Raw genomic sequence first — 120,019 nt, forward strand, 5'->3', positions numbered from 1 at the left:
TCTGGAGCAGCAGAAAACAACCTTTCTCCCTCCTCTATGTGACATCCTTTTATATATTTGAACATGGCTATCATATCACCCCTTAACCTCCTCTTCTCCAGGCTAAACATGCCCAGCTCCCTTAGCCGTTCCTCATAAGGCATCGTTTCCAGGCCTTTGACCATTTTGGTTGCCCTCCTCTGGACACGTTCCAGTTTGTCAATGTCCTTCTGTCAATGTCCTTCAAAGGAGAGGTGATGGACTCTCCTTCCTTGGAGGTTTTTAAGCAGAGGTTGGATGGTCATCTGTCATGGATGCTTCAGTTGGGATTCCTCCATTGCAGAGGGTTGGACTGGATAGCCCTTGGGGTCCCTTCCAACTCTATGATCTGCACATCAAATTGCTATTAAAGACATAGCTACAGAGGTGATTGAAGAGCTGGCAAGCTTATGGGAAGCAAAGGCTGGCTTTCACAGCCTTGAGTCTAGCAATGACTAATCTGCTAATTATGTGCCATTGGTTTCAGTCACATACCTCCTTCCAGGTAAGGGCTGTAGCTTCAAAGAGATACAATTGAAGGAAGCAAGGTGCACACGTCACACAAGGAACTCGGCTGCCTGAGGTGTTCCTGTGCACCCTTTTGGCATGTAAGAGTTCTGCACGACTAGTTGCCAAAATTTGGGTGCTGGTTTTGGCAGACGGCATGAGAGCTCCTTCACTGTACAGACGGAAGAAAATGAAGACTGAAAATGATGTATAGGTGGTACTTAACACCAGTCAAGCTATCACAAATGTATAAATCAGAAGATAAGAAATGTTGGAAATGTAAAGAAGTAGAAGGTACATTTTATCATATGTGGTGGCAGTGTTAAGGTATAATTTTTTGGGGGGAAATGATACATAATGAACTGAAGAAAATGTTTAAAATAACCTTCCTTAAAAAACCAAGAAGCCTTCCTATTAGGAATTATAGGAAGAGAAATACAAATAAATAAATAAATAAATTTTCATGTATGTGACTAGGTAAAGGTAAAGGGACCCCTGACCATTAGGTCCAGTCGTAACCGACTCTGGGGTTGTGGCGCTCATCTCGCTTTATTGGCCGAGGGAGCCGGCGTACAGCTTCCGAGTCATGTGGCCAACCAGAGCAGCGCACGGAAACGCCGTTTACCTTCCCGCCGGAGCGGTACCTATTTATCTACTTGCACTTTGACGTGCTTTCGAACTGCTAGGTTGGCAGGAGCAGGGACCGAGCAACGGGAGCTCACCCAGTCGCGGGGATTCGAACCACCGACCTTCTGATCAGCAAGTCCTAGGCTCTGTGGTTTAAACCACAGCGCCACCCGCGTCATGTATGTGACTACAGCCGCACAAATATTGAAAGCCCAATGCTGGAAAGAGGGAAAATTCCCACATTTCTTTTGGCAAATTAAGTTAATGGAATATGCAGAGATGGCCAAACTAACTGGTAGACTTAGAAATCAGGATTGGTAAAAAATTTAAAAATGAATGGGGAACTTTTATTGCATATATGACAAAGCATTGTATACAAGTAAATACATCAGCAGGATTCTAAAAACACTTGCAATACTATCATAATAGATAAAAATAGATATGAATGGATGGAAATATGATTTAGACATGCACGATTTAACAATGAAATAATGGAGGGGGTAAAGTGAATTCGGGTCATTGGAGAAATCCCATATTTTGGTACTGTATTGAATGTACAAACATTATGCAAAATGATACAGCTGTTCAATTTGTTTATTTCTTAATGTTTATTATGTTTGTTATAATGAAAACCAATAAAAATATTATTTTTATATATAGAGAGAGAGAGAGAAAAAGAAAATGAAGACTGCGAGTGTGGAGTAAGAAAGGACTTCTGGGATACAGAAAATCACAGAGCCATTCTTTCCATTGCTGTAGGCTAAGGAACTTCTACCTCCATGGGTTTTAAAAAAGCAGCTGTTGTTTTAATTTATAGGTAATAATGCAAATGTTAAGCCTACATTGAGCTCCTTTGCATAAGCCATGGGTAGGCAAACTAAGGCTGGGGGTGGGGGCAGATCTGGCCCAATTGCCTTCTAAATCCGGCCCAGGGACGGTCTGGGAATCAGTGTGTTTTTACTCGAGTAGAATGTGTGCTTTTATTTAAAATGCATCTCTGGGTTATTTGTAGGGCATAGGAATTCATTCATGTTTTCACCCCAAAATATACTCTGGCACCCCACAAGGTCTGAGGGACAGTGGACCGACCCCCTTCTGAAAAAGTTTGCTGACCCCTGCCATAACCAATGCCCTGTCTCTGGTTTTTCTTCCATGAAATCAGATGTTGGTGCAATTAGCATTGGTTTTATATATTTTCCCCAGGTTCTTCTCTCTCACAGAATCATAGCATAGTAGAGTTGGAAGGGACCCATCTAGTCCAACCCCCTGCAATGCAGACTATAGTGTTTTTATGTTAAATTGTTATGTTGTGGTGTTTTAATATAGTTTTTCCCCTATGGCAATACAGTGGTATCTCGGGTTAAGTACTTAATTCGTTCTGGAGGTCTGTTCTTAACCTGAAACTGTTCTTAACCTGTGGTACCACTTTAGCTAATGCGTACTCCCGCTGCTGCTCCGCCGCCGGAGCACGATTTCTGTTCTTATCCTGAAGCAAAGTTCTTAACCTGAGGTACTATTTCTGGGTTAGTGGAGTGTGTAACCTGAAGCATATGTAACCTGAAGCATATGTAACCTGAGGTACCACTGTGTAGTGTTTTTATAGTGTTTTTCAAACAGTATCTCGAGAAATGAAATAATTCCTTAGCTTGTGAGGGTCAAACTGCACATTACATTTTCCATGCTTTAAAAAGTGTGCTTTAAATTGGCTACTTTTATTTTGAAGAAGTCGTGGCCTCTAAATTCACCCTGGGGCCCTGTGCAAATTTCGTACTGCAAATAAACCTTTGCCTTGACTGTAAACTCTATATCTGACTTCCTTCATATTGTTTTATTGATGTTTTAATATTCTGTAAACCGCGTTGATATTTTTCTTAAGAATGTAAAGCGGTACAGAAACAAAATAAATAAGTAAAATTAATAAAATCCCCACAGGATAGTATTTGCCCTTGAAGTTGCTGTTACTGCAAACAACTTTAGGAATAAATATCAGACGGATGAGATTATTTTAAGCAGAAAACAACTGGCATGGAGTCCCAATCTGAGAGCACATTGTGGGATAAGGGGGCGCAGGGTTGCGTTCAAAATAAAAGTGACATGTTAAGTATACTTTTAAAGAAATGCTTGAGAAATTTTAACATAGTTTGGCCATCACCGAGAAATTCTTCTCAGTGGAAACACTGGGTTTCTAAAGACACTAAAAAAGCATTGTATTATAGTTGGAAGAACGTGGAGGAAATTTACAGAATCCAAACATTTAATTTGGCCCCGAGAAGGCTGCGAACGGCACAAAAAAGTGATACCCAAGATATTGCTGTTACCTGTTTTGTCTTGTAGGGCAAAGATGAAGAGAAGAAAATAGGGCAGAGCCAAAATTTGTGTTCAGCAACCAAACTGATAGGATGCCCTAGAACAGGGGCATGCCTTCTCAATCCGGCCTGCGGACGGTCTGGGAATCAGTGTGCTTTTACACGAGCAGAATGTGTCCTTTTATTTAAAATTCACCTCTGGGTTATTTGTGAGGCCTGTCTGGTGTTTTTACATGAGTAGAATGTGTGCTTTTATTTAAAATGCATCATTTCCCCCCCTCCAAAATATAGTCCGGCCCCCCACAAGGTCTGAGGGATGGTGGACCGGCCCTCGGCTGAAAAAGGTTGCTGACCCCTGCCCTAGAACATGAGTAGGCAAACTAAGGCCCGGGGGCCAGATCCGGCCCAATAGCCTTCTCAATCTGGCCCGCGGACGGCCTGGAAATCAGCGTGTTTTCACATGAGTAGAATGTGTCCTTTTATTTAAAACGTACCTCTGGGTTATTTGTGGGGCCTGCCTGGTTTTTTTACATGAGTAGAATGTGTGCTTTTATTTAAATGCATCCCTGGGTTATTTGTGGGGCAAAGGAATTCGTTCATTTCCCCTCCCCTCAAGAAAAAATATAGTCCGGCCCCCCACAAGGTCTGGGGGACAGTGGACCAGCCCCCTGCTGAAAAAGTTTGCTGACCCCTGCCCTAGAATATAGTCCAGAATCATCCATAAATGTTCCTTTGCAGAAAAAAATGGAAATAATATTCATAGAAAGGAAGTTTGTAAATCTCTGGCATAACAAGGTATGGTTCTGGTAAATGGCACCAGAAGTTGCTTTTGGAAAGCTGGCTCATTCACTGAGCTTCTCGTTGTAAAATCGCAATAGCAGCAACCAATGTCAATGTTGTTTTCCATGAGGATGAATAACGGAGTGTTATCTGCATACAGCCTTTAGGATAATAGGGAATATACTGCAAGTAATTTAGCTATGAGCAGGGCTGACCCAAGACATTTTGGCACTTGAGGAGAACCACAAAATGGTGCCCCTCTCTCCACCAGAGAAGAAGGAGTGAGTGAAGATTAAGATCAGGAACAAGGGGATCTACATTGGGATCTGCTGCCTCTGTGGATCCTGCCACCTGAGGCAGTTGCTTCATGGGTCGGTTCACCCTGGCTATGAGAATTCATGTTTCTAGTTCTCCAAACTCCACTTACTACATCCTTGATGAATTAAGGGAGTGGCTATCATGCCAAACTGTGGAAAATAAAAAAGCTATTAAAATTTACTCTTGCACTTGGCTGTTTTTATTGGCAGTGATAAAGGTTGAGTAGGATTTGACATCTGGTTCTCCCCATCTCCATATGGATATACAGTCGTACCTTGGAATCTGTTCCGTAAGTCCGTTAGACTTCCAAAACGTTTGGAAACCAAAGCGCAGTTCTGATTGGCTGCAGGAATCTCCTGCAACCAATCGGAAGCCGCATCAGATGTTTGGCTTCCAAAAACCGTTCAAAAACAGGAACAATCACTTCCGGGTTTGTGGCGTTCGGGTGCCAAAACTTTCGAGAACTAAGCTGTTTGAAAACCAAGGTATGACTGTATAGAATATTTCAAGGGCAGACCCAACTTGCTATAGTGATTGTGAGTTTGGACACTGACTTCAATGGCAGGTAAGCAGTGCTCTTTTACTTGTGTCTTCAGTGAATATGCCCTGACAGGTGTTCAGAGAGGGGAAAACAAGTCAACTGCGCCATCTAGCTGCAATATACAGCTGTTTACCTTTTCTCTAAAATTATTAAACCCAAACCCTCCATACGAATTAGAGAACGAAATTATAATTGTGGCCACAATAGCAAATGCATTCCAAAGGTGGAGGGTAAGCTTCTTGCCTCTGCTTGGTGTGACCCACATCTTCACTATATCGCATGGCAGTAGAACTCTTGACGTGTGACTTCCCCACAATTTCTTCTGCTTTCCCTCCTGCTAAGCATTGCTATCAGCCTGGGCTTAAGTCTACCAAGACCCATTTCTCTACTGCAACCCACCGTTTTGCAATCTGTAGTCCAGGAACGTTTGCAGTGGTTCCATTTGCGAGTTGCGAAGTTCACATAAATTCTCTGGTGGCCTTAGCCAAGCCACCACGTGTTGTTGGCATCCGTCTGTCTCGAAAGACAATGGAGTGCGCCTCCGGGGGTGAAGTCAAACCTCTGTGTTGGCAGCACTGAAGTGCTATCTCCAGGGTGCAAGCCTGGGCAGTGTCTATGGGGGTCCTGGGCTGCCCAGATGACAAGACCTCTTGGCCTACAAGGAGGAATACAAACAAGACACTACCCAACCGTCTTAGGGACTCCACTCTGGATCTGTGTAGTCTTTCCTTCAGCAATGACAAACCTAGGCAGCATCTTAAAAAGCAGAGACATCACCTTGCCAACAAAGGCCCATATAGTTAAAGCTATGGCTTTCCCAGTAGTGATGTATGGAAGTGAGAGCTGGACCATAAAGAAGCCTGATCGCCGAAGAATTGATGCTTTTGAATTATGGTGCTGGAGGAGACTCTTGAGAGTCCCATGGATGGCAAGAAGATCAAACCTATCCATTCTGAAGGAAATCAGCCCTGAGTGCTCACTGGAAGGACAGATCGTGAAGCTGAGGCTCCAATACTTTGGCCACCTCATGAGAAGAGAAGACTCCCTGGAAAAGACCCTGATGTTGGGAAAGATGGAGGGCACAAGGAGAAGGGGACGACAGAGGACGAGATGGTTGGACAGTGTTCTCAAAGCTACTAGCATGAGTTTGACCAAATTGCGGGAGGCAGTGGAAGACAGGAGTGCCTGGCGTGCTCTGGTCCATGGGATCACGAAGAGTCGGACACAACTAAACGACTAAACAAGAAGTCTTTCCTTCTCCTGAAGATATACCACAAGGTAGCAGAAGTTTAGGACCAGCGTTTTCCTTTTCCAAGAAGGGCTACCTTCCCAGATTGATGAGCCCCATCTGCCCCTCATTTCCCTCTACACCATGTGCAGAAACCACCTTCTTGACTCTTGGACCCACTATTGGCCATGTCTGTTCAATCTGTTGGAGCCTGTCTTTGCATGCAGAGGAAGCCTGTAACTCACTGAGGGTTTGAGACCCATCGGCTACCCTCACCTGGTTTAGCCAACCAGTTGAAACTGTTCCCGTGTTGTGGCCACTGTTGTACACCGACACCTTCTAGGAGCCACAGGCGAGATCTGACTGCAAGGTGCAGACCCAAGGTGGACTAACTACCCCAGAAGCACGATGTGTCCCCCACCAGAGGTACTAACTCTCCCATAACACTCCCAAGTCACAACTAAAGGTAAAGGTACCCCTGCCCGTACGGGCCAGTCTTGACAGACTCTGGGGTTGTGCACCCATCTCACTCAAGAGGCGGGGGCCAGCGCTGTCCGAAGACACTTCCGGGTCACGTGGCCAGCGTGACATTGCTGCTTTGGCGAGCCAGAGCCACACACGGAAACGCCGTTTACCTTCCCGCCAGTAAGCGGTCCCTATTTATCTACTTGCACCCGGGAGTGATTTCGAACTGCTAGGTTGGCAGGCGCTGGGACCGAACAATGGGAGCGCACCCCGCCGCGGGGATTCGAACCGCCGACCTTTCGATCGGCAAGCCCTAGGCGCTGAGGCTTTTACCCACAACGCCACCCGCGTCCCTCAAGTCACAACTAGCTCTTGCTAATATGGGCACAACAGAACAAGGCTTTCTTACAGGGTATTTTCATGACTGCATATGTGAAATGCTTTGAAAGGTTAAGGAAAAGGCTCGCTCTACAAAAACCATGTATTGCTATTATATTTGCAACATGTCCAGCCAGGTATATATGATTTCCAGAGAAATCTTTATCAGGGAACAGCTGATCATTTTACAGTCATACCTTGGGTTGAAGTAGCTTTGGGTTAAGTATTTTCGGGTTGTGCGCTGCGGCGACTCGGAAGTAACAGAGCTCATTACCTCCGGGTTTTGCCGCTCGCGCATGCGCAGACGGTAAAAATGACGTCATGCGCATGTGTGGAGAATTGTGACCTGTGCACGCGCAGACACAGGTTGCGTTTGCTTCTGGATGTGAATGGGGCTCTGGACCAGATCCCGTTCGTATCCAGAGGTACTACTGTAGTGTAATACACAGTGGGCAGATTCATCCTTCCACTGCAATCCTTAAGTGAAGTATTTTCTTTCCATAGGAGGAACTGGCGGCCATTAATTTATCTCGGAAAAGTAATGTAGCTAGATCAGGAAGAATAAAAGTTGTATAGTCCATGAGGCGGGGGCTTAGCTTCACCTTAACCTTGAACCAGTGTTCCAGGTTTTTAAGAGGAGCAAGTGTACCTCCTCCATCTACAATCTAACCAGCTGTCATGTTCTCTGTCTTATAGAACTCATTGAGTATCATTCGGAACTGTGCTCCTCAGCCGTCTGAAAATCCTTCCATTTGATTTCACACCTTACCATGATTTTAGCAAGTTACAAAGCCTTGGGAATGGGATTTTATTCAGACTAAGTGATGATTACTGCTCGTTGCCACTGGTCAGCAAAGCTGTGGGACACTGGCAGAGAACTTTGAAATTCCATTTGCGCTGTGCTACTCATCTGGACCGACACCAGGAGGAAATTTGCTTTTTCGAAATAAAAAATCCCGCCCTAGTTTCATTATGTAGTTTATATTTATTCATACAAACAATGCATACACAAGACTGTATATTGTTTGAAGACAGCAATAGATTTCTAATTTAAACAACTCTGTAACAAAATTTAACTAAATTTAACATTTATGAAAATATAAATCTCTGATTGGGTAGTTCTTCCCCAACGATACAAAGTTTACATAAAAACATTCAATATGATCTATTGGTTGCAAACAAGTTAGGAAAATCATTCAAGTCACTTGATATATATATATATATATATATACTAGATTGGCTTTTACATAGAATAGTCACACACTGTAGTTATTCCCTAGTTTAGGTATTTGTTTCCTGGAAATTTGGTCACTAAGACTCAAAACAGAAGTGATAGTGGCAGACCCAATTGTTCCAACTCGGGTCTGTCCCAAACATGCATAAAGCGTGGCTTGCGCGTGTCCAAATTTTAAAGCCAACGGGTATATTATTGGGGATGCACCTATAGTTAACCTCTTTTGCCAAAGGTGTTTGTATCTTGACTGGTATTAAGAGCCCAGTTAAGGGAAAGAATTGACACTGGATAAATAGTTGTTGGGAGCAAAGGTTTAGCACCTCCACTCCTGAAACCTTTTCCCTTTTTTAATAAATGAAAAAAATCAAGCCACTTTCCGCCACTTTATATGTAATTAGGGCAGACTCCAGCCTAAACAAACAGGTACCCTAATCTCAAGTAGTGCCAGAGTTCAATTTTCAACATCTAAGAATACAAGCAAATCGGTTTCATTCACATCCTTTGAAACGTGTGCCAAGGACATGCCACATTTAAGATAAGCAGTAAGGAAAACAAACCTCTCACCATTCCACAGCTCCATTAAACTGCCTACAACAGACACCCTGATCCTAAATTCTTGGCTCCATTGATCTGCTGCTTACACCAACTCAATGCCCCTGTAATGCTAACTCTGTGTTTCAGTTTGCTGAACATTGTGCTGGTGTTATTGCTTATCATATAAGCACTTTCAGCAAAATCGTTGGGCTGGTTCTCACTTGCATGTACACTGTCTGACCCCGCGTCACTTGACAATTCAGCACTTGATGAATCTGGGTGGAATGTGTGAAGTATCTGGATTGAAAAATACTGAGTTTGAGTTGTCGTTGAGTGGGAGACACGAATGGTCTGCCTCTGATGAATCTGTGGTTGTGGTAAATTAGTGACACAAATGCTTGTGGGACTCAACACCCAGGGCTGGGTTATTTGATATTTAGAGATGGATATTCTACTACAAAATGCTGCCTGGCAGGAATGGCTCATGCGTGTGCTATTTAGCTCTCACACTTTAAAATACATATGAGCTGTGATTAGGCCTGGATGAGGCCCCCACTCTCACACACAAGCACACACACAAGCCATTCAGGCTTAGGCAGCTCATGTAATTTGCATCTCCCATAAGAAGTGTGAAAAATTGGCCACTACCTTCCAAGCACTGTATTTTTCGCTCTATAAGATGCACCAGACCATAAGACGCACCTAGTTTTTGGAGGAGGAAAGCAAGGAAAAAAATATTCTGAATCTCAGAAGTCAGAACAAGAGGGATCGCTGTGCAGCGAAAGCAGCAATCCCTCTTGCTGTTCTGGCTTCTGGGATAGCTGCGCACAGTGGCGTAGCGTGGGGGTGCAGGGGGGGCCGGCCGCACCGGGCGCAACATCTTGGGGGGGCGCGCTCGCACTCGCAGCTCTCTGCCCCTACTTGGCTCACTCTCTCTCTCTCACTGCAGTGCTGGCTGTGCGAATCCGATCCGAGCCGCCGGGTCGCCACCCACTGTGGAGGGGGTGGGTGCCAGGCGTGCGGTGCGGAGAGAGAGCGAGGGACTATCTGGGGGAGGGACAGTGCAGCGGCCGCCCAGTGCAGCGCTGAGCGCGGGAGAGAACCACACCAGACCAGACCAGGCAGCAGCAAGAAGAAGCTGGCAGCGGCGGCAGGTTAGGGCTTAGGGGGCGCAAATTACTTGCCTTGCTGACAACCCACGCTACGCCGCTGGCTGCGCAGCCTGCATTCGCTCCATAAGACGCACACACATCTCCCCTTACTTTTTAGGAGGGAAAAAGTGAGTCTTATAGAGCAAAAAATATAGTACTTTCCCCTTAATGGAGCTGTGGATTGGGGTGTCAGAATGTACGTAGCTCATTTCTGGGTTCAACTGAGTGAACCAAGCAATCAGAAATAAAGAAGGGTATCCCCACAACTTTTGTCTTGAAATTGATAAAGTTCTATAAAAAGGCCATGAACAGTCCAACAGCAGGAAGTGAAGTGGCATAAATACTGTATACAGAAGTAAGAAATTCATTAGAAAGTCGAACAGGAAAGACCCCTTGGGGCAGCCAGAATCTCCCCCCCCCCAGCACATACAGAAGCGTAATGTTAGTCCCAGAGTATTTGGTCATCTGATCTGTGTTTCACACAGGGAAGAACAGGAATGATAGTAAGGCAAACACTATGAGAATCAAGAGCAACACACAGCATTTCTGAATGCTTCCTGTTCAGATTTCTGCAAGGAGTGGAATATTTGGGACAACAGAACTAATGATACCGGTTTTTTTGACAACAAAAGATACAATGGAACAGGGTGGGTGGGTTTGACTCTTAATGCCCTTTTTCGTTGAAAATGTTATTTTATACACAGTACTAAAATACAGTGTGAAAGAGACAGAAAACAACACAATTTCAGGAGTTAAGTTCCTTTCTTACATGATCTAGCAGTTCCTATGATTTGTAATAGAAAAACTTGAATAGAAGTCCAAACGTAGAAATTTTGTAACTTTCAGTTTGTTATTATGACTGATTTGTTGTGTCACATGTGCCTATTTTTGATTTGTAGGTTATCAGGGTTGTAGCCAACCAAAGTTGTACTCAGAGCAGACCCACTGAAATTAATGGACCTACGTCCATTAGTTTTAATGGGTTTACTGTGTGTATTACTAGTGCTGGACACAATGCTCAGCTTCTCTATTCTTTCTGTACAATGGGCGCAATCCAAGCACAGTGAAGTCTCACTGATTTTAGTGCGAGCAATTCCTATGAAGCATTTGACCCGAATGAAATCAGCAAGACCCTGGAGTTCTGTTTACTGACTGAACTGTGCTTGCCCCCATTTCCCTCCATAATACAAATAGCTACTACTTCAAAAGCTTACAGAATGCATCCGGACTGACATGTGACATTGTCATTTGCACCATCAGAAGGATAAAATTCTTTTTTTTTTTGCACATGATAGTAATTCGAAGTAGCCAGAGATTTAGGCTTATGCCCACCTGTATTTAAAAATTTTTGAACCACCTCATTCCAATATGAAATGTAGTTTCATTTCTTGTTAGAAAGCTTTACAACATTTTCTTCCTCCAACATTTTAGGTTGGCATAATAAATGATATTGCTAGAAATTTTCACTCAAGGCATTGCAGGAAGCCTTATATCTGAACATTTTTTTCTAAACTCTGCAGCCACTAATTAAACTTGCTTTAAATTTGCTCTTTCCTGATTTGTTGGTAGTAAAATATAAATGGGAGAAGCAGAGATTTGTTGAACTAGTTTCTTATTAATTTATGATCAATTGTCAGGGGTGAACCCGTGGCTCCTGCAATCTATGGCAGAGCACACTTTGTCATAGCAATAGTTGTGTTTTTTGGTTGGGGTTGCCTCACCTGCCTCGGGGTCTGTCACCGTGATGGGACTGTCCCTTGCAAACACCTCTGTAGACTCCCTCCATATACAGTCTGCTGTCACCTTGAAATTATAATTGTGACACTTCGGTCTAATCACTTGTGTTGCATTGCTGAAAATCTGTCGGCTATTTGAAGTAGCAATTTTAATTTTCAGCGCTGCATCCACTCGATCCACTACAGTATAAGTGCCTATGCTTCCATCATCAAAACCTACAATGATGTTCAAATGCCTCTGGGAAAGAGCAAGGAAAGTTGGTGTTTTGTAAAGGGAACAAGCACCAATGTTTTTGCCATCTGCTAGTCTCATTACAATCAAGATAGAGATTGCACCATTATCATCATCCTCTTCACCAGTGCGAAAACAAATGTATACAAGGTAGCGGCCATCCCGAGACAGCTTCTGCCTCCAGATGATACCGGAAGCATGGACAACGCGAAGTTTGCCACTGTGAAGATCAAGGACGTTGATATTCTCATCGCCGCGGGATATGATGCCCAGTTTTCCATTGGGTGATATTTCAAAATCTTCCAAAGTCTTCAAGAAAGTGTTGGGCAGTTGCACACGTCTACAAATTACTTCTTCAGTAAGACTCCAGATGTTTACAGTTTCAGTAGATGTTATGAAGACTACAATATCGGGGCAATCTGGGATCAGTTTAATATCGACGATGGCAATGCCATCATCGCAACAGAACTTCTTGGTTATACTCCCTGTCCACAAACTCACTGCCAAGACTTTATTTTTTGTCATTCCAACTACAAATGTGTTAGCAGTAGTTATAAATGCATTCTGTAAGGCTACAAGAATATTGCAAACTCTGTGGCCTGTTGCTAGTCTCCAAACTCTTGATGCGTTTTGCTCACAGAGGGAGACGACAAACTGATCGTTGTGTGTTATCAAGAGCTGACATATTTTTTGTCCGTTGATACGGAACAGATTTTCACCAGAACCAGTGTGCCATACATACTGACTGCATTTATCATCAGACGTAATCATCAGATCACCAGTGGAAGTCAGCACACAGTTTTCAACAATGCTTTCATGCTTAAATACAGCTTCAATGAACCCCGTGCCAAAATTCCACTTATGTATAGTTTCAGACCCATCGAGTGTATAAATCACTTCACCCCGAGCAGACAATACCAATCTTTGAATTGGCTTGCCTGTTTTGTCAATGTTGGACATAGCAGTTATGATATCTATATCCCATACAGAAAGGACACCACTGGTAGATAAGGATAGCAGCATGTTATGATGGTTGGATTTAATTAATCTGACTATGTTTCCTGAGATTTCTTGTAAACTGGCCATGCACTGCCCCGTGTCTCTCCTCCAAACAAAAATGGCAGAGGTATTTTCAATGGAAGCAACAATACAGTCACCATTTTTGGACAGTACAGCTGATACAAATCGCTCGTTATGTTTCGCTCTAAACTTTTCAACTACTTTCCACATAGCTGTGTCAAGAAGTTCTATATTGAGGGCCTTACATATTAAAATTGCACTTTGATCTTCAGCCAGTTCAAAACTGACAAAGTCACTGTCCCCTCTCTTGCAATCAAAGTCATCTGTTAGCTGGGGGTTGGCGACATCCTCCGTGTTCCAAATCGAAAGACCACCTTCGCTGTCCACCATCACCATTTCTTGAGCTGTATCTAGGACAAGAAGGAACTTGACAAAGCCACCGGAAAACTCAGAGGTCACCGTGGCCAGCTTGTCCCCGCTACCTAAATGGAATATAGATGCAGTATTCAAGTACTGTCCGCAGAAAGCATACATTCCATCTGGGGAACACTGGACACAAGTCACTTCATACCAGCAATGGAACTGATAAAGTGGCCAGCCATAAAGTAGATCAATCACGGTAACATCTTTGCTAGCTTCTAGCCAAGAAAGCGCATGGTTTACTGACAATGTAAATCCATTTATAAAACCAGAACCTACACCAATCCCACCGTGTTTTGATCCCTTAATCTCTACCTCAGACAGAAGGCAGGAATTTAGGTTGTCATAAATCAAGAGCGTGTTCTTTGTTGTGGCCACCACAAGGTATTTTTCATCACTTGTAAGCTTCATGCCCAATATCACTGACTGAGCTGTTGTAATTTGCCTCAGTAGCTGGCGGGTCTCTACATCCCAGGTACTGATGGAGCCATTTTCTAGAGCCACGATGACCGTATTTGGATTAAAAGTGGGCAGGATTTCTGTCACTTGAGTGCAACTGGAGGACAAAGGCAATCTCTCGGGGCTGTAAGTCACATCCATAGAGGAATGCAATGGAACAATGGAGCAATATTTAGGGCCATCTTTGTCACATTCCAGAAGAAGCTGCCTCAGCTTCGGCAAGGAGCTCGCAACTGGGAGAAGCCTCTGTTGCAATTCAGCTGAGAGAGTGCCTGGATATTTCATCACTTTGTATTTTATAGCACGGAGCGTGGTTGCAAGGAACTTCAGCTCTTTTTCTTGCGAGTAGTTATAGGCCAACTCCACATCAGAGAGGGCTTTGTCAAACTGCCCAATTTTGATCATGGTGTACAGCCAGCTGAAGTTCATAATGACACCGTACAACATGTCATCTGTTTTCCCACATCGTGTGAGGTGGTGCAGAAGCTCTGTCATTTTCCTGTGGTTGACAAAAAAGATGTCAGGCTCCAAAGGGTTGCACTGGAATACCCAAGGCTGATCAGGTGACTGCCTATCGAAATTTGTCTGGTCCATGATGTGCCTCTCGTCATCATTCATGCTCCGACTGTCGCTGTCAAGGCAACCATTCAGATATTGATCTTCACTGTAAAGAGATTTCCTTCTGCCTCCTGACCAAACACCCAGAAAATACTCTGCCATCACGGTATGCATTTCGTGAACGTCTTCTTCGTTGTGAAGATACATCTTTTGGGCTATAAGTTGCAGGTGCCTGTTTGCCCAAACTAGTAGCGTAACGTTTTTTACTTGCCTTTCTATCAGGTATCCTGTTAGTCCTTCTTTCAGCTTTGCAATGTAGATGTAAGGTACCCTCAGAGGGTTGTGTTGCCTGATGCTTTCATTTAATTCAAACATAACTGTGTTGTCAAGTGCTAAAATGTCTTCCAGTTCCATTTCACTCAGACCAGATTTTGCCATGGTGATGTAGCCAAGAGCTCGTGACAAAAGCCTTGGCCCACAGCTAGTCTCTAGAGACCAGAACATCTGCTCTATGCTATCGTGAACAGTAACACAGAGAGAAGACTCATCAACATCCTTGTGAGATCTCCAGTTTCGGACTTCTCGGAAGGTTAGATTTACAAACATGGGCAGTGTGCATTTGGAAAAAGCTTCGTTGACATAAATTTGTTGGCCTGATGTTACTTTTCTCTTGACTTGGAGCAGCTGCTGCTTGAGAACTTGACTACACATCTTCCTGTCCCTAGGAGTCAATTCAATATAGTTATCATCGTCGTGTATAAGGCACCTCAGTTTTTGCAGTATTCCATGTTTGTTCGGCAGTGTTGACAAAATGATTCGGACCGAACGGGGCAGATGAACAGGGAGCCACCATAACTTTCTAGCATCATCGTTATCCGAAAGCTGCTCTAGAGCATCGAATATCAGAACCAGAGGTCTATGAAATGAAGACTCATTCAAAAGGTTTATAAACAAGTCCCGAAGGTCGTGGATTTTTTTGGGGTAGCTTTGTACGAGGCATCGGTAGTTAATTGCTAACTGCTCACAAATACTTTGAAGGAGATTCCTAAGATCTGTACTCATCTCTGTGGATCCCAAAAACCTTATAACTACCACAGGGTCAGATTCTGGTCCCATTTCTTCCTTTAGCCAAGCATAAGCCTACAAATGCAGAAGTATAAATAGATTAATAAGTGGACTAGCAGAGCTAATGCAAATCAAACAATAAAGAAAGAACAATAACAATGTGACAGACATAAAGCAGTTCTACTCTGCTTTATGAACAAATATTAAGTAGTACAGATTTAAGGGTAATATCCAACTAAATCATATTCATCCAGTGATGTCAATGACTAACTTTCGCCCATTGATTCAAATGGATCTATTCTGAGTATGACTTAGTTAGATGATGATGATGATGATGATAATAATAATAATAATAATAATAATAATAATAATAATAATAATTTATACCCTGCCCATCTGACTAGATTTCCCCAGCCACTCTGTGCGGCTCCCAACAGAGGATTAAAAACAGAATAAAACTTCAAACATTAAAAACTTCCCTAAACAGGGCTGCCTTCAGATGTCTTCTAAAAGTCAGCTAGTTGTTTATTTCCTTGGCATCAAATGGGAGAGTGTTCCACAGGGCGGGCGCCACTACCAAGAAGGCCCTCTGCCTGGTTCTCTGTAACCTCACTTCTCACAGTGAGGGAACTGCCAGAAGGCCCTTGGAGCTAGACCTCAGTGTCTGGGGTGAACGATGGCTGTGGAGATGCTCCACCCTTAGGTTGCAATCCTAACCCCATTTGCCTAGGAGTGAGCCTCAGTGAACTTAGTAGGACTTACTTTTGCTTCAAGGTGTGCTGTAAGTCTGTGTTGGGGTTTTCCACTCTACTATGGAAGTAGATGCTACACAGCTAACTACCAAGTAGGTTGTGGCTCTGCCGCTAGTACTTCAGCCTTGTCAGCACCTTCTTACTTTCCCTACTGATAACTTTGGAAGCCATAACCCACCATTTGGCTGGCCCACTGAGCAGGTGAACAAAGTTCGGTGCTGGAGACTGCAAACATGATTATTATTCTATTCTGTGATATTCAAATGAGCGACAGGAATATTGCAAGGGATACTGTTTAAGTCTGCAGGTCGCTATTGCTAATTAATTACACCATGTGGCTTTCTCTTTTATTCTCTCTCTTTTTAATAAATGGAAAAATCAGAGATGTACTAATTTTTTCTGGACATTCTATACAAGACCTTTGTATGAATTCATGTTTGGCCAGTGTAAATTGTGGCAACTAAGCAGGACCTTAGAGCTTCACTGAATGGCAGGTTCTACATGGATCCTACTGAAGTAGTCATGTTGAAAATAGTGGGTTGGATTCATTTACTCATGCAGATATATATAATTTTTAGGAAAGATAACCAAGTGGTGGTAGGACATTAGAGTTAAGGTATGTGGTTATTTCTGGGGTGGAAGACTCACCTTCCTCAAATTTCACATTATAAAAAATGGGGAAAATATCCTTATGTGCTACAAAATGATTTCCATAAAGCCTCGACTTTACTATATTGGGCAAGGTTATTTTAGGTCAGGAAAGCTGAGAAGGAAAATCACTTTGTGGTGCTACTTCCACCACACAATTGACTAGCATTTACCGTATTTTTCGCTCTATAAGACGCACCAGACCACAAGACGCACCTAGTTTTTAGAGAAGGAAAACAAGAAAAAAAATATTCTGAATCTCAGAAGCCAGAACAGCAAGAGGGATCACTGCACAGTGAAAGCAGCAATCCCTCTTGCTGTTCTGGCTTCTGGGATAGCTGCGCAGCCTGCATTCGCTCCATAAGACACACACACATTCCCCTTACTTTTTAGGAGGGAAAAAGTGAGTCTTATAGAGCAAAAAATACGGTACTTCTTAACAGTATTTATAGGTTGCCCTGTGGCAAAAAAACCCCAAAACTCTTAGGGTGGCTCATAAGAAGAAATAAAACCATTTAGAATTAAGCAAAAATAAATCTAAAGATATAATACAGATAAAAACATTATGTTTTTACCTATATATTTTCCCTGAAACACTTCCCGCCCCCAATGCTAACCATTCCAGCAGAATGATTTCAGGAGTCTGTCCACAGGACAAATGTTGCATGGGAACCAGTCCTCTATCACTGTTGCATATGGCAAGTCATTAAAAGTGCTGCTAACAATTCAAGAGCAGTATTGTTTGCAATGGAAGTGTAATTCTTGCACATTTAATGAAGTGAGTGTATGGCTGCCTAGCTGGATTTTATTTTTTCTTATCTGCTGTGGCTTGAGCAGGTGCTCAGTTCAACAGCAGAGGAAGTCTATACATGCATCTCCCTCACAAGAAATTGATGGATCACAGCATGCCAGCAATTTTAATGCCTGCGATAGAAAATCAGGGGGGTTTCTCAGTGATGAGAAAAATAATGGCCCATAGGTTTTCCTGAAAAACAATTTCAATGAAAGCCAGGGTGGACAGTTGGATATATTCCTAGGTAAACGTTCAGTTCACAAATGGCAATGTTAAGGCATAAGAAGCCAGCGTATTACTTTATGTGAACTGACTGGGGGTCCTAGAACATGCTCAAGAATTTTCTGTGCCAGATGAGCACATACTCAGGGGTTTCTTGGTGCAGAAAAGGTAAAGGTAAAGGGACCCCTGACCATTAGGTCCAGTCGTGGCCGACTGGGGTTGCGGCGCTCATCTCGCTTTATTGGCCGAGTACAGCTTCCGGGTCATGTGGCCAGCATGACTAAGCTGCTTCTGGCGAACCAGAGCAATGCACGGAAACGCTGTTTACCTTCCCGCCGGAGCGGTACCTATTTATCTACTTGCACTTTGACATGTTTTCGAACTGCTAGGTTGGCAGGAGCAGGGACCGAGCAACAGGAGCTCACCCCGTCGCAGGGATTCGAACCGCCGATTGGCAAGTCCTAGGCTCTGTGGTTTAACCCACAGCGCCACCTGCGTCCCTCTTGGTGCAGAAAGAATAGTATTAAAAGAAGGACAATTTGCCAAACTGCTGGGTATTATATATGGGATGAAATGTACCCCTTCTTCAAAAAGATCTAAAGAAAGCAAATATGTCTTTACAAAACATACTTTTATTTTTTAGCAAAATGAAGAATGTGGTCACTAAAATAATCAACCCACCCTCAGAACTTCAGAGCATAGGAAAAAGAGGGTGTGTTGACGAATTTATGCAGTTGCAATTTTTGTACCAATCTGCTCTAAAATAGGACAACACAGTGGAAAGTCTTTAGGAGCATGTATAATGATAGCTTGTCATAAAAATATGGGTTTATAGATGTACTCAAAATAAAACATAGTATTTTTGCAGTTAAATTTACAGCAGCAAAATAAATACACATAGGTGTTTGCGTGTGTTTTACCTTCTTTGCCACTTCCGCTAATAAAAATGTTTTTCCAGTGCATGGTCCTCCATATATGACAAGAGGGTTAATGTGGCCCATTTTCCTAGGTAGAATGTATTTGTGCATAATATTCCTAGCATCACATCTGTACTCATAGAATGACGAGTAGGTTCTACATAGTGAGGAATGTTGAAGGACTTCATCATACAGCCAGTCTGTCTCTATGTCAAAATTCTGTTGCACGGTTGCCTGGATTATATCCACCATGTCTTCATAGAACTGTTTGCCAAGCCCTTCGATATAGTGGTTCTCCACTTCTTGGGTGTAACCATGTTTGATGTCGCAATGAGTGACAGAGGTGTAGACTCTCAAATTCGATGAAGCAACAATGGTAGGAACAAATTCATCCCTGAGTTTGATGAGTTTCTCCAGCGCTTCCGGGTCCCGCAGAAACTTTCCGCCCGTATGAAACACGTCCATGTATTTCTCCATCTCTGGAACTTTAACAAAACGTTCTATGTTTGCAATCTTCCGAATGTAGCAAACGCACTTCTTCAGGAAAGCTGGGGTTTGTTTTCCTAAGGCGAAATCAAATTCATCTTCGATAGCTGGGAGGGGAACAAAAGAGCAAAGAGGAAATCTAAAGTCAACGCAAAACAGAATGAAAAGTGCTCCATCACATTCAAAACTGAAGCGGACCACCTAAGCTTCCTCCAACCCTTCCCTTATATTCTGTTGCTGGTGACAAGGTTCCACAAGGGAGGAATCGATGCACTTAGTAGTCTCTGCATTGCCTTCTCTGTCTCTTGGTTGCTCAGCCCCATGACCAAGAGACAGAAGCTAGGCATGGTCATAGTCAATTAATAATTACACACAATTATTACAATCAAGGGACGCGGGTGGCGCTGTGGGTTAAACCACAGAGCCTAGGACTTGCTGATCAGAAGGTCAGCGGTTCGAATCCCCGTGACGGGGTGAGCTCCCGTTGCTCGGTCCCTGCTCCGGCCAACCTAGCAGTTCAAAAGCAGGTCAAAGTGCAAGTAGATAAATAGGTACCGCTCTGGCGGGAAGGTAAATGGCATTTCTGTGTGCTGCTCTGGTTCGCCAGAAGCGGCTTAGTCCTGCTGGCCACATGACCCGGAAGCTGTACGCCAGCTCCCTCGGCCAATAAAGCGAGATGAGCGCCGCAACCCCAGAGTCGGCCACGACTGGACCTAATGGTCAGGAGTCCCTTTACCTTTACCTATTACAATCAAAATAAAAGGAAAATGTTTCCTTTTTTGCATGTACTTGACTGATCACAGAAATATATGTATGACCATCTGTACACTGCATGCCCGAATTCAATGTTTACCAGAGGAAAGATATCTCTTTGCTTGACTGTGTTTCATTTTCCCCTTTTCATAAAGCATCTTCACAGCTGTCTTAATCATCATCTTAATCTCTTCTGATATCTCCTGCCATTTGCTGTCACTGACAGGGTTCGAAGATGCTTCCATCTTTAAAACAACAACAAAAACAAATAGTTAATTAAAGATGTAGATGCCAGCATCGATTTCTTCACCAACCACCAGGGTTGCATTTAAGAGATCAGGCAACAGTAGCTAAAATAACATAGCAAAGACGAAGTTCCCCCATAGTTAGACATTTCTCCTTTTTCCTTATTTCCAGGAATGCCTGGAATAGATGGGGCTTACACCATGAAGGTTAGGTAATAAGGATTATAACACCTACTGAAAATAAGGAAAGTCTCATTACAGAGCTGGTCTGTACATCCATATCCCTAACAAGATTACTGCAACATCAAGTGACAAATTGAATGTTATAATTGGATATCAGATACTCTAGAGAGAACTGTGATATAATATTTCAGGCAGAACTTTCATGTCACCTGATATGCAGTGCATTTCAATGGAGTCAGTTCATACATTTAGCTGCTGTTTATCAAAGCTGAGTCTACACACACTTCCAGTTCAGAATTCTAGCTCAGCATGAGGTGAAAGGGGTAACAGTCCCACTTCTGTCCACACACATTGAAGACTCTCTCACATTAAAAAATTACAGAAAATAAAGGCTAACAAAGCAGGGGGAAATGTTCTAGGTTAGCCCATTCCCTGCTGTGGGAGTTTTCTGTTTTCAGAAAAGCAATGCAAATTTCTCCCTCAGCCGCTTTGGGTTTGAAGTGGCCCTATCTATTCTGCTGCACACATAGATCAATCAATGTACAGAAACCGAGTTATGTACATGCAAATTTCAGCAAGACTTATGATTAGAGAGTGATAGGTGTGTGAGGCTTAACAGCACACAATAAATTACTACCACGTATTATCATAAAATTGCACAATAACACTGTTTTAATGGAAGGAGTGAAAACCCATTCTTCTGTCTTGCACATTAAAATCAACATTGCATAAAAACATTTATATTTGGCTAGTTTATGACTCTAATGTCATATAGTGTTATTCTAAATACATCTATATTCAGCGCAGACTTCAAGGGGGATTGCAAGGTAACGCACAATTTCAGCAAACTTAACAAATGTGAAAAAAGAATAAAACATCTGGATAAAAAACCAGTAACAAACATAGCTGTAACATTCTTCTTGTTTTTTTAAAGCAACAAAATTTATAAGTCCAAAATAACAGATGTGGGGAACCTTAGGTCAGGAGGTCAAATATGACCCCTCCAATAAAAGATATAAAAATCGTAATCCTAGTTGTTATATCAAGGAGTCAAGTTCATAAACTGTGCAGCAGCCCTGTACTCTCTATGCCTGAAAAAGAATCTGAGGCCTCAGTGTACTGGGCTTGTGTTTCAGACCTTAAATCTCCTGTAGCAGCTCCAGGGGCGCCAACTTGCCCCCCACATTGAGGGGGTGCGGTCAGGTGTTGTGTCACATGACATGTCACATGACGCGTCATGTGATGCCGCCCAGATGATTGTGGCAGAGGGCAAGCTCTGTGCTTGTTTGTCCAAGCCGCCACATGGCTTCTGGGCTGCTGGGTGAAGGCTGGGGCGCGTGGTGGATGGCAGCCCCCTAAATATTGGGGTGCTGCTGTTCTCTGCCCCAAAATATTGGGGCCACTGAGCAGCTCAAAAGCCTGACACCTCTGTATTAATCAAACTTAAATAGGTTAACTCTTGTTTCAATATGGGGTAACTGTGCCCCTGAAGGACCAGGTGCACAGCCTGAGAGTCATTTTGGACTCACAGCTGTTCATGGAGGCGCAGGTTAATTCTGTGTCCAGGGCAGCTGTCTACCAGCTCCATCTGGTACGCCGGCTGAGACCCTACCTGCCCACAGACTGTCTCACCAAAGTGGTGCATGCTCTGGTTATCTCCCGCTTGGACCACTGCAACACGCTCTACGTGGGGCTACCTTTGAAGGTGACCCTTCAACTGCAATTAATCCAGAATGCGGCAGCTAGACTGGTGACTGGGAGTGGCCGCCTGGACCACATAACACCGGTCCTGAGAGATCTGCATTGGCTCCCAGTACGTTTCCGAGCACAATTCAAAGTGTTGGTGCTGACCTTTAAAGCCCTAAACAGCCTCGGTCCTGTATACCCGAAGGAGCGTCTCCACCCCCATCGTTCAGCCCGGACACTGAGATCCAGCGCTGAGGGCCTTCTGGCGGTTCCCTCATTGCGAGAAGTAAGGTTACAGGGAACCAGGCAGAGGTCCTTCTCGGTAGTGGCGCCTGCCCTGTGGAACACCCTCCCAGCAGATGTCAAGGCAATAAACAACTATTTTACTTTTAAAAGACAACTGAAGGCAGTCCTGTTCAGGGAAGTTTTTAATATTTAACGCTGTATTGTTTTTAATACTCGATTGGGAGCCGCCCAGAGTGGCTGGGGAAACTCAGCCAGATGGGCGGGGTATAAATAATAAATTATTATTATTATTATATATTTCAATACAGTCATTCATGCATAAAACAAAAAATATATACAGTGGTGCCTCGCAAGACGAACGCCTCGCAAAACGAAAAACTCGCAAGACGAAAGAGTTTTCCGTTTTTGAGTCGTTCCGCAAGACGAATTTCCCTATGGGCTTGCTTCGCAAGAAGAAAGCCCATAGGGAAATCTCCGGGGACCTCTTTTAAATGCTGGCGGTGGGGAGCAAAGCCTTTCGCCCCCCGCCGGCCTTCAGAAGAGGTCCAGGAAGGCCGGCGGGGGCCGAAAGGCTTTGCTCCCCACCGCCAGCATTTTAAAAGCGGTCCGGGATAGCAGGGCTTTCCCGCTATCCCGGAGCGCTTTTAAAATGCTGGCCATCGGGAGCAAAGACTTTTGCCCACCGCCGGCCTTCAGAAGAGGTCCTGGACCTCTTCTGAAGGCCGGCGGGGGGCAAAAGTCTTTGCTCCCCCCCGCCCGCCTTCCCGGGACAGCGGAGACTTCTCCGCTGTCCCGGGGCGATCTTAAAATGCTGGCGGGCGGCAGTGAAGGCTTCGCTGCCGCCCGCCAGCATTTTAAGATCGCCCCGGGACAGCGGAGAAGTCTCCACTGTCCCGGGGCTTTTAAAATGCTGGTGGTCGGCATCGAAGGCTTCGCTGCGGCCCGCCAGCATTTTAAGATCGCCCTGGGACAGCGGAGAAGTCTCCGCTGTCCCGGGGCTTTTAAAATGCTGGGGGTCGGCAGCGAAGCCCTCGCTGCCGCCCGCCAGCATTTTAAAATCTCCCCGGGACAGCTGAGAAGTCTCCGCTGTCCTGGGGGCTTTTAAAATGCTGGCAGTCGGGAGGAAAGCCCTCCTGTCCCCGGAGCTTGCGGGGTGGGAGGTGGGGAGAAGGGCTTTTCTTCCCACCGCCAGCCTTCAGAACAGACTGTCCCCGGACCTGGTCTGAAGGCGGTTTCCATTGGAACGCATTGATTGATTTTCAATGCATTCCTATGGGAAACGGTGCTTCGCAAGACGAAAAACTCGCAAGAAGAAAAAACTTGCGGAACGAATTAATTTCGTCTTGCAAGGCACCACTGTAAAAGAAAGCTGCTTTTGTGTTTGTCTAACAACTGAACAAGTTTGAAATCAGTTTGAAGTTCAAGGGGAATTAGTTTGGCACAGTGTTATCGCCCTTTGAACCTATTAGTTTACAGATTTCAACTCTGCTAGGAGCTGTGGACAACTTTAGGGAGGGATCCTGTCCTGCTTTACAAATGTATCTTGACTCTGTAGCTGAATAAGAGGATAATTCATTCTCATGAAACGTTGGCTGTTCCGCTGAGTGCCAGGAAGAATGCCAACCCCGGGATGGTGTGCATGTTTCTGTGTGTGCTATGGACTCTTGCCAGCTGAGAGCTGGATTGCAATCAACAATTTATTTTGCTCAACAGCCGCTAGGTATGAATGTCTCCCTATCTCTTCAAACCAGCGCAGTGTTTGAACTTTTTATTCAAGGGTGGTCTGACTTGGGCTCTTGAACTGCACTCACAGCTCCTGGCCAGCGAACCGATGCAGAAACAGATGGAGGAATAAGATGGAGATGTAACAGTAATAGAAGCTAGATCATGATAACAGAAGGGCCTTTGAGAGGTCTGTTTAAGCATAAGTCTACACAGTAAGTTTACCAATTTACCGTATTTTTCGCTCCATAGGCGCACCTGACCATAGGGCGCACCTAGTTTTCAGAGGGGGAAATCAAGGAAAAAAATATGATCCCCCCTCCAGCTCTGGGAGCAGCGGACAGGCTGCACGCAGCCTGTGTGCTTCTCCCAGACCTTCTCCCTGCTTTTGCGGGAGGTGGGGGAATTCCCCCATCTCCCGCAAAAGCCCACAGGAGGGAGAAGGGACTGACTCGGCCAGTCAGTCCCTTCTCCCTCCTTGGGGAAAAGCCCCCAAGAGCGGCACGCTCTTTAAAGGCTGCGCGGCTCCTGCGGGCTTTTCTATGAGGTGGGGGAATTCGCTCCGAAGGCTTGTGGATAGCTGCCTGAAGCCCCTGGAGCACAGCACTCTCCCTCTGCGCTTCGGAGGCTTCGCATTGCTATCGCTGAAGCCAAGGAGCCTGCATTCGCTCCATAGGACGCACACACATTTCCCCTTCATTTTTGGAGGGGAAAAAGTGCGTCCTATAGAGCGAAAAATACGGTAGCTGCCACGACTTTCTCAATGAAAACCTGATAACTGTAGGATGCTGCGAGTTCTGTTAGAGACCTCTAGTTTACTTGCAGTCCTACAATTCCGACAGATTTTTGAAGAGAATTGCAGAGTTCGCATAACACGGCAAACCTCCTGGTCCCTTCCAACTCCACAATTCTATGATTCTATGAAAAAAAAAATGATTGCTAAGTCATAGGCCAAACCTTGTGTTATGTACTGTGTTGAATAGGATCCAAAATGCAGCAGTCTGATTGGTCTTAGAACAATAGGATTCAGAATGCAGCAGTCTGATTGGTCCTAGAACAATGCAGCAGTATGATTGGTCCACAGGAGCCACCCAATCCAGCTCCAGGTGGAAGTGAATCCACAACCTGATTGGCCTACAGGAGAATTCCGGAATTAGCCAATCATGTGCAGCCCATTGTGTAAATAATGTATATAAAGCAGATATTGTGGGGGAACTTCCATTCCTCCTCACCACTATGAGCTGAATAAAGAGCATGAAATCCACTCTCGATTCTGAGTATATTTCACCTTGCTTCACACATTGTGAATTGTTTGGAGCAAAATAGACGATCCCTAGTTTGGAAGCAATACTAAGCCATGCAGTTTGTTCCTCCTGCTCACACCGGGGAATAAGTAAAGCAGAGGTCATCTCCATAAATGTGGTAAATTGTTAACTATAGTCAACTATGACATCCAATGACTATGAAACAAACGAAAACCTATACATTTCAGGAATGCGATTTACCATGTTGGGATTGTTCCTCGGCATTTCAAATTTTGGTTTGAGGTAATACATCGGCGGCACTGAGTTCTCATCTCTGCAATACCACTCTTCCAAAATCTTTGTTTCCAGCTTTGCCTCGATAGCAGCATCCAGAATCATTTCAAATTCAGATGCTTCCACTTCTCCTGGGATTCGGATGCTTCCATATTTTTCTCCCAAAAGGCCCTGTGGATGTGCAAGACAAAGTAAAGTTTAGTAACAAAGCTAAAGACATATTAAAGGATGTCTGAGTTACCTAGTTTGTGCAAGTCTTGCTTGCTATGAAGATACTGTTGCCCATTGGGGAGGAAAAAACGCTTTGTTTCTGTTGTGGTGTTCTGTTCTATATGCTATAGTGTTAAGGTTTAGTCTTATTATAAGTGCAGTTATACCTCGGGTTACAGACGCTTCAGGTTGGGTTTTTTCAAGTTATGGACCCACCGAAACCCGGAAGTACCAGAACAGGTTACTTCCGGGTTTCGGGGGTCACACATATGCAGAAGTGCTAAATTTCACCTTGCGCATGCGCTGCGGGTTGCGAACGTGCATCTCGCATGGATCACATTCGCAACCCGAGCGTCCACTGTACAGTGGTACCTCGGGTTACATATGCTTCAGGTTACAGATTCCGCTAACCCAGAAATAGTGCTTCAGGTTAAGAACTTTGCTTCAGGATGAGAACAGAAATTGTGCTCCAGCGGTGCGGCAGCAGCAGGAGGCCCCATTAGCTAAAGTGGTGCTTCAGGCTAAGAACAATTTCAGGTTAAGTACGGACCTCTGGAATGAATTAAGTACTTAACCTGAGGTACCACTGTATTGTAAGTTTCATTGTAAGTGCTGCAACTGGATTTTTATGGATTGTGCCAATCCTGAATGTATTGGATTTGTGACCATTATGCTCATTTGCCTTCAGTAGCAAGTAAAGCTCTGCTGGATGAAGTACAATTTCCTCTGGTCTATTTTTGGGGAACTCTGCATCATGTTCATGCAAACTGACAGATACAGGCCTGGTTTGCACATTATGCTAAACTAAACCATGGCTAGAATGAACAAACCATGGCACAACGTGAGTGTGCTGCTACTTTGCTTCTCTTTGGTTGTTGGTCCTCCTCCCACCCTGCAGTAAAGATGTATCAATAAAATTTAATAACAGACTGTTGCTATCGTTTAAAGGAGTGTTGCAAATAGCAATTGTTGTAAATAGCAATTGGGCTGCTTGTGTGTGGTAAGAAGAGACCAAGAAGGGAAGCTTTACAGGACAATTTTTCTACATAATTTTTTTTTAAAAAGAATATTTATTGGATTTTCCAATTTTTTAAACAAACAAACAAAAACAGAACAAACAAAAACATTAAAAAAGACATAAAGTTCATAAATCATACTTTTAAATAACAAATTTCTCAGACCTCCTCATACTTCTCCTCCTTGTATCCCAATTAAGGTTATTTGTTCAGCAAATCCTTCATTTAAAGCATTACAGCTTATAACATTACCTTATTTTTCAAACCCTTTTTTCCCATCTATATTCATTTATAACCTTACAGCTAGAAACCACTCAGTTTCAATCCAACACCATCAATTTTTCTACATAATGAAGGTAGGTAACTGGTGATTCTCTCGCGCACCTTCAATACTAGGTCACATCACACTAGATAATAATTTAAAACAAACCATGGCTTAAAACGAACAAGCTGTGTGATGAAGTTCCCACACTGAAATTCCCACACTTCTCTAAAGCTCCCACAGTGCTCCTCTTCTAGTTCTGCTACATCACAGATGAAACAAGCTAGAAGATGATTGTCATGCTGTCCAAACCTGGGATCATGCTTTGTTTTCTCCAAACCACAGGTGGTAAGCTACGAACAAACCTTGCTTACCATTTGTGGTATTGTCAGGGAACTGCAATCGGCTCAGAGGCGAGAGACAGAGGGGGAGTTGTGTTACAAGGAGCCTCTGGAAATCTTGCGAACCAGTTTCTCTTCCAGCGAGGAGGAAAGCCCCACCTCCAGTGGAGAAGAGGGGCAGGAACCAGAGGATGCTAGAAAGAGCCTTAACACTGCGACTGAGCAAGCCGGAGAGGCGGGGAGCACACCCTTCCCATTGCCCGTCATGCGCAGTAGTTTGAGGCGCAAGGAGGGGCGGCAAAGGCTGGGGGTGACGAAATTTTTATGTTGGGGGAGGTTCAAGAACAGACCACTCCCGGATTCTGCTAGCGATTGAGCCAGACATGAACTTTTGATGCTCTTCACTGTAAATAGTTTGCACCGAAATAAAGCCTGTAAAAAACAGGTCAGAGGCCTGCCTGGTTACTCTCGAGCAACTGACAGGTGTGTTTGGAGGAAGCAAGCCATGCGCCTGAGCTCAAATGACATGGAAGCCATCCTCTGGTTTGTTTTGGTAGCAGAGAAAGTGGGTGCTGTGGGAACTTTTAAGCACTGTGCGTTAGCACACTGCTTGTTCACATAAGCCCCATAGCTTGCTTTAAACCACGCCACTGTATTTTTATCTACCCCCTGCAACCTGGTGCCATTTGAATTTCTGTCTGCCGCTTAAAATCACAGACTTTTGGTTAGTTGGGAAAATGGCAAGTAATGGCAAACAGGTACTTCTGACTTAAACAGCCAAAGCTAATAACTACTAAATCTACTTACCTACCTACTTACATTTTAAAAGGCACTATTAAACAACACAGTGAATACATAAAAGTTGAATTCGCAAGGATTTCTGAAAAGTGCCTCTTTGTCTTCTGGAAAAGTCAAACTGAAATAATTTAAAGTGCTAAGATTTTAAGCTGAAGACCATTGTTCAAAGCAATTAAAGCTAAGTTACTGGGGAGCTTGAAATGACAATACAAGTGGAATCTGAAGGCGCTTCCAGATTGTCAGTATTTTGGGGAAGGGATTCAAGGGTATAACCAGGAAATTTGTGAATTAAGATGGATTGAGGTGCTCTGTTGCCGCAGAACAACAAATCCACGTAAAAAATAATAATCAACTTTTTGTGGTTAGGAAAGTGACAGGGAAACACACAGATACTCCACAAGTACCGTATTTTTCGCTCTATAAGACGCACCAGACCACAAGACGCACCTAGTTTTTGGAGGAGGAAAACAAGAAAAAAAATATTCTGAATCTCAGAAGCCAGAACAGCAAGAGAGATCGCTGCACAGTGAAAGCAGCGATCCCTCTTGCTGTTCTGGCTTCTAGGATAGCTGCGCAGCCTGCATTCGCTCCATAAGACGCACACACATTTCCCCATACTTTTTAGGAGGGAAAAAGTGAGTCTTATAGAGCAAAAAATACAGTAAATCAGGATGAATGCTCTTTGCAATGTAACTTCCCCACAAACAATTCCAAAGGAATGCTCAATAATTAGGTAATCTGGATGAGCCCCAAGAAGGCTTTTCATCCTGAGGTGCTTTAATATCCCAGATGAGTCATGATGTTGATGAAAAGCACCACACATACTCTACAGACTTTGAGGTAGATTATCTTCCTAATTTATACGCAGATAATAGTAGCCCCTCTTGTCTTGATTCCTGTACAGTTGATTATTAATGAGCGTAATCAAAGGGGAAAGTGGGACTACAAACAACTTAGCTCCCAAAATAAAACCTGCCACAAATGTTCCTGACAGCGAAGTGAAACCAGAGCAGAATAAGGTTCAAATCTTACAGTCACGCATGGAACAGTAATTTATAAAAATAATGGAAACAATCCCACGTAGAATTTCTTGCTATTGAGTAACTGCCACCAAGTCAGTGGCACTTACTTCTGCGTAAACATTCAGGATTGAGTGGTAAGAATAGTGGGGTAAGGAGAGCCAGATATTTCAAATCTGACAACCCTTTGGTTTCAGATAGTGCATAGGTAGAGTCTAAAGAGCCTGGGACACAAATTTTCACGGCCCCCTAGCAGCTATGGTGGCTCATTTACCAGAAGTAATGCATTCAGTGTTAACTCTGGAAGTGTATAGAGCAAAATATACATCAGGAGGCTTAGTTGGGTCAGAATCGAGTATACATTTCCAATATTTAACATAATGAGGAGATTAGCCCTCAGACAAATTAAAAATTGTTCAACAGTCATACATGGAAATAGCATATCATATTGAGCCACTAGATGGCATTCTATTAGAACTAGTTGATGTTTAGAAATTAAAAAAATCATATTCAAAGACAGTAGGAATGTCTAAAAGCTGTTATGCAAATAATTACAAATTCTTATTTATCTCAGCAACTGAGTTATTGAGGTGAAAAGGAAATGAGTTTCTTTCTTTTTATACCAATTTATTATATTTTTATCTCACCATTCCTTCAAGAAATTCCAACACAACTTATGAGGTGGGTTATTGTGAGAGAACGTCACCAGTCCAAATTCAGCTACTAAGTTTCATGGTGGAGTAGGGATTTGAACATTCCATCCACTACCACACTAACTTAAAAAACGTAAAGATTATGTAAAAATATTCCCACTGAACTACTGAAGTAGTTTTTATTATAGAAGGTTTATAAGATAAGCTTTATATGCCACCCTTGTGCAGCTTCCTGATTTACAAAAACAGGATGGAATATGCAAATAACACATAGAAGCAACATGTTAAAAAGAAAAGTACATTCTCTAGCCATCGAAAAACTTGAGGAAATAAAATGTATTTTCTTGGCTACTTTGAAAGCACCTGTAGCAAAAGCAGATGTTTCAAATACTGCCAAAGATTTGTGAAGAAGAAGAAGAAGAAGAAGAAGAAGAAGAAGAAGAAGAAGAAGAAGAAGAAGATTTTTAACAAATTGAACTTGGAAAACATTTCACACAGTGACCAAATTTTACATGTATCTAGAGTCTGTTGAGAACAAAATGCCGATTCCCCACTCTTCCCTTTTCTATTCCTTTTGTTTTTACAGAAATTCAATTTTTGACTTAATTTTTCAGTTCCCCTCCCCTCCCTAAAAAACAAAACACACCAGGGTATATTTCTGCTTTGTCATACGTCTGGAACAAACAATGGTCATGATTCGGAAAACAGCTGCACTGACTCTGCCTCCTGCCCAAACCAGCTCAAGCAATCCTGGCAATCGAGGGGTTGAAGGATCAACAGCTCTCAGTTCAGTTCCCTTTTATTTAGGGCTCACTGTTAGTATCCAAGCCAATGCTAAAGAGAGGCTTTGAATAACAGGACATCATGGCCCTTAAGCAATACTTTTCTGCCTCTTGGCTGTCAGACCAAAAGATGAGAAAATAGTGCTCTGTGTTTCTCTGTTTAATCATGTTTTGTTTCTCTGAAAATTCAGGCACATGTGGCCTGAAAATAATAATATTTTGCCTTCATCTTTTGAAATGACATTTGATCAAAGTGAGGGATGGCTAGGCATCGACATTTCTGTTACAAAGAAGAACGGAAGCATCAGTGTGTCCTTGTGACATACTGGTGTCTGTGTGTGGGAGAGAACGACGACTTCTGCACAAACTGAAATTGCGATGCTGGAAGAGCACGTGATGCTATACAAAAACCTGGCTCATAAAGAGATTAGCCTCTCAACAGCAGTGTGACCAAAAGCTTGTAGGAAATGACTACTCCATTTGAGCAGAGTAAACCACAGAGCCTAGGGCTTGCCGATCAGAAGGTCGGCGGTTCGAATCCCCACGACGGGGTGAGCTCCCGTTGTTCGGTCCCTGCTCCTGCCAACCTAGCAGTTCAAAAGCACGTCAAGGTGCAAGTAGAGAAATAGATACCACTCCGGCGGGAAGGTAAACAGCGTTTCTGTTCGCTGCTCTGGTTTGCCAGAAGTGGCTTAGTCATGCTGGCCACATGACCCGGAAGCTGTACGCCGGCTCCCTTGGCCAATAAAGCAAAATGAGCGCCGCAACCCCAGAGTCGTCCGCGACTGGACCTAACGGCCAGGGGTCCTTTACCTTTACGGCAGCCTCATTGAGGAAAGAAATGCCTACCAGCAAAGTTAAAATTATAGGCAGTAAAGAAGCAAATGGATCAAACAGCAATGGCACTGCAATGTTCTCGCCAACGTTGCCGGTCCAAAGTGCCAAGGTGGCTGCCTAACTGCAGAAGATGGTATTGGCATCTAACAATCAACCATCAGCCATGCCGATCACAATACATTTCAAAGATGGAGGTGAGCAATACAAACAGCTCACGATTGTTGAATGTGTTGTGAAAGAAAAAGTCATTCCCCTGAATTGGTGTTGCATTCATTGGGATGGCATGAGGTCAGGGAATCTCTGGGTTAGTTGCACACATATCTGCCGGGAAGTTGCTGCTACCCGCCCCCTGCCACCCAATTGCTTTGCTGAATTTGCTGCTATGAATAGAGAAGACACAACAAACATGAATAGAGAAATATCTTCTATTACTTTCCTAATATTCCCTGCTATTCTTTGGTACAGAGCCTTAAAGAAAAGAAAACTCACACAAAGCTATATTAAGTGCTTATCAGTGTCCCGTACTACAATTCTTCCTCCAATTTCTCCACTTTTTTTTTAATGAAACGAATCTGTTGCTTATAACTTTGTAATCTAGGATGCCCATTAACAGATCCAACAAGGAAAAAATATGAAAGTATCTCCACAAAACTGAGCCTGTTCCAAATACTTCTTGAGATGGGATAATCTATGAATGGAATTGTTCTTTTAACAACCACTGTGATTCAGCACTCTGCTAATCTCTGCGCTCTGAGCATTAAAATTCTAAGTTGTGATTGGAAAATTGTTAGAAATGAGCTACAGCTCAACTTCTTTGAGCGCATTAGCATAACCAGCAATTAAAAGCAAACATAAGTCTGCATAACACAAAAACTGCCAACAAGTGACAAAGGCAATTTCTACATTTTCCCTTCAGATCTGAAATCGTGGTGAAACTCTTTATGGCAACACAAAAATCTTAGCGAAGTTGTCTTGTTTAAGATAACTCACTGGCTAAGAAGCCTATGCTATATTTGGCAGTTTTAATATACTCCTATTGATGGTCATCTTCAAACAATAAAAAGCCAAGATGGTTCTTGAACCTCCCACAAAAAACAGGTTACTCTTTCTCCCTCTAATATTAAAAGCATATATCTCTAAAAGCCACAGGCCTACAGCATATGAAACAGCAAATTTTCAGCTATTGCATGCATGTGAGCAAACCATGGGTGACAATTACTAGAATATTTAGTTTATCCATTTTGATTTATTGTTTATTTGTATATTTCTCTCTCTCCCTCCACCAACTTCTTGCCTGCCTCTCTCTCTCCCCCCCCCCCTTCTCTCTTGGCTTATCTGCTCATTTCTTTCTCTCTCTCCTCGCCTCATTTCTCACAGCACCTATTTTCCCAACCCCCTATCCCCCTGATCTCCTTCTTGATACATACAGTGTTTCTGGTAAAAATTCACTGCCACAAACACAATCCCTATGGTAACTTTTTAACACCTCCTGCTTATTTCCTGACACTCCCAATAGGTCCACCTGTAGTATGTTCCTCTGCCAGATGTCCTCCCTCATCAAGCTGCCATAGGGAGAAAACAGGCCAAGGCGAAGAAGGTGGCCCCAGCTCCTGCTGTGGTCAAGAAGCAGGAGACCATGAGGGCCGTCAACACACTCTTTGAAAAAAGGCCCACGATCTTTGGCATCAGCTCCCATCTCTTGCGGGGGCGCAATTAGTGCCAGCACCGTCTGTTAAGAGTTTGGGTGTAGTCTTCAACACCTCCCTTTCCATGGAGGCGCAGATTGCAGCTATAACAAAGGCGACATTTTTTCATCTCTGCCAAGCTAAGCAGTTGGCTCCTTACCTCTCTCGCCCTCACCTAGCCACTGTGATCCACGCAACCGTCACCTCCAGACTTGATTAATGTAACTCACTCTACGTGGGGCTGCCCTTGAGACTGACCCAGAAACTCCAGCGGGTGCAGAATGCCGCAGTGAGACTCCTTACGGGGTCCTCGCTGCGGGATCACATTCACCCGGTGCTATACCAGCTGCACTGGCTCCCGGTGGAGTACAGGATCAGGTTTAAGGTGCTGGTTTTAACCTTTAAAGTCCTATGCAGCCTAGGACCCTCGTACCTAAGGGACCACCTCTCCTGGTATGTCCCACGGAGGACCTTACAGTCTTCAAACAAAAACATCTTGGAGGTCCCGGGCCACAGGGAAGTTAGGCTGGCCTCAAGCAGAGCCAGGGCTTTTTCGGCTGTGGCTCCGATCTAGTGGAATGCTCTGTCACAAGAGACTAGGGCCCTGCGGGACTTGACATCTTTCCGCAGGGCCTGCAAGACAGAGCTGTTCCACCAGGCCTTTTGCCAAGGCACAGCCTGACCTCCTCCTTTGGTAATCCTCACAGAACTCTAGCCCAATGGTTGCCATTCATTTGATTTGAACTGATTTTACAATGAATTGATTTTAGAATGCTGTATTATTATTTTATTGTTGTTAGCTGCTCTGAGCCCAGCTTCGGCTGGGGAGGGCGGGATATAAGTAAATTATTATTATTATTATTATTATTATTATTATTATTATGCAAGATAGCCAGCCCAAATGGGATCTGACCCACTTTGGGAAAAGGTCTTGTTAGGTCTGACCAGGGAGCCATCCTCTGCAAAAGTCTGAAGGTGCCCCTGGCAGTTAAATAGTTCCCACAAGCTACTTGGCTTCTGAAACTGGCCCACAAATACAGGCCTGAGACAAAGCAAGAGAAGATGATTCTGGCTCGAGTGGAGCAAAACGCCGCAAAGATGCTTCTACCCAGAGGGCTCCTGGGCTCAGAGCAGGCATCAATGCAATTGCAACCCTGGAGGAGAGCAAGAAGATACAGCTGGTGGCGATTACAGATGATACAGACCCCATCGAGAGCAGGGATGAGAAACATGTGTCACTTGGAATCCAACTGCCGTCAGCCCCAGCCAGCAAGGCCAAGTATCAAATTTCTTACAGCAAGGAATAGATTTCTGCTGCTGAAAATTTGCTATTCTGCTGCGTCTGTTTGTGGGTTATCGAAACAGTTTTATTGTGGTGGTGGCTGGTGTGGTGTCTTCCAGAGGCTGCTAGACTGCAACTCCCATCATTCCTCACTACTGGCCATCTTGGCTGGCGCTAATGGAAGCTGAAGTCCAGCCAAGATCTGTAGGACTGGCTACCCCTGTTTCACCCCCATCCAAAACATCCAAAACCTGAAACGGTTGCTCTAAAAACAAAGCTGCAAGCGTTACGTAAAATATATACTCCCTCCAATGAAGCAGCAAAGATTGAGGTCAGCTCTTGCACACCATAATTTACATAACTAATTTTCACAGGGGTGTCAGTAACACCATGAGGTTATTGGAAGAGTTGCTGATATATAGGCACTCCGTAGTGCCTGCAGAGTGAGGTTGTACAGAAAAATAAAGTGGACTATTACGTTTTTTGTTAAAGGTATGTCCTTAGAATGCTTTTGAATTGTGGTGCTGGAGGAGACTCTTGAGAGTCCCATGGACTGCAAGAAGATCAAACCTATCCATTCTGAAGGAAATCAGCCCTGAGTGCTCACTGGAAGGACAGATCGTGAAGCTGAGACTCCAATACTTTGGCCACCTCATGAGAAGAGAAGACTCCCTGGAAAAGACCCTGATGTTGGGAAAGATGGAGGGCACAAGGAGAAGGGGACGACAGAGGACGAGATGGTTGGACAGTGTTCTCGAAGCTACCAGCATGAGTCTGACCAAACTGCGGGAGGCAGTGGAAGACAGGAGTGCCTGGCGTGCTCTGGGCCATGGGGTCACGAAGAGTCGGACACGACTAAACGACTAAACAACAACAACAACATGTCCTTAGGAAAGCATCTATAACCACACTACGGCTTGTAGGTTAATTAGATAAAGCATTATTTTTATACCCACAACAAAACATGGACCTGCAGATGTTTTCAAGCAATCTTCCAGGAGCCTCATACGAGTTTTCTGCAACTCTGGTCTGTCCCATTCTTCCGGTTCCACTCCCCAGTATAGGTCAATGACCTGGAAATCCAAGAAACAATGTGGTTGTTAATATGCTTCACAATTTAACATTCCAACATTTAACAATGAAGCAATCAGAGATTTGGTGTTGACTTTGTTTACTTGTTTGAGCTTGATCCCTCTTTTAATCTTGAGTGGTACGGGACCCCCAGCCATAGCTGTCAACTTTTCCGTTTTCTTGCGAGGAATCCTATTCGGAATAAGGGAATTTCACTTTAAAAAAGGGAAACGTTGACAGCTATGCCCCCAGCGGCACAGAACAAGAACAATTTGGGGGGCTCTCCCAGAATCCTAGAGACTGAAGCTATTTACCTGTACAGTGGTACCTCAGGTTACATACGCTTCAGGTTACAGACTCCGCTAACCCAGAAATAGTGCTTCAGGTTAAGAACTTTGCTTCAGGATGAGAACAGAAATTGGACTCCAGGTTAAGAACAGTTTCAGGTTAAGTACGGACCTCTGGAACGAATTAAGTACTTAACCTGAGGTACCACTGTACAGAGCCTTGATTTACACCAGCAACCATTTATAACTATGAGGGCTAGAATCTTTTTAAATGGAAAAAAAAAAGATAAAGTTTCTCAGTATCCCAAGTGCCCATGAGAGAAAAAGTTCTTTTGTATGACATTTTGCATATGCCATTCAGGTCTTGAAATATTTTTTAAAAAACGTTTGGTGTTTTCTGGGGCCTGATCTTGATATGGGTTCATTGGGTGGAACCACAGAGCTAGTGTTGGTTAGGTCTGAAGCCGAAGTCCAGAATTTGGGGGCAGGTTTGAGTGTGGATCCCGTCACTCTGGGGAAAGATCAGCCTCACATCCGTCTCTACATTTAAGGCCAGCAGTTTGAGAAGAAGCAGCCTTGCTCACTTTTGGCAGGTGGTTCAAAAGTTAAAAAGGAAGAACAAACAAATGAAGGAAGCAAAGGAAAATAAAAGGCCAGGTTTGAAACCTCCACTATACCTTCCATAGAAGACAAACCACTACAACTCAGACCCCCATAATGCCATTCCCTGCCCCCCCCATTTAATATTTTGTTGTTTTGGAAGCAATAGTCCCAGTGAATATAAAATGACAGATGGCTTGCTGTTTAGACTTTCGATTTTGCCTAAAGATCTAATTTGAATAATGTTAATAAGATGCAAGTTAGTGTACGTGTGTGTTTGTGCGGGGGGAAGCTGTTATATTTATTTAAAGCGATTAAGTGAGACAGTGTGGCATCACCTTCATAATTTAGCTCAGATGGAAAAGAGGGACACTGCGGTGTTTAAAGGAGCAAAGACTGGCAAAATAATTTCGGGCAGTATGTTTTGCCTATACAGTGGTACCTCAGGTTACATACGCTTCAGGCTACAGACTCTGCTAACCGAGAAATAGTACCTCCGGTTAAGAACTTTGCTTCAGCAGGAGAACAGAAATCATGCGGCAGCAGTGGGAGGCCCCATTAGCTAAAGTGGTACCTCAGGTTAAGAACAGTTTCAGGTTAAGAACGGACCTCCGGAATGAATTAAGTACGTAACCAGAGGTACCACTGTATTTGCTGCTGCTGAATTGCACCGTTTCCCCTGAGCCTGCAAATTCTTACATCCAGTTTACATATTAGGGCCCCAATGTGGAGATCAGCTAAAAAAACCAAAACCTTTCCCCATGATGAAGTATGGGGGATATTTGCAGGGTGTGGGGGCTAGGACTGTGCAACAGGAGGAACAAGGGAAGGTGTGGGAAAAGGAGAGAAGGAGACTGCATGCGGAGTGCTCTGAGAGGGGGTGTTGCAGCTGCTATTAACAGCTCATCGTTTGTCTGGTGCCAACAATGTGCTATGAAATGAGTCATAACAGGAGAAAAGCTGCACTCTACAAACTTTTCGGTCTGCTATATGCTCCAGATGCCTGGAATGAAACTCCACTCTGTCATTTGTACAACTCTACAACAGTACAGTCCTATGCCTGCTTACTTAGAAGTTAAGTCCACGGGATGTACCCTTAAAGGACTGCATTCTTCAAAGCCTTGAAAAACTACATTATGAGATGAATTCACAATCATCATCACCATGACCGTTCATTAAATTTCTGTACTGTCCTTCATCTGAGGGCAGTGTTTACAATATAAAAACGCAACTCTATTTCCAGTCTGCATATGGTGCAAGTAAAGGATTGCTCTGTCAGTTGCTATTGACCATGGGAAGCAGTCAATGAAATAGAGAGGGTCTTCAACTCTTGCAGGAATGAGAGAACAGGTATAGCCCATGTTACTGCTTCTCCAGTCTTTCCAGTATTTAAAACATAGCAACTGTAGTTAAATAATTTTTAGTTACCAACAGGGGTAGTCCGATGCAAGTTTATTTGGAAGACATACCATGGAATACAGTGGGGCTTGCATCCTACTAAGTGTGCACAGATTGCTCCTTGAATTAGTTGCAAAGATTTGCATACTATCACCAGAATGATAGCTTCTGTATTGGGTATGTGTGTGTTCTGGCTGGATAACATATGGACTACAGAACAGTTTTGCTAAAGATCATGGTCTTCTTAACAGCACAGGCACTTGAACATCTTTCTTGTTTGTATTTACATCCCCACTACTGCCATTTATTTTTTTCCTGATGAATATGGCCTACTATTGTATTCTTCAACATCTATTGCGCACCACAAGCTTCTGCCAATGTGCTAACTCTTGGATTCAGAAAGGTTTGAATTAAACAGCTCTTTTAATTATCTCAAGGATATGTAATTTAAAGAAGCAGAGAATTGTGAGAGGTTGGGGGACTAATCTTTCCCCCCCCCCTAAATGGCATGTCTGATAAGGAACTCTATTACCAGTATCTTAATGTAGCGTAGGACCTATCGAAATAATGCTAGGATTTATTTAGGATTTCCTTTCTATTGAACATAGTTTGCAGGCTAATCCCCCAAATAAGGGATCTAGTCAAGGCTTGTGGAAATAAAACCTTATGGTATGGAAGCCACTGAAGGTACCAATATTAAAAACACAACAATTCTCTTCTTGGGTCAGATTGAGGGGCCATGTATTCTGGTTTTCCATTAATAGCCAGCCAGATGCCTCTGGGAGTTCCCAAACAGGGCACAGCGATAAAAGCTAAGCCCTGTCGCTTGTCACCGGCATCTGGCACTGAAAACAGGTACTAAATGTGTAAGTCAAAAGTGCAGATTTTCCCCCTTTGCCCTTGAAGGCAGCAAACCTCTGGATTTTTACTGTCGATATATTGGGAACTTCTTCCAGTAATGGGTGATGGGATTTCCTCTTAATATTCAAATTTCCTAATGTTTCTGATTTCAATAATATAACCATGTCTAAGAGGAGACTCTTGAGAGTCCCATGGACTGCAAGAAGAACAAACCTCTCCATTCTTAAGGAAATCAGCCCTGAGTGCTCACTGGAAGGACAGATCCTGAAGCTGAGGCTCCAATACTTTGGCCACCTCATGAGAAGAGAAGACTCCCTGGGAAAGACCCTGATGTTGGGAAAGATGGAGGGCACAAGGAGAAGGGGATGACAGAGGACGAGATGGCTGGACAGTGTTCTTGAAGCTACGAACATGAGTTTGACCAAACTGCGGGAGGCAGTGGAAGACAGGAGTGCCTGGTGTGCTCTGGTCTATGGGGTCACGAAGAGTCGGCCACGACTAAACGACTAAACAACAAGAAGAAGCTGAAAAAATAGGTGGCATGTATAAATGCCACAAAATATAGCATCCGACACACGTAACTGCACTAATCCTTTACATTATCAAGTTAGAAGGGAGGGTGTAAAGTAACAACAGCAGCAACAAAAAATCATCCCCAAACCAACAACTACTTAACATCAGTATTCACACAACGTGCAACTGAAAGGCAATTCGTTGACCTTTAAAAAGAGAGGAACTTGCAAACGAAAAGCCTGCCCTTCAGCATAAGTTGGCATACTACTGTCCCAGTTCTGGTTTCCATGTGCCAAGCATAATCACATCATTGCAATTCAGTATTTTTGGCCACTGAACAGCAATACTTGGATGCCTGATTAGGTATGCACACATTCTGTTGTACAACATAAGAACCTAGTCCCGTTTTGTGTGCATGTTCCTCGTTCGTTAAAAATTATGCAAAGCTGATGCTTCTGTGTTACAGCCCTACAACGTTAATGTTGTGGGGAAAACCAAGAGGAGCTGAGAAGGATCTGATTCAAAATCATTTACCCCTTACGGCTGATCAGCTGAATGTTCTGGGTTTTCAAACTGATGACAAGATAAGATACTAAGCCTGTAGAGACAATAGACAGCCAAGGAACTACAGTGGTACCTCTGGTTACATTCTTAATTCGTTCCGGAGGTTCGCTCTTAACCTGAAACTGTTCTTAACCTGAAGCACCAATTTAGCTAATGGGGTCTCCCGCTGCTGCTGCAGCGCGATTTCTGTTCTCATCCTGAAACAAAGTTCTTAACCCGAGGTACTATTTCTGGGTTAGCGGAGTCTGTAACCTGAAGCGTATGTAACCTGAAGCGTACATAACCCGAGGTACCACTGTACTGTACTGCAAATTGTATGCACAAAAGGTCCATAAAGGGCAAGATATATTGTATATATTTTCAAGGCATTTGTATGATGCCTTTTGTTACCTTATTGGGTTACAATTTACACAGTTACAATATGTAACAAATTACCAAAATCAGCCTTTTTACCTGAGGATTAGAAGGTAACTGATTTTTTAAAAAAATTGTTTCAAAATAACTTTTTCTAGTTACTGTAATTACTTCCTCTAGTAATGTAACCTGCTGGTGAATGTTGACAGAATTGTAGCCAAAACAGGCTCACTAAGAAACAAGATGAAGATATCAGCATTGTTAAGTTTGGCAGAAATATAAAGGCACATAGGAATGTTGCTTCCGATGTCAGTGAATACTTTGAAAACAAAACAAAACATAGCACACCTAATGGAGCAAAACAAAAATGGCCCAGCGAGAACTGAGCATGTACAGAGGTCACAGATAATGGCCACAGATATTGCTCTTCCATTGAGTACATCATATATGTGTCTTATTACAAATGAGAACTCAGAAAATTGTGGGTTCCCCTGCCGATGGGAATATCCCAAAAACTTGCCCGAATAATCCACTGTCTATAAACTATGATTTCTACACATTTCATTTGGATTAGTGTTAGCCATGATTGGTGGAGTTATTTCAATTTTTTAAAAATGCATTTATTTTTCTTCCTAGTTGCTTATTGTTTAGAGATTATCTTTTGATATCTTGTAATCATGTTAAGCTCAACATAAAAAAAAACTAAGATCATGGCCACTGGTCCCATCACCTCCTGGCAAATAGAAGGGGAAGAAATGGAGGCAGTGAGAGATTTTACTTTCTTGGGCTCTATGATCACTGCAGATGGTGACAGCAGCCATGAAATTAAAAGACGCCTGCTTCTTGGGAGAAAAGCAATGACAAACCTAGACAGCATCTTAAAAAGCAGAGACATCACCTTGCCAACAAAGGTCCGTATAGTTAAAGCTATGGTTTTCCCAGTAGTGATGTATGGAAGTGAGAGCTGGACCACGAAGAAGGCTGATCGCCGAAGAATTGATGCTTTTGAATTATGCTGCTGGAGGAGACTCCTGAGAGTCCCATGGACTGCAAGAAGATCAAACCTATCCATTCTGAAGGAAATCAGCCCTGAGTGCTCACTGGAAGGACAGATCCTGAAGCTGAGGCTCCAATACTTTGGCCACCTCATGAGCAGAGAAGACTCCCTGGAAAAGACCCGGATGTTGGGAAAGATGGAGGGCACAAGGAGAAGGGGACGACAGAGGGCGAGATGGTTGGACAGTGTTTTCCAAGCTACCAGCATGAGTTAGACCAAACTGCGGGAGGCAGTGGAAGACAGGAGTGCCTGGTGTGCTCTGGTCCATGGGGTCACGAAGAGTCGGACATGACTAATGTAATAACAACAACCATTGTAGAAAACCTAAAAGTCAAACGCATTTGGTCAAAATTCAATATCCCTGTTGTGTCCAAATCATGAATCACTTCCCCAACCTGGTGCTTTCCAGATGTTTGGGGCTACAAGTCTCATCAACCCCAGCAATCCTCCCAGCTGGTTTGGCTGATGGGAGCTCTGGTCTGAAGGGTGCTAGGGGAGTTGGAAACAAGCTTGTGATCTCCGTCGAGTGAAGGAGAAGCTGGCAGGAAAACTATGGTGCCCACCTAGATTTGACACAGGAACTCATCTTTCGAACAACACCTATGTATGCAGGAGCAGTTAAGTGTGTTTCCCTGCCAAAGCCACTTTGCTTGTTGTATAATAATATTCACAGTCCAATCATTATAAACTCAAGTCCGACTGATATATCCAAGTTGAAATTCATCCCCATGATTTAAAGACTATTTGTATAAATATTGTAACATTAAAAATTAGAAATTACTTGAAAGTACTAAATAGGCCTAGGATGAAAGTAAGAGTTAGTAAAATAACTGAGATTTAGAACTTCAAGAAAAATTAAGAAATTTGATTTTAATTGGAATATTGTGTTTTAATAATAATATTAGAAAACTGACATTTAAATACAAGGAAATTCAGATGGGAGGGCTCAGAGGAAGTCAAAACCATGTTAATGACGTAAGAAGTTTAAATAGCCAGTTAATTTGTATTGTTTGGGTGTTTGTCGATATGTATTTTTATTTTCTTATTTTCTCTTTTGTTTATATTTGTGATTTTGTTTTTTGTTGTTTTTTGTTGTAGTATGTGTTATATTTGTAAGAAACTTAATAAAAACTATTTTTTTTAAAAAAAAGAAATTCATCCCCATGGGGTCAAAGCAAGTGATGGATTTGGGAGCCTTTATTATTACGCTAACCTGTCTGGCTCTCAGTCACTCACACACCATAGCATGCTGGCCATTACTTGCAACAGGAGTCCAGTGCATGTCGATATACGATATACGATATCTTTATTGTCATTGTCCCCTACAGAACAATGAAATTTAAAAACTACATAAAACATTCAAAAACCCCTAAAAACTCTGAAACCCCATTTTAAAATACACTATACTATACTATACTATACTATACTACTATACCATACTATACTATAAAATACACTATACTATAGAGACCCCTTATGCTGCGTTTAGAACCAGAATTGCATTTGCGTAGAAACTGTTTCTCAGACGGCTAGTCCTGGCCTTTAGAACCCTATACCTTCTTCCAGAAGGCAGAAGCTGAAAGAGATCATTTCCGGGGTGCGCACTATCCTGCGCTATCTCTGCAGCTTTCTTATGGCACCTCACAGCATAGATTTGATCTAAGGTGGGAAGAGTGCACCCAATTATTCTCTCTGCAGTCTTTACAACCCTGGATAGCATTGTTTTTCCCCTGGCCACGTCTTGTACATGCTCATACATTTGCCCCCTTCTCTTTTGCAAGGCCTCCTCAAATTACTGAGCAAAGGAATGGGCGGTGGTATATAGAGGCATGTGACACTCTTCTCATGGAAGTAATAGCCAGTGCCATAGCATGTGTCTGTAGCCAAGAGTCAGCCAGGGAGGAGGAGGAGAGAAGAGAGAGTTGCAATGAACCCAAGCTGATACTTCCCACAAGTGTAGCTACACCTTCGTGTGGAATGATCACACCCCCTTTTATTTTTTTAAACAAATTCTGCATAGAATGATACCTTAAGGTCCACCGTACAGCATCAATCTAAAAGACTCCCTGCATGTGCATCACAACTTAAATATTTAACGAGGAAAATGCTACCTGAAATTCAAGTCCGTAGTTTTCCCTGCAGAATTCTCGTAGTTTAGGATACACATGTTCTCGTAAAGCGCTTCTTTCTGCTACTGTATCTGCAGGCAACAAAGAAACGAGGCTTGTTAACAATAGTTGTGACAACTGTGGGCTTAAATAGCGCTGTAGTTTCATGCAGGAAAGAACACTAATCTTAAAAGCTGTGAGCGCAAGCTTAATGCAGCAATCTGAATTCGATGCTCTAGGGAATATCTTGTTGAGCCAAAATGCTTGTTGTGACATTTACCAATATTTAATTTAACACTCACTCCAATAATTCAACCTTGTGCTGTTGTGTATAATACTTCTTCTTCTTCTATTATTATTATTATTATTATTATTATTATTATTATTATTATTGTTATTACAGTTAGCAAGGAAGAAGAGACATTCCAAAGGCTAGCAGCAGCCCAGCAGTTACAGTTAATAAACATTTTAAAAGATTTTCTATTATACTTTATCATTTATCAATGCTACATTTTTTATAAGTATACTCTTGCAAATGTAAGCTGGGGACAAACCTGAGTTTGCAAACTAAGGTATGATACACATATAACCATTAATGCATCGGAATTGGCTGTAGCCCTGTTGAGGGCAATCCTAGCACCAGACTTGAGTTTGCTATGAGTAGTGTGTCAAACGGTCCACTACAGTAGATCACCATAGCACAATAAAAGTAGATCAAGTCTTTCTTGGTAACTACTTCAAAATGTTGTAAGAATGGGAGATTTTTACATTTAACTGAAAGAGAAAGTGAAGGTTACAAAATCCTAGGCAGAAGGTTACCTAGGCTGACATTTGAGCCGAATTGCATATCTAGTTTTCTATTTTAGATCTCTCATTGTGAGTGATCATAGAGCAAGCAAGGCAAACTCAGCCCTCCAGATGTTTTGGGACTGCATCTCCCATCACCCCTGACCACTGATCCTGTTAGCTAGGGATGATGGAAGTTGCAGTCCCAAAATATCTGGAGGACTGAGTTTGCCTATGCCTGCTCTAGGATCACTCACACTGAGAGATCTAAAATAGAAAACTAGATATGCAATTCGGCTCAAATGTGTATCAGAATGAAACAGTGATCATAAATAAATAATGATAAAATGTTTTGAACAGTCCAATAATCCACAATCAGAGTTATTCTAGCAACAAACAATTATCTGGAGAAGGTTTTGGAGTGGATGAGGTTGAACAAGCTTAAGCTTAAGTGGTTCATCTGGACAGAAATGCAAGCGGTAAATCCTTTGTTTCTTCTTATGACCTCACAGTGGGCCAAGCTAAGCATGTACTCTTGAAATAGATTGAAATAATAGTTGAGAACTGAATCAAGCAGTGATTGAAGAGAGCCAGTGTGGTGTAGTGGTTAAGAGCGGTAGTCTCGTAATCTGGGGAACCGGGTTCGCGTCTCCGCTCCTCCACATGCAGCTGCTGGGTGACCTTGGGCCAGTCACACTTCTTTGAAGTCTCTCAGCCCCACTCACCTCACAGAGTGTTTGTTGTGGGGGAGGAAGGGAAAGGAGAATGTTAGCTGCTTTGAGACTCCATCGAGTAGTGATAAAGCGGGATATCAAATCCAAACTCCTCTTCACTAGATGATTTTGACGGGTGGATGGGGCTACCCACCTGTCAATTACCTGCCACCATAGAATCATAAAATTATAGAATTGGAAGGGAACCTGAGGGTCATCTAGTCCAACCCCCTGCAAGAAGAATGATCTCACCCCAAGAAAATCATTTGTGGGCATGGCTCCAGCCACACAAACAAAGGAAAAGCCACTGTGTTGCCAACTTCAATTAAAGCCAATGCAAGAGAATATTGGTGCTTAAAGCAGGGATCAGCTATGAATTGGAACTTTTGCACATTTGTTTATTCTGCAAACTGAGGCGTTCACAAAGTAAAGGAAGGATTGAACTCAGATTAATAAGAATACACACAGAGGTGCAAGACTATGGGAAGGGTGCATATAATAATCTCTGCCTCTCCACCTCTCAGCCCAAGTCGTTTTATTCACAAAGCAACTGTTTACACCGTGTTCATAAGAACCAATCAGATTTCCTCTGAGCATTTCAACAAACCCCTAGTGGGGAAAAATTTAGATCAAAAGAAATTCTTTTAACTACTCTGAGCATGCATACATAATCTGAGAGTAAATAAAAGAGGACTAGAGAAACTCAGGAGTAAACAGGAGAGGATAGAAGGATGGCAAGGAGATAGGCATCTTTATCACCTTCCTGTGAAACTATTTCCAGGCCCTAAGATCAACATCCTGAGATTAACATATCAGAAAAGCTACATCAAAGAATCTTGCCCACTATCTTTATGGCCCAGGATGCATGCCTGGCAAAGCAACTGGCAGCTGGGCTACGCATGTGACCTGTCAAGCAAGAGAAATGGGCAGTAGAGGAAAAATGGCATAAATGTAGAAGCTTAAGGAATTTAATCAGAAATTATGGTCAATATATCAAACCCAGTCAACACAATGCATTCATCGTGGACACAATGGCTTGATGTGTATTTTATAATTCCTCATGGTAATCCCATCTGATCACTACATCAAACCACTTAAAAGGCAGAATAACTCTTCCAGCTTAAATAGAGTGTGTTACCAATTCTTGTATGTATGTATGTATGTATGTATGTATGTATGTATGTTAGAAATTCCTGCACATCCTCCTGTCTTTCCGGGGTCTGGTGCTTCTGAGCTTGGAAAGGAAATGACACATAATTAAGATGGAACGAACTAATTAGGTTGCATGACAGATAACCTGGTTTAATTACATACAAATCTAAACTGACTTTTCATGATGAGAAGTCTGTGGGATTAGCTCACTCTGAAATAAAACAAGAAAGAGCTGTGCCAGAAGGGAGGTTTTCAAACGCCAGCCTTCCGCAGAGGAAAATACATACTTAAATGTCCTTTTCCTGCTGCCAAAATAGAAATGGACCACAAGTTATTTTTGTATCACGTTAATTAGGCATTCTGAAATCTCTGTGTTAGTGGGCATGGGAGCCTGTTTGTAAAAAAAAAAAAAATGAATTATGTGCCAAGAATCTTTTAGTGTCTTTGAAGTCTCAAGTCACATAAGAATGTGTACAGATAACAGGTTTTTTCAGACTGACAGCACAATCCTACAAGTTTAAAATGGCCCTTCCTGTTGGAGCTTTAACAGCAGTGTGATGTGCACCAATTAGCAAACGATAATGTTTCTCCACCTAATTCTGGGAGGTCATCTGCTGTTTAAAAAAAGCACAGCTACAGGGCTGGTTGAGCTGCTGAAAATCCTTAGTATGACATGTTTGCGCAGGGACTGTATCAGAGATGACAATATAGCAGATGCAAAAAATAGAGCAGAGGCAGAAGAGAGAATTTCAGCAGATGCAGCTTGTGCACCTATTAAAAGTGAACAAGTCCTTGTCTACTTTTGCTTCTGGCCACCCAATCTCAACACTACTGCTTTTAAGATCCTGTGACGCTATCTTATGCTGCCTGTGTTCAACCACCAACCTATACACCGCCCTGTTTGTCTCACTGCGCTTAAGAGGCAAGGATTAAAGTATAGCCTTTCTCACGATCAACAGGAGATGAAACACAAAAACAGAACTCACAAAAGGGCTACACAGCTAGGGGCAGCCTAGTTCAGTCCTGGCTTCATTTTGAATGACAGACTGGCAAAATGAAGCACACAGTTATCAGTCTTACCCAGTCCTCAATGCTTCAGGCAGGCTGCTCACAATCTATCTATCATCTATCATCTATCATCTATCTATCTATATCTATCTATCATCTATCTATCTATCTATCTATCTATCTATCTATCTATCTATCTATCATCTATCTATCTATCTATCATCTATCTATCTATCATCTATCAGTCTATCTATCTATTGATCTATCTATCATCTATCTATCATCTATCATCTATCTATCTATCTATCTATCTATCTATCTATCTATCTATCTATCATCTATCATCTATCTATCTATCTATCATCTATCTATCTATCTATCTATCTATCATCTATCTATCATCTATCTATCATCTATCATCTATCTATCATCTATCTATCATCTATCTATCTATCTATCATCTATCTATCATCTATCATCTATCTATCTATTCCAAATTCACCCTTGCCCATTCATTCATTCATTAATATAACAAGTTTTCCCCCACCCTAAACAAATTAGTAATTTCAGTAGGCATTTGAAGTCATTTATTATTTTATGGGTAGTTTTTAATTGATTTTATCCTTATTGCATTTGCTACATTTGTTGTGTGCAGCTTAGAGATGATTACAATTGTAAGTGGCATATAAATAGCATGGAGGCTGTAAATGGTGCAGAATGAAGCAGCCAGAATGAAGTCCGCCATGGTTGTAAAAACTCCTATTACACCTGAAGCATCTGCATTGCTTCTGAGCCCAATTCAAGGTGTCTATGTTAATGCATGAAGTCATCAGCAACCTGGGGCTCAAATATCTGAAGGAGCACCTCCTCTCCTCTCGTGCCAGCTGGCGTATTGAGATCAGCAAAGGCCCTGCCATCCTTAGAAGTCTCAGGGGACAGTAGCTCATGGCAGGGCCTTCTTTTTATATACAGCGGAACCTTGGTTCCCGAATGGCTTAGTTGCCAAACAAATCGGCTCCCGAACGCCGCAAACCTGGAAGAGTGTGTTCCAGTTTGTGAACATTTTTTGAAAGCTGAACATCCAACACAGCTTCCGCTTGAATGCAGGAAGCTCCTGCAGCCAATTGGAAGGCGCACCTTGGTTTTTGAACGGTTTCGGGAGTCGAACGGATTAATCCTGGAACGGATTAGCTCCAAGAACCAACGTACCACTGTACCCTGGCCTTTAAAAGCGTAATGTGAGTTTTTCACTGACCTCCCAGTAAACAGTGTTATCAGTTACAGTTTATGCTTTTATTGCTGGTTTTATGGTTTGTTCATTATGCATTATTTCGTGGTTGAGTTTTACTTCATAGTACCCACCCTGGGACCTTAAGGTGAAGGGCAACTAAGAAAAACTAGGAATAAATAGGTCAGTAAATAGATCACCAATTACATTCATTAGTATATCATATTGCGTATGCTCTATTCAGTCCACTGCTGTTTGTAACTGGGAAAGATCGGCTTGAATCTCTTGTTAAATATAGGGGGCAGGGAGTGACATTTCAATCACACACAACAATCTCCAGCAACAAATAATTCCCACTAAGCAGCATTTCTTTCAGAGAAATTGCTTTGAATCGCTGTGTGCTGCTCATGTTACAAAAAGCTTTTGAACACCACCGAGGAAAATAAAGCTGTCAGTCTTCTAGTGTTATGGCAATGTTGTCTCTGCATATAATGCCCCAATAATCACAGCTATCTGAATTTCTACACACTCTTTCATCTGAATCTCTCAACCCCCTTTCCCGACATTAGAGAAGCTGAAACTGTAGGAGCTGCCATTGTATAGCAAAAACTGCTTTTTTTTTAGGTACAGCATCCTTCCTTCAGGAGATCCTTGAGCTCCAAGTCCAAACTCCATGTAAGGCTTTGGCGAAGCTTTCTTTCGCCCTTTTGAGCCGATCTGTAAAAGCAGAGCACTTGCAATTGGAAGTCACAGATATGGAAAAACTTCATAGGGGAGATGTACTTGGGTGGGTTTTTCTTCTCTTTTCACTGTTCTTCCAGGCTTTCTTTTCCTCCTCCCAGCTATCTTCAGATGTATGCTACCTTCAAACAAGTAAAATAGGGGTTGATGTTTCACATTGCTCAAGAAGTGCCTGGATGAAGACCCAGTATATATATATATATATATATATATATATAATCACCGTATTTTTCCATCTATAAGACGCCCCCTAAAACGCCTCCTATTTTGGGGGATTTAAGAAATTGGAGGAAGATGGCCCAGAGTATAAAATGCCCCCCTATTTTTTGACATTATTTTTAAGGAAAAAAACCAAGTCTTATACATGGAAAAATACAGTAGATTTAAAGGTGAGTTGGCTCTCATAGCTCCAACAGGACAGAACTTACCCTGGGCTCCCCAGGACTCAGCATACTTCTGCTTTGCTTTAAGGACAGGTATACTTTCCTCCCCCCATTTATCTCTATTTCTAGTCTATGGTCAGGTATCTGTAGACCTTTTAGAAAAGTTATGGCATCCTTTGCTCTTTAATTAAGGCATGTATGTATTGTAATCTGCTAAGATCATGGCCACTGGGCCCATCACTTCCTGGCAAATAGAAAGGGAAGAAATGGAGGCAGTGAGAGATTTTACTTTCTTGGGCTCCATGATCACAGCAGATGGTGACAGCAGTCATGAAATTAAAAGACGCCTGCTTCTTGGGAGAAAAGCAATGACAAAACTAGACAGCATCTTAAAAAGCAGAGACATCACCTTGCCAACAAAGGTCCGTATAGTTAAAGCTATGGTTTTCCCATTAGTGATGTATGGAAGTGAGAGCTGGACTAAGGCTGATTGCCAAAGAATTGATGCTTTTGAATTATGGTGCTGGAGGAGACTCTTGAGAGTCCCATGGACTGCAAGAAGATCAAACCTATCCATTCTTAAGGAAATCAGCCCTGAGTGCTCACTGGAAGGACAGATCTTGAAGCTGAGGCTCCAATACTTTGGCCACCTCATGAGAAGAGAAGACTCCCTGGAAAAGACCCTGATGTTGGGAAAGATGGAGGGCACAAGGAGAAGGGGACGACAGAGGACGAGATGGTTGGACAGTGTTCTCGAAGCTACCAGCATGAGTTTGACCAAACTGTGGGAGGCAGTGGAAGACAGGAGTGCCTGGCATGCTCTGGTCCATGGGGTCACGAAGAGTTGGACACGACTAAACGACTAAACAACAACAATGAAACCTGCTTATATTGTAACTTTGCTGTCCATAGCAGCATTTTTATATATTCTGTCACTCCTGTTTTCTATAATAAACAAGCTTTCTTTGTTTCTTTGCGCAAGAGCTTCTTATGGGCATAGATTAACACACATCCATAACAAGCACAAGCGATAACTCCAGCAAAAGATCCTCAACCTCTCAGCACTGTGTATATGAACATACAATAGTGCTCACTGTGTACATGCGAGTCCAGGTACACACTCATCACAGACTTTCTGAAAGTAATTACCGCTCACTCATCGAAGCAGGGGGCAGGGTTTGCGACCGTGAGTGGGCTTCCCGTGCCAGGATGACACCCCCCTTCAGTTGCTGGCTGTTGCCCCGCCCCCTCCTCAGCTACTCAATTGGCGGCCAGCTGGGGGGTGGAGCAAAGACCAAGTACTGCTGGGATCCAGCCGACCATCTCTCCATTCAGTCTCTGGAGCATCACCCACCCATCCCTCTAATTTTAATGTGGTTTTCTTGCAGGCTAACCCTTTCCTTTTCAGGTGCATGGGCGTTGCTACTGTCGCAAGATGGTTGCTGTTTTCCAGAGCCAGGAAGGAATTTTCCCTGCTCTGCGGGTTTTGCCTTCCCCGTAGCAATTGTCACATCTTTGGTGGTTTTTAGGCCTTGGATAGAATCCTATAGTCTATCTTCAGAATGGGGTGAGGTAGCATTGTTAATGTAGCCCCATGCAGGGCCCGTTAAAGGGTTGATTGTGGGAGTCACTGGCCTAGAGCGGCGCTGTAAGGTCAAACTCCCTACATCAGGTGAAGTGGGGGACACACTGCGTAAATTCTCATTTTACAGTCCCCTTCACAACACCTGTCTGCCCTGCGCATCCCCAGACCCAACCGGGACAGAGAGGGATGCCGCCCAATGCCTAAGTATATCTGAAGGACTAGTATATCTGAAGGAGCGTCTCCACCCCCATCGTTCTACCCGGACACTGAGGTCCAGCGCCGAGGGCCTTCTGGCGGTTCCCTCACTGCGAGAAGCCAAGTTACAGGGAACCAGGCAGAGGGCCTTCTTGGTAGTGGCGCCCTCCCTGTGGAACGCCTTCCCACCAGATGTCAAAGAGAAGAACTACCAGACTTTTAGAAGACATCTGAAGGCAGCCCTGTTTAGGGAAGCTTTTAATGTTTGATGTATTACAGTATTTTAATGTTTTTTTGGAAGCCGCCCAGAGTGGCAATAATTATTATTATTATTATTATTATTATTATTATTATTATTATTATTATTATTATTACTAAGCCAAGGTTTTCTACATCTGAAAGTTTTGGCCTAATTTGTTCCCATACATTTGTTGTTGTGTCTCCTTATTTACGGGCTGGCTTCTGGGCCGGGGGGGTTAGCACATGGGCTCGCAATTGTGTTGGCCTCAATCTGATAATAATAAACAGAACTCAATGGAATCTGAAGGATGTCTGTCTTTCTCCCTCCTCCTAATTCTAGAGACGTTAGAATATCAATTATAACATTTTTGATAACCTTACTCACCATGGAAGAGAATACATCAATGTTTTAGGTATTTCCCCAAACCTCTAGTAACTAACAGATGTTTTTCCCCACTCGAAGGTGCACTTGACTCACCAAAAAGGTTGCTTTTAGAATATGAAAGCTGCTTATCCTCAGAGGAATTCAATTCCTGTGCAAACTTTCCTTTCCTGAGCAGAAACCCAGGCACAGAGTAATGTTTGGAGTGACAGATTTCTGAATATACCCATAGTGATTTGGGATTTTAAAAGTGCTCACAATGGGATTTTCACCTACAGTATAATTCCAGCTTGCCTGGAACATATCATATGAGAATATCAAACACTGGTTCATTCACCACTTTTGCCCTTCCCTTTGAAAATAATGTAAAAGGAGATGCATGCTGTTTGTGTGTTTGGCTTGCTCACATTCATTCTTTAACAAGAAATATTTTTTTAAGATTCTTGTGAACCAGATTTTTGTGATGTCACAGGAACAAAACAAATGACACCTTGCACAACACCCTATTCAAGCTGAACCATTCCAAAATGCTTCAGAGAACATTGTTACATACATTAAGGCTGGGTGCAGTGAGAAGGCCACCAAATACCTCATGATCTACAAATTTTATATCAGTCACCTGCATTTTATTACATGCTCAGATTGTCTGGCTTACTGGTGCAAAGAAAGAGAGAGGGCTGGCAGAATATTAATGAAGAATAACAAAAGCATTACACTTTTGCTATGCAGTCTTTCGGGTTTCAAAATATATCTCCTTCTGTATTTTAAATACAAATAAACGATACACCGTGTCTCGTTAATTCAATAGATTTGGTTCGCTGCATCCATCTACTTTTTAACCGCAATACTACTTCTGATTATCGTTATGTTGTTGTCACACGTTTCTTTTCCTTTTAGAAATCACCCAGGAAACATATTCTGAGTACAAGGAGTACTTGTTTTTACAAATTAATTTTGATTGCGGTAATTCTGGTCCTTGTAGACTTTTATTCAAAGAGCTCAAGGTTCACGCTAAGGTGTGCATATGAAGGTTGGGGAAAGGATTCCCTCAGGAATGAAGGCATGCTAATATATTAATCATATTAATTTTATTTTATTTAAAAATATTGATTTTATTTATATTATTTTGTTAACGCAGATTGTTGAATGGCATTATATAAAGGGCCATAATAAATAAATAAATGACAATAATTAAGTAGTTTGGGCTGCTGGAGCTAGCTGACAATATGCATCTTCGGGGAGGTTCAAAGTGTGCAGTCGCATATGGGATCTGACACTGCTTTAGGACTAACAATGCCTGTTTGTGTGTCCGCTTGCTTTCAACTTCATCTGTTGTTGTTGTTTTTGTTGTTTAGTCATTTAGTCATGACCGACTCTTCGTGACCCCATGGACCAGAGCACGCCAGGCACTCCTGTCTTCCTCTGCCTCCCGCAGTTTGGTCAAACTCATGCTGGTAGCTTCGAGAACACTGTCCCATCTCATCCTCTGTCGTCCCCTTCTCCTTGTGACCTCCATCTTTCCCAACATCAGGGTCTTTTCCAGGGAGTCTTCTCTTCTCATGAGGTGGCCAAAGGATTGGAGCCTCAGCTTCACGATCTGTCCTTCCAGTGAGCACTCAGGGCTGATTTCCTTAAGAATGGATAGGTGTGATCTTCTTGCAGTCCCTGGGACACTCAAGAGTCTCCTCCAGGACCATAATTCAAAAGCATCAATTCTTCGGCGATCAGCCTTCTTCATGGTCCAGCTCTCACTTCCATACATCACTACTGGGAAAACCATAGCTTTTACTATACGGACCTTTGTTGGCAAGGTGATGTCTCTGCTTTTAAAGATGCTGTCTAGGTCTACTTCATCTACATATTTATAAATATACAACACTTGCAAATCTGACAAACACGTAATAGATCTCCAGTGTTCTCTCCTCACAAGGAAGCTGACTTTGATGTCAAATGTATTCCCACTGAAGGACCTGGATGGGGGTTACGGTTGCTGAATAATATTGGCCTCCAGGCTGCAGTCATGGCCAAGACAATTACTACATACATGGGAGGCTGTGCCTGCAATACAATATCCTTTTCTGCATCAGGAAAGTTATATACATCATTTTATGGGCTTGACACAAAGTATAGGCTTTTTGGTTTCACCCAGTTTTTGACCATCTATTGTTTCACCCAGGTTTTCCTCCATATGCAATAAGTTTCAGAAAAGTACATAATCTGGTAAAGTAATCTCTGTGGCAGCAGGAGTCCACTGCACACTTTTTAAAATGAGCAACATATGAGAAAGCACATGAAATGCTAAATACAGTCAGTAAATGTAGTTGTGAAAAGTGCTCAGAGGGAAGATAATACCTTAAGAGTTGCAAGCCCCTGCTTCAGTTCAGGGATGACCTAATTACAGTGCCTTTTTTTAGTAGACTCCTAGTTTCACAATGTGCGACTGTCGGTAAAGTGTACCGGTTTAATTCCCTCAATTTTACGTCTGTCTATCTTTTCATTTTCATAATGCTGCATATCAGGCACATAAGAAACCAACTGTATATTTGCTGTTGTTGTTTAGTCGTGTCTGACTCTTCGTGACCCCATGGACCAGAGCACGCCAGGCACTTCTGTCTTCCACTGCTTCCCGCAGTTTGGTCAAACTCATGCTGGTAGCTTCGAGAACACTGTCCAACCATCTCGTCCTCTGTCGTCCGCTTCTCCTTGTGCCCTCCATCTTTCCCAACATCAGGGTCTTTTCCAGGGAGTCTTCTCTTCTCATGAGGTGGCCAAAGTATTGGAGTCTCAGCTTCAAGATCTGTCCTTCCAGTGAGCACTCAGGGCTGATTTCCTTCAGAATGGAGAGGTTTGATCTTCTTGCAGTCCATGGGACTCTCAAGAGTCTCCTCCAGAACCATAATTCAAAAGCATCAATTCTTCAGCGATCAGCCTTCTTTATGGTCCAGCTCTCACTTCCATACATCACTACTGGGGAAACCATAGCTTTAACTATACGGACCTTTGTTGGCAAGGTGATGTCTCTGCTTTTTAAGATGCTGTCTAGGTTCATCATTGCTTTTCTCCCAAGAAACAGGCGTCTTTTAATTCCGTGGCTGCTGTCACCATCTGCAGTGATCATGGAGCCCAAGAAAGCAAAATCTCTCACTGCCTTCGCTATGTACGACTAAAAATAAAGTTGGGTAAGTATCAAGTAGCTTGCTCCAAACATGAACTGGGGAGCCTTGAGCAGCCTAACTGAACAAAACCTACTGCCGTGCTGGTTGGGATGTTCAGTTAGGCCATTGGAGATGGCCAAATCCCTGCTTCGTTAATAAAAAGTAATTATGCCTACATTCCGGAAGACGCACTTGCAGCACAACTCTAACCAGTCTTAAGGATTGCAGCCTTAAATACCATGTACAGCTGTACCTTGGTTTTCAAACAGCCTAGTTCTCAGACGTTTTGGCTCCTGAATGATCGAAACCCGGAAGTGAGTGTTCCAGTTTTTTAACGTTCTTTTGGAAGCCGAACGTCCGATGCGGCTTCTGATTGGCTTCAGGAAGCCGCGCTTTGGTTTCCGATCGCTTTGGAAGTCGAACAGACGTCCGGAACGGATTCCATTCGACTTCCAAGGTACGACTGTACTGAATTAGCCGATTATAAATGTAGAAAAAATACCAAACTTGTTTGCAGTAAGCATGACTTAAAACAAAACAAAACACCATAGTGGCCATAGTCAATCAAATCTTAGCTTAATACAGCAATATATCATACCTTCTTGCTATGTTTGAACTAGGAGTGATAGCTAATAGCTTCCAAACAAACCAGGACCTGGAAGCCAGCTTTAAATCATCACTTCATATTATGGTTTGCTCTTAACTATAGTGTTTTTTCAGTCCTTCCTGATTTTCATTTTGCACACTTAAAAGACACCAACTCCATATGCCATTCCCTTAAACCACATCTTTAAAAAATAATTCTACAAGTCCACAGATACTATGTAGCATTCATAAATTCTTCATTAACAATGTTAAAAGGTACCTTTCAATATATAGAAACAAAACGCTAAACATAACAGGATGAAAAGTTACATGTTTTTATGCTTGTTTGCTACTTGCTCCAGGAGTTAATAACAAACTGGGTGCCAAACTAGCTGCTACACCAATGCAATCTCACACTCACAAGGCATCCCTAACCATGTCTACTCAGAAGCAAGTCTGTTTGACTTCAGTGAGACTCACTCCAAATCTTCTCCTTGTGCCAGGTGGCCTTTGACACATGAGAGATACTTTAGGACCCACCCCATTTTTCTGCTTGCTAGTATTTGTTTTTTTAAGGCTGATTTTAAAATTGCATTTTTATATTTATGGTGAAAGGTGAGGAAGAATTCCTATTAATATTATTATTAAATATCATTATTAATGACCCCAACTACAAGCCCTTGGAGGAAACCGCTATGGGCGGAGTTAGCAGTTTGATGTGTGATTTCCATAGGGAAGATGTCATAGACAAAGGGCTAAAAGCCCATTTCCATTCTCTGTAGCCCTAACCCAGATGTCCCCTGGAGTTGCTTTTAATATTGTAGATTGGTTGTTGTTGTTTAGTCGTGTCCAACTCTTCATGACCCCATGGACCAGAGCACGCCAGGCACTCCTGTCTTCCACTGCCTCCCGGAATTTGGTCAAACTCAAGCTGGTAGCTTCGAGAACACTATCCAACCATCTCGTCCTCTGTCGTTCCCTTCTCCTTGTGCCCGCAATCTTTCCCAACATCAGGGTCTCTTCCAGGGAGTCTTCTCTTCTCATAAGGTGGCCAAAGTACTGGAGCCTCAGCATCAGGATCTGTCCTTCCAGTGAGCACTCAGGGCTAATTTCCTTAAGAATGGATCGGTTTGATCTTCCTGCAGTCCATGGGACTCTCAAAAGTCTCCTCCAGCACCATAATTCAAAAGCATTAATTATTTGGTGATCAGCCTTCTTTATGGTCCAGTTCTCTAGATTGGTTAAAGGTTTTGTCTGTCCTGAACCCAATGCCAGTTTCACTGAGCAATCCCCATGTTCCACAGCCGCTGAGAAGGGAAAAGCTCTCTCTAATCTTCCAAATAACCACTAATTTCACATATCCTTGCTATATCTCCCCTTACATCATCTTTTTTCTAAAGTAAGAACACCCAAACGCTTCCACCTTTTGTTGCAGAGAAGGCAGGTCCTGCCTATTTATCCTTTTTCATTGTCCCTTTCTCCACCTTTTCCTACTCTAAATCAGCCTCTCACCAAGAGCCCACAAAAGTTACTAGCCTTCAAAGAAATTCACTAGTCTCCCAGGGGATGGCAGAAGAGGAATAGTGGGCTATTCCTTCTGGCCCCATAGCACCATACTTGTTTTCTATCATGGGTGCAAAGGAGGGACAAGGTGCTAATTCCCTTTAAACCACAGAGCCTAGGGCTTGCTGATCAGAAGGTCGGCGGTTCAAATCCCTGCAACAGGGTGAGCTCCCGTTGCTCGGTCCCTGCTCCTGCCAACCTAGCAGTTTGAAAGCACATCATAGTGCAAGTAGATAAATAGGTACCGCTCCAGTGGGAAGGTAAACGGTGTTTCCGTGCGCTGCTCTGGTTCGCCAGAAGCGGCTTAGTCATGCTGGCCACATGACCCGGAAGCTGTAAACCGGCTCCCTCGACTAATAAAGTGAGATGAACGCCGCAACCCCAGAGTCGGCCACGACTGGACCTAATGGTCAGGGGCCCCTTTACCTTGAGTGCATTCAGCTTTTTGTGACTGCGAAAAGAGTTGGATGTGCTGATGCCAGGGGTACAACAGGAAGCAAGGCCATCTCTTTTCTGAAGCAATCACTAGCACCGTAAATTGCAGGTACTCCGCCCCAGCCCCAGGGTGCCCAGTGACGACCACCAACATCACTTATGAGGCCCACGTACGTAAGTCAATAATTGGGCACAGCGGATGATGACTCAAGTTGCAGTAAACAGAACTAAATGACCCATGAAGTCCTTTCCAACTTTATGCTTGTATGAGTTATTCTAGATTTATTTGAACTTAAGCATGACTGACTCTGCCCTCCGATCTGATCCTCTGTTATCCTCCCTTAATTAAATCCCCAGAAAAGAGGATAAAGTAGCTATCTTAAACTCTGCTTACATTAAGGAAAACGCTCCAAGTTCTAAAAATATTCCTCGATTATTATTCTGGCTGAAATCATCAAACTTTTTCTTGTAACCTAGATTATAAGCACCAAAGCATCTTGAGCTACTCCAATGCTATTAGTGGAGTCATAACATGACATGTGCTAATTCTTCTGCCGCCACTAAAAATAATGCTTACAGGGACCTATACAATGATCACGTTTTTCCCCAGAAGCCTTTTTTTATCAGAAGTGTATCTGCTGGGCACTTTAATTTTATGAAATTAAAATCCACAAAGGAAATGTCTTTCATTTCAAACCGAAAATCCTGGTGCTCAAATCATATACTTATGTGCACCCACAACCAGATTCCAACATTATATGGGGGCAAAGGCACATTTCAGCAATGATGCCAAGTCAGCAACGTACAATACACAAGCAAGAGTTGTTTGTAAACTTTGGATTTATTACATGCCAGTGTGGTGTAGTGGTTAAGAGCGGTAGTCACGTAATCTGGGTAACCGGGTTCGCGTCTCCGCTCCTCCACATGCAGCTGCTGGGTGACCTTGGGCCAGTCATACTTCTTTGAAGTCTCTCAGCCCCACTCACCTCACAGAGTGTTTGTTGTGGGGGAGGAAGGGAAAGGAGAATGTTAGCCGCTTTGAGACTCCTTAAAGGGAGTGAAAGGCGGGATATCAAATCCAAACTCTTCTTCTTCTACATGCTATTCATGGCAAATGGTAACCAGTTTAGGCAAAAAAGCAGCATAAAACCATCTAAATAACAGGCGGGGGGTTGTTAGAGAAAGGATAGTAGTACCTCTGGTGGGGGACATGCTGTGTTTCTTCTGGGGTAGTTTGTCCACCTTTGGTCCATAGCTGTCAACTTTTCCCATTTTTTAAGGGAAATGCCCTTATTCCGAATAGGATTCCTCACAAAAAAAGGGAAAAGTTGACAGCTGTGCTTTGGTCCCCACCCTGCACTCAACTCCCACCTGTGGCTCCAAGAAGCTGTCAGCATTCGACAGTGGCCACATCCCAGGAAATGGCTTCAATTGGCTGGCTAAACCAGGTGAGGGTAGCCAATGGGTCTCAAACCCTCGGTGGGTTAGGGAATTCCCCTGCATACAAAGACAGGCTCTTGTGGGTTGACCAGATAAGACTAATAGGGGGCCCAATGGTCAAGAAGGGGGTTTCTGAAAGCTGTACAGGAAAGTGAGGGGCAGATCATCAGCCTGGGAAGGTAGTCCACCTAGGAGAAGGAAAACTCTGATCCTAAACCTCTGCTGCTATGCGGGATATACTGGGAAGAAAAAAGGCTAAGGAGTAAACCCTACACAAAACTGGAGTGGCGTCCCTGAGATGGTTGGATGGCACCTTGTACACATCCTTCTGACGACTACTGCAGCCAAGTTGGTGCCAAACATATTGCTCTGCTTTCCTTTGGACCACATCAGCCCAGGACCTCCATACATACTGCCCAGCCTTGTACCATGGGGAGGTAACTTCAGTACTGCTAACACAGCAGTTTGGCTTCACCCCCAGAGATGCACTCTACTGTCTTTTGAGGCAGATGGATGCCAGCACCACCACCAGACAGATTGGGATCTGAAGAATTGTGCAATAGGTTCCAAATGCCCACAGGTGACGTTCCCTTCATGTCAAGCGCATGAAGGGGCTGTACATATACAAAGAGGCAGTGGGACAATGCCACTGGCTCAGCCCTGGCACTGTATGCCTTCCACACACCTGCTGTCCATGCTTTACCATGGATGTCTGCATTGGTGAATCCCATGTGCAAAGTCCTCAGTGCAAGTAGGCTTCAGCATAGGCTGGAACCCTATTGCACAGAACCAGCTGGAGTCCTACTTATTTCTGCAAGCTTTTATGTGATGTATATGATGTATTTTTAGGGAACTGGCAACAGTATCTGTTGGCTTTAGTATGAATTTTTCAGGTGTGCTTATCTGCTCTTCTAGCGTATCACTGTATTATTTATGATATGCTATGGTTTTATATGTTTATAACCCACCTACAACGATGAGTGAGATATCCCACCCTCAATAACTCAAAGAAGCATTACTAGAACAATTTTATACAACCTTGTCTCCATGTACTACTTATTAATTTGTGTTCTAAGAAAGCCAGCAAGATAGTAAAGATCTTCATGTTGCATCTAAACATAAAATATTTGTTAACAGCTTAGCATATGGCTGTTGGGGATTTAATAAGGAAATAAATAAAAGTTGCTTTGCTGAAGCAGCCACTACAAAAGGAATGGAATTCTTCTCTCTGCAATGTCAGTTGCCTTATTTGTGAGGTTTATTTATGTTTTGTTGCTCTTACATGCAGCTGTGCATGCAGTTATGATGAACGAAACCCACTGCGCCACTACACATGGATGTTTAAGGATGAACAGGTCCAGGAAATCCTCATTAATTGGGCCAAAAGTGGGCCAACTATTCGGCAGAAAGGGCACTCTGTTGTAGACTATGGGGAAACTGGCTGTTTGTTATGTTCTGCCAGAAGAGGATGTGCCCCTTTTGCTCCCTATACATTATGTCTTCCCATTAAAAGCTGGGGCTTTTGTGTTGAGGGGATTACTGAGGGGCACAAAATCATTACCTCTCTGTGTAAAGAAAGATTGGCAGTGCTTTCTCTGTCGCTTCAGATCGATACAGATCCAGGCAGGTGCTGTTTGTGTTTATACTTCAAAAGTACCTGGAGACTGTGCTTGTATTTCTCAAAAACCCCAGGGAGCGAGCTAAAAGAATCTGGAAACAAAGCAACTGTCAGTTTTGTATATTCCATCATGTGGGAGTGTAGAAACCTGCACTTGGGAATTAAGAAAAATATATGAAATAGGTGGATCTAAGGAACGCTGTAGTCAAAACCACAGCAGCCTTCTGCCTCTCGCCATAAGGAGGTAAACACAGTTAAAGATGTGAATAATATAGTCCCCCCCCCCAAAGGTTCACATCATGTTAATCTGATGTAGGATTGCCACTTTTCTTCTTCCAACAGAAATTTGGAATCTAACTGACAGGCAGAAATGGAATAAGTGCAGTGTTTCCTGACACAGAGATGGGAGATGACACACGTGTTGAATTTCTGTCAGTCATGCAAATATTAAAGTCACGGAGATTTTCTCAAGACAAATTGATGGCAACCTTAAGTAAGGAAGACTTACAAGTACCAGAAAGAGTCAAACAGTACGAGCAGGTTGTTTTGAAAAAGAGACACTTTCTACAAGCTGAAATTTTAAAATCTGCTTTTCTTAAGAAAGCATATAAATATAAGATTACTTTTTTAAATGGCTTTTTTAAAATTCGCCCTGCAAGGTCAGAGGTTGAGTGATACACAGCACTTTGTCCAATGAACCCTTTCCCCATTACGCCATGTTCTTTCTTGATTCTGAATGTACACACCGCTCTAAATGCAAGGGTTCTTTAGCATTGCTGAAACACTGATCTGCCACAACAAGCTGGAAAGGCAATTATAACTGTGGTTCCAAATGGCACTTTTATCGTCATTAATATCCACAAAATGTGTGCAGTGGGAGAGGCAAAAAGTGGGTGGCACTGCTGACCTCGGATTTCAGCAAGTTCTGAAGAATGCTTATTAAGAAGTCCTGTTCAGTGCAAGAAGACATATTTCTTAGGACTGCAGCCTCTCCTATGGTGAAGGATTTTTAAAAAGAATTACAGTGCCTGTGCTGTGCCTAAGCATTAATAGAAGTGAAGAAAAACATTAATACTTAGCATCCTTGCGCTAGTTTTATGGAGCGCTGGTAATGTTTACTCCTCCTTGTTTGTCTATACTGTGCAATGGGACTTACTCCCTGGAAGGTGTGCTTAAGTTTGCTTCTGGAGAGCAAGTCAGCCAGTGAGAATGGTGTGTGCCATCTGAAGGACAAAAGGCTACTGTCACTTGTTCCTGCTCTATTTCCTACTGTCTGGAAGGGTGCCGCTATCCCTTTGTGCAGATGGTATGGCTGCAATTAAACTGCAGAGAGTGCAGAAGGACTTGCCATGTGAGAATGTGCCAGCAACTGTCCCAGGGCTGAAATGCCTCAGGGACCAGAATCTGTAGGGTAGTCAGCTGCAGAAGAGGACCTAGCTCCATCAACTCTAATACAGTGGTACCTCGGGTTAAGTACTTAAATCGTTCCGGAGGTCCGTACTTAACCTGAAACTGTTCTTAACCTGAAGCACCACTTTATCTAATAGGGCCTCCTGCTGCTGCCACGCCACCGGAGCACAATTTCTGTTCTCATCCTGAGGCAAAGTTCTGGGTTAGTGGAGTCTGTAACCTGAAGCGTATGTAACCTGAAGCATATGTAACCCGAGGTACCACTGTAGTTGTGAGGAAGGAATTTCAGCAGGTGTAGCAGAAATGTGTCTGTGCATGCATGCATGAGAAGAAAATTCAGACAGAAGGAAGAGAAAGGAGGATATATATTGTAATTTTTAAAAGTGTATTCCATGTTTCAGGTCTGGAACGGTCTTTACGATATATATTCACTGAAGAAAAAACTTTGTTTTGTTTTGTTTAAAGGCCAAAAATGAATTTGCATATTTAATGCTTGTTTCTGATTACTCAGAGACAATGTTGTGTTCTGTTCCATTAGGCAATGAAACATACTCTTGTGCTCTCAAAATATTGATTGAAACATTTCCCTCCTAGCTCCATAACCTAAACTATGCCATTTATTATTACGACTTGAATCTTTTGTGACGCTCCCTAATAAATATTTCACCACAATTTGCATGTGAAAAGATGAGGACCAAATGCTAATTGAGCCGAAGCGTGAAAGCAATGTCTAACTTAAGACATGATTAACAACGCACAAGCTTGATCTTCAAGTTGTTATTTATCGCTTTTCTAGCACTTCTTCAGTATGCAAAGCTCCAGTTCAGATCTCATTTACATTAAGCAATTTAAATACACAACACTAAACATGCACTGTTGGATCAAAGCAAAGCAGTCACGTTTGCTAAGCTCATTCATAAAAACATTCAAAACACAGTATCCCTAAACTCCATTAGAATACTGTCCTCCAATTTTATGCAAATTACTGAGCACAGTAGGCAGTATAGCAGCTACATTCTCACACAACACTAAACCATGCTTAGGAGCTACATATGTGGATGAGCCTGAACAAAGTTTCTGGCTCACATGTTGTTTAGTCGTTTAGTGGTGTCCGACTCTTCATGACCCCATGGACCAGAGCACGCCAGGCACTCCTGTCTTCCACTGCCTCCCGCAGTTTGGTCAAACTCATGTTCGTACCTTCGAGAACACTATCCAACCATCTCGTCCTCTGTCGTCCCCTTCTCCTTGTGCCCTCCATCTTTCCCAACATCAGGGTCTTTTCCAGGGAGTCTTCTCTTCTCATGAGGTGGCCAAAGTATTGGAGCCTCAGCTTCAGGATCTGTCCTTCCAGTGAGCCCTCAGGGCTGATTTCCTTCAGAATGGATAGGTTTGATCTTCTTGCAGTCCATGGGGCTCTCAAGAGTCTCCTCCAGCACCATAATTCAAAAGCATCAATTCTTTGGCGATCAGCCTTCTTTATGGTCCAGCTCTCACTTCTCTGCTCACATGCGACACCCCTATTGCTAAAACTTCCACAGAGTTTTGTTTCACTTTTAAAAAGTCATAGCTTAGCATTAAACCAGGGTTCCTGACTTAAAACAAACTCTTTAAACAAGTTTAAACTTTTAACAGCACAGAGATTCATGACCCATGGTACGAAATTGGTTTGTTATGAAGCCTAACAGAGCTTGTTAAACCAGAATCCCTGGTTCAAACATATCACCAAGTCAGGAACTTCAAAAGAAAAACTCAGCTGCACAGGAGGAAGTGATGGATGGAAGAGGAGAAGGAGTGTGCAAGCTCAACGCTTTGCTTGGGCTCATTCAGGCACTGCTAAACCATGGTTTAGTGCTCTGTACTCACTATATTAAGGGACGCGGGTGGCGCTGTGGGTTAAACCACAGAGCCTAGGACTTGCTGATCAGAAGGTCGGCGGTTCAAATCCCCGCAACGGGGTGAGCTCCCGTTGCTCGGTCCCTGTTCCTGCCAACCTAGCAGTCTGAAAGCACGTCAAAGTGCAAGTAGATAAATAGGTACCGTTCTGGCGGGAAGGTAAACAGCATTTCGCCAGAACCGGCTTAGTCATGCTGGCCACATGACCTGGAAGCTGTACGCTGGCTCCCTCAGCCAATAAAGCGAGATGAGCGCCGCAACCCCAGAGTCGGCCACGGCTGGACCTAATGGTCAGGGGTCCCTTTACCTTTACTATGTTGTCAGCAGGAAACGATGGTTGTTAGCATTTAGCGGGTAGTGGTTTGCCTGATGGATTTAAACTGCAACGGCTACTTCCTGGCAATGTTGTCACTGCTGCTTACTGGGAGACAGAGGGACTAGGTGGTTGTGCTGGTGCGAGCACACTGGCAGAGCCCCAGTGCAGTTGCACAACCTCGGCTTCACTGCATCTTGCTCCTGACAGCTGTGCTAATGCCGGGAAGCTAGAATTGGAGCTCTACACCACCAGGCAAGATGCTTCTTCTGTATAACTATGCAGCCAATGCTTAAAAGCCTACACTACTCTACACCACCAAGGCACGGCTTCTGATTGGCTGCAGGAGAATCCTGCAGCCAATCGGAAGTCGCGCCAGACGTTCAGCTTCACTTCCAGTTTTGATTGTTTGGGAGCCAATATGTTTGGGAGCCAAGGCATTTGAGACCCAAGGTATGGTTGTAAATGATGTCAATTTTTATCAGTTTTCCCCATAAGGCTAGACTACTAAAATTTAAGGTGCTTTTGCAATTCCAGGACTCTCTCACAGACTGAGAATGGTGTCTTGACAAACAGGCTGTGTGGTTCAAATTATTAAACATTGTTTTAACAATGTCTCTTAGGGGTGAATGAGACGGATAATTACTATATTAATTTGGTGTGTGAGTGGTGTATATGTGCCAAACACTAAAACTTTACTGAGCTTGCAGGAAACTGTGCTGTTTTAACGCACTCTGTGTGGGGCTGCCCTTGAAGATGGTTCAGAAGCTGCAACTGGTGCAGAACACAGAGGATAGGATGCTGACATCCGTTCTTAAAAAAAGCTGCACAGGTACTTCTGAGCCCAATTCAAGATGCTTATGTTGACACAGGTAAAGGTAAACGGCCCCCTGACCATTAGGTCCAGTCGTGATCGACTCTGGGGTTGCGGCGCTCATCTCGCTTTACTGGCCGAGGGAGCCGGCGTACAGCTTCCGGGTCATGTGGCCAGCAGGACTAAGCCGCTTCTGGCGAACCAGAGCAGCGCACGGAAACGCTGTTTACCTTCCCACCGGATTGGTACCTATTTATCTACTTGCACTTTGACGTGCTTTCGAACTGCTAGGTTGGCAGGAGCAGGGACCGAGCAACGGGAGCTCACCCAGTTGCAGGGATTCGAACCACCAACCTTCCGATCGGCAAGCCCTAGGCTCTGTGGTTTAACCCACAGTGCCACCCACGTCCCTCCTATGTTGACATACAAAGCCCTAAATGTCTTGGGCTCTGAATATCTGAAGGCGTGCCTCTTCCTATATACACCTGCACAGGTGCCTAGGTCTTCCTATATACACCTGCAACAGGTGCCTTGCTGGCACTTTCGCTGCTCTGTGAAGCTTGTGGTACAATGGTGTGTAAGAGGGCAGCTTTGGCAGTAGGATTCTGCCATGCTTCCTCTTCCACAGTGCTGTGCTGTTATCTCTGGTCAGCTGAGCAAGCAGGTGGGAGAAGGGAGTTTCTGTTGCAGCTCCCCCCCCCCGCTAATTTTATCAGTGATAACAGCTCAGCAATGGGGAGAAGGGATGCAAGGAGACGGGGTGGGGTGGGCCTGGGGACAGCAGTCAGTTCTGCATCCTTGCCCTAAAGAGGCAATTGATTTTTAGATTATATCAGCGTTTTGAAGTGATTTCGTCTCTTATAAACCAATTGTAAACTTCCACAGAATTGGTGTATGTAAAAAAGTGCATGTAACAGAAAAATAGCTTGAAAAAAACCACATGAAACATTTAAGCTGCCAAGTAATTCAAGTAGCTCATTGTTGATTTGGCAGACGGTCTTCAAAACATGGTTGAGCTGCTGATTATTCTCAACAGAACACATATAAAAATCATAAAAGGCAGAGGCTTTTTAAAGCATTTGTTCCAATCTAACAAAAGTTAGGTATGGCTGTACTCCTTTGCACACTTACTTGGTAGTGAGACTCACTGAACACAGTGAAGACTTACTTCCAAGTAAATCTACATAGAATTGGGCTGCAGTTCTCACTGCCCTATAAAGGACTGCAGCCTTACAGTCAATAAATCTTCGGATCTTTGCCAACAATGACAGATTGCTTTATCATTTTAAGTTCCTGCAGTTATTGTTTTCACTATTGAGATTTTTTGGGGAGTACAAGTTACTTGCAACCTCCAGCCTAATTCTATGCGTGTCTGCTTGGTAGTAAATACTTATTCTGTCTAATTCCCAAATCCATATGAACAAGCTTGCAGCCTAACTCAAGTCTCGTCGATTTCTGCTGAGACTGACTTTGGCTGGATTGAAACTAACTGCCTGCTTTTAAAACTAATTCATTGCTGATTATTCTGAAGTAGCTTGCAAATGAAAATGGCAACAAGCAGCTTGTCTAATGCACGCTAAACTAGTGAATACATAATTGTGCTGACATATACACTGCATCCAAATATATCGTCTACAAGTATGCAGTAGTTTCTCTTGTAGACCTATCATATGAATATGGTTTAATTGGTATACGCCCTATCCAAATTGCACATGAACACCTCCTGAAATGTTTAGAAAGTTTTGTAATTAGCAATTCCAGAATTAGGATTCCCAAAGACTGATGGCCGACAATGGACTTGTCTAAGTGAGTTGACAAGATAACTTGGTTATCTTTGTCCTTGACTTATGCATGTACAATGGAAATTCCTCCTAAGTTTGTGTATGCAGAATCACTGCATGATAGCCGTTAAATCTTAGGATCTTTGCTATCCATGCCTATTGCTTTATCACTTTAAGTGTTATATTCAGTTATTGTTTGCACTATTGATATATTTTTTGACTGATGAAATCAAAGATCCTGATGAAGGCCCATGCACTATGTGAAAAGCACAGGGCTTTCACTTTGAAAATGTGCCACAAGTCATAGGTTTGAATCCTGATTGCAGAGAGGGAACAGCTCTGACACATAACACGTTTTATATGCAGAAGGTTCCAAATTCAATCCCTGTTACCTCGTTAGAGGACCACAAGAAGCAGGACTGCCTGTGGCCTTGAGACAGCCACAGCCAACCAAAATAGTCAATGAGTAGCTGTATCAGTGGTTTGGCTCAGTGGCCGATTTTGACATAACACTAAATTATGAATGAGTGGGCATTAACCTTGGGCTCATACACTCCCCTTGGCTGTGAGGGTTTGAAAGCATCCATTTCCTGCCTTTCACTAACGATTGTTTATTGTGTCTAAAAATGGTGCCAACTATGGCTAGTTTAAACTAGTGGAAGGCAAAACATAGACAAGGTTCTAATGGTAGTTCTCTGGATGACTTACAGTAGATCAGCATGGGTTTCTGACTCCCAATAATTTAACCATAGCAAGTAAAATTTTATCTCCCTGTCTTTAATGACCTCGGGCTAGTCACTTCTTAGTCTCTGTGTTCCTCTCCTGTAAAATATGAATATAAATCATTTGCCTTTGACCAGGTCTTTGTGCATATATTGTTGGCACAAAGTTTCGTATTCCAAACCCCTGATCTGTACGAAGATGTAGATATGTACTCATATCTTCAGGGTATTCCAGTGTATGATTTATGTCAGACAGTTCCAGCCCATGAGCCACCATGTTGCACCTGGCCCTGGTTTCTAGGAAAAACACACATTCGAATTTGACTAATAGTGCAAACCGGTATGTAATTTGCAAATTGGGCAGGGTTCTTGACGAGTGGATTTATTTCCTCAGATTTGGACTACTTTGTGAATTGTTTTCATTGTGAGCTTGGGAGCTATTACAACCAAAAGGTCACCAATAAACAAAGTAACCAAAATAACAATATTTTTATATGCCTTCATCTACAACTGCTTTCTAGAGTGGCAACCTTTAATCAGCGTAACTGGTAATCAACTAAAGCGGGGTTGCTGCTACCTTTTTAAAGGATTGGGCTCAAGTTGGCCAGTCATCCGAAAGCTTTTTGCCAGCATGGGAACAAGAGTGATCATGGCCAAAGTGGCTGTGTACACACAGAGATATACACCACAAATTCACAATATACACACACACCACACATAGATGAAGGAAAACTCACTTTCTCACACTCCTATCTTCAAACACACATCAACTCACTTGCACACACAACACTTGCCCCCCTCCAGTGAAGATTCAAAGTGCCCCTCCCATCATCCTAGCAATTCAATGGGGCAATGCTTCCTTCATAATGTTGAGAGGAGAACTTTAAACTTCTCTTGTCAGCCTGGTGCTGATGGTGATTCAAATCACCGGCAGCTGCCGGGCCACTTGTAGTGGTTTGGCAGGCTGGACTCAGCCTACTGGGCCACGGTTTGCCACCCTTCAGTCTTCCTCAACACTGTACTACAACTCCCATCATTCCTAGCCAGCATGACCAGTGGTCAGGGATGATGGGAGTTGTAGTCCAACAACATCTTGGGGACCCACAGGTTGAGAACCACGTTAACCAATCTAAGAGTCGTCTTTTTTTCAGAATGCAGAACCACTTGTAACCTGAGCTGACCCGGCAGCACAGGACTCACATTTTGGAACTATTTTTCTGTCTCTACATTACACATGAACAGATGCAAAGCAGGACAGGGCTCCTATACCTTCAACGGCTTTAGGGAAGAGCGATCTTGGGCAAGTGCAGTTTGCTGTGCAGGAATGAGCAGCGAGGGAGGGTCATGAGAGTGCTAACTCAAGTCAGCACTGGGGGCTGCTTCAGAGGCAGTAACTATTACAAGGAAGAACACACACACACAAACACACACACACGTGGCTGCAGCTAAATGCACAGATGTTCCACATACTAGAACTGAGGAGGTTCATCAAGAGAGACTGTCAGCATCTTCCTCTTATTCCCCACTACTCTTCCTGTAAGTAATAGGCTAGGCACCAGTGCTCCCTGGGACACCATGTACTGCAGCCACCAAGGTCCCAGTTTTTAGCTGTGCTTTTGTCTCAAACTAGGAAAATGAGCATGGCAATAAAAAGGCAGGCAAGTGAGGAAGTCTCCTGCTAGCAAGGCCACCAGATTGATTAGGATATTTCCTTATTTAGTGTGCTTTATCAGCCAAGGCTGAAGTAAAATGGGGATGGGGAATAGCGGAGTGTCTATCCCTGAAGGAAACTGACAAAGAAGCGTTTAATGGAGTTTGTCTTCTACATAGGTTCGGAAAGGATTTCAAAACTGACCTAATCTGCCCGTTTTAAATATGACACTCACGTGCCGGAGCGCTCCAGAAATCTATACTAATATGCATGTCCACACAGAATAAATACCATAAACTGCCAAATGAAGTCTATTGGATTCTAAGTTTAGAAGGTACTCACTGACATACATAACGAAGTGGAATTGTAAGGCAAGCTATTTCCCTTTAAATACTATACAAGTCCCAAGTGGCAACCTGCTCTAAATCTAATGATTGCCTCACTTACTGACTGACTTAATGGCACTTTAATTGCAATGGTACTTTCAGGTTAGCTAGACCCTTCAAATTTGGGCCATGCACAGTCCAAGGGATTCCCCACCCCCCATTTTACTAGAAGTTTGAAAGGGGGAAATGTGCAGATTAGAAATGGAGGGCAAGGAGCGAAATGATTAGGGTGATTCCAGGCCAGGCATTCAAGTACAAACACAACACTAGGATTACACAAAAAGTCTAAAGGCCCCTCCAGACTGTTTTTTTGGGCCAGGTGTATTCTACAAGATGTCATTGGTGCAATAATAGCGCAATCCACACATCCATTCCACTTTATTAGTTGTTCTGTTGTCACATTATTGCCATCTGGAGGGGCACTCTTGCACTATAGCGCAATAAAAGCAGGAGGGGGTGGGAATAAACCGGAAGATTTGTGCTATAAAAAGTTACAGGATTTTAGCAGGAAGTTATAGGATGTGTAGGGACGCGGGTGGCGCTGTGGGTAAAAGCCTCAGCGCCTAGGGCTTGCCGATCGAAAGGTCGGCGGTTCGAATCCCCGCGGCGGGGTGCGCTCCCGTTGCTCGGTCCCAGCGCCTGCCAACCTAACAGTTCGAAAGCACCCCCAGGTGCAAGTAGATAAATAGGGACCGCTTACTGGCGGGAAGGTAAACGGCGTTTCCGTGTGCTGTGCTGGCTCACCAGATGCAGCTTTGTCATGCTGGCCACGTGACCCGGAAGTGTCTCCGGACAGCGCTGGCCCCCGGCCTCTTAAGTGAGATGGGCGCACAACCCCAGAGTCTCTCAAGACTGGCCCGTACGGGCAGGGGTACCTTTACCTTTTTATAGGATGTGCAATGATAGCAAACAAAATACCGTAAGTGGAATAGCTCAGTTGGAAGAGCATGAGACTCTTAATTTCAGGGTTGTGGGTTCGAGTCACAGGCTGGGTAAAAGATTCCTGCATTGCAAGGGGTTGGACTAGATGATGCTTGTGGTCCCTTCCAACACACACCCCCCAACAACATGAAGGCACAATAAAAAGGACATCCGGAGGAGTCCTCAGAAGATGTTCACCTACCCACAAAAACCTCACATATATACTAGGTAAAAGATAAAAAGTTTACTACCCCCTTTATCTCTCACCCCCCCACCTCTCTTATCCCCCAACTTTATACTGCATACAACATCGAATATAACTGATCTGTAGAGAGGACTGTATGATCTGAAATTTGAGACAGTGCATGTACTTTTATACAGTGCTTTTTTTCTGGGGAGGACGCAGGGGTACGCATACCCCTAAACATTTTGTGAATCTTTATACTTTTGTCCATTTACTGTATTTATTTTCCCCCGATTTGAACTATAAAATGGTGATTTTCTTGAGCCAAAATGAAAGTACCACTAAACTTATATATATATATATATATATATATATATATATATATATAGGAAAAAGTACTGCTTTTATAACCCCAGAAAATCTTTAATAAAAACAATTTGAAAAGGAGACGTTCCCTTTCCCTAGAAGGGGGGAGGCTAGAGGCTTACCCCAAAATGGGGGAAACACTTGTAGGCCGCCCAGAAAGCTGAAACGTGGTAGTCCACGGACACACAAATAAATGATAAAACTAGATGGAAGTTTAACTCGCCCCCTCCAAAAAGCAAAAGTGGTCAGAGATTAGGGGAATAGTAGTCCAAAAACAGCTGGAGACCCAAGTTTGGGAATCCCTGCTCTAGCTTCACACCATTGTTTTATCCCCTGCTGTCCACATGTTGGACAATATCGATGAGGCCAGTGGCAGCCCTGTTTAGGGAAGTTTTTAATGTCTGATGTTTTATTGTATTTTTAATATTTTGTCGGAAGCTGCCCAGAGTGGCCAGATGGGTGGGGTACAAATAATAAATTATTATTATTTCTTATTATATCTCAGGACATGAAGCTGACCTCGTGACAGAGGCCAGCATTCCATCCAGCCCCTACCCCCCAACCAAAGCCGCACATGGGACAAAACGGCGCCATGTGGGCTGTTAGAGGCACAGCGGCCTCTCAAGGCTCAGCTCTGGGGTGTCCAGAGCGCATGCCCAGCAACCCTGAGGGGCGACGCATGCATCTGGACTACGTGAAGCCTCCCACCAAGCGCAGAGCAGGCCACTCTGAAGTAACTGTGGGGTAACTGTGCCCCTGAAGGACCAGGTGAACAGCCTGGGAATCATTTTGGACTCACAGCTGTCTATGGAGGCGCAGGTCAATTCTGCGTCCAGGGCAGCTGTCTACCAGCTCCATTTGGTACGCAGGCTGAGACCCTACCTGCCCACGGACTGTCTCACCAGAGTGGTGCATGCTCTGGTTATCTCCCGCTTGGACTACTGCAACGCGCTCTACGTGGGGCTATCTTTGAAGGTGATCCGGAAATTGCAACTAATCCAGAATGCGGCAGCTAGACTGGGAGCAGCCGCCAAGACCATACAACACCGGTCCTAAAAGACCTACATTGGCTCCCAGTACGTTTCCGAGCACAATTCAAAGTGTTGGTACTGACCTTTCAAGCCCTAAACGGCCTCGGCCCAGTGTACCAGAAGGAGCGTCTCCACTCCCATTGTTCAGCCAGGACACTGAGGTCCAGCGCCGAGGGCCTTCTGGAGGTTCCCTTGCTGCGAGAAGTGAGGTTATAGGGAGCCAGGCAGAGGGCCTTCTCAGTGGTGGCACCCACCCTGAGGAGCACCCTCTCATCAGATGTCAAGGAAATAAACAACTAGCTGACTTTTAGAAAACATCTGAAGGCAGCCCTGTTTAGGGAAGTTTTTAATGTTTGATGTTTTATTGTGCTTTTAATTTTCTGTTGAGTGTGGCCCAGAGTGGCTGGGGAAACCCTGCCAGATGGGCGGTGTAGTAGTAAGTAGTAAGTAGTAGTAGTAGTAGTAGTAGAAGTAGTAGTAATAATAATAATAATAATGATGATGATGATGATGATGTCATAATCATCATCTCCAGGCTCGGCTCCGGGGCATCCAGAGCGCGCCCAGCAGCCCCGGGAGGCGGCCCACGCGCCTGGGCCGCGCTAAGCCTTCCGCCAAGCGCGGAGCATCCGCTCAGAGGTAAAAAGGGACGGTCGCCGGGGCTGCGGCCAAGACTTCCGAGCCCCTCGGGGAAGCGCAAGCTTACCTTCGGGATTGGCGCTGATGAAAACCCTGACGCTTCTCCCGCTGGGCGCCAAGTGCAAGGGCAGCGCCGAGAGGTTCCCGGAGAACGCCGCCCTGCGCAGCGCCGAGTCCCGCGGGCAAGGCAGCTTGCCGGCCGCGCCGCCCGGCCACATCGCCGTCGCCGTCTCTCTTCCTCCTCCTCCTCCTCCTCCTCCGCCTCGCCGTCCTCCTTTCCCGGCCGTCCTTTCGCGGAAGGGCGAAGGAAGCGGCGGCCGCAGCTTCCCTCAGGGCGCTCTCCTCTTCTTCTTCTTCTTCCTCCGCAGCCCGCGCGGCTCACCACCGCCGTCGGCGCTCTCCGGCCATGCGGGTCCTCATCAGCCCGCCGCCGCACCGCCGCCAGCTCCCCTCGGGGGCCAGCCGCGGCGGGGGCGGCGGGAGGTCACGGGGCGACCGGGGAGCGGAGAGCTTTCAGGCGGCGCTGCGGCGGCTTCGGGAGAAGCAAGAGCGCAGCGCTCTCGGCCGGAGAGGAAAAGTTTGCGCCCCGGGCCAAACGCTGGGGCGCGTCGTCGAGGCGCGGGGGATAGTAGGAGCTGCCCGGCCGGCAGGGGCGCGCTGCAATGTCAGGACCACGCCGGGGCCGGTTCCCTGCTCGACCCCGCCGCGCTCGCTGCTCTTCCAAGGCCGCTCAAGTCTTGCAACTCTTGCTCTAGGTCAATGCAAGCGGCGCTTCGACAGACGACGCCAGTCTCTTCTCGCGCGCAAAAACGCACAAGCAAAAAAAGGAGATGTTTGGATCAGGCGCTAGCCGCTGCTGCGGTTTCCCTCTCGGCGCCGAGCCGTTGGGAAGGCTGCGAAATCGTTTGGCTGAATTGCAATGCCCCTTCGAAATCGCCAGGCAGGCAGGCAGGCAGGCAGGCAAGCCAGCCAGCCAGCAAGCTCCGGCTGAGCTTTTCTTTTGCAACTCTTCTCTCTCTCTCTCTCTCTCTCTCTCCTCCAAGTCGTCTTCTCGTCGAAGTTGCTCGTGCAATCTCTCTCCTGCAAACGAGATATTTTTATAGTCCTGCACGGTTCGGGCGCTCCAAATGGGGGGAAGAAAAGAAGGGGAGGAGGAAAGAGTTCAGAGAACCCCCTTGGATGTTTTGTTGCAAGGGAACGGCGAGCGCGCGGAAAGCAGCAAAGGTTAGGTATTCACCAAGCGAGAGAAAAGCCCGCTTTGAAGCGTCAAAGCAGCAGACGGGAAGGAAGCGGCGCGCACAATGGAAGCCGGCGAGCTGCTTTGCAGCGGTCAGTGTCCCGGTGTCCCGGCGAGCAGCTCCAATGAAATATGCAGAAAGGTTGATGATGTCTGGCCGGGCTCAGACAGCCGCCGCCGCCGCCGCCGCCTTGCCAGCCTCCTATTGCCTAGACACAAGTCCATACGCAGAGAAACACCCCTGCGCTTCCTCCAGGGGGCGGAGGCGCCTGCCCGGCCCCCAGCCGCAAAGCGTGCCAGGAAAAGACCGCGGCGAGGAGAGCCTGGCCCGGATGATCCACTGCGAGAAGAAGGGGGGCGCCGATCTGGAATCGTCTGCAGGGCTTGAGTGTTTCCCCTGGAGGCAAGAGAGAGACTGTGAGCTCTGGCATCAGATCAGCTGGGCACGGGCAGGGTAAGGAAGTGGGTGCAGAGGCGCACCACGCAGCTGCTTTCGGGAGCACTTTGGGCTCACCCAAACTTCGCAAGGTGAAAGTTGTGGGTGATCTCCTTGAATCTGCTAGAAATTTCATAGCACTCAACTCCTAGGAGCTGAAGTTCCCCTCAATAAAATATTTGAGAGGGCCGAGCCCCCACCCCAAGCTGATGGTCATTGCCATTCCAATGGTGTGTGTGTGCATTGCATATTGTGATTGATTATGTGGGGTGCGGTTTACCTGCCCCCCATTTATTCCACTTGGCACCCTTGCATAGAGTTTGAAGGGAGGGCCATCTGTGCCAGCCCCCTGCAATGCAGGAAACCTGCCCACAGCCATCCCTGGGTGGGCTCTAATCACCAACCTTCTGGTTAACAGCCAGACACACTGACCCATTGCACCACAAAGATGGCTGAATGACAGGTGCTGGGAATCACAAGTGGGGAAAATGCTGCTGTGCTCGAGAGCCAGTGTGGTGTAGTGGTTAAGAGCTGTAGACTCGTAATCTGGTGAACCAGGTTCGTGTCTCCGCTCCTCCACATGCAGCTGCTGGGTGACCTTGGGCCAGTCACACTTCTCTGAAGTCTCTCAGCCCCACTCACCTCACAGAGTGTTTGTTGTGGGGGAGGAGGGGAAAGGAGAATGTTAGCCGCTTTAAGACTCCTTAAGGGTAAAGGGACCCCTGACCATTAGGTCCAGTCGTGACTGACTCTGGGGTTGTGGCGTTCATCTCGCTTTATTGGCCGAGGGAGCTGGCGTACAGTTTCCGGGTCATGTGGCCAGCGTGACTAAGCCCCTTCTGGCAAACCAGAGCAGCGCACAGAAACACCATTTACCTTCCCGCCAGAGCGGTACCTATTTATCTACTTGCACTTTGACGTGCTTTCGAACTGCTAGGTTGGCAGGAGCAGGGACCGAGCAACAGGAACTCACCCCGTCGTGGGGATTCGAACTGCCGACCTTCTGATCGGCAAGTCCTAGGCTCTGTGGTTTACCCCACAGATCCAAACTCCTCTTCTTCTTCTTCTCACACCAGAGGTGCAATTTAGGGCAGCGTGACCAGTTTCACCACACTGGGCACACTGCAGGGCATCACAACTATGAGATAGTGAACTGAGCAGAACAGAAGGCGAGGTGTGTGTATGGGGTGTGAATTTTGGCCTTGCACAGAGCGCTGCTGAAATCTGAAAGACCCAAGTTGGCCCCTGCTCACGCCCGGCTTGCGGGCTTCCCATAGGCATCTGTTTGGCCACGCTGTAACCAGGATGTTGGGCTTGATGAGATGCTGGCCTGATCTAGCAGGGCTCTTCATAATTTCTTATGGCCCTATGCAAACCTAGAAGCCCTTTTTGCATTCAGTTTATAGCAGGATAAGACACAGAAGGTAGGGTTGGGCTAAGATCACAATGCAGCTAAAACATACAATCTGCAGTAGAAGGGCTCTCAATTCCTCCCAATCCCATATTAAATCCCATACTTCAGACTTGAACACTGGAAAGGTTAGGCAAATGTTATATGTCCGTCCTGTGGACCCTTACCTGGAAATATCAGTCTTATTATTGGAGATACATATCATACAGGTATTCATATAAAGTGCTTCAAGATTACTTTTCTTTTCTAAGGAGATATTTAAATATATTTTTAAAAGCCTCGGTAGACATATATTAAACAGCTCATTGTATTATCATTGTTCTTTTGAAACTTGAACTTGCATGGCACATGGATCTTAATGTTAGAACAGTGTAGATGATGGATAGTAAAGGTTGAAGTGATACAGTAATCCTGGCAGTTACAAATCCAAGTCTACACCATCGTTTTATTTATGGCTGAAACAGATGACAAACCATTCAGCCAGGTAGCAGGTAGTGTTCAAGAAACAAACCAGAAGATACATTTCTTCTAATCTAGGCATGTATTAAAGATGATAAAGGGACACAACCAAGCAGCTTCTCCCATCCTTTTTGCCGTTCTTTTATTTAACTCCATTGACTTTATACTTTGCTATAAACACATATTATTTGCTGATTAACATTATTTATAAACCAGAAGTTACCAAGGCAGTGTAAAACATATTAATTCAAGACAACCCACTAGAACAACATTAACAACCATTAGAATATAAATATTTACTCCCACCATATATGCATCTATTGATAAACGTTGTTAAATGTTTTATAATATGTCCTTGAAAGTGGAGTGGCTTGGTACTGGTGTTATTTGATATTATTAATGCCTATAAAGTGTAGCATAGCAGTCTTCCCAGCATACATAGAATCCACACAGGTTTTGGATTTTATTTTGTATTTTGGAAACCTCAGTAAATGATTAATAATGGATTACGTAGTTTAGATGTGGCCTTTAGGTCCCCTGTCTTTTAGAGAAAGCTGCTGTCACTCCCTTTGTGGCCTTGTATGAAATGGAGGGAAAAAACACCTTGGTACTTCTGATGAACCGGTGAATGAAGCACGGCTGACCTTTGCTTAGCTTTGCAGATCTAAGGCACACAATGAGATAGTAGTTACTCGAATGATGCTGTTCATTTTCCCCCTCCTCATCTTACTGGGTAGTTGCATTCAGCTGCTGCTGAAACATCTTGTCAGCAACAAGTCATTTTCCTAGTGTGTTATGCCTTACCTAACAGCAGCTTCTTGAAACAATGAAAACACATAATTCAGCTACATGTCATATTATTGTACCTGAAGATGTATTTGCAGAGCATTATCTTTTTCTTCCAAGGCGGCTCAGAATGAAAGGCAAGCTGCAGTTACACAAGAGCAGTGAAAAGGGGCTGTGCTTTGGGATTTGAGGACCTGCCACCTGCTTGAGGATAAGAAAGACACATGGACACAGTATATTAGGTTAATGGGCTAAAAAAAGGTCACAACTTTATTGATTACAGCATATGAGAGGTATTGGCTTAGGTATTGGATAAAACAACAGAGCGTGACTCCACCCCCTCAGGGTGAGGGGAATTCGTTCATTTCTTTTTTCTTTTCAAAATATAGTCCAGCCCACTTCATGGTCTGAGGGACGGTGGACCAGCCCAAGGCTGAAAAAGGTTGCTGACCCCTGCTGTAGTGGTTAGTATGTTATTTTAGGACATGGGAGACCTGAGTTCGAATCCCTACTCAGCCATGAAGCTAACTGGGTGACCTTGGGCCAGTCACTCACTCTCAGCCTAACCTACCTCACAGGGTCGTTGTGATTATAAAATGGGAAGAAGGAGAACCGTGCGGACAGACCCCCTTGAGCTCCTAGGTGGAAAGGTTGGGATATAAATGTAGATTATGTAATAAATAAATAATAATAAAACAATCCATACCCATTACTTACAAAGCATTTGAACTTAGACTCTAAAACAGTAGAAAATGGTTCCAACAGTAAAGTGCTTCATTTCTGCCCTGCCAATTGAGCTGTCTTCTCGCTGACATGGCAGTACAGACAGCGCTCAACTGCAGTGTTCGACTGTAGACCCATTGAATGCCGAAGGTGGGAACGTTCCCTTAAATTGTTAGCCCTCCAGGAGCAGTGGTAACTTTGGTAAAATTACCATGACCTGTGCTGAGCCCATGGGTTAGGATGGGGTATAAACATAATATCAACAGCCTCAGATATGCAGATATGCAGATGACACAACTTTGATGGCAGAAAGTGAGGAGGAATTGAAGAACCTTTTAATAAGGGTGAAAGAGGAGAGCGCAAAATATGGTCTGAAGCTCAACATCAAAAAAACGAAGATCATGGCCACTGGTCCCATCACCTCCTGGTAAATAGAAGGGGGGGGGGAAAATGAAGGCAGTGAGAGATTTTATTTTCTTGGGCTCCATGATCACTGCAGATGGTGACAGCAGCCCCGAAATTAAAAGACGCCTGCTTCTTGGGAGAAAAGCAGTGACAAACCTAGACAGCATCTTAAAAAGCAGAGACATCACCTTGCCAACAAAGGTCCGTATAGTAAAAGCTATGGTTTCCCCAGTAGTGATGTATGGAAGTGAGAGCTGGACCATAAAGAAGGCTGATCGCCGAAGAATTGATGCTTTTGAATTATGGTGCTGGAGGAGACTCTTGAGAGTCCCATGGACTGCAAGAAGATCAAACCGATCCATTCTGAAGGAAATCAGCCCTGAGTGCTCACTGGAAGGACAGATCCTGAAGCTGAGGCTCCAATACTTTGGCCACCTCATGAGAAGAGAAGACTCCCTGGAAAAGACCCTGATGTTGGGAAAGATGGAGGGCACAAGGAGAAGGGGACGACAGAGGATGAGATGGATGGACAGTGTTTTCGAAGCTACCAGCATGAGTTTGACCAAACTGCGGGAGGCAGTGGAAGACAGGAGTGCCTGACGTGTTCTGGTCCATGGGGTCACGAAGAGTCGGACACGACTAAACGACTAAACAACAACAACATAAACATAATAACAAAACAATTAAAAAACAACAACACTTGTGCAAGAGATGTGTGAAAAATATTCCTATGAAGTCATGATGCACGACAACATTTCAGATCTAATATTTGAATTATTTCATATTAGGAAACAGACCAAACCCAAGAAAGAAGCACTACAGAACTTCTCTTAGCTACTGCTGCTGAAATGCAAATGCAGAAATATTCCCCCTTTCATTTCTAAGTTCTAGTATGGTCTGCCAGCTGGCAGTGGTACAAGCAATGTTATTTCATCTTCAGCTTTAAAGAAAATCTGCCTTATCTTCTGTAACTGCAGAAGTGTTGGTAAAATGTCAAACGGAGTTGTTTTTCCTTTTCAAAAAAAGGAGGAAAGGAAGAAATGCGTCTGTCTAAAATTCTCAGCTCCCTTCGAAGCTAGATAAGTAAAAGCTCACCATGTTTTCCTCAAATTCTAAACGTAGGTGTTTAAATCATATCAATATGGCTCGTATCCATCCCTTGTTACTGGTGCTTTGTCCATTCCTCCCCCTTTTCTGTTTTCTTTTTAGTCATTCCCTCCTTCCCCCTCCTACATTGGTTGTCTTCCCCAATGCCAAATTTAGATATGATCCAGCCAAAGTTAAGCATTTAAGGATCTCGTTGAGAGAGCATGAATAGCCGTCATTTAAATCAAAGGGATTTTAAAGAACTGAATCTTGCCCTAGATTGTTAACTCCTTAGGTAAGGAACCATTTGTATTCTAGATATGTAAGCATTTTTATCCTTATCCCCCTCCTGCTTTAAAATGTTTCTATGGCTTTACTGGTGCTTTCTTTTTAGTCATTTTAGTTTAGGGACGCAGGTGGCGCTGTGGGTAAAAGCCTCAGTGCCTAGGGCTTGCTGATCGAAAGGTCGAAAGGTCGGCGGTTCGAATCCCCGCGGCGGGGTGCACTCCTGTTGCTCGGTCCCAGCGCCTGCCAACCTAGCAGTTCGAAAGCACTCCCGGGTGCAAGTAGATAAATAGGGACCGCTTACTAGCGGGAAGGTAAACGGCGTTTCCGTGTGCGGCTCTGGCTCGCCAGATGCAGCTTTGTCACGCTGGCCACGTGACCCGGAAGTGTCTCCAGACAGCGCTGGCCCCCGGCCTCTAGAGTGAGATGGGCGCACAACCCCAGAGTCTGGCAAGACTGGCCCGTACGGGCAGGGGTACCTTTACCTTTATGGCTTTAATACAAATGCCGTTTCTCAAATTTCTAAATATTTGTGTTCAAGAAAAGGTATTATTGAGTTGGATCTAGGCTTCACCTTCTGCAAATGGAAAGGCTCTTTCTGTCCATGGAAACTTTTTTATTATTATTATCCAGCAGGGGATTCCTGTTGGAGAAAGGCAACGATGGGGATGGCATGCAGTGCCAACAACTTAATTCTATTTCTGGATTAATTGGATGGAATGGTGGCAGTAAAAATGGGAGGCAATCAAATGGGTAGTAGTTTTGAGGTATTATGTGTGCAGGCCCCTTCTAGAGGGTTCCACAAATCTCGCGAGATCCTGAAATCTCAGGTCTTACCGGATTTGAGCCCTAGCTGTCAACGTTTCCCTTTTTTAAAGGGATATTCCCTTATTCCGAATAGGATTCCTCGCGAGAAAAGGGAAAAGTTTTTCTTTTTAAAATTTTTATTTTCAATGCTGAATTACAACAAAAATTACAAACATTGAATCCAAAATGATACTATACAAACAAGAAAGAAAAACAGAACCCACAAAAAAGAAAACAAAAAAACAAAAGAAAAAGCACACATCTATAAATAAAACCATATCTTCATTCTAATCTAGTCATTACATACATTTACACATATTGACTTCCTTCCTTTGTTCTAAGACCTCAAAATTTTTACTCTTTCTAAATGGTTGTGTCTAATGTAGATTACTTCTATCTTGATACTTTTTAACGCCATTTTTCTTTTTCTTTAACCCTGTAAAGCATCATTCATTACATACCGAAATGCTTACTCCAGAACAATGTTTTTTCATATACTCTTTGACACATCCCCATTCTTTCAATAATTTCTGGCCCGATTGTCCAAGAAAAGGGAAAAGTTGACAGCTATGATTTGAGCTGCCAATCTCTCATGATGTCACAGAATCTTGCAAAAACATTGGGTCGGGGCAGAAGTGGTACCAAAGCCACCAATCTCCTTTTGCCCCTCAAATCCCCCCTCCTGGAGGTAATGCAATGGTTCAGAGAGGCCCCTTTGACCAATTTCCCATGCTACCCCAGTAGCTACTGAAAAGTGTGGGAGGAGGTTGCAGAGGGAGGAGGACTAAGCAAAAGTCCATGGCTTCCTGTGGCAGTAGGAGCAGTCCCCATAGTTTATAGCAGGGGTCAGCAAACTTTTTCCGCAGGGGGCCGGTCCACTGTCCCTCAGACCCTGTGGGGGGCCAGACTATGGGCCGGAGCCAGAAGGCAATTGGGTTAGATCCGGTCCCCGGGCCATAGCTATGGTTTATAGCTACAGTTTATAGCATGGGTAGGCAAACTAAGGCCCGGGGCCGGATGCAGCCCAATCGCCTTCTAAATCTGGCCCACAGACGGTCCAGGAATCAGTGTGTTTTTACATGAATAGAAAGTGCCCTTTTCTTTAACATGCATCTCTGGGTTGTTTGTGGGGCCTGCCTGGTGTTTTTACATGTGTAGAAGGTGTGCTTTTATTTAAAATGCACCTCTGGGTTATTTGTGGGGCATCGGAATTCATTCATTTCCCCCCCAAAAAATATATTTCGGCCCCCCACAAGGTCTGAGGGACATTGGACCGGCCCCCTGCTGAAAACATTTGCTGACCCCTGGTTTATAGTTTTTGTAGCACATGTTTTTCCCCCCTTCTGGTGCAGGTTACGATTCCCATTTTACAGAAGGGGAAATCGAGGTTTAGAGGAAGTAACTTACTGAGTCCGTGGCAAAGGTAGGACTTTGACCCAGACCACACAGATTCTCTAAGGTGGCACAATAGGGAATCAGAGCTCAGTTTGGATATAAAACCAGGGAAAGGAAGCCCACGAAAATGTTCTCGTGCACTTCATTCAATCTTGCTTTGTCCCCGCTCTTGAAGAAAATTGTTATGGCAAGTAATCTTACAACAGAATTTGAAACGGCAATTAGGAAGATGCTAGATCCACGGAGCACATAACATGCCTGCAGTCAAGCTAAGAGAAGACCATCTGTTATGGAGAATATCATCAGCATTTTCCTCCAGTTTAACTGAGCTGCACCTTCTGTACATTTGGTAATTTAGGGCTGCAATCCTAAACATCTTTACTTGAAGAAGAAGGGTGCTCATTTAGAACAAATGGCACCCCGACACAAATATGGTTTCGGATTGTGATATGTACTTAAGACAAAATAGTCAGTATTCAGTTAATAAGCTTATGAGCAGAATTCAAAGCGCACACTTAAAAAAATACAGGTCAGTATTATTGTTACTGTTATTATTATTATTACCCTGCCTTTATTTATACCTGTCCTTTTTTCCTGAAGGGATTCAAGGCAGTTTACAGATAAAAATAAGAACTACTAAAAAACATGGAAAAAAACAATAATTAAAAACAATTAAACATTGATAGAATTATTTTTAAAAATCTATGCACATATATACAATTATATCACTGTTCTACCATTTTGCTGAGGTTGCAATCCTTATGCACATTTATTTGGGAATAAGATTCACTAAAGGGGATTCACCTCCAAGTCAACTGGCTTAATGCTAGACTGTAAATAAACGGTGGATAAAGAACCATGTTAATATCTCATGATAGTTTCTGTGGGCACCCCTGCAAAGATGTTCAGAGCGGTGTCATCATCATCATCGAAAATGTCCTGCTCATTGCTAGGGTGGCTTCTCCAGATCTGCTAAGGTTCGTGAAATGAGTTGGGGAATCCAATGCAACAGCTGCCAGTATTTTTACACTCATTTAGCTGCGTGTTTAGGTTATCCTTTTTCATTGCCTATCTCGTGACTTGCTGCCGCAGATGTGCCAAAAAGCCTCTACACCTGTTCCAGATCTGGAACAAAGCACTTAATCTCAGAGACAATCCTTGCAATCAACTAGGAATTTCACTGTGTGATTCTAGGTTGTCTTTTCCCCCTGTGGCAGAAATAATAATCAGTAGGATTTCTGGCTCAAGTCTACTGTACCTAATAGAGATTTCTGTAAGCTGATGGAGCATGCTGCACTGCCTTACTAAATGCCGTCTTGGATATGTTCTGCAAGCGTGGCTGTGCCAGAGTTGTGCTCTGAAATGTGATGAAGGGAGGACTAGGATAGGAAAAAACACTGAATCAACCATTTGCCTTCTAGCATAGCACGTGGCTTGGCTCACTTGCTCGAGACATCTGGAAAGGGTTTCCATTTCCCCAAAAGGGAAGCCTGGATATGATGAATAAGCTAGAAGTCTATCCACATTCAATGGTGTATTTCACAAATGCATATCTTTTGGATTTAACTGCAAAAAGCTTGCTTCAGGAAGGGAACGGCATTATCCAGCTTTCTGCTCAAATCATTGCAATAGAGATCATCCTCTGCACTGTAACAAGAGGCATGCAGTTTCTCAGACCATGTGCAATTATTACCTCTGAAATGAATAGGAATATTTTTGGATTGGGGAATTAGTTGACACAAGGTTGTCAGAAGATAGATTCATATAAATATAACTAAACATGTGCACATAATAAACTTAGTTGGTCTCTAGGGACGCGGGTGGCGCTGTGGGTTAAACCACAGAGCCTAGGACTTGCCGATCAGAAGGTCAGTGGTTTGAATCCTCGCGACAGGGTGAGCTCCTGTTGCTCAGTCCCTGCTCCTGCCAACCTAGCAGTTCAAAAGCACATAAAAGTGCAAGTAGATAAATAGGTACCGCTCCAGCGGGAAGGTAAACAGTGTTTCCGTGTGCTGCTCTGGTTCACCAGAAGCAGCTTAGTCATGTTGGACACATGACCCGGAAGCTGTATGCTGGCTCCCTCGGCCAATAAAGTGAGATGAGCACCGCAACCCCAGAGTCGGCCACGACTGGACCTAATGGTCAGGGGTCCCTTTACCTTTACCTTTAAGGTGCTGCTGGAAGGAATTTTTTAAAATTTTGTTTCATGTGCACATACATTTGCTTGGATAAGGTACAGCCAGTTTCACCTGAGAATGCAGACATGATGTTTGGAGAAGTCTGTTCTACAGCTTGCCTTCTACAGGGCTAGCTCTGAGGCTGTGTTCCTCATCAAGAGTTGCTAATCTGTGGCCTTCTAGATATTATTAGGCTACAACTTTAGTTGACATTGGACTAGATGACTCTTGAGATCCCCTCCAGCTCTCCAGTTCTAATGCTTCTAACTCTCGTCACATCTAGCCAGGACGGCCAGTGGTCAGGGATAATGCAAATTGTAAGTCCAGCAATGTCTGGAGGGCCACAGGTTTACCAATGCTATATCTGGTCTTTATCCGATATCCAGGTGGGCAGAGCTGTGTCAGGTCAAGCCCATTCTGCTCCCTTACTCAGGTCTCAGTTTGAGTTGCCCTTTGTTGTTGTTTGTTGTTTAGTTGTATCTGACTCTTTGTGACCCCATGGACCAGAGCACGCCAGGCACTCCTGTCTTCCACTGCCTCCCGCAGTTCGGTCAGACTCATGTTTGTAGCTTCGAGAACACTGTCCAACCATCTTGTCCTCTGTCGTCCCCTTCTCCTTGTGCCCTCCATCTTTCCCAACATCAGGGTCTTTTCCAGGGAGTCTTCTCTTCTCATGAGGTGGCCAAAGTATTGGAGCCTCAGCTTCAGGATCTGTCCTTCCAGTGAGCACTCAGGGCTGATCTCCTTCAGAATGGATGAGTTGCCCTACCTCTGTTTTTAGGATAGATGTTCAGAGACACATGGACATTCTCCCTTTGAAAATATAAAAGCCAGCAATAATTTCAGGTCTGCCTCAACTCAGTCCTTTTTAGTGGATCAATGCCATTACCTGTAGTTCTTGATGGAACTGAGATCAGTGATGCTCTGGGAAAATAACCTGGGGAGAAGATAATGGAACATGTCTCAGCAATTGATGTCTTATACAGAAGTGGGGAAAACCCATGGCCACTCCTCCTAGGCTACAGACTGATTGGTTCTAGGTGCTATAGGTGAAGGAACTACAGCATGGCTGGCATGTTGACATTTTGGACCAGTCAGGTACTTCTCTTTCAGGCTGGACTGAGCTGTATTTCAGAGGCTGGTCTTGAAGGTTGCAGCATATGGCAAGGCCAAATGCCTCTTTGCAGTGTTTCCATTCATCGTTAGCAGCCAAACCTCAGGAAAGAGCCATTTGCCCTTCTGGTTTGCACTGTGTATTTATTTGTATGATTTCTTAGCCAGCCACCCTTTACCATGAGTTCCCTGGGGCCATTTATAACAAAAAAAAGGGAATATAAAAAGATCAGTTTAAACTGTTTCAGTATCTCTGAAGAAGACAACTTATGTAAAGTGATATTTTTATTGAGCTAACTTACGAGCCCCTCATCAGACATTCTATGTATAGCTGGGATGAATCCAGCTTTTACTGTGAGGAACCAGAACTTTACACTGACTCCCTCCCTCTGTTCAGCTACCTCTGTTGTTGATCGGTACCTCTGGCTTTTATTATTTATAGTCCTTTATGCAATGGTCCTCTCAATCCTTCAAAGAGATTAATGAATTTGTTCTCATGCTTCCTTTCCCTTATATTAGTTTTACAGACTAAACCAGAAAGTTCTTGAATATGGAATGATTCATCAGAGGAAGTGTGTACAGAACCTTTCGCCTCTCATTTTTTGCTTCACCACCTTATTTCTCAAGTAAAACTTCCTTTGTTTTTGGTACCTAGACAAGGCTGAGGGCTGAATTACAATGGTTTCCAGCAAGGGATTCATGATTCACTAGTGCTTCCTCGTTCTGAAGATCCAGAGTGGAGATTTGCACTGATCTCTGCTAGGGCCCAGTGACGGAAGATATGGGGTGCTGATGTTCTAGTGCAGTGGTGTCCAAACTTTTTTCAAAGAGGGCCAGATTTGATGAAGTGAAGGGCCGTGGGGGTCAACCATTTAAATGTATTTTTAATCTTTGTTGGAAGCCGCCCAGAGTGGCTGGGGAATCCCAGCCAGATGGGCAGGGTACAAATAATAAATAATTATTATTATTATTATTATTATTATTATTATTATTACAGTGATACCTCGGGTTACATATGTTTCAGGTTACATACGCTTCAGGTTACAGACTCCGCTAACCCAGAAATAGTGCTTCAGGTTAAGAACTTTGCTTCAGGATAAGAACAGAAATCGTGCTTTGGCGGCACGGCGGCAGCAGGAGACCCCATTAGCTAAAGTGGTGCTTCAGGTTAAGAACAGTTTCAGGTTATGTACGGACCTCCGGAACGAATTAAGTACTTAACCTGAGGTACCACTGTATTACCAAATGGCCAACCAAACAACTTTGTTGACCTTTTTTTTTTTAGAATTGAAGTTGTTGAGCTTCTTTTAGGGTTGAGGTTTTTTTTAGGATTTTACCTCAGGAAATAAACTGCTACAGGGGCTGGACATGCCTGTTCTAGTGCTACTGGCGATGTCATACCTGCAACAGATGTCAATCTGGCACATGCCAGGAAAAGTAGAAGGTTCATGTAGGCAGAAACAGTACAGAGGTATGGAGGAATCACTTCCTGGCTCCTTTCACTGTCAGATTCAGGGAGGATAGTAGACTTTAGAGCTGTAAAATTGACACTGGGCATGAGATTGGTTCATGGAGACTACCCAGTTCAAAAGACCAGAAGGATTCAGCTATGTGCTGTTAGGAATCACAGAAATGAAGAGTTAAAAGGGATCCTGAGAGTCCGTTGGTCAACCCACTGCAATGCCGGAATCTCAGCTAGATCATACATGACAGATGGCCATCCAGCCTCCAGGGAAGGAGAACCCACCATCTCTTGTGAGAGTTTCTTTCACTGTTGAACAGCTCTTACTGTCAGAACATTCTTCCTGATGTTGAGTCAGAATCTCATTTCTTGTGACTTGAAGCCATTGATTCATGTCCCATCCTCCAGAGCAGGAGAAAACAAGCTGGTTCCATCTTGCATTTGACAGCCCTTAAGATATTTGAAGATGACTATCCTGTTTCCTCTGAGTCTCCTGTTTACCAGACTAAACATACCCAGCTCCTTCAACTTTTAAACAATGACACTTTTAATCAGTTTTCACCACAAGGTAGTTATGCTAGACTACTACAGTTCAAGGTGCTTTAGGGAGTTCAAGTCAGGTTAACTTTGAAATTTTCTTAGGAAGTGATTACGGTCTCTTTGCTAACAGAACCCCATGATCACTGCAGATGGTGACAGCGGTCACGAAATTAAAAGACACCTGCTTCTTGGGAAAAAAGCAATGACAAATCTAGACAGCGTCTTAAAAAGCAGAGACATCACCTTGCCAACAAAGGTCCGTATAGTTAAAGCTATGATTTTCCCAGTAGTGATGTATGAAAGTGAGAGCTGGACCATAAAGAAGGCTGATCGCCGAAGAATTGATGCTTTTGAATTATGGGGCTGGAGGAGACTCTTGAGAGTCCCATGGACTGCAAGAAGATCAAACCTCTCCATTCTGAAGGAAATCAGCCCTGAGTGCTCACTGGAAGGACAGATCCTGAAGCTGAGACTACAATACTTTGGCCACCTCATGAGAAGAGAAGACTCTCTGGGAAAGACCCTGATGTTGGGAAAGATGGAGGGCACAAGGAAAAGGGGACGACAGAGGACGAGATGGTCGGACAGTGTTCTCAAAGCTACCAACATGAGTTTGACCAAACTGCAGGAGGCAATTTGGAGGGTCTGGCATGCTCTGGTCCATGGGGTCACGAAGAGTCGGACACGACTAAACGACTAAACAACAACAACTAACAGAACCTCTAAGTCAGAGCAGGACAGGATATTACAAGGTAGAATAACAAAGAAGGATAAAGCAAGCAGAAAACAGCCTCAGTGTGTAATTGGAGGGTCCCTCAATAGTGATTTTAGTATGAGAATAGGTGTTACAAAGATACAAATGTTCCTATATTCATCCATGAAATGTTGGAGGGGGATGGATGTCAAAGTGACTGTTTGTTTAATCTTCAAGGAAGGAGGCCAGCCAAACTGCTCAGACACTGCTCTCTGCCAGATAATCCATTGAGCAAATAGCTAAGGTTGCATGGCTGTCATTGCAAGGTTAAGACATTGTAGCTGTGAGCTGGAAACATCCCTACAAAATGGCTGGAAACTGCAGGGGAGAAAAAAAGTCCTAAAGTGTTTTTTTGCAAATGAAACATTTATCTCTGTAAGTGGCTTGTTAACTACTTCTGAGATCACACAAAATGTTGCTCCAGTTATTAATAATAGAACATTTTACAGAAACGTATCCTGTATTGTGTGTTTTTTATAAACACTTTAAATTGGGTTTCAGCACTATAACTGTATTATTCTGACACATGTAACGTTATTACAATTTAATTTATATACTATTTAATTGCCAAGATGGGATTCTAAGCTGTTTACATGAAATCAGAGGCTGCTTGATTCAAATGCAAACATGCTGTCAGTGCACAATTATGCAGTTTAACTGAAAAGTGGGTAAGAACGTTGACAATTATAGAGGTGACCACGCTGTGCTCAGCAGTGTCCCAGAAAAGAGATCACAGCATCTCTTGTGGCATCAGCAATGGTGGTTCCTCAGCATCCTCAGGCAGCTGCTGCAGGTCCACCACAGGTGCTCCTCAGAAGAATGCCACTATCATTGCTTCCATCATCCCTCTCCTCAGGTATGTCCTGCCTCTCTCTTAACATCTAGTTAAATAAGAACCAGAATGGAGAGTCAGTCACCAACATGGGGGGAGGCACAATGGTGGTTCATGCCATTATCCCCTCGAATCTGGAATCAGCCTTGAAAGATTTTCAGCTCTGGTGCTACTACAAGAGTGAAACGTGAGGGAATTGAAAAAGTGAGTCTGAAGAACAAGACCTTCATATCTTCATCCATCTCTGGGTCATTGCTGGAGATGTTTGGACACCTCATTTTCCTCCTTGGACCATCTCCTTGGGGCACAGTTCATGAACTCCATGTTTCCAAACGTATGAGTCAGGCGGAGGATTATATTTTACTTCTTGTGTCAAAATCTGGAATGCCCTCCCTTCAGTAATTGATGAGGCAGATTTAGTACAGTGGTAAAGGTAAAGGTAAAGGGACCCCTGATCATTAGGTCCAGTCATGACCGACTGTAGGATTGCGGTACTCATCTCACTTTATTGGCCGAGGGAGCCGGCGTACAGCTTCCGGGTCATGTGGCCAGCATGACTAAGCCACTTCTGGCGAACCAGAGCAGCGCACGGAAACGTTGTTTACCTTCCCGCCAGAGTGGTACCTATTTATCTACTTGCACTTTGACGTGCTTTCAAACTGCTAGGTTGGCAGGAGCAGGGACCAAACAATGGGAGCTCACCCCGTCGTGGGGTACAGTGGTACCTCGGGTTAAGTACTTAATTCGTTCCGGAGGTCCGTTCTTAACCTGAAACTGTTCTTAACCTGAAGCACCACTTTAGCTAATGGGGCCTCCTGCTGCCACCACGCCACTGGAGCACGATTTCTGTTCTCATCCTGAAGCAATGTTCTTAACCCGAGGTACTATTTCTGGGTTAGCGGAGTCTGTAACCTGAAGCGTTTGTAACCTGAAGCGTATGTAACCTGAGGTACCACCGTAATGTATGTTAAATGCCTCTTTAAAAACTTACATGTTTACCAAAGCTTTCCTAGACACTGGCTGCTAATTTTAATTTTTTGTTTTGTGTGGTGCTCAATTTATTACACACACACACACACACACACACACACAAACATAACACAATTAAACTTTAAATATATTACATTTTGATTGTTTTTAATGTAAGCCACTTAAAGCAGGAATGGGGAACTGGAGGTCTTTCAGATGTTGTTGGACTCCAACTCCCATCAGCCTCAGCCTGCATAGCCAACTGCTATGGAGGATGGGAGTTGGAGTCCAACAGCATCTGAAGGACCAGAGGCTTCTCACCCCTGGCTTGGAGGCTGTGAGTGTTAATAACAGTTTATAACTAAAGAAAGTAATGAAATAAAAGGCGGTTGATGTTCTGATCTCTAGGTAGCTCCAATATGACCTCCAGGTAGCTGCTGGGGATAATTGCTGGAGGTAAGGGAATGTGCTTTTAAAAAGCAATTTTCCCTGGTGGAGAAGGGACTAAAAAAGGGTATTTTCAAACTATGCGAAGAGTCACTTTCAACATTTATTCTAAAACACATAATTTATGTAAGAAAGCTGTGCTATGGAACATGTATTTTAATATTAAATGCTTGTGGTTTTTAAATAAATGTAGCACTTAACGTTTGTCTGAAAGTGCCCAGATTCCTGGAAAAATAATTTTGCAAAATCCCTCTAGGCATAAATCTCTGGATCAGGCTGACATTGTCTCCGGAAGTTCTGAGGAAAGGTGATTCACTCTTGCTTTTAAATGTGTGCCACAGCGAAACTCGTTTTCAAGGTGCCATGAGATTCTGTTCCTGTTTTTAAAGAGTTTTCTTCATTTCAGATGGAATGCTGACCTTCTTCTTTGAGTAACTTTTTTTTTTTTTTGCCTGTCAGGTACATTCCAAGCAACTTATCCATATGTTTCTTCTACAGTGGTATCTTAATTCGTTCCAGAGGTCTGTTCCTAACCTAAAACGGTTCTTAACCTGAAGTGTGCTTTCGCTAAGGGGGCCTCCTGCTGCTGCTGTGCTGCTGGCGCACGATTTCTGTTCTTATCCTGGGGCAAAGTTCTTAACCTGGAGCAACCACTTCCTGGTTAGTGGAGTTTGTAACCCGAAGCATCTGTAACCCAAAATGTCTGTAACCCGAGGTACCACTGTATTCTTAGTAGCCTCACATTATTCTAATTTTGGATATTATTTAAATATATATATAGCCCCCCCAATGCTATACCACTGACTGCAGCCAACCTCCTCAGTGTTTACAGTATGTAGAATCATAGAATCAAAGGATCACAGAGTTGGAAGGGACCACAACAGTCATCTAGGAAACGTACTATAATGGGTACAGAAACAAGGTGTGCTATAGAGGTCCTAGGTATTTATTATCTTGTTCGTGCCTCATACTGTGTTTGATATACATTCAGCTCACATTATGGCACATGCCTGTTAGGGTATTCATGGATCACCCGTTTTGGAGGAGGTGTGAAATCCTGAAGCACACAACTGTCACTTGTTCATCTGGACGGAAAAATAATGTTCTATTTTTGGTTGAGTCCATTGCGAAAAAGAAGAAGGAGCACAAGGACAGTCAATGATTAATAGACATGCTCCAGGATGCTGTCAGCAGGAAGCCAATCTAAGTGCTGGGGACACCTAAATAATTGAAGGGAACAGGTGAGAGAGGCAGCCATTAGTTATAGTTGATAAGGGAGGCTTTCTGCTTGGGCAAGCTGCCCAGTTGAAAGGGCAGGTTTCCCAATTGAGAAGATTTGTCTTCATGAATGTTGTGATATGCCGCAGCACCCTTTAAAAGAGAACCCATTTTTAAATCCAGAAATCTACCTACTAATTTCCCATGCAGCAGCAGGGAGCAGCTCAGCATGCTTAAAATGCAGCAAGTCTGTAGTAATAGCGGGTGAAGCTACTTAAATGAGATATTACTGGCTTGCTAGCAGATTATGTGGGTTTTTTTAAAAAATACAGCGGAACCTTGGTTCTCGAATTCAATCCATTCTGTTCGAATCCCCAAACCATTCAAAAACCAAGGCGTGGCTTCCGATTGGCTGCAGGAGCTTCCTGCACACAAGCAGAAGTTGCGTTGGGCATTCGGCTTCCGAAAAACGTTTCAAAACCGGAACACTTACTTCTGAGTTTTCAGTGTTCAGGAGCCAATTTGTTTGTCAACTAAGCCGTTTGAGAACCAAGGTACCACTGTAATGGGTTAGCTGACGTTTGGTTTGTGACCCTCCTCCCAAAAAACCCACATGTTAAATCAGGCCCAGGAACCTTGAGGTGTTGGCCTAGATTGACAAGAGGTCTTTCTGAGCATGGTCACCATTCTTTCCTTTTCCTCCAAGTTTTCTGCAATAATATTGAGATCTTGAGGTGGGGCATCCATCAAGATAGTGTTACATGCCACCCCAATCGCCAATTGCTGTGGGAGTCCGGGGGTTGCAGAAGGGCTTTACCCAGGGTCTGTGTTTCCTTTTGGACAGTAGGCACAGCAGAGACTGTGGTGTCTTTATGATATATGGTTTATTTACACACACATACATACAACCTGAGCTTAGATGGAGAGAGTGCAGAACATTCACATCCCAAGAGGGTTCTGTTCCTTCCATTACTGCAGGCTGCAATTCCATTGTGTCTAACTCTCTCTGTAGCATAAAACCAGTGCTTCCCCCCCTCTAAAAATGTTTAGGGGTACTCTCATTTTGACTCAAGAAAATCACCATTTTATAGTTCAAATCGGGAAAAATAAATACAGTAAATGCTTCACACATTGAACGCTTGCTTCCGTCTGAGACTCAGGAAACACTGGGAAAGGAAATGAAGCTGCCATGAGAGGTGGTAAAAACGAAACTGACTAGTCACTGTGCTAGATTCCAATTCATACTTCACACATTAAACGCTCGCTTCCATCTCAGACTCAGGAAACACCGTGACAGGAAATGAGGCCGCCTTTGGGGGTAGCAACGGAACTGACGATTCACTGTGCTATTCAGCGGAACTGATGATTCACCATGCTAGAGAAGAAACTATTTTTTTAAAATAGATTCCCAAAATGTTTAGGGGTATGCATACCCCTGCGCCCCCCAGGGAAAAAAAGCACTGCATAAAAGAAACCACCCTCTTCTCCCTGGCCCTCCCTCTCCAGTTTGCAAAACTGACAATTTCCCCGTTTGCTCCTGTCATCCAAACTGAAATCCTATACCCTTTAAACTCTTTTGTCTCTTTCCACTAATGCAGTAGTAGTAGTAGTAGTAGCAGCAGCAGCAGCAGCAGCAAGTCTGTACCCTCTGCCTCCCAGGAAGAAAGAGTGTGATTCTGTTCATCAGACAGAGAAAGTGCAGATGGAGAGTTTTGTTTCCCTCCCTTTGCAAGAAAAGACTCTTGGCTCCAACTGTCAGTAGACCTGGGACTGAAGAGCACAAGGAAAGAACATTCTGGCCCTATCCGTTTGCCAAGGAGATAAGAATGGGTTGTATGGGTTTGGGTCAAGTGTGTGTGTTGTGGCAGGCTGTTGTAAGCCACATGAAGGATCATTCCATTAAAAAGTCAGATAAATATGTATATTCTAAAAAAACAAACAACTGATAAAGAATGTATAATTGCAGTCATTGCCTTCCCCAAATGCAGATTGGGACCCCATCTATCTCCCTGCCTCCCTTGCCAGGGGCCCAATCTGGTTTACCCTCTGCATTTGTATGTAAAACGTAAAGGTAAAGGGACCCCTGACCATTAGGTCCAGTCATGGCCGACTCTGGGGTTGCGGCGCTCATCTCGCTTTATTGGCTGAGGGAGCCAGCGTACAGCTTCCAGGTCATGTGGCCAGCAGGACTAAGCTGCTTCTGGAGAACCAGAGCAGCGCACAGAAACGCCGTTTATCTTCCCGCCGGAGCGGTACCTATTTATCTACTTGCACTTTGACATGCTTTCGAACTGCTAGGTTGGCAGGAGCTGGGGCCGAGCAACGGGAGCTCACCCTGTTGTGGGGATTTGAACCACCGACCTTCTGATCGGCAAGTCCTAGGCTCTGTGGTTTAACCGACAGCGCCACCCATGTCCCGCATTTGTATGTAATTTAATTTAAATATGCCAGCCACACAATTGCCAATTGCTTGATTGCCATCTTGTCGAGTTTGACCCTAAAATAAATCTTGTCAAAGGTAGAAGTGCCTCCAGTCCGAATTCAGAAAAAAAGCGCATCTTAGTTTGCGCACAATAAATTTGTTATTATTAATAAAGAATACTGGAGGAAACACTTGCCAGCATACTTGTAGTAGTCAGATCTTGCATTCCAGTTTTTATCCGAGCCCCTGTGGGTAAAATGTCAATGTCCAGATTAGTTACCTCTTCTTAGGAAGCAGGAAGAGATTGTGTCAGGGACAACTTCAGAGGGAGATGGTTAAAATTCAAAAGCTACCATCAGGTTGTTCACGAAAGCTTTGCATGTTTGAAGTTTTTTTCAGAAATTTGAGAGGACAGGTGGTGGGAGAAAAGTACTGAACTCAAAAGAGACTCATGCATCTTCTTTTTTTCTTGTTAACTGTCAACTGAGAAGTAGAGACGTCACCTTGACAACAAAGGTCCGTATAGTTAAAGCCATGGTTTTCCCAGTAGTGATGTATGGAAGTGAGAGCTGGACCATAAAGAAGGCTGATCGCTGAAGAATTGATGCTTTTGAATTATGGTGCTGGAGAAGACTCTTGAGAGTCCCATGGACTGCAAGAAGATCAAACGCATCCATTCTTAAGGAAATCAGCCCTGAGTGCTCACTGGAAGGACAGATCGTGAAGCTGAGGCTCCAGTACTTTGGCCACCTCATGAGAAGAGAAGACTCCCTGGAGAAGACACTGATGCTGGGAAAGATGGAGGGCACAAGGAGAAGGGGGCGACAGAGGACGAGATGGTTGGATAGTGTTTTCGAGGTTACAAGCATGAGTTTGACCAAACTGCGGGAGGTAGTGGAGGACAGAGGTGCCTGGCGTGCTCTGGTCCATGGGGTCACGAAGAGTCGGACACGACTAAACGACTAAACAACAACAACAACTGTCAACATCAAACAGCAAGGAGTTTGAGTGACAATAGGCGATAGCACAATTCTATCCACGATGATTTGTCGCATTCACACATGCAAGTCACTCTTTTGATGTTACAGCCAATAACGGGGCAACTCCAACCATGTTTGCTCAGCTTTCAGCACCACCGAATCCAGTGGGGCTTACACTCATGTAACTGTTAAGATTTCAGCCTAAAACTATAAACATATATGTGTGAACTGACTCTGCTAGAATTCTAGGAAGCGTTGAGCTGGAACATGCCTACTTGTCTTTGACATGTCAAAGCATACGTGCAGTGCGTTTTCCCCTAAAAAATAATAATGTTTAGGGGTACTTTCATTTTCCTTTTGTTGTTGTTTAGTCGTTTAGTCGTGTCCAACTCTTCGTGACCCCATGGACCAGAGCACGCCAGGCACTCCTGTCTTCTGACCACATCCAGCTTACCAAGGTTCATGGCTCTTACATTCCAGGTTCCTATGCAATATTTTTCTTTACAGCATTGGACTTTCCTTTCGCTTCCAGGCATTTCCGCAACTGAGCGACCTTTCGGCTTTGGCCCAGCCGCTTCATCAGCTCTGAATCTACTTGTACTTGTCCTCCGCTCTTCCTCAGTAGCATGTTGGACACCTTCTGACCTGAGGGGCTCATCATCCAGCGTCATAACTTTTATATGCCTGTTGTCTTTGTCCATGGAGTTTTCTTGGCAGGGATACTACAGTGGCTTGCCGGTTCCTTCTCCAGGTGGATCACGTTTGGTCAAAACTCTCCACTATGACCTGTCCATCTTGGGTGGCCCTACACGGCATAGCTCATAGCTTCTCTGAGTTATTCAAGCCCCTTCGCCACGGCAAGGCAGTGATTCATGAAGGGGCTCATTTTCTTACTCATATGGAAATACTGCCCCACAATGAGGCCAAACTTAGATTCACAAAATGCTTAGGGGTATGCGTACCCCTGTGTCACCCCAGAGAAATAGCACAAAATACATGTAAACTTTTTCTACCCTCCAGTTCACCCAGTAATGTTTGTAACCCTTCTCATACTGGAAGTAAGCCCCATTGACTTCAGTGGGACTTTCTTCTGGTCAGACCTGCAAATGATTTCACTATTAATCATTTATCTCCATTCACCCACAACTGATGCTGAAACATTTCTGTACATGAAAGTACTTCAGATGGTTTCACAACTGTTTATTTTGCTTCTTTATTTACATCTTCCACCCAGTGCTACCAGGTGCTGCTCTTTTGATGCATGCTTTTCAGCAACACATATTGAAAAGATGCTTGAATCTCAGAGACTGATATCCTGAGGCATAAATCAAGTTAACCATGATAACTTCAATCTAAGACAGGCAAACCCATTGGGATGTGTTATTGTTTGTACCACGGATAACCAACTTTTCTAGACCCTCAGCTGCAGGTGTGCTACTTGTGGTCCCAAACCCGGAACTCGGTCCTTGTCCAGGGTCCTGATCTTCCTCACCTTATGCTTCCAGTCTATTCCAGCACTTACCAGTCTTCCTCTTGCTGGGGCCATCATATCACAATGGATCAAGACAGACTAAAGCTTGTCTTGCAGAGGTAGGGCCTTGTCTTGAGCTGGATACTGGAGATCACTGATCTAGAAATGATAATTCACACTACCCCAGCAGAAGGAGTTATTTGCTCATTCCTAATTCTCAGTCACCAAGCTTTGTGTGCAGTTGGTAAGCGATACAGAATAAATTTTTCCATGAGGAACTGCTAACTAACTCCTTGCCTTGGGCTGGTTGAGACAAGTTTTGTGATGGAAATATTCTTTTAAATTCCCCAGAAGCAAATAAATATATAATGGCTCAGTGGACTACAGTGTGTACATCAAGAACAATGAGAGTCTGTTCCAGATAAATTATAAATGAGACACCCAATAATTTCAACAGATGCTACCTTCAGGCCAGAGTGACACATTTCATAATTTTGTTGCCACATGCTTTGTCTCTAAATAAGTGCTACGCCGAACATCTGCATGGAAGGTATCCGTCTGTTTTTGCTTTGATAGCCCAATTGAATGCCAACAAATATAGACAGCTGTGGCTAGTGCCCTTCTTTATGCTAGTTTAGCTAGTTTCCATTTAAATTACAGTTGTTTCAGATTATAGCAATCTTCTCAGTGATTTTGAAATGGAAGTGCATATTTGATAAGATACACTGAAGCTAGCCTGAAAAGTCCTTGGCCCCTGAACATGGGTAATCCTTTTTAAAATGAGGTTTTAAAAAATAAATAAATTAGGAGGCCATGGTTTTTAAAAATTCTGTTCTTCTTTTTTAAAAAATCAGTAACTAAGTGACCTACTTTTCTCATTAAGTTCTTCTTGTCACAGTCCAGAGGTAGGACTGGCATCTGAAATACTAAACGACTGATCCAATTAAAACTTAGAGACACCACTACCATTTCAGCTATCTTATCTTCTGCAAGAACACAATACAATACAGAAGGTTCATGTGTAGAAGATTGACAAGGCAGTTTAGGACTGGATACCGTAAATGTCAATTGGAAAGGGGGAGATGGATGTCTGTTTCTCTTGCAGTTGTAAAAAAACAAAAAACTATTGCATGTTGTCCTTGTGATACTGGCAAAAGGGGGGGTGATTACTGCAGTGTGGACATATACTTCAGCTACTTTATAACCCTATGACAGTGTTGCTGTTTTGTTTTACTATAAAAATGCTTTGGAAAAATGCCTAGACTGCCCTGTCAAAATTTTGGGCAATATATTGTTTTAGGTTCTCTGTTTCTCATTTGTTAGGAAGCATAAAGCAGTCTTTGCCGGGTAAGTTTTCTGTGTGCGAAGGGAGCACTGGATACATATGGTACTAACTTCCTAATAATCTGTTTATTTACAAATGTATAAGCAGAAGCAAGCACATAAGCAGTAACAGATTCAAAGCAGCATTAATTCCTCTGGAGCCCACACTATTTCTTTAGAGTTTCCGCACATGTCTTTAAAAATGCAAATAGCATCAATGAAGAAGAAGAAGAAGAAGAGTTTGGATTTGATATCCCGCCTTTCACTCCCCTTCAGGAGTCTCAAAGCGGCTAACATTCTCCTTTCCCTTCCTCCCCCACAACAAACACTCTGTGAGGTGAGTGGGACTGAGAGACTTCAAAGAAGTGTGACTGGCCCAAGGTCACCCAGCAGCTGCATGTGGAGGAGTGGAGACGCGAACCCGGTTACCCAGATTACGTGACTACTGCTCTTAACCACTACACCACACAGGGGACTGATAATTATCAGGATCCTAGCAGCCCTGCCCCCAGCAGATCCTTTTTGTGTAGCTTGGCCTATGCTTCATTTATAACCTTTCAAATTATTTTTTCCATATCATTATCTTAAGTACCACTAACTGATGGTTTGGATCTGAAGGGTGACATCAGCCATGGCTAATGACTTGGAGGCAGCCAGAGCAGTTCTAAAGTTCTTCTCTTGAATGGCTGATCTTCTTGCTCAATGTGTTTGGAATCCTCATCACCATCTGGCAGAATACATTTTGAGAAATACAGGACAAGTTCAAGCATCCCTGGAACTACATGAGAGCTCCTTTGGTTCTAGGCCATTCTTCTGAGAAGTTGTTTGAAGATTCTTGAAAACGTTGAATGAACGAACTCATGTATCATATGCACATATTGTGCCATAACCAATGTTGTCTGTCCAGTAGCGTAATCAGCAGATGGCAGAGCTTAAATGGTTGGGCCACCAAGGAACCCAATGCAACAGTCGTTCTAGCAGAAGCTTGTTGTGTAAGAGCTGATTCTTGCTGTGAAATAGCTTGCACAACAATATTTGGAAAGTTATTTGAGTTTTCCCTTATGCAATAGCTGTTCCTTGTTGTGCAATTTGTTGGACAACGCTTGACGACGACCTTGTGCAACATTATTCTGTTAGCAGAAGTTTATTGCTAAGTGACTTTAATTTAGTGGTACATTGGGTACCACCCATTGCTGTTTTGTACATATTTATTGTTTTGATTGCAACCTGCAGGCTGTCAAGATTCAGCAAAGTTTGCAGAACTATTTGAACTGTGGATATTGTACACATGTGAACCTAGAAAAAGTGAGACCTTTCAGCCGACCACACAATAATCTGTATAAAGAAAATAATTGGTGACTTCTTTCTTACACAATGAATGGCCATTCCTAGCAGAACTGCAGGTGCCACAAACTGAACTGGAACAGAATGATCTGAAATACTTTAGCAGCAATTCTTTCCTTTCTTAGGTCTCTGTATCTAGGGCATTCTTTTAGAGATGCTGAGTTCCTACGGGCTTTGGCTTTTGGCACTGTATTGTATGACAATACTTAAATGACATTTTTATTCTTGGAAAATGGCATCATTTATCCTATTCTTTCAGTTGATACATTATAGGCTTGATTTGCTGCATTCAATTATCACACTCGGGATTTAGCTTTAAAGAGACAGGACATGTTGTATAATTCAGACTGTAGGCATTATCAGAGTGTTACACAGATCCCAGAAGTTGTCAGGGGAAATAACGGAAAACTTTTTAATTATTATTTTAAGGAAGAGAATAGGAGATGAAAGGCTAAAGTGCCAAACCAACAGCGCTTGTAATAGCAAACTCAAGTCATGCCAACATTATTCTAGCCACAATTGGGCTACAAAGACAGAGGGAGGAGTCAAGGAAATGCCAAAGTTTGCACAAAAATTAGGGATAAAACCTGTAAGGTTGCAAACACACAAAAAACCCTTTCACAACAGCCCAATGAGGACTGAGCATGCTCAGTAGCCAAAGAATACTGGGAATTTAGGGGGGGAATGAAAAAAGCCCCCTCCTGGAAATGGAATATTTTATCATGGGAGAGGATGCGACTGAAACACTGAACAGGATCACTCCACGGTATACAGTGGTACCTCGGGTTAAGAACTTAATTTGTTCTGGAGGTCCGTTCTTAACTTGAAACTGTTCTTAACCTGAAGAACCACTTTAGGTAATGGGGCCTGCTGTGCCGCCACCGCGCAATTTCTGTTCTCATCCTGAAGCAATGTTCTTAACCTGAGGTACTATTTCTGGGTTAGTGGAGTCTGTAACCTGAAGCGTCTGTAACCCGAGGTACCACTGTATATATTTTCCCCTGTGCCCTTTGTCTACAGGGGTGGAACTGGTGATCTTTCATAACATGGCGCCCTGTGCGAGACCAAAATTTGGTGCCCCCAAATGGATCTTCTCAATTTTGCACCTGCTCATATTGGCACCCTGTGGGGGGGGGGGAACAACCCCTAAATCTGCACTGCTTGTCTATAATTTGTTTGCCAGCTGGGGCAGACTGAATATAGGTGCTAGAGGGAAGGGGAGGACAACAAAGGAGAGAAAGAGAAGACATGAAATTACACCCCAGTTTTGTGTTGTTAGTGCTTATATTGATGTTTGTGAGAGAGGACCACTGGGAGAAAGATAATCACCCCATGAAATAATATAGCTCACTGACCCCTGAAGCCTTTTCTCTGATGTAGGAGGTGTGCACACCAAGTGACATAGACTTTTCCATACTTATGTATACATGTACCCTGTATATGCAATGCATCTTTAGTTGCTGAGCACATCAATTTTAAAATTAAACATATTTTTGTTTTGCTTTTGCACAGTCACTACAAATTATGCAGTTCTCATTCTCCCCCCTCAACACTCCCAAAAGAAAAAAAGGACCTACTATAGGCTGCCTCGATTTCCTCCACTACAGGCAAAGACCATTTTGACCATGGGTTCTGTTCCTGGCCTGTGTGTGTGTTGGCACAGCGATCATAAGCACAGTTCTGCCCTGCCCATGTTCACCCCCTGTTCCACCCCCCGCATTTCCCTCCATTCTTCCCTCTTTCTTGTCCAAAAGTACCTGCATGTTGGTGATTGTGTGCCATTTGTACACACCTAAAATGGTTGCCATCTGCACAAGTAAAATAACAGTCAGCTGCTTAAAGAAATAACAATATTAGTTTTAACTGCAGAGTCAATCAGAATTGGATATTTGATAGTGGTACCTCGGGTTAAGTACTTAATTCGTTCCGGAGGTCCTTTCTTAACCTGAAACTGTTCTTAACCTGAAGCACCACTTTAATGGGGCCTCCTGCTGCCAGCGCGCTGCCGGAGCACAATTTCTGTTCTCATCCTGAAGCAAAGCTCTTAACCTGAGGTACTATTTCTGGGTTAGCAGAGTCTGTAACCAGAAGCGTCTGTAACCTGAAGCGTATGTAACATGAGGTACCACTGTACTACAGATGGCTTTACTGGAAACACTATACACTTAAAGCAGGCCTGGTGTGAATTTTTCAGACATGTAAGAGGACAGGGGAAGTAGAAACCTTAAAATTTCTGATAAAAAGTTTCAGTATTTTGTCACTGCAGAAAAAGAAGCTTACAGTGACGAGAAGCTTTCAGATGCATAACCTTTGATAGCACAGCAGAAGCAGGGGAAAGATGCAAGGGAACCTTTCTTCTTGGAATCTCAGGTCATCTGATAATAGAAAGGCCATTTTGACTCACTGAGGTTTGCTGCTGTTGCTGCTGCTGTAGGCAACGACAAGTTGGCTAGCTCTTGGCAGAAAATGAGAGGGGGAGCAAAACCCTGATGGTTTTCACACAGGGGAAAGAGAATCTCTCGCTTACTGGTGCGCTATGCCTCATCACCAATACCCTTTTCTTCTCTCTAGGGTGACAACCTTACTTGGTGGCTGAGGACACAGTGCAGGGTGGCCCCAACACTCATTTTTAATAATAATAATAATAATAATAATAATAATAATAATAATAATAATTTTTTATATCCCGCCCTCCCCAGCTGAAGCCGGGCTCAGGGTGGCTAACAACAATAAAATAATACAACATTCTAAAATCATTTCATTATAAAATTAATTCAAATCAAATTGATGGCAACCATTGGGCTAGAGTTCTGTGAAGAAATTACCAAAGGAGGGAGTCAGGCTGTGCCTTGACCAAAGGCCTGGTGGAACAGCTCTGTCTTGCAGGCCCTGCGGAAAGATGTCAAGTCCCGCAGGGCCCTAGTCTCTTGTGACAGAGCGTTCCACCAGATTGGAGCCACAGCCGAAAAAGCCCTGGCTCTAGTTGAGGCCAGCCTAACCTCTCTGTGGCCTGGGACCTTCAAGATGTTTTTGTTTGAAGACCGTAAGTTCCTCTGTGGGACATACTAGGAGAGGCGGTCCCGTAGGTACGAGGGTCCTAGGCCGTATAGGGCTTTAAAGGTTAAAGCCAGCACCTTAAACCTGATCCTGTACTCCACCGGGAGCCAGTGCAGCTGGTATAGCACCGGGTGAATGTGATCTCGCAACGAGGACCCCGTAAGGAGTCTCGCCGTGGCATTCTGCACCCGCTGGAGTTTCTGGGTCAGTCTCAAGGGCAGCCCCACGTAGAGTGAGTTACATTAATCAAGTCTGGAGGTGACGGTTGCGTGGATCACAGTGGCTAGGTGAGGGCGAGAGAGGTAAGGAGCCAACTGCTTAGCTTGGCGGAGATGAAAAAATGCCTCCTTTGTTATAGCTGCAATCTGCGCCTCCATGGAAAGGGAGGTGTCGAAGATTACATCCAAACTCTTAACGGATGGTGCTGGCACTAATTGTGCCCCTGCAAGAAATGGGAGTTGCCCCCCCCCCAATCCCATATTGTCCCGACCCAGCCAAAGGACCTCTGTCTTCAAAGGATTTAACTTCAACCGGCTCCCACGTAACCATCCAGCCAGTCATAGTCTTAAGTCAATGGCTGTAGCAGATGGGCTCTCTCTTGACCTCCTGACAGCTAAGTCACTGCTGCTTACCAGGAAAGAGAAGAGAAGCAGCGAGTCGGCAGGAAGGTTGGCATGGTGCGAATGCACTGGCAGGAGGCTGCATTGGCTCTGCAGGTGTATTTGAACTGCAACATCCTGCGCGCTGCTCTGCCCACTCCTTCCTGGTAAATTGCAGTTATTCAGCTGTTGGGAGGTCAGGTGAGCACTGCTGCTCCATTCTGCTATCTGCTACTGCTCAGGAGGCATAAAAAAAATGGGCTTGGACACTAATTCTATTTATTTTATTTCTTGCATTTGTTTCCTGTCAGATTATCTAGCAGAAGGCTCTTAAGCCATTGTTCATTGAAATCTACAGCATTTCAGTTATCTGTATTCAAGGCTAGAGCCTTAATATGAGCCTCTTGAGAGCCTAAAATTGGAAGCAGTGAAGGAAGATTCCTTCACTGTGTGGCTCCCAGGGAGAAACTCCATTAAGCCAATTTGTAGCCAGAATGGCTACCAAAGAAAAACACCAATGGACTCTGGGAAGTGGGCAACCCTTTTTCTGTCAAGGGCCGCATTCCCTCAAGAGTAATCTGTCAGGGGCCACATTCTGGCATTGGTCAGAGCCAGAATTTATGAAGGACAGGGCGAGAGACAATGGTATGATGGATTAACTAATCTGGACTCAAGACCACTGTGGTTCAATTTTCATCATGGCTATCTCAGATAAAATCCTCAATCCTGCGCAGGACTTCTCAAAACTAAGCCCATCTGGGTTTGATAGGGTCACTGTCAAAGAAGAAAAATAAGAAGGACATTAAGAGAAGGCAGGAACTAATGGGATGGAAGAATGGGGCAACATCGGGAGGTGTTGAGGCTGCATAAATTGAGGTTGACCCCCTCAGGGCTACAGGTTGTCCACTTATGTTGTAAAACACTAAGCACACTGCTGGTGCAATATAATCAATTTATTTACTAACAGCAGAAATGCAGTGAGAAGCTCATGCTGATCACAGGAGGGCATGAAACTGGTTGTTGAGGTTTCAAAGTAACCCTGAGATTTATTGAAAGTGAAAGGAGAAATAGGTCAGGATGACCTTGAACTTTCAAGGAAGTGCTATCTTAGATGTGATGAAGACCCAGGAGGCTTTCCCCACACCACATCAAATTTGACCTTTCATCCTCCTCGTCTGTTGTTGCATTACACAAGTGCATTTCCTGAGAAATTCATGTCAAACAAATATTTCCAGTGTCGGTTGTCCATGACATCTTGGGCCGAGAATGGCAAACATTGTTTTGGCTAACTAGAGTACATTTCACACAAGATAACAATCATTTTAGAATAGAATACAGTATCATTTTAGCACAATGCCTTGTGGGGAGTCATACTGATTCTGAATAATGCGCACATCTGGGCAAATTATTTCAAAATAGTTTACAGAAAAGAAACTGCAGCCTATTGGCAAAAGCTGGACATATATGTCTTCACTTGTTGCTGGAAAGTTACTGCTCTAAGCACCAGGTGATCTTCTAAATAATAATAATAATATTTTTTTAAATTTATATCCTGCCCTCCCCAGCCGAAGCCGGGCTCAGGGCAGCTAACAACAATAAAACAGTACAAAAGTACAGCACAAACAACACTCTAAAATCATTCATTATAAAATTAATTAAATTCAAGCCACTGGCCACCATTGGGCTAGAGCTCCGCGAAGATTGCCAAGGGAGGGAGTCAGGCTGTGCCCTGGCCAAAGGCCTGGCGGAACAGCTCTGTCTTGCAGGCCCTGCGGAAAGATGTCAAGTCTGTAGGTGGAGAAATCCTATGGGTGGGACAGCTGAAATGTCCTTTCCCCAAGTTGTCTGCTGTCTCAATGCAGGTCATAGGGTTGTTGTTCTTTAGTCGTTTAGTCATGTCCGACTCTTCGTGACCCCCTGGACCAGAGCACGCCAGGCACTCCTGTCTTCCACTGCCTCCCGCAATTTGGTCAAACTCATGCTGGTAGCTTCAAGAACACCAAGATCAGGGTCTTTTCCAGGGAGTCTTCTCTTCTCATGAGGTGGCCAAAGTATTGAAGCCTCAGCTTCAGGATCTGTCCTTCCAGTGAGCACTCCGGGCTGATTTCCTTCAGAATGGATAGGTTTGATCTTCTTGCAGTCCATGGGACTCTCAAGAGTCTCCTCCAGCACCAATATAACATGTAGGATGGCTGAAAAGCATGTTATTGTAAGTATGAGCACTGTATAGTCTTGCATAATACCAAGCCAGAGTGCTGAGCAGAAATTATTATTGTCTTTTCTTAAGCCAAATTTTCTTGAAGAAGCCGGTAAGAAGACCTGCATGGAGATTTAGAGAACTTATTATCACATTGATAAGACTTGGATATGTGTGGTTTGTTGTTGTTTTTTAAAATGAAATACAATTTGAATTTCCACTATATTTTCTATTTAATGTATTTCTCTATCTTCCACTGCCTTTCCAACCGTGGGACATAAACTGCATCTCCTTGGCAGAGTAAAACAACAACAACAGGAATGTGTGCATTCACTTAGATCCATTAAGACACCCTGCTAAAAGTGATTCCAAACAGAGTTTTCAATCTGCTTTTCATTTTCATTGGAAATAGTTTTCAAAATTGGGAACCATCTTTCTAATGATGCATAGAATGATGAATCTCTTTAATTTTATTTTCTTCCACTGCTGATGAAACAAGGAAGTCTCTCTCTCTCTCTCTCTCTCTCTCTCTCTCTCTCTCTCTCACACACACACACACACACACAGAGCTTGTATTCTATTAGTCTTGCCATTTGATTAAATAAATTTATCACAAGCTAATAAGTTAATTGATCATACCCAAACCACACCATTCTCCTGACCCAAGTGGGGTAACTGTGCCCCTGAAGGACCAGGTGCACAGCCTGGGAGTCATTTTGGACTCGCAGCTGTCCATGGAGGCGCAGGTCAATTCTGTGTCCAGGGCAGTTGTTTACCAGCTCCATCTGGTACGCCGGCTGAGACTCTATGTGCCTGCGGACTGCCTCGCCAGAGTGGTGCATGCTCTGGTTACCTCTTGCTTGGACTACTGCAATGTGCTCTATGTGGGGCTACCTTTGAAGGTGACCCAGAAACTACAACTAATCCAGAATGCGGCAGCTTGACTGGTGACTGGGAACGCCCGCTGAGACCACATAACACCGGTCTTGAAAGACCTACATTGGCTCCCAGTACGTTTCCGAGCACAATTCAAAGTGTTGGTGCTGACCTTTAAAGCCCTAAACGGCCTTGGTCCGGTATACCTGAAGGAGCGTCTCCACCCCCGTTGTTCTGCCCGGACACTGAGGTCCAGCTCTGAGGGCCTTCTGGTGGTTCCCTCACTGCGAGAAGCCAAGTTACAGGGAACCAGGCAGAGGGCCTTCTCGGTAGTGGCACCTGCCCTGTGGAACGCCCTCCCACCAGATGTCAAAGAGAACAACAACTACCAGACTTTTAGAAGACATCTGAAGGCAGCCCTGTTTAGGAAAGCTTTTAATGTTTGATGCATTACTGTATTTTAATATTTTGTTGGATGCCGCCCAGAGTGGCTGGGGAAGCCCAGCCAGATGGGCAGGGTATAAATAATAAATTATTATTATTATTATTATTATTATTATTATTATTATTATTATTATCTGACTACTGTTTCAAGGCTGGTTGACGGCTCACCACTGACTTTATTTCTATCTGAACATATGTATGGAGATGCTGACTCAGCTCTGGAGCCCATAGCTGTTACAGATGCTATTTACCATCCATATGAAGCCACTGAATCAGATGATAGTTGAATGGGCGGTAATGCTGGTGAAGAATTCTCAGATCTTGGAGGAGATCAAGTTACATGAGCTAGGGAGAGTAGTGGTATCTCCATCTGATCTTAGAGGAGCCTCAGGGTGTTGCTTTGAGTGGTATATCCCACCCTACCATCCATAGGAGTCCAGATCAGCTAATTTATCAGGTGTTGTTTGGTTTTTGAAGCAAGTTTCTGATGTGGCTGCAAGGAAAGATTTCTGCGGCCAGAGTTTAGGTCTTTAGGCTCCTAGAGAAGGAGTTAGCACCCAAGAACTGTCAGGGCTGGGCTGAGGGCATCAGCGTGAGCTGAGGCAGGAGCCAGGAGGAACTTGAGGACAAATCCAGTACAGTGGAGCCTTGGGTTAGGTTGCCTCCGGCTTACATCACCCTCGGCTTGAGACCGGGGCAAACCCAGAAGTACCGGAATGGGTTACTTCTGGGTTTGCGCCATTCGTGCATGCGCAAAGTGACGCTTTGGGTTGCATCATTTTCAGGTTGCGGCAGGGCCTACGGTACGGATCCCCACCATAACCCGAGGTTCCACTGTAGTTAGGACCACAGAGAATATTGGGGCAAAGAACCAGGAGACAGGATCAAGATGTTCTTACAGGTACTCAACAGGAACTCATGAGGCAAGACAGCTTGAATTTCAGAACCTTGGATAGCTCCAAGTGAACAACTCTCTAGCACTGCTTGAGCTCCCTTTACTCCAGTGGTGTCCAAACTTTTTTCAAAGAGGGCCAGATTTGATGAAGTGAAGGACTGTGAGGGCCGATCAAAGGGCCAACCAAAGTAGTAAGTAGTTGAGGGTTTTATTAGGATTTTACTCCAGGAAATAAACTGTCACAGGGGCCGGATTAAACTGACTGGCGGGCCGAATTAGGACTCCAAAACGGACTTTGGACATGCCTAATGTACTGTAATGTATGGGATGTTGGTGGTGCTGTGGTCTAAACCACAGAGCCTAGGGCTTGCCGATCAGAAGGTCGGCGGTTTGAATCCCCGCGACGGAGTGAGCTCCCGTTGCTCGGTCCCTTCTCCTGCCAACCTAGCAGTTCGAAAGCATGTCAAAGTGCAAGTAGATAAATAGGTACTGCTCCAGTGGGAAGGTAAACGGTGTTTCCGTGTGCTGCTCTGGTTCTCCAGAAGCGGCTTAGTCATGCTAGCTGTACGCTGGCTCTCACGGCCAATAAAGCGAGATGAGCGCCACAACCCCAGAGTCAGTCACGACTGGACCTAATGGTCAGGGGTCCCTTTACCTTTAATGTACTCTCTGTGGCCAGCTCCCTGACCTGAAGCTGAGTGCTTGACATCTGCTCTGTAGCTTCTCACTTGGTGCACTCCCTCCACCATTGAGCAGGTAAAGAGCAGGGGGCACTTTGTTCCTCAGGCAAATTGGGCTCAGGGGAAGACATCTGTGCAGGTCCATGAGCATTAGTTCAATGTTAGGAACCCAGGTCAGTCATGCATCTGAAACTAAAGCAAACTTGACTGGCTCATCCTCTACGTCTGAGCCTTGACAATGACACAAAGAGAGCTAGATGGTGGAAGGGAGATAAAATACCCTTTTAAAAAAAATATTTATTGCTTTCAAAGATTACAGAAAAAGAAGAAAGAAGAAAAGAGAAAATTTAAAGACAAACGAAGAAAGAAAAAAAAACAAATGAAAAAACACCACAATACAGTATACAAATAATATAAACCCCAACCGAATCCCATTAAGCTAAACACATAAATAAATCTAAACAAAACAGTTTAAAATACATCTCTCCTTTTCCATATTCTATCCTTCATTTCCTTATTTCCTCGACTTCCTCACATCTCCCTTTTTGTATTCCCATTCTTCTAATTATTTCAGCAAATCCTTTCCATCTTTCTCTATTTTTTATCGTCTTGTAAATAACATATTTTTTAACCTTATTTCCCTTTAAGACTAAATTACTTATCTATTCTTAACTTCTTCTAACATTTCTACTAAATCCATATAATAACATTCCACGATTTTTCTAACAGTCATTAATTTTGCAAAATTTCTAATTATAAGCTTTAGCTTCCCAATCTTCCTCCACCCTCTCCTCTCCCTGGTTTCGGATTCTGCCAGTCCTTTCCGTCAAATCCATATATTCCATCAACCTGAAGATCTTATGTCCGAGGCTCTTAATTCTTTTCCAAATCCCAAATCCAAATTATTTGAATATGTAGAAATCCCTGTCATCTTTGCCAAGGGATTTGGAGATAAAATACCCTTAAACTGGAATTGCAGGTGAAGTTATTTGAATATGTAGAATTGGCAAAGATGACAGGGAAAATCAGGAATCAAACAAACCAAGAATGGGATTGATTTAAATCTACCAAGAATATGGACAATTAATGATACGTTAAAAAATATGCAGTCAACAAGGTAATGATAGACCCATATTGAGGATGGTGGAAGTCACAATATATAGAACAATATATGGAAGAACCATATTTTCTATGTAAATTTTTCTTTGAATGTGAGGTGATTTTGTGGTGGAGGGATTTAATATCTAAAACCAATAAAGATTAAAATTTTAAAAAGACAATGACACAAAGAACATTTCTTCAACAATAGACAGCACAGTAGACCTCAGGAAGATGTTCAAGCAAGGCTTATCTGAAACAGGAAGCCCTGGTATAGGCTGCCTTGTCCAGGAGGGTCCAAAGGCCATCTGGGTGGGTTGGGTCAATCCAGGGCTGCCTAAACCACAAGGGCAGGTGCTACGCATTTTAGTGGTGCACCACATGAAGCGGTAGCAAGCAAACCATCACCATGCATCCCTGCCTGTTGACATCAGACAGTGTCAGGCTTCAGGGAATCAGCTCCCCCCTCCCATAGCAGTAGATAAGCAGAACAAAGGAAAATGAGTCTTCTTACCACTTAGAAACGTTAATAATCACAGTGAGAGAACAAAGAACCCATCTCCCAGAATGGTGGTGCTCCCAGTTAAGGATCCCATCCCCTTACGTCCCTATTAATCTTCATCACTTCTACATTTTGTAATCTGAGCTTTGTGCGCTTTCTGCTCTGCCACTTTCTGAGTTCTTCTTGACCTTGGGGAGAGAGGATGAATGCTTTCCAGAGACAGTGAATCTGTCAACTCTCTTCCAGTGTTTCTTCTGCTAGCTGTTCCCCATCCAGTATTTCCCAGCTTCTGCCTTCTGAACTATGCCCCTCTGCAAACCACTGTTCCAAATCTATATTGTCCTCCTGCTCCTGGGAAGATTCAGAATCTGGATCCAGATCAGGGGGAGGGGGAGGCTCCCACCAGTCCTCCTCAGTGCAGCCCTCCACAACATGGTCCCTGACAGACAGGTGCCTTCCCTGTACTCTTAACCCATTTTTGTTTAGACAAGCATATCTAGACATGCATAGGTTATATGTGTTTTCCCTCTTTTTAGCTAGTGTTGATTTTAATTTATCTTTTGAACGCTTTTAGATACTTGGCTTTTTACTGAGAATTTTAATGTTTTATTTTACATTTTTGTACATTGCATAGAGTTTTTGTTTAGTTTTTAGAATCAGGCAGCATATAAATTTTGTTACATAAATAAAGTAAATAAACAAAAAACCTAAAGGATCCCTGGCTGGTCCCAACAAGAGCAATGCAGTCCTGTTGAATCATGATTTGGAGATCCCAATCAAGCATGTCTTACGGTTTTAAACTCTTTACTGATTATTGTATTTGTACCAGCAGCCCATTCTAGCCAGGATAGGAGGACAATTCCCCCCCTTCCACTAAATGTTTTGTTTTTTATTTTCCTTGCTAGTCACACTGGGGTGGGGTGGATGACATGCTTTGGATTCTGTTGGCTACCCTGACACCACCCAATCTCAACCTCAATCAACCCCAGTTTGAAGAAGAAGAAGAGTTTGGATTTGATATCCCGCTTTATCACTACCCAAAGGAGTCTCAAAGCGGCTAACATTCTCCTTTCCCTTCCTCCCCCACAACAAACACTCTGTGAGGTGAGTGGGGCTGAGAGACTTCAGAGAAGTGTGACTAGCCCAAGGTCACCCAGCAGCTGCATGTGGAGGAGCGGGGAATCGAACTCAGTTCACCAGATTACGAGTCCACTGCTCTTAACCACTACACCACACTGGCTCTAAGTTTGGTTCCTACCACTACAAAAGACCAGCATAACAGGTGCCCCCCCAATGGATAGCGCTCCCCTCCCCTGGTGGAGCAACATTTACCCAGATTCCAAAGGTCCCTCAGCTGGACTCCTGACTAACAGAGCATTGCTCTGTCACTGCTGTATCTTTCGGCAGCAATTGAAGGCAATGCTGAAGTACCCATAAGTAAGCAATCCTACTGGACCGCGATCATTCCCCCTGGCATTTCCAGCAGAATAAATAAAGCAGAAGGCAAGCTTCAAATCTGATTTGGAGATTAATTTCCAACTGCATTGTTGATAAGGTTGTAAGAGGATAGTTTCCTAGGGGCATATGAATGTGTTATGTGAAAGCCCAGATGGGAAGACTACAAAGAAAACATGATACCTGAGCCTCCTCTTCTCTTTTGTAATAACTGTTGTTAATACACAGCGGCATATGGGAATCTGGTAGCACAATCAATTGCATGATATTCAAGATTCAGCATTGTTGGCCTCTCTGTATTCATTCTGCTGTTTCTTTGCAGGAATTTCTTCCGGTAGCACTCTAAGTACAGTGGTACCTCAGGTTACATACGCTTCAGGTTACATATGCTTCAGGTTACAGACTCTGCTAACCCAGAAATATCACCTCGGGTTAAGAACTTTGCTTCAGGATGAGAACAGAAATCGTGCTCTGGCGGCGCGGCAGCAGCAGGAGGCCCCATTAGCTAAAGTGGTGCTTCAGGTTGAGAACAGTTTCAGGTTAAGAACAGACCTCCAGAACGTATTAAGTACTTAACCCGAGGTACCACTGTAACAACAACCCAGAGTTTCAAGCCTCTCTTGAGACATTCAGCAAGCATGTTGACGTATCAGCTTCATTCAAGGTCAAAATGGTAAGAAGCAGAAGCAATTTTTTATCTAGCCATAATGCCTGGATTTTCAATGAATATTGGATAATTTTGTGTGGACACAAGTTATAAACCCAGCACCGGGAATGCAGTGAGTTCACAGTAAACAAGAGTGTAAACACAGTCATAGCTGAATATACTGCACAGGAATTGGCAGTAGTGGCTCATGCCTCAATAATCTATTAGTGCACAAAAATCCTTTGCAAAGCTCTGCCCATGTATATACACTCTGTTGGCTGCATACCAGATAAAGCCACTTTGAATCCCAGATAAAGCCACTTTTCTTTTTGAGATGAGACCACTGGAGCTGTACACGGTTATTCCAAATACAGCTTTCATGTATATTTATTAATGATTTTCCACAAACAGACATCAGAGTAATGGATGTCAGCACCAATCAGGACACCGAGAGACCCTTTAAAGTTGTTATCTGATGTCAAATCCCCAGTTATTCATGGAGCTCATTGGATGATTTTGCTACTCATGGTTGCCTGCTACTCACAAACTCCGAACCACAAAAACGTCAGCAGAAGTTCTGTCTATAGCAAACTGCTTTTTCAAAAATATCAAAAAAAAGTAAGGTAAAGAAAAGAAAGATTAAACAGTACAACATCTAAATCAATTTGCAACCTAAGTAACTACACACTGAGACTAGAGGGGGAAAACTCTCCAACAATCAGGTATGTAATAATAGAACCGATTTGTTCTACCAAGCTGTCAGGTAGTTAGTGGACAATTCATGTTAAATTAGAGAACAGAGACCCTGCAGTGAGACATTTTATAAGAAGTTTTACTTACCCATATATTCCCAAAGTACTAATATGCATAACCATATATGTCTGCAGCACATTGCTTAGGGGTAATCATTATGCTGTCTGTTTCTTTTTAGAACTGTTTCTTTGCCAACTATAATAGCTGTTCTGTAAATGCCAACAATTCCTTCCCATCCCCCACAATGTCTTATACTTCGTAAATATCTTGAACTCCAGCACACTTGGCTTAACAGAAGCTTTATAACTCCCCCCCTCCAGAATTGAAAGGCCATAAATGCACACTTTCCCGGTGACTGACACTTTTGTAACAGCTCTGTCGCTCACCAGGTAGTTAATTCTGATTAGCTAAGTCAAGGCGCTCGGAAATTCATCTGTTTTCTCTGCACTTGGCTCCTGCTCATATGCGTTCCGAAGAATTCTTGATGCTGCCTTTTCTTTAATGCCAGTAAATTGTCAGTTTTCAGCCAAGCCAAGTGTCATTCAGGGCCAGCCTATCCGTTAGGCAGGTTGAGGAAACTCATCTCAGGCAGCAGATTTTCGTTAAAACAGGGGTGGATAGCAGTTCCGCCGCTACCTGGAGAAGTCCGGCGTCATGGACAGCCTCGCCAAAGTCCTGGTGGCCTTATACGAAGAACCGGAGAAACCCAGCTGTGCCTTGGACTTTATGAAACATCGTTTAGGAGCTACTGCTCCAGAAAATCCTGAAGTGGAAGCCCTTCTGTAGCCTTTCAGACCTTTCCCATTGGTTGGGTCTGTGTTGCTCCCGAGAGGGAAGGAAGGAGCCAAGAGACACCGAGGTTTGGTTCAGAGAAAGAGTCTTTATTTCTGCTGTCCGGAGCAGCAGAAAGCCACTGTGTGAATCGGTTCACAGCAAGCACAAAAGAAAAAGAAATTGCATGCAGTATATATCCCCTCCAAGCCCCCTCTCCCCCTTCCCCAGGAATCCAGCCTCGTGAGCCTGTACACATAAGTTGACATCCTTGAACATGAACAGATATCCCTGTTCCTGTGTGCTTATCTTGGGTCAAAAAGGTCACCCAGCTATAGGGGTACTCCTGGTGCCATCTCTGGGAGTGGGGGCTGACAGGCCTGACAGGCAAGGTCTGTGGTCAGGGTATTTACAACCTACAAGATAAGATCCAGATCTTCCATCCTGTCTGCACTCGGAACTGACAAGGCCATCTGTCATTAAGCCTTCATGGATTGATAAGGGAGATGGCTATGTTTGTACAGCTGGGTTCAATGCTTATACATTGGCTCAAGTTAATGGACTTTACCTAATGGATCCTTGCAGAAGGGATTTGGGAGTTATTGGGGCCTGATTTGGGTAGCTCTGCGCAAGCAGGTTTCAGGCTTGGTTAACCTGTTCCTTCACTTCGCTTGGAAGTGGCAGAGATGAAAGAGAAGTACGAAGCCATGTTGGAAGAAAATAAGAAACTAAAAGCAAAGCTCGCTCAGTATGAACCACCTCAAGAAGCATGGGGAATAAGACCCTTTTGTATTACTTGAATAAAAGACCCTGAAGCACACAAAAAAAGTTTAAAAAGGGGTGGATAACTTTTTATGCCCCAACTTTTTATGGTCTTTTATGACCAAGAGAATCAGGCAGAGGCTGGCGAACAGCCTAGATATGAGGATTTAACAGAAGCAGGAACAGAAATGGCTCAGGCAACCGACAGTTCATTAGACAGCGTAGGTGACCTGCCTCTTAAACGCGAAGGTTTTTAAGGATACGAGAGCAGCGTGTGCAGAGAAAATTGTCCAAGAGAAGACTCTGTAGGAGCAGGTGTTGCTGGGAAAGAGGGAAGGAGGAGCAGTCAGAGTGAGCAACTCATCTTGTCTGTTATCGCAGAGACTGAATAAATCTTACTTAAAAGCTTTCTTGTTTCCTCCCGGCTCCTTGAATCGCTAGGGAGGGGAGGGAGAGGTTTCTCAGGCCTGACACCACCCATGCATGAAAGAATTGCAAAATCTTAATTACTTTATTTCAATTCTTTTTCTTTTTCCCAGAGGGCCAATTTATATTTTTCTTCAGCAGGTACCAACATACCTTGGGCAGTCTTTGATTACATCAATGCTTAAGATATGTTTCCTGCATACAGCGACAGCTCTGTCTGTCAGAAGTGCAGTAGAAAGAAAATGTTGCTGCAAGGCAAAAATGGTTTAAACAAGCAAACAAATATGCTTTAATTCTCCTCTTCCTCCTCCATGTCTCACATACTGTATCTTGTAGTATTTCAAATCTTGTAGGGAACTGAACATGCATTCTCTACCTCACATCCCCATCATAAAAACATAACAAGATCCCTGATGGATCAAACATAGGGTGCATTTAGACCAGTATCCTATTTCCAACTTTAGCCAGCCTGATTCTTCACAGCTGTGGGTTCCATATATTACTATGTGTAAAATAGGACTTCTGTTCATTCCGAACTTGCTCTTGACCACTTTTATTGGGTAATCCTGAGTTCTGTTATTTTGATACTGGGGAATAAATCCCCTCATGATTCTCCTCCATACTATATGTAATTTTATGGACTTCTTTTGGTCATCTTTTTTTGCTAAAAAGGAAAGCTCCACATTTTAGTCCTTTCCCCCCATAAAGTATATCCTTCTCAGATCCTTTGATCTTATTATTTTTCCCCCTGAAACTTTTCCAGTGCCACCATTTTCTTTTTGAGATGAGACCACTGGAGCTGTACACGGTTATTCCAAATACAGCCTTCACGTATATTATTAATGATTTCCCACAAACAGACTTCAGAGTAATGGATGTCAGCAACTATCAGGACACCGAGAGACCCTTTAAAGTTGTTAGGTAAAGGTAAAGGGACCCCTGACCATTAGGTCCACTCGTGACCGACTCTGGGGTTGTGACGCTCACCTCGCTTTATTGGCCAAGGGAGCCGGCGTACAGCTTCTGGGTCATGTGGCCAGCATGGCTAAGCCACTTCTGGCGAACCAGAGCAGCGCACGGAAACGCCGTTTACCTTCCCGCTAGAGCGGTACCTATTTATCTACTTGCACTTTGATGTGCTTTCGAACTGCTAGGTTGGCAGGAGCATGGACCGAGCAATGGGAGCTCACCCCGTTGTGGGGATTCGAAATGCCGACCTTGTGATCGGCAAGTCCTAGGCTCTGTGGTTTAACCCACAGCGCCACCCGTGTCCAATGTCAAATCCCCAGTTATTCATGGAGCTCATTGGATGATTTTGAGCTAATCACCATGTCTCAGACTAACCTCCCTCTCAGAGTTGCTGTGTTGCTAACATGTATGCCACCCAGAGCTCCGTGGAAGAAAAGCAGGATAAAATGTGATAAAGTATTCTTAATAAATAACTCAGACGGGTTCTGTTGTAAAACACATCCACATTTCAAAATGTACGAAATGTTCACGCCTCACCAACTGTGTCTTCTTTGATCTAATTTGGACCTTTGTATCTGGATGGCTTACAACTAATTGATGAAGGGTGACAGGTATTAGGTAAGCTGTCACTTATTTTCCGCCAAAGAAGATTATAAAGATGGGCATAGTAATATGGTTGTCAGTCATTTTGTCATCTTAAATGTGACTGTTGCTGACAGGCTCATAAACAGCCCAGACTGGAATCCATGTTAGAATGTTAAAATGCAAATCAGTATGCTAAGAAGGGCTCTGTTTCTTATTCAGGTCTTCTGGACTTTAACCAGCCACTGCAGCTACAAAAATTTCTCCCATCAATCACCACAATCTTAGTTTTTCAGCAGCTGGGCTAAAGTCATATCCCCAGCAATCTTCCTATGTAGGTTCCAAGCCCGATATTAATTGGAACAGCATACTTGCTGTCAATCAAATATCCATCGAAAGATATTTGAAACTGTTTGAGGCAAGGCTCTTTTAAAAATCCAAATTCATTTGCACTGAACACCTAAGGCGTCTGGGAGAGAGGCTTGTCTCAAAAAAATCTCACCAGAATCTGAAGAGGTAAAGGACTAGAATAGGATAGGAAGAGAGCTTCACTCACCAGCTACATAACAGGGGTTGTTCCTCAACTTACAGTAAAGGTAAAGGGACCCCTGACCATTAGGTCCAGTCATGGCCGACTCTGGGGTTGCGGCGCTCATCTCGCTTTATTGGCCGAGGGAGCCGGTGTGAGCTCCCGTCGTTCGGTCTCAGCTCCTGCCCACCTAGCAGTTCGAAAGCACCCCTAAGTGCAAGTAGATAAATAGGTACCGCTTTATAGCGGGAAGGTAAACGGCGTTTCCGTGTGCTGCGCTGGTGCTGGCTCGCCAGCTGCAGCTTCGTCACGCTGGCCACATGACCCGGAAGTGTCTTCGGACAGCGCTGGCTCCCGGCCTCTTAAGTGAGATGAGCGCGCAACCCTAGAGTCGGACACGACTGGCCCGTATGGGCAGGGGTACCTTTACCTTTACTAAAATACATGTGCAATGTGTAGTTGGGGCCTGATTTATGAGTCCAGTGGTATATTCTTGAACAAACATTCCTATATTATCAATTTCAGAAACAGCCAAATTTTTAGTGCCTACGCATCACACAAGTGCAACTTTCTTCACCTGTGTGTATCATGAGCCAGAATGCACCCTTCTTTGATCAGCCAGTCTTATCACATGTGGGTTTTTCTCAAACCAAGGAAACAGCATCAATGAATAAACAAAAAACAGAAGCACCACATTGTTCATCAGAGAACCTAGTGTGTTGCAGCTCCTACCAGTCTCGTTTTCTGTCCTTGCTGTTTACCAGGCCCAGGTGGATTCTGACTGCTTAGTAATGCCAACCTCCCACTCTACATAGGTGCAAGGGGGGAAATTGCAACAGCATTCAGCTTTAATTATGGACATATTACAATTTCAATGTCTCGCAGTCAGAGATGATTATCTTTCTCGACTTGAAGGATGGACAACATAATTAGAAGTTTTGCTGGTGTCACTAGTCATACACATGGTTTCATGTAGAACCATAGAGTTGGAAGGGACCCAGAAAGTCATCTAGTCCAATGCCCTGCAATGTAGGAATCTCAACACGCAGTCCTCCATCAAGTTTGCTTAGCTTGGCAAATGTGCTAGCAGTTTTATTGCTGCACCACTACGTTGAGCCATAGCAGGGCTGTTGCTTGAATGCAACTTGAATGCTTCCACCATCTTTCTGCTTCATCATAGCCACGGCTGCTATGGTTGCCAGCACAATGGGTTTTTTACTGACAAGATCTCTATGGCAACAGCAGAAGCAACAAAATGAGGGAAGGGCAGGAATATTCAAACTGTTCCCTAGGGAGTCACCTTCATGTGATGACACTTTAGAGAGAAACTGTGATGGCCTGGGATTCGGACTTGGATACTGAACCTAAGGGATCCCAGCCTGCACAGGATTCCCCGCCTCCAGAACCAGCTGAGCCGGGGTTCGGGCATGAGCCTGAAGGGTCCCTCACCTGTGCTGTATCCTCAGGTGCAGGCATCAGTTGAGTCTGCTCTGGCTCCTGAGGTGATGGAGGACCCATTGTCTGCAGTTGCTCCACTCTCAGCACTGTCAGAGGAAGCCGAGGTTGCCTCTGAGTCTGGTAACCCTCCAGCCTCTCCTGAGCTACAGAGGCTCAGGGCAGAGAGGCGGAGGGAACTAAGTTCCTGCAGGAGGAGTGCTCGCCTCCAGGCCAGGAGAGGCGAGTCACCAGAGGATCGGGGCCGCCCTATGCCTCGGGGCAGATAAAAGCCGGCCAGCCCCAGTTCCAAGTTGCAGGAGCAACATTGTTGGTTGCTAGTTCCTGCCTGAACCCTGTCCTGCTTTTCTGCCAGAGCTCCTGACCTGCCCTGGTTTTCTGCTTGCATGCCTGTTCCTGACTTCACCTGACTCCCTGCCCTGCACCCAGCTTCAGCTACTACAGACTGCCTCCATATGCACCTTGGACCTTGGACTGGACTTGGACCTTGCCTCTCAGGTAACCCACGGGACCAGCACAGAAACTTGAATGTCCACACTATTGTTCCAGATCCAAATACAACTGATGGAGGCGATTCTCACATGGTTCTCTTGCAAACCCAACCTTCACATTCCAACCTTCACATACTTTCCACAAATATACTGTTACTTGTTCTCCAACATTCTGGATTGGAAGACGCTGTCTAGGATTTAAGGAAGTGCAACTGGTTCCATCACACTGTGTGCTGAGCCGAGGGGGTGCTGCAGGGCACCACAACTGTGATCTTGTGAATTGAACAGAATGGAAGGCAAGGTGTGTATGGGAGTGAATTTTGGTCTTGCACAGGGCGCCTCTGAAATTTGAAATACCAAAGTCTGCTCCTGCCAGGACTAACTAGCTTGTCCCTCCTGAAATTCCTGTGCGGAAGTCCATTGCAGTGGCACCTCGGTTTACATACTTAATCCGTTCCTGAAGTCCATTCTTAAACCAAATCCGTTCTTAAACTGAGGCCCGCTTTCCCTAATGAGGCCTCTCGCTGCCAGTGCCCTTCCACTATTCAGCTTCCGTTCATAGACCAAGGTAAAGTTTGCAAACCGGAACACTACTTCCGGTTTTGCGGCGCTCATAAACCAAATAGTTTGTAAACAGTCCTTTAGTGTGGTTTAACTTAATATGTAAAAGTTATTTATTATTTTATATTAAAAATGGCAATTAATTCAAGCAAAACCTTTCTATAATTCCTAAAAAGTAAATGTCAGAATCGCAGGTTTGCTCTCTCCACCTTAAACGTGTACTACGGTGTTAGAATTCTTCATGTTTGGGTATGTGTGTTATTTTCCTAAACAAATCCAATAGAGTGCACACCTCCTAATTGGACCAGTGTTTAACAATTTTGAAATATTCACATCAGCACAGGAACTGTTTGAAGCCATGTGTAATGAAAACATGTTGCTATAGCTGTCCTGTCTTTAATACCCTAAATAGATCTTGTTCGCTAAATTCTTGTCAAATGGTGTCGAATTGTGAAGAGTATATTTTTAACACAGGCACAGCTTTGTACAGAACATTTCTGCATGAACTGTCCAAACTTCTACATGAATATTGATCACTGCCCCAACTTAACCTGCCTGACAGCCTTCTGAAGGACCCTGTGGATCCTGCAGGTTTAGCACATCCTCTTTGAACCAGTTTCTAAACGTTCTCTAGCCTGTTTCTGAAGCAACATTCACACTTATGAACCAGAGTGTCAGCAGGCCCATGCCAGCTAGCCCCACACCCAACACCACACAGTAGCAGCTTGCCATGTCCCCTAATAATAATAATAATAATAATAATAATAATAATAATAATAATAATATTCTTTATTGATACCCCACCCATCTGGCTGGGTTTCCCCAGCCACTCTGGGCAGCTTCCAACAAAATATTAAGGATACATTAAAACATCAGTCATTAAAAACTTCCCTAAACATGGCTGTCTTCAGATATCTTCTAAAAGTCACGATCCACATATTGGTGAGAACTTTGCCAGTAACGGACATTTTGTGTGTATTTACATTCTTCCATGCAATCTGGAAGCCTGGTTCAAGCAGTGAGCCTCTGTCAGAAACTGTGCTGAGCCACCCCCTCCCCCTGATCCCGAATCTTCACAGGAGCAGGAGGACAGTATAGATTTGAAACAGTGGTTTGCAGAGGGTCATAGTTCAGAAGGTAGCAGCTGGGAAATACTGGATGGAGAACAGCTAGCAGAAGAAACACTGGAAGAGAGAGAGAGTTCACAGATTAACAGTCTCTGGAAAGCATTCACTCCCCGTCTCCAAAGTCACGGAGAGCTCAGAAAGTATTAGAACAGAAAGCGCAGAGGCAACAAACTCAGATTACAAGACGTAGGAGTGATGTAGATTAATAGGAATGGAGCGGGGGAATGATCCTTAATTGTTAATCCATTTACAGGAGACGTGTTCTTTTTTCTC

The 120,019-nt window shown here is 43.9% G+C and overlaps 1 protein-coding gene across 2 annotated transcripts; it reads right to left on the reverse strand.

The window, feature by feature from the left end:
- Positions 1-10,750: 10,750 nt before the first annotated feature.
- Positions 10,751-73,160, reverse strand: NWD2 (NACHT and WD repeat domain containing 2). Of its 2 annotated transcripts, XM_053404069.1 has the most exons (7): positions 72,857-73,160; positions 43,470-43,558; positions 35,610-35,726; positions 25,736-25,939; positions 20,249-20,393; positions 18,913-19,502; positions 10,751-15,652 (listed from the first exon to the last, which is right to left on the reverse strand). In XM_053404069.1, exons 1-7 carry the CDS (start codon positions 73,005-73,007, stop codon positions 11,714-11,716), a joined length of 5,235 nt encoding a protein of 1,744 aa, XP_053260044.1. In that variant the 5' UTR covers positions 73,008-73,160; the 3' UTR covers positions 10,751-11,713. The 2 variants fall into 2 exon arrangements, with proteins under 2 accessions (XP_053260044.1, XP_053260045.1); XM_053404070.1 differs by lacking the exons at positions 43,470-43,558; positions 72,857-73,160 and having other exon boundaries at positions 35,624-35,729.
- Between the last annotated feature and the right edge of the window lie 46,859 nt (positions 73,161-120,019).

Source organism: Podarcis raffonei, chromosome 9 (genome assembly GCF_027172205.1).
Source record: "Podarcis raffonei isolate rPodRaf1 chromosome 9, rPodRaf1.pri, whole genome shotgun sequence".
Classification (NCBI taxonomy): Eukaryota; Metazoa; Chordata; class Lepidosauria; order Squamata; family Lacertidae; genus Podarcis; species Podarcis raffonei.

What these genes read in the sequence shown, in the direction of transcription:
- NWD2 (XM_053404069.1), bottom strand. Translation starts at nt 73,007, where the DNA reads ATGTGGCCGGGCGGCGCGGCCGGCAAGCTGCCTTGCCCGCGGGACTCG. An exon ending in ACTACGGACTTGAATTTCAG is followed by an intron (nt 35,727 to 43,469) that starts GTAGCATTTTCC and finishes TTGGATTTCCAG; the next exon opens with GTCATTGACCTATACTGGGG. An exon ending in CTGCAGGTCCATGTTTTGTT is followed by an intron (nt 25,940 to 35,609) that starts GTGGGTATAAAA and finishes GCACATCCACAG; the next exon opens with GGCCTTTTGGGAGAAAAATA.